Source organism: Seriola lalandi, unplaced genomic scaffold (genome assembly GCF_002814215.2).
Source record: "Seriola lalandi dorsalis isolate HSWRI2012SDOR001 ecotype SW California unplaced genomic scaffold, Sedor1 jcf7180002054569, whole genome shotgun sequence".
Lineage (NCBI taxonomy): Eukaryota > Metazoa > Chordata > Actinopteri > Carangiformes > Carangidae > Seriola > Seriola lalandi.
Genome location: NW_019525122.1, coordinates 1,096,371 through 1,223,742, shown reverse-complemented (window position 1 = coordinate 1,223,742; position 127,372 = coordinate 1,096,371). Strand labels below are relative to the sequence as shown.

The 127,372-nt window shown below is 39.6% G+C and overlaps 2 protein-coding genes across 2 annotated transcripts; both read right to left on the bottom strand.

Annotated features, from left to right (window-relative positions):
- Nucleotides 1-56,186: 56,186 nt before the first annotated feature.
- On the bottom strand, nucleotides 56,187-82,876 carry klhl4 (kelch-like family member 4). The gene is made up of 12 exons (XM_087176772.1): nucleotides 82,646-82,876; nucleotides 77,651-78,111; nucleotides 69,924-70,091; nucleotides 67,861-67,997; nucleotides 67,302-67,498; nucleotides 64,589-64,801; nucleotides 63,155-63,341; nucleotides 62,848-63,072; nucleotides 61,025-61,187; nucleotides 59,479-59,691; nucleotides 57,952-58,123; nucleotides 56,187-57,574 (listed from the first exon to the last, which is right to left on the bottom strand). Exons 1-12 carry the CDS (start codon nucleotides 82,688-82,690, stop codon nucleotides 57,515-57,517), a joined length of 2,241 nt encoding a protein of 746 aa, XP_087032898.1. The 5' UTR covers nucleotides 82,691-82,876; the 3' UTR covers nucleotides 56,187-57,514.
- Nucleotides 82,877-86,600: 3,724 nt separating this feature from the next.
- On the bottom strand, nucleotides 86,601-117,333 carry ahnak (AHNAK nucleoprotein). Its single transcript, XM_023416766.2, is given in 9 exon segments — nucleotides 86,601-98,761; nucleotides 98,763-98,886; nucleotides 98,889-101,930; nucleotides 101,933-103,775; nucleotides 103,889-104,106; nucleotides 104,243-104,399; nucleotides 104,535-104,593; nucleotides 109,223-109,285; nucleotides 117,054-117,333. Coding segments are annotated over 6 exon segments (16,521 nt in total). The 5' UTR covers nucleotides 104,535-104,593; nucleotides 109,223-109,285; nucleotides 117,054-117,333; the 3' UTR covers nucleotides 86,601-87,624.
- Between the last annotated feature and the right edge of the window lie 10,039 nt (nucleotides 117,334-127,372).

Sequence of the window (127,372 nt, the reverse complement as noted above, 5' to 3'; positions counted from 1 at the left end):
ACTTTCTTATTCCCCTCTGGTATTGTCATTCCATAGTCTAAATGAAGGTCAGCATTGGTTTCCTTGTCACTGCCACAGAGATTCACAGTAGAAATATAGCAATCTGTGTTTTTGAAAGAAAAGGTCTTGCAAGACAGAGAGAGGTTGCTTTTGTCTTAAGGGATTAATTGGCTCAATAAAACTTTTCTCTCTAAAGCAACACAGTTCAGTTCAATGTGTTGGATGAGCACACACATTGTATGAGAACATGAGCAACACATGTACACACATACACTGAGAAAAATAATTTGTTGTATAGAAAAGAAAAACACAAGTCGATAACACAATTTTGGTTTGATTTTTGACACTTAATGGAGTATTGTCATGTTTCTTTAGACGAAAAGAAAAGGGATCTAAACTAATGTTTGAAAACAAAGATATACAGAGCATTGACCTATGCCTATAGCAATGAAAGTGGCATTGATTTTGGCAACTTTTTGTTTTAAAACCAGGTAAGTTCAGTATGATCAAACGGTCAACTCATGCTCTACTACTTCACAGATTAGGAGCTTTTCTGTCCTCTCTCTAGCTCTGTGAGAAACTGAAATGTTGTAAGATAAGAGCTGAAACTCTGACTTTCCCCTTAGGATAAGCCTCTACATTTACATTAGATTGTAAGTTTGTTTGTTTGTTACCTGTATAAGTCTTTTTCCCCAGTGTGCCTCTAATCTCATGAGCTTTCTTGCCACTCTAGAGGAGAATTGGGGAGATTTCGGATCCGATTCACTGCTCCCAACAATCGCAGGGGCATTCCCAGTTCTGAACCCATTATCTGGACAAATGATCCTGTTGTGTGAGGGGTTTACAGACATAATCTTGATTTTGCAGACTGGATCGGACTCTCCCCGATTTCATATCATAAACATCAATTATGATTTATATTTGCGACTTGAAATTCTGTAGTGTGAAAGCAACAGTGATGGAATATTGAACAGAAACATGCAATGGGAGTGAACCGACCGGGAAACGTCAGAGCATATGTTTTTCTACACAGCAATTGACAGAAACCTTCGTTCAAGCTCAGACCACAGTAATATTAACTCAATACAGCTCACTCTTTCCTATTCACCTGTGCACAAATGACAATAACGTTAGTTTGTAGCAGGAGCTTGCACTACGCCCGTTTGAGACAAAAAATAAAACTATTTCCAACTCACCTCCAGTTCGCACCTCAAAATGTAAAAGCTATGCTGATTCTGTCTCCTAATCCATGACTTCGTCTAGTTTTTATGCCTCTGCGCCGGCGACAGCCAGGGCTGGAGGCATAATGTTTTCGTTCGCACGTATGTACAACGTACCTACTTACGTATGTATGTCCCCTTCTTGTGAACGTGATATCTCAGTAACGCCTTGAGGAAACTTCTTCAAATTTGGCACAAACATTCCTTTAGACTCAAGGATGAACTGATTGATTTTTGTGGTCAAAGGTCAAAGGTCATGTTGATGGTGACCTCACTAAACACGGCTTTAGCCTTTAGCGAAATCTCAGAAACACATTGAGGGAATTTCTTCAAATTTGGCACAAATGTCCATATGGACTCAAGGATGAACTGGTTAGATTTTGGGGATCAAAGGTCAATTTCATTGTGACTTCATAGTGTCAGCTGAAGGGGAAATGTTATTGCATCGGGGACAAACATTCATTTGGACTCGAGGATGAACTGATTAGAATTTGGTGGTCAAAGATCAAAGGTCAAGGTCACTGTGACCTCATACAACATGTTTTTGGCCATAACTCAGGAATTCATCCACTAATTATGACACAATTTAACTCAAATGTTTGTTTTGCTCTGAAGTCACGTTTGATCAGGCATGTTTCTGTGACGTCCCAAGTTCCTTGTTCCTGCATCTTGGCTGAATCACCTGGTGTGTACGTCCTTATAAATAAATATTAAAATTCTTTTACATCTGTCATTAAGTCTGTGATCTCCCACGTTTTTTAAAATCAGTAAAGATCTGAAAATCTCTGGTGTGCAACAAGCGAAAGTTCATATCCACAATGCAATCAAATCAACAACATCATGTTACAGTGGACCCAAGAGTCATCTGATAGGTGGTGGCACAGATTCCTGTCGTGATTTTAGGTCCATCAGCTGGATCAAATGCTTTCTTAAGTCTGCAGTTACATCATTGTGTTGACTTGGCGTGCCTCATCTCAATTCATCACATCCCCAAGGTGAGCACGCTATCTTGCCAAATCCAACTCAGTGTACAGTGCAGAAGCCTTTTTTGCATATTCTTCACACTTGTTTATGGTTTACTGAGCAGGTCACTTCCCCTGCTTGCTTGAACAGCTGCTTCAGTGATGACCCCCCTCTCCCTAACAGGGGTTGGAAGACTACTTGTGTGCTGCTCCCTGTCAAGCTCTCCTTTGCTTGTGAGGCCTGCTGGTGACCTCATGCACAGCCTTTACCGGGCCCATATGAATAATTTATCCTTTGAATTTAGCCCAACCCTGACATTTCGATGTTTGATGCCCACAGGCTTTGGCTTTAACAATATAGATAGTGCTCCTTTCCTCTGTGCATCATCAGATAAAGTCTGAAAGCACAGCTAGTGCACTCGATATCAAAACCATGGATATCAGGGATGCTGTATGTTCCACAGATCGGATTCCTCTATTCTATTAACTCTTACTGCAGAATCTCTACCCATACAATTGTATTTTATATAGGTTGTAGATATTTGATTTGAAAATATTGTGTTCTGTCAATAGAGAGATAAGATAAGATGGGAATTTAATAATCACCAAGGGGACACTGTTACAGGGGAAAATAGCAACAGGATACATCAGAGAAGAATATTAACAAAAATGAAAACGGGGAAAAAGAAAGTCACATAAACATACACAAAATAGAGAGTTTCACCTCTAGAGCAGGTTGAGCTCCACTGTGGTATCTGTAAATTACATGAATGTGAAGTATAATATATAAAATACAGTGATAAGAGCAAAATAGCAGCAGTAGTTGCAACAGAGCTTAGTGAGGGAAGGAGGTGCTGTAGAAGTCTTTCATATATCCTGTCTTTAAACCTTCGCCCCTAATATATAGACATGGAGCACAGTGCCCTGGGCTCAGCTGTTGGATTAAACATGAAAAGTAGTCTGGTTCATAGACCTGAGCCTCCTCAAGAATAGTAGCGTCTCTCATACAGTGTCTCTCTTTTGTCAGTTCGTCTTGCCAGTTTGTTGATGTACACGCACAGGTACTTGTAGGTCTGCACCATCTCCACCTCTTCACCCTGAATGATGACAGGTGTCAGTAGCTGCTCGCTCTGTCGGAAATCCACCAACGGCCCCTTGATCTTACTGACATTTAGCTGCAGATGGTTCTCCTTTACTCCACCAGACACCCACTATAACGAAATCATCAAAGAACTGCTGGAGGGTGCATGATCCAGAACTGAACTTGTAGTCAAAAGTGCAGTGAGGGAATCATGAAGGAAAGTGACCCTTGTTTATTTAAGTGGGTAGTATTTGTTTCTTTGATGGTCCGTACAGCTAAATGCATTTACTGACAGCCAAATTACAAACATTTTATATTATTAGCATACTGTAAGTCATTATATTGCACTGCAAGCACAGAATCACCACTAATCAAAGAGCATCACCTGTTTATCTTTTTGCACTATTTACCTTTTAATTTCTTTTTCACACAATTTGTTCCACATTCAACTTTGCATTTGTTAGGAAAAAAATACATTACTTAGACACCACTGAATGCTGTACTTTCAAACAAAATCAGGATGAAAGAAAATAAAAAAATGTCCACAGTTCTATTAAATATACAGTGCACCTTGATAAAACCTTGGATGAGTTTTACCAATCAACACTTCACAGTATATACGCATCTATTCAGCCTGTCTCGACAAAGATATGATACAAAGATAAATTTGATTGACTGAATACTCTCTCTTGGCTGATACAATGAAGAAGTTCTGTTTGCTCTCAAAGCATCTTGCTTGCATCAATATCAGGTAGCCCATGAAAGGCTCACGTGGATTCTTTTCTTTGCTATTCTTTATATCTATTAGACCTCACCCTTAGTTTACTTTCTGAGAGGACTTTGAGGGACGTTTTCTAAAATGTTGTACTCTGGCATTTTCTCAGATCTGACTTTTTCTTCCCCCCAAGGACATCTCCTCCCGCTGCCAAGACCTGTCAGGCAGGAGCATCTCAGAGTAAAGGGGTGAGAGGACACCAATTAGAAAGCCATCCTCGGCCAAGAGAGCCAGCGGCACAGCTTGCCACAGGAAGTGGGATGTCTGACTTCCTGCATGGGGTCACAGCTGTTTGCGGGGAGGTTACCGCTACGAGCCAATACGCGGTACCGTTTAGCGTCTGACGAGGCAGGCCTCATTTGAATAGCAAAGAACCATCTCAATGTCACCAATAAATTTACATGATTTCTTTCCTGCTACAGCTGGGATCAGAGCAGAGACTTTGCTGGAATTAGGAGAGTTTGACAATGTTAAAAGAGCAAGACCAGCCCATTTCAAGTTGGCCAGTTTTCAGATAAAGATTATTACTTCATTTAGGTACAGTTACGTAGAATTTTTCCACATCAAAAAAAATCCTCTAATCATCAATGTGTTAACATAAGAATGCCATATGTCTGTTTGTACATATCTCTCTACTGAAAAATGCATTTACAGAGCTTTTTTGAAGGTATTTATTTTACAGTACTACAATATGGAAGGATAGAAAATACATTGGGAGGAAAAGAGGAGATGATGTGCAACAAACCCGGAAGATTGCTGTTACATTGCATCCATTTTATACCACTCGATCACCCGTACTCAAACTTTTTGATACATTTCAAATAATATCCTACACTACCTTCTATCTATCTATCTATTTATCTATCTTATAAAGTCTCTGTATTGAATATTAGGCGGCTGTGCTATGTGTAGATGTACTTGAAATTGTAATTCATTTTCAAAAAATGTCAATCAATGTTAAAATAAAAGCTATTCTCTAAAATTGTACTATTATTGCAAGTAGTTCTTCAGAGAGCTAATAAACCCAGCAGTGATTTTTCTTTTATTTGCAGAGTTGTTAAGTATCTGAAATGATGCATGTTTGATTTGGAAAGAATCTCTTCAAACAAAAGACAAGCAATCAAGAACAAAATCTCAAAGCAACTACTCTAGTACACAAGAGATTCAAATGTCTTTACCTGAGGTGGTGAACAACTGGAAGCATGGCAGGGATGTGAGCGTGTGATTGGCTCCTGCTATGAGCAGCTGTCTAGAATGCCTAACCCAATTACATCCTCTGATCCCCAGTCACTGGGCTGATGCAGTCAGAACCATTAATCTCCCTGGCTGAGTACTATGCCATGTGTTAACAGCCAAGACCCCCGCCTTAACCGCCAAACCCCACCATTGAGGTTGAAAGTCGTGCCAATCATATTGACTCCTTTGACTCTGATGTCCCCTTGGGTTCACTGCAATTGTGGACAAACCTCTGATGACTGTGGAGAATACATAATGTACAGTGTACAGGAAACACTCTTTTCAACACTGTCAGCCTGGTATTTCAAGACCGAGGTTCAAACAGGAGTTACAGTGTGTGTTTTTACCGTGGTGCAGGTGTGCTGTGCTGGGGAAGGGATTGGAGGAGGAGGAGGAGGAGGAGGAGGTCAAAAACATTTTCCGATCTTGGATGTTAACGACAAAATATCCTGGAGCTGTGTCAGGGACCAATTCCAACAAATCATTTTCAAAAGGGACAGTAGTAAACAGTAGAAGGTTTTTTTTTTTTTTTTTTTGCTACTGCCTATTTCAGAGAAATGAAAGGCACCTTCAGCTCATCGTCTACAAATGGCTCACTGGACAAAAAGGAAAAGAAAGAACAAAAGAAACAAACCCATTTTTCTCTTTACTTTGGCTTCTCCAAATTTTCTTCCTATTTCAAAGATGAAGAAAACCTTTGATTTAAACCTTTGGTTTTCCGTCTCCACAATAACCAATAAAAAAGTAACCCATCAGATTGTTTTGACCTCTGACTGGCTTGTGTAACTGTGAATAATGCTCATAACTGGGGGAATGGAGAGCCAGGCTAATGTAAAATTAGGAGAAGTGCCTTAATCAGGGTCTGAATTACATGGACCCTCAGTTCCAGTTTAGTGAGCCCTTTTTGTTCACAAAGATTAAGGGAGGAGTCAGGCAGCCCTCCATTGTTCCTCTGAGAAAAGAAACTCATTTGCTTTGAACGATAAATGTCTTTCGAGCATAAATCATGTCTCCTAATCCCTTTACCAATGCCACGTAATGCAAATTGTCTCTCATTTACAGATCACACAAAAGAGACAATGAGGGAAGTTTGCACACAGAGCTTGCAGTACTGTCCTTCCTGCTGAGGAGAGATGGACTTTCACCCAAGATCGCAGGATTAAAGTTGTCTGTAGGCTTACATCATGTGCGCTCATGTTGCATCTGTCTTTGTACTGAATCAACACCTCTCACTTGATCCCAGTTTAATAGTCTACACTGCAGCGAAGACACCAAGGATACTGGATGAATTATGAAAATAACACTTGGACAAAATGTAGGTGTGATTCTTCTTTAATAGGCCAGTTATACCACACCTTTCTCCTCCAGTCCCCAAACGCTGTATGAGTCATTTACCCAGGGGAAGCAGGTTGACATTTAGCTCTATTCCCATGACAATGGTGATTTTACAAAACATGCATGCATCTGAATTTCTAAAGTAAAAAGGGATATGAAAAAGGAATAAAAAAGGGTACCCCATGAGCTGCCTCTTCATCAATCAAAAGTAAATATGTTTTAGAGGATGCCTGGTGGTAAATTTCTAGCTCTATCTGGTGTTCTTACTTTGAAAAGCAACAGCACAGACAAAAGTGGAGAGCAGCACCAGCTATTAAACATTACCTCTCCGGGAATATGAGTTGAGAATTTATCCTCGAAGATTACATATGACATCAGTGTTCAGGATGTATTTTCTCTATAGGAAGTTGCTGTCTGTAACATGGTGTGACCTTACCTTTCATACGAAAATAAACACTACAGGGCACGCTTAGCAGGTTTTATCGACAGCTCTTCGCTGCGTGATGTCCTCTCTGCCATAGCGGCTCTGAGGATAAAACACAAACAAATAAAGCTTGGGTGATGTGCATTTTGTGTGCCAGCAAAATCCCTTTGTGCATCTGTCTGCGGCTGCATTTGTGAATCTGTGTACTGTAAACGTATATAAAAGGAGTATATTCCTCTGTGTGTGTCAGTATAGCCTACAAGCAGGGGGCATGTCCATGTAATATATTAAGATCAGTGTGTGTTTTGTTTGTGTCTGCCTATGTGTGTGCTTTAGTTGGTCCTGGAGGATCGCATTGTTTTCAGAGGGCCCTGTGTGTGGCGGCAACATCTGCTTTGAGCGGGTGATCCGTCTCCTCTTAGCTGCCATATAACAAGTCATGAGGGATTTTGTTCAATGAATGCCCAGCACAGAGGGCTCCATCATAAAATTTACCATCTCACAAGGGCATTGTGGAGGTTGTTCTTTTTATTTCCTACGGCAGAGTATTAATTGAATTGGTTAATTTCCAGTAATTATTGTAAATAACAAAGTATATTTTCTGTCTGTTTCTGTCAGAAACATGTCACTTCTCTTGTTGTAAGGTTTTACAACAGTGAACAGTAGCTACATTTTCTTTTGCTAATAAGAGAGTTTCAGCAGTATTTGGTAACAACGAAATATTCCCCGCTGCTTATTATCATTAGTGTCATCTACAGTTGATGTACATGTCAGCATGTTTGCACAGAACACAGTTTCAGTGTCAGCAGTGCACTTTCAACACTGGCAGCATAGCAGGAGTTAAAAGTAAGCTTTCATCCCTTCTTTGGATAGAAGACTGTTTTTAAATGCCCCTGGCTTTCTTCCAAGCTCCTAGCCTCAAGCCTATGGGTCTAACAAGCATGATGCTTTGAGGATTGACTTGTGATTCAACCCAAATTTACAAGCTGATTACTATGCAGACACTGAGTCAAGTCGAGTACAAAAATGTGCGCCTTATTTTTACCAACAATCTTTTGGATGTCCAGAGAAATAAATGGTGTGCATGTGTATTTTGTATGTTTGTGTGTCTGTGTGAGCGTGTATTTAATGGGCACCAGCTGAAACTTTGATGTAATTGATAAAAGAAGCTATTCCCCCTAATCCTAATGGCACAATTCCTTATGATCCTTTATGCACAGACTTGCAGAGGATCAAAGAAACAGAGTTTTGCCCCCGGCAATAAAAAATGTATTAAAAATGAGTTTGAAGGATATATTAACAGGATAAAAATCACGCAATTTATTCAATTGATAAGTTCGGCATTGCCTGTAGTTCACAGGCAATTTTCATCATTCACAAATAAAACTGCTCCCATAACTACTGAACCAACTGTTCTTCGTTATGGCTAGGAACACACACTTTTCTCTGTCTCTAATGAGCTGTTTTTCAAAGTAAGAGTCACTGTGGGCGTGGGCTCATTTCATCATCCGTCACATGTTCTCAACTTGATGATATGTGCAGGATACATATATAAACTATATCAGCATAATTTGGCTACAGTCTCTGCATGTGGTGATTTTTTAATCTGAGGGCTTTCATCACCTACGCAGACAAAGAGTGATGTGAGACATAAACCAGCTGAGCTCAATGGTGAATTTCTCACTTTTGTAACAAGTCTTCTCTCCAATTAGCACACGCTCATACCAACACAGAAGCATCGACAAATCCAAATTTGCCTTCCCAAGAAAGTGCACATGTAAGGATAGAGCAGAACTTTACAAGTGAACACAAAGGAAAACATTGCAATTGTTTCTTAAAAAAAAATAGTATAACTGCATGCCCAGAAAATAAATAGAAGGGGGAAAGATTTTACAAACTCATGATGACAATACATGTAGTGCACCCTTAAAAAAAAGTGGCTTTTATTAGAACTAAAGTGGACGTGAGAGTGAAAAGAAATCACACAAAAGTCACACAAAAAGCCTGAGTTGTCGTTTTGTCTTGGGTAGAGTGATTTCAGTAGCTGAGGAATAGAGTGAGACAAGTCCTGGTGAAATAGGGTGCTGCTCCCTCACAGGTGATCTATAGTTTGTCAGCGCCAATCAGCCCTGGAATGGGAGAACAGTCCATTCATCTGCTCATGGCTTATTGAAGAGGGTGGGTTGCTTTTGAATGCCTCAAGCCCACAGCTCCTTCCAGAGGCACTATTGGATTGAGCCTATTTATCTTCCTCTTTATCAGTTGAGAATGCACTTTTTGATTTATACGTCCATACGATTCTTCTCACTGTGAAGAATTCCCCTACATGCAGCGCAGGGGCCAGAGCTCCTGAGCATGAGAAATAGTTGCAATGAATATGTCTTACTGACATCGAGTAAATATCAACAGGAGGTTTCTGCAAAACACATGTAAATAGCATCACCTCAGCAGTTCTTCCAGACTTTACCACAAGTGATTAAGATATGGATGATTGTATTCTGTGAAAAAATAAGGTGTTTTATATGCTCTGAAATTGAAACATATACATATAACTTAGATTTGCATTTAGACAAGGTATTTCAAGGTCAGGAGAGGTTTGCAGTATAGCACCATAATAGTACACAGTACTAGTAGTAAATGAGTTTCAGAACCACATACTAGTTGTAGGTGTAATGTGGATGCACTCCAAGATGTTTAAGATTATAAGTCCTAGTTTTACTCCGCAAAATTGTGTGAATATCCTGTTTGCCTGAATGCACCACAGCATCTTTACTCATTTCACTGCACACTCAGTTAAATAAAGCAATACCTCTCACCACTGATATAATAAAAGAGATATTAATGCATCCCAAATTCTGCTGACTCACAATTCGTGGTTAATACACTGTTATATAATGTGTAGCTTCAGCCAAGCAATTTGGTCAAAGATGTGCTCCAACTGAGCCGATAATTCCCATAAAGCACAACTAGCCATGTTTTATTGGGTGCCATGACAATTCTTGTGGAAACCAGGGAGCTTGTTAGTAATTTTTTTTTTTTTGTTGTGTGCCCCCTTTTTATATTATGTACAATGGGGTCCAAAAGTCTGTGGCCACATTGAAAATCTCTCATATTTTCACATGAACCTGGAAGTCTTCAGAAAATTTGAAGATTCTGAATCATTTAAAAACGCAAGAAGTTATTTCATGTAAAATGAAGAAGAAATGTTTAAGATTCTGCACTATTTCTTGGTCAGCAATTAAATTTAAACAAATGTAGGGCACTGACAAACTTAACTCCTTTGTACAAAAGGTCAGATTCAGATTTCCCTAGTGTTGACCTAGTATAAATAAGGCGATACCTCAAGTTTCCAGCAGATCATTGATTACTAAGTAACAATGGGAAAATGGCACCAAAAGCAAGAGAAAGTGTCAGAAGTCAAAGAATTGTTATTCTAAGCAAAGAGGGGCTTTCTCATCGTCAAATCATGGCTAAACTAAAGGTGTCCAAGGGGACAGTGCATGAAACTCGAAAACGCTTTGCAGAAACTGGATCTGTAGCATCCAAAGCACGATCAGGCAGGCCAAAAGTGACCACACCATCAGAAGATCAATACATCAAACTGAGTTCCCAGAGAGATAGAAAAGCAGCTTAATCACAGTTACATCATTTGCAAAATAAAGAACGCAAGACTCTAATCAGAAAAAGTACTGTCAAAAGAAAGCTATATTGTAGTGGTCTCAGAGGGCGAAAAGCAGTTTCTAAGCCACTTCTGAGGAAGTCCTGTCTACTGCTTAATCCTAGTTTAAGATATATGGCAGTAACAAAAGGATGTATGTAAAGATACAGACCACAATGTATCAGACCAAAAGTGAAACATATTGATGGGAATATTCAAGTCTGGCGGTGCTTTGCCTACTCTGGAGATGGACACCTGCAGCAAATTTGACTACATTGACACCGCAACCAAAAGTACCACTCCATTCTTCAGAGACATGCTGTACCCTCTGGTTTGCATTTTTGTGGAGATTCATTCATGCTGCAACAGGATGACGACCCCAAACACACCTCAAACCTTTGCAAGAACTACTTGGAGACCGAAAAAAGGAGCAAGCAGTCCTGAGTGTTGTGGACGTTCCTCCACAGTAACCTGACCTCAACCCCATTGAACATTTATGGGGGCACTTGAAGACGGAGAAAGGCGAGCATTCTATGACATTACAAGAAGCTCTTTGGAACATAGTCAAATCATACTGGGTTGAACATGGGTCATCAGGTTTTGCACAAACTTGTAGAGTCCATGCCAGCTCGAGCACACGCTGTCATTAAAGCAAAAGGGACACACACCAAATACTAAGTTATTCTGAAATTCACGTACATCTTTCAAAGATGTGTATTGAAAAAAATAATATTACATTCAAAACCAATGCAAAATAGAAGTATCTTGTGGTCTCAGACTTTTGGACCCCACTGCTTATATGTTACATTAAAGAACACCTTCCACTCAGAACGTGTGTTTGGTACCACTGCATCAAAGCTATACAATTATTGATTGAAGAATAGTCACTTCCTATATATTTAAAGTCAATATGCTTGCATTTCCAGGGAAGGACAATCCTTTCTGGACTTGTATCACTCTGGTGTTGCCTATGGCTGTATGTAGAGGTGGGTTTTTATAGCTGCTTTCATTTTGGAAACTGGTGAAAATGCCACAGTCTTTCAAATTGGACGGCAGATTCAATAAAATGCATATGAATTCTAACCCGAGCTGTGTCAGTGTAGTTCAGTGCACATAAGACTCTGTAATGCAATAATGATCACACATTTAATAAGAAACTTCCTATAGTTCATGACTTCTTAAATATACGGTGAGTCTTTAATTTTGCTAGCTGTCAGTTATTCATGAGAGGCAGCCTTGATCTTGCCATTGCAAGCAATAACATTGATGGTTACAGTAGAGCTGCAGGCAAGAAAAAGCCACAGTTAGTAGTTCAGAAAGAAAGAAAGAAAGAAAGAAAGAAAGAAAGAACGTGTGCATATGTGCAAACAGAAATAAACCCAATAAAACAATAAAACAGTAATGATTATAAGACAGCAGGCTATAGTGTAAATTGACATGGGAGTTGTGGGAACCAGTGCGAAGTTGGGAAATTAATTAGCTCATGACTAATCAGCTATCTTGTTAAATTTGATATCTGGACCTCACAGGCAATTGTTAGTTTGTAGGTCCAGACATAATAACATACATTTTTGGATGCACAGTGCCTGGCTGACACTTACAGGGACAATTAGATCCAAGAGCATACCAAAATACAACAAAATAAAGAATTAGAGGCACGCTACAAATTAAACAACAGTAATTTTTTTTTTTGTTTGATTTTCAAATGAGCACATTTGCTTCCTAGAATGTCTGTTTCTGTTGTACAACATCTCCAGAATAATAATGGTCCAAAACAGCCAGGGTTTTCAGTGCAATAGTATTACTATAAAACCAGTTTTTGGGAACACTTTCCCAATGACATCTGATCAGAGCCAATGCTTTCATTCAAATAATCTAATTTATAAAATATATATTTCTCTGCTGTTAATAAAATCAGTCTGCTAAACTCTTCTGTATGGACCCTTGCAGAGGCGACAGAGGTGGTAATATTTCTGTTCTGATCTTACGTGTCTAATGAATAATATAAAACTCATAATTATGTGTACTTTGATGATGCCGTAGGCATGGGATGCAGCCAATAGAAACCCATAATCAGTGTCAAGAATGCCCCCTTAATAACTGCTGTCCTTTATTAGTATCATTGGATTTTGAATTTGTCCATTAATGAGAAGATGAAATGTCATCAGCCCTCATCAGTCAATTAAATATAAGGCACATTATAGTATATACAGTATATATACATATTTTATATGTATGTGCTATTGGATGTTTCAAGCCAGAGCAAGACAACCAAGTGCTAAAGTTTTATCAGTGTCATTATTAAACTGCCGTGGTGAAAACACCTGAATCTTGTTGTGAAGCTCAACTGGTTTGCTGTGCAGCAGATATCAGTTAGATAAATCCCACTCCTCCAGAGTTGGCTGTTACATTGTGTGAACCTGTCATTAAACCACACCTCAACACATCTTCCAAATTTAGCCTGTGCCCCCTGTGCTGCTCAGCACCAACTTTTCAAAGTAATTCGAGATTTCATCTTAAAAGAGTGGAATTTACTGCATTGCCATAAAAGCAAGCACTAGCAGAGAAGCACAATGCATGTTCAGTAAAACAATATGAGATCATAAAGGGTGAGCAATAATGCATCTCAGAGGCAGATTAAATGAAAATCAGGGAACCAATAAGGCTTGTAATAATATACTCTGACAGGCTGGCTATAAAACAGGGCAGACACTCTTACATCTCAGCATGGCATAGCAAAGGGTTTTCCAAGAAAGAAACATCAATTCAGCAGTTGACATGACTTCAGATGACATGAGTTAGACAAAACATGCATTTTAAATCAATAATTGTCAGGTAATAATTGTCATTTTTGTCAAAGAAAGAAGATATCAATAGGTATTTAGTGTGAGGTATAGGAAAGTAAAGAAATGTTGCCAGACACTCAAGTCATCCAATATATAAGAATTTGAATTATTTGTGATTATTTGCCGTACTACAAAGGTTCATTGGTTACACTAACAGATAAAGCCAGTGGCAAAGGCCTTGGTGTGGCATTGTGTTATTACAGTAAATACACAACTCTTTGTGAAATGTGATTATACCTCAATGCCACTCCATTCTCCAACATAAACATAGACATAACTGAGCAGATGAAAAAAAAAAGGAATGTTTAAGTTCCGATAGGTTTGAAGGTTTCATCATGGACGACAAGTATTCTAATGGATGGCCTCTTCACACACTGCAGGACTGAGACGCAAATCCGTGCAGTCTTTCTCTATCTTCATCATTCCATGCCCAGAGGTATCAAAGCGTTTCTCTTTGTTGCCATGGAAACATTTTACCCTTTACATTTCCTATTTTCACTTGTGTTTTTTTTTTTTTTTTCTGGTGCTTGTCTATCTCAATAAGGCAGAGTTTTGATGATATCCAAGATGAGACACTTACAACATGGTTTTAAGAGCTGATGAACTGTAAGGCATGTGTCAAATAGACCATTCTTGGACCTTGGCATTGGGAACTAAATCTCAATTCAAAGGGAAATAATGTGATAAAGAAATATACAGTACATTTAGATGGAAATCAGAGCATGTTGGTTAAATGTTGTCATGAATAATGTGTCAAAAATTGATAAAGGATACAATACTGTTAAGAAATACATGTATCTCTCCATCTATTTATCTATTTTTCTGGCTGTTAAATGACAGCCTTTGTGAATATAACATCATGGTGACATAACTTTCAATCAAAAAGGCTCCTAGAAGGGAAGGGTATCATTTGGCCCCATTCGGCAGAGCTTTTCTTGTTGATTTCTTGTTGTTACTGAGTGACTCATCATTTTGTTGAAAATTGGCCATCAGAGTGTGTATCACATCTGTGTATGTGTCTATATGTATTTGTCTATCTTTCTAAGTAAAAAAAAAACCTGGAGCTGATATATTTTCAGTTTAACAATATGTTACTGCAAACTTTCACAGCTGAAAAAATGATTGAATTAAGCTAAAATATAAATATCCCGTAGATCACATTTGGAAAAATAATCACAACAACATGACCCACAGTTAAATATAACAATGATGAAATATTTTTTTTGCCTTTAGTCAGAAGCTAATATCCAAATTTATGACATGTCCTGAGGCAAGTCTCATGCTGATTGGATGGTGCTACTTTACTAGTTTGGTAAATCACAGATTAAATAAAAACCAAATACAACTGTGTAAACCACAGACATCATCAACTTTGTTGACTTTGATTGAGAAATGACACAATGACAGACAGAGTGGTCCTGATATACCCTGTTGGCAGAGTCAGGCATTTGGAAGTCTGCTACATCCAGCTAAAATCTACACACTTGCTGGTCATGAATTTATTTTGCCAAAGGTTCCAGTGATCACATCTATCATTCCATTTTGATTTTAAGCTGCATTAAGACAACATGTCACTGAACACTGAATCAAATTACTGGCAGTAATGTGAAAGAGTTGTAACTACTGCTTATTCCATTGAGAATCAACACTACATTTGGACGTGGCACCTTTCAACTCATTGTTTGGCATCTAATATAAAACAATCAGCAGTGACACAAGCCTAAACGCTCACACAGGTACTGCTGTATGCTATAGAAGAGCTATATATATATATTTATATACATATATATATATATATATATATATTTAAAAATAAAAAATGGCAAGTCAAAGATTCTTCTCCTCAATTGTCAGACCAGTGACTGTGATACCGGACTTACACTGACAGATAGCCAGAAAGATAACCTGAGAAGCTAAAGACCCATGCATGCAGCCTGTGTATTTGCTTCTATTGCTGGTCAATGCAGCTATATAGCTCATCAATGTTCCATACAGACTTTGTCGGACCCGTCACCTAATCTCGGTGTGCCCCCGTCATTTCGGTGTGCCCTTATATGTGGATGTCAAATGTGGATGTTTGCTGAAATATATTCAGTGGAACTGTAAGATGTCCACAGTCTTGAAGCCCCCACAATCACTGTTCTTCCAATTAGAGGTACAATCCCTTGTTTAAATCAGTATCTGGATTTAGGTGAGAGAAATGGAAAATAAGACGGCTTTAATGAAGATATGGCAGGAAGAGAATTTGGTTCAAGTTAAAGCCAAGAATTAAATAATGAAGGATCTAAGTCTCTGGATGAGAAACCAAGACTCTCCAGACTCACTTAAAAGTTAAAATGCTTACCCTCACCTGGACATCGACCATATTTTACAAAGTACTCCTTTGTCCAGTCACAGTAGCTCTATATAAATTTCCCCCACAACTGAACTCTTTTTAAAGCTTTTCTTTCAAAAACTCTTTCAAAGGCTTTGATAAATGTTTTATGAAACTAATAAAAGTAATTAAGTTGAATAAATGAATGTGTAAATAATTGCTTCGGTGCATTTTTTGGCAAAATCTTAAGCAGCACACAATCTCTAATAGTTGTGTATGTGCTGTCTCCAGGACATAACAGTTGTTTTTGTAGTTATTATTCTTTTCTTTCCTTTTTCCTTTTTTTTAGGATTTTTTTTCTGTTTAGCTATTCTGCTGTTCACAAATTTAATTCGAGGAAATTATCTATTGCTGTGTAACAACAAAACCATAGTCAAAATGTCACTTTTTTCTTTAAAGACCAAAAAAATCAGATGGACTTCAAATTGAAATCTGTGGACTTTTATTAGGAGGATACAGAGCCTGTAAACATTACCAGCAAATCATTTATGAAGTATTTTTATTTCGTAAATGCCAACAATGCTTACATGGGTTTCTACACAAAAACACCTGGTACTGCACTGCTGGCAGCAAAAGAGGTATCATCATTGTAGCTTCCTCAGAACAGCAGTGCAAGACAAACCATATGAGGGACTCTTTGGTCTCTCTCAACTATGCTGATTTATACATGGTCCCTGCAAAAGAGACACCTGCTGTTAACAGGTGGTTGCAATGGACTGATGAAACGGCCGAAAGTATTCTAAAATTGACAGCTTTCATTTGCTGCTAGTGCAAATGACTGTTTAAGTCAAATCGTGTCTGACCATATAAATGGACAGCAGAGAAGAGAGTCATACTTCAGGAGTGGTTTTAAAGCTGACTACAGCTACAGGACCAAGCTACAAACATTTCAGAACCACCTTGTTTGAGTAGCAGTAATTCAATACTCAATATAATAATTAGCAATAATTTAAAGGCTCTGTAAACCAGATTTTAAACATTAAAATAGCAGCAAACAACTATTTTCTATGTACAAATATAGTGGAATAATGGCATCCTGAGCAGAGAAGGAAGTCATATGCTTAATGTACATGTTGTAATCTGAGCTTCTCTGTTCTTAGTAGCTAGTCTGGCAGCGCATGCATGTTAGTGCATGTGAGTCCCTCCTCTTAAACCATTGGCCCTCCCCATGTTTATTAAAACACAGTGACCAGCTTTCAGATGAAAGGGACCTTCCTGAATTTCCTCCACTGAAGAAACTATGTTTGTCTAAAAAGGCCTCTGAAAAAGATGAGACCAGAGCAGAGGCGGACTGGCAAGGAAAACTGCTGGATCAAATCCTGGTTTTCCAATGGACCGTCAAAACATCCATAAAGTTGATATAAAGTTTTTACCAGCTTCATCAGTGTCATTCGTTCTGCCAGTCCCAGCAGAAAAGTCCAAGGCGGAATTTCCTCCCCAGTCTTACCATGGAGCCATTACTGGTTTGGCTTTATCAAGATGGATAATGTTACGTGTCTGTTTTCATTACTGACAGGTTACAGAAGGCATGATAACATTACCTAACTCGCTGTTACCTGGCTAGCCGTCAGCATTGCTGTGGAGCATATCACGGCAATGCTAGCATGGGCTAATCTTTGTGGCTTGATTGTTTTTTTGTTTTTTTTTACTCTTGTGTACACAGGGTAACTTTATTCACTTGTGCTTCTTGTTGTGTGTTTAGTGGCCCATTCACTGGGTTTCTTAACACCTTGTTGAGTGAGAACAATGACCACACCTCCGGCCTCCATTCGGCCACAACCAGGGGGGTTGTGTGGTCGGTGGAGCGTTTGTTTAGGTCTGAGATGCAGTTGGTCTAGAGCGACATCTAGTGGCAGTGACGATCTTTTAGAGAACCTTTAAAAGTACAGACTGGATTACATGCATCGTTTCTTGGAAATCCGTATGCATACTTATTTAAAGCCAGAACAAATATATAAATATTTAAATAAGAAAATAAGTGAGCGATAACAAATAAGATTTAATTCTATTTTGTTCACGATGGTTAACAGAAAGCTTCAGTTGAATACTTAACTATAACTATACTCATGTAATACTTTTTTATCACCATGCTTCCTTGTTTAGTACTTTTATTCCAGGCATCTCTTGAAATAAAATTGAATACTTAATTTTTTATGTAATTTAAAAACATTTTGAGATTTGTCTGACCTTGCCTAGTTATATCTCTAGACAGATGATTCATTTTGAACAAAGCAGCAAGTTTAAAGCAAAGTTTGTGCCTGTGTAACCATGGGTCTGTGACCATTGGCAGACACTTTGTATTCAGTTATTGCAACTTCAGACTTTTCACTCTGCAGATTCAAAACAAATCTCCTTCAACACAAGTTCTTTATTATGCAGTGTTGAAGGCCAAAATGATCTTCAATCAAAAAGATTTTTCAATTTAATAGAGTTAACACCAAAAACTATATAATACCATGTGAAAGATTTTGCGGATCATGTAATATTGAGTCACAAAAGTAACAGTAACAGTGTTAAATAACATACATGAACCAAATCATTGTTTGCATATGCATTGCCAATGTAGACATACTGTATGCTTCATAAAATTACATAATATGATTTTTTTTCATAACTTAATGGCCATAACTGTTTTAATAACAATAAAGTGCGTCTGTTGTCTCTACCGAAATCTTCTGTAAAGTATCTGTTTCTTCATCTAGGAGATGGAATGAGTTGAGGATGAATATAGAAACAAGGTGCTACAGCTAAAACTTTGGAGAACCCAGCTGGAGGCTAGATGCAGACCTGGAGATATTTGGAGGCAGGGGGTCTATTAACGCTTAGGGGAGCCAAGCTTGACAGCTCCTTACTCATCTTGGCCCCACAGGGAAGCTTGTTCTCACTCCGGCACTGTTGTGATGGTCAATACCGGTGCTTCCAGGGACACCTGGATGTGAGCTGGGATATTCGGTCATTGTAACGATACTACTCCATCAGGGATTTGATCCAGCGTAATCCGTGAGCAGGGTATTCATTTCTTCCTCTCCTTATTTTTCTTCTTTTTTTTTTTTTCCTTTTTGCTGAGCTAAGACAGTAAAGGCAATAGGCCTTTGAATATTAATGTAAGTACAGTGCATGTAAACCTACACTTAGGCTTACAGTGCAATTGAGGCCTTCTGTGTGCACAGCACAATGCAGCAATCATGAGACCATCAAGCACACATTGTTCTCATTATGCAGAAACTGCTGGGGGCTACGGAGGTATCAAGGCAATAATGTCAGTGCATGCTAGCTCAGTTTGGCCACTTTGCTCTGTATGTTACAGATGTGAATCAAGAACAATGAGGCGAGTGCTTGTTAATTGTACAAAGCATTATGTTTCTAATGGAAAAGCCTTGCTTTGTGCTTGAGGTACACTTGCATGAGAGTTTGTTTGCTTATTTATTTTACCATTACTATTTCTGTGCAGTATATTGGTTTTGTTTTGTTATCGTTGTTGTTTTCATATATATTGGTATATTGGTATTGTTCCCCGTGACAGTTTTAGTTTATGTCATAATTTATGTCTAAACAGCGGTGATGTCAGTATTGCACAAACAAAATTTGTCAAGCTAATGAAGTCAAACATTTTATTTAGCTCACGAAGGTATTACTTAGCTACTTTTTGTATCAGATTGTGGCTAATCGTCACAACTAGTTGTGTTCTGTTAATTCAGAATTACATTGGTGTTGAGATTCTGAAAGGTGTTCACCAAGGAAACAAAACAGTTTATCAACTTACCTGAGAAAAAATATTGGTATGTCCCTCTGTTGTGGTGCTCAAGTGCACAGACAACCTACCTGGCTAGCTAGCTGTTGCTGGTATACAATTGGTTGAAGGGTGATGAAGCTGGGACTGGTTACAGCAACGTTACCATGAAATAAAATAAAGGTTAAAAATAAACTGCTTGACATAAAAGTTCTAGCAAAAAGAAACTCCCTTGTGAAAAATAATTTTTGAAAAAGAGCTTTCTGAAATTATTCATATAATTAATTATTTTGTAATCGGGTTGGACTTATATAGGTGTACAGTATCAGCAAGATGTGCTTTTCTTTAAATATTGCAAAAGTTAGTTAGTCAGCCACAGAAAAATATCCAGAGAATCAGTGATTCCATACTGTATGTCCAGCCTCTACAGCTTCCCCACAATGGCACATTTGAAAGATGTGAAAGCTCTCAGACAATACCACCTCTGTCGAAGAAAAGCTGTCACATGACTGAGAAATATATAAATAAGTTTCTATGTGTGTGGTGTGTGCCTACATGTGTGTGTGCTGTTCAATATGTGTGTACACGTTTGGATGATATTTTACCATGAGCCAATGTGGCAGCTCCTGTCTCACAATGCATTCAAAAGGGAGTTCATCTTTGTGTCATTCCAATCCATCTCACCGAACGGCTCCCAGAAAGCTGATATGCCTCTGAATATTTTCTCCCATCCTTATGTAGATGTGTCTTAATGGACTCTGACAGCTGTGTGGCTATTATCGATGTCTCTGCAAAGCATAATGAAAGTGAAATCACTCCTCAACAATAGGTGGCAGCTAAATGGTGAAAATATTCGCCCACTCTGACAGGTTAACATGTATCAAAAAATTACCCCGTCATACCTAGACCGCAGTCATTAGTGAACTAGAAACATCAAACTCATTTTATCTGAGACACCTTATGGAGATATCTATCTTGTACATGTAATGAGTTACTGCTGTATAATCCTCTGATGGTCTTGGCCATGCAGAAGGATTTTTAATGGCACATTCCTGGACAGACATTCCAAATTAAACCCTGCACTGAATAAAACAATAATGGCGATTTTGTTACAGAAGTTGCTCATTTGTAAATTTCCTCCATATTTCATTGGAATGCAGGTGGCAGGCATTGAAATTCTGGGCACCTCCCAGCTATGGTCATCGTTAATTAAGGCGGCTGTGTTCTGACTTATTGACCCCCGTAGCTCAAGGGATTTTGATGGGTTATGGAAGAGCTCAAGGAATCTGGCCCGTGGCCCAAGTTCTATCCGTTTTGGTCATCTGCAGTGTTTGATGCATGGCAATTTAAATCCTCTCGTCTAATTAAATGTGATCTGCACTTGTGCTAAATGACTTTTTTCTGCTCGCTGAGAGATATCAGCTGCCTCTCACACAAGGTGACATTCCACTTTTCCATTATGCAGGATTATAGCAGGTAGGTAGGACTTGGAGGATACAGTGTATGTATATAGACGGCTGCTACCACACTGGAAGTCCCTTTTTTATTTCTGGTGAATAAGTAATGGTGATGAGCAGACTGCCAGCCAGGGGGAATCGAAGGGATTTGGGGCTTAATTCACAGCTTAGCTACCCCATCTCTGGTGTCAGCACAATGCAAAGTTCAGTGCTAAATCATTAATAAAATAATGCCATCAGTCAGCCAACAGTCAACGTAAAATGTTCTAATACCTTTTGTGGTCAGTGCTTGAACTCTGGGACACAGCAGGGTGGAGAGAGAGGGACGTGTCAATTCAGTTTACAAAAGCATGTATTCTGATACACAGTTAAAAACAAGACTTACATTACTTGAATTAAATATACGTAATTATTTATACGTATAATATACTGTACTTTAATAACCACAAAGAAAGACCGCCCACCTTTAGTAAAGGTGTAATTAAAACAGCTCATTAGAGCAGATTAATTAAAGAATGTATATGTCAACAAACATTGCCATTAGATGTTTGGATGAGTCAGTATCTGACAGGGGTAGACAGCATATGATGCTTTTTATCTTTAGGGTTAACCCTAACCCTCTTAACATGAAACTACAGCGTATTGACTAATGCATGCATTATCAGAAAATGAGCCTTTCACAGGGCTACAATTCTGCTGCATAGAATATGTTTTCAACCACACATCAACTGCATAAAGAACATCAGCACAGCCTCAAAACTGCACACACGAACATGCCCAAAATTTCATGCTGAAAATTTGAGAAGTTGAAAGTTTTTTTTATGTAACCTTTAGAATTTAGAATTCATGCTTTTCTTCACCTTTTTCCTCTGTCAGTATTACATGCATATGTTTAGCTTTGTTGTTAAACGTGTTATTGGAAGGTGTGTCATCACCATTTATAAAAAATGTTTGGGACCACCAATTAATGTAAAGTATGCTCCTGACTTCACCTTCTGACAAGGCTTTGATAGACATATCCTCTCATCTCTACATGCTTAAATATCAGTGCTGAGCCAGTTGGGAGGAACCTGTAGGGGCTGCTCCAGTAGTGACATGGCTCTTTATCCACTTCTCTTACTCTCTGCATATTCCACACCTCGGTGTTCGCAGCCAAACTTCATCAGATGAGCACAAGTTCAGCTATGGCATTACACTGAATGCCAGATCGTGTTGATGGTGAGACGATCATATCACTGGAAACACTCAGACACTTTCAGGGCTGCAGCTACAATAACACTGAGAATTTAGCACATGTTACCTGTTTCTTGTGTCCAATTATGTGCAGTGGGTTAACTGCCCTTCTGAGCTTTCGCTCCATTGGCATACAGTGCAGTGACCTTTCACAATAAATCTATTCTCTTTGCTCTTATGGTTAAGCTGCTGAACGGGAAAGAGCAGGCTACTAGGCTTGGCCCTTGGCCCGGCTAGCTGCGCTGCATCTCAAGAAAATTCAGACCCAGCTGTACTGAACCATGGCTTGCAATGCATTTTTTGCACCCTGGAGTGTTAGCAGCACTTCTTATTACAAAAGATAATTTTATTGTTTGCAATGAAGAAATCCAAATTGTCAAATGACTTACTGTCAGTTGCTACTTATTGATATTATGGGCAAAGGCACTCAAGACGTTCACCTGTTGTTAATTTGGTGTTGTGATTGAACTGAAATAAACCTGTTTGTTTTATGTATAATGTAAATGTAGAACATTAGCGTGAAGCTAATCACCCACTTCTGTAAATACCATTACAGAGTATTATTGTGCTAAAGTGAAAGAAGAGTACAGTAGTGGGTGTCATTATTTATTATTTAACTTTTGTTCATCTTTCATCATGTTTCATATTTTATACTTCAGACATATCCAACAGACATATCCAGATGCAGTCCACAGAGAAAATACAACTTTTATCTAATGATGGCTGCAATATCTGTCAACCACAGCTGTTTGTAGGCTGTATGAAGCCCCTTCTTTTCAGCTGACTGACTGCCTACAATCTTCTGAGGGCAATGGCAGTTATGTGCATTTAATCTGCTTTCTCTGATTCACAGTAAGTTCCACAAATTGTTCATTGGCTCATTGATACAGTATCAAAACAGGCATATAGATTAGTCGAGATAGGAACCTTTACCTTGGTCACAGAGTGCCCGTGCAGAGGGGGTTAGGATCTTGACAAGGATGGCAGAGGCAGAGACCTCTGTCTACACTGACCTTATCAATAAGGCCAACTGTTCTTCTTTGTGCATAAGCAAGGGAATTTTTTAAGCGTGCAACAGGGAAGAACTGCCACAGTTCTTATGGTCATGTCCAGAACCATGTCAATGTAAGATGCCACTGGGTTGTACTGGGAGTGCAGAGGTGTCTGGATTCACTGCTTGGTACCACTATAAAAAACAGAACAGAGCCAGAGAGATAAAAAAAAAAACACAATGGGGTTCACAGATTGATTGTAACATTTACAAGTGTTTAACTGAGAAGAACAAGAGATGAAAATGCCTCTAGAAACCTGGCTGGTGTGGATTAACATTTTGGTTGTATAGATGGTTTTTACTGTGCTGACAAAGACTGGTTGGTGTCTTTGGATAGATAGAGAGGTATAAATTTATGTTACTTAGTGTCTAGCAGCAGCCAATAAGAGTATGTGCTTAGAGGTAAACTCACTGAATGCATGACAGAGACAAGAAACAAGATTTGTTTGTTTGTGAGGGTGAAAAAGTTATGGTACGATACAGGTATGATGCCTGTCAGCTGAGGGCAAGCAGTGACTGGAAAATGAGAGTAGATTTAAGAAAACAGTCCATAGTCATTCTGGAGATAGCTACTACTAATCTAAGACCAGATCTCGTGCTGTGGTCAGGACCACAGCGGGTTATGTACTTTGTGGTGTTGACAGTACCATGGGAGGATGCAGCAGAAATCGCCTATCAGAGGAAAACACTTAGATATAAAGAGTTGGCAGAGGCAGGGGAGTGTGGTTGGAAACCTAAGGTCCACCCAGTGGTGGTTGGCTGTAGGCATTTTGTTGGCAGATCAGTCTTGTCCCTGTTAAGTGAACTGGGTGTGAGAGGGCAGAGTCTAAAGCAGGCAGTGAAAAACATGGCAGACACTGCAGCCAGTTCCAGTGAATGGCTGTGGGTTAGAGGAAAGGTGAGTGACTGGGGCAAATAGAGGTAAGTGCAGGACTTGTGAGAATTTATGATGCCTTAACTAAAGTGTATATTGTGTTGGTAGCTGAAGAGGCTATAGGGTGCTTTGTTTGGTGGATTACCAAGATTTGGTGAATATTGTTTGGTTTAAATGGTGGCTTAGGCAGCACGCTGGTTAGCTTAGCACACGGTTAGCATGCTAATAAGTTGCTCGGTGGGTTGAGCAGCAGGCTGCCAATGGAAGAAGCATGCTGTCTAGCTTGACATGAAATTAGCTGGTTGTAGATGATTATCATGCTGGTGACTGGTGATGCTGCGGAGTCAATTTAGCATATTACTCAGTGAAACACTGAAACGCAGATTAGTTCCGACACCATGTCACTTTATTTGGTACGACAGGTCAATGGCCATAAATGATTCAGAGAGGTTGCTAAGTAGTGACTGTTGGTGGGATTAATGGAATTATACAGTGATGGTTGTTGATGTGGTTGAGCGGGCCTGGCTGGACTTCCTTAGGAATACTCACCCAATGTTTGGCACATTAAACTGTGTATTGCATGCTTTTTAGTAGGTAGCATTTTTTTTTATTTGACTACATAAAGTCCACAAAATGGCTAAACTACTGCAAGTAGTCCAGTACTCTGTGTTGCTGTACTGTCTCTATGCGGCCCCTGCTGGGAGATGGACTGATACATTCTAACCAGATTATTGCATTCCTGTTCAAGTGAAAATGTATGCTTCAGTGATCCTCTGTTGGCATGAGGAGCTGGGAGAAAGGGCAGTCTGTCTTGAAGCATTTGATACTGGGTGTTGAGGAATTGTCCACTGATCAGTTTCTCTGTCCCTCAGTGGGAATTGCCTTTGGTTCTTGAGGTCCTTTCAAAAGAGCCTTTCAAGCACATTTGGCACATTTCTCAAGTCACTGGCAATTAAGATGGTGTAACTACTTGCTTTGACCCCAACAAAGAGAGTGAGTGATTTGTGTACCTTTCAGTAAACCTGAGCTGCATATTTAAAAGAATGGGTCTCAGTAGTGCCTCAAACATAATCCATCCCTCTCGCCTAAGAGCATTTAGCTCAAACACATCAGCACATTGCACTCAATCCTCCCGCCCATAAGGATGACAGGGACAGTGACAGAGAGGTTGCATAATTTCTCCTGAGAAGATGGCATATCAAAATGGGATCCTGCTACAGCTGTTTGTGCGCATTCCTCGAAAAATGTTCGGTTATCAAGCCCTGTTCAGTACAGCTTGCGTGGAGATTTGTGGTTGATTCCCCTGTCCATTCATCAGCAGCTTTACCTGCTGGATGTGTCTGGGTTTTTCTTCAGGGCTGTGCTTAGCATTAAAGACTGTGAGTGAGAAACTTGTAGTGTGAGAGTCTTACAGTGCTAATGCACTCAAAGTGCCAGCCAGTACAATGGGGCTTGTACGTTCAGCACAACTTGTTCTAGGCCATCTGCTAAGAATGGGAGAGGTGTGGCAGATCATTACTGTCTGACCTGTTGTACTGTGTCAAACAGGATTTTGTGTTGGGCAAACCCCATAGGAATAGCAGGAATTGATAGATAAATCTCAGACTTTGTACAGTATAAAGGCAGTATGGTATGGAGCCAATGGTCTTTGAACAAGGTCTCTTAAACAAGTATGGTTCCATTAGAGGCTGAAGCCTGTGCAAAACTGAAAAAAAATAGGCTATTATAAACTATAACTGCAGTTCTGAAGATGTGTTCAGACAGAGCTCAAAGTGAATTTTAGAGCACATTTTGATATAAAGTTGATGCAAAAGAACACAAATGGGTGCACTGGGTAAAGTTTTAACATTGGTGAAAAATAACACTTGTTTCAAGGTTTTATGACTCTAGTTCATAAATGTATGTAGATAGGAAGCTAATAAAATTTTCTTGGAGAACAATAACAAAGATCTGCAGTTTCTGCTAAGGTTTGATATCAGTCTACGGTTGAGCTGTTGCAAAAAGACACACACACAGGACCAGCTACAATTTAATGTAAACATACCCTGAAATTGTCAGCAGTCCTTTTTGCAGGGGGAGGACCCCACCAGTGATCATGGAACCACAAATGTGTTGTGCTTCTGTGGTTAAATAAAAGTGGGGAAGCTGATAAAGCATAAGTTAGGTTTTGCAATTTGAGGGTCACTCTTCAGTACCACATATTGTAATGCCCTATATATTGTCAATCACTGTGCATTAAATTCAAACACCCCTGCATCAGAGCCTGTTGGAACCATAAAAAGGATGTCTTTGCTTTACAGCACATGTCAGCTGACTTTAATCCATTTGAAAGAATGGTACATCACAAGACAGTATTTTCAAAAAGACATTAAGAAAGCTTTAGTTGCCAATACAAAGTCTACTTATAATAGCTTTGTAACTTTAGAGTGTGTGGCAGACCTTTCCAGTTCTTCCCTTTAGTTCTCACTCATTGTCCAGCAAAACCTCTGTTATCTTGATCATACTCTCTATTTCTTGACTTTACAGGAACAAAGCAGTTCTTTATTCTCTTAAGGGGATTAAGATGTGCTGTCAGACACACCAATATTATAAACATACATCATAATAGTTACCTGACACACAAACTATCTATTGTTATAAAACCATTCCCACAAAGCAGGGAAAATGATACTTACTAAATGAAATGGCAATATTTGACTAACTCAAAAGAGACACATCAATTGAGTCAGAACGTGTTACTTTTTAGCAGCTGTACATCCGACCAGAAGCACTCATAGCTTGAAGTGTGCTTGGTGTTGCTGCCAATTTTGAAATGAATACCCTCGCTTAGCGTCCGAAACCAGCATTAGCAGGCAATTGGCTGGAGTAAATGGGAATGTGGATAAACATTATCTATCACGTTATGCAAACATAAACACTCAGTTCACATTACTGCTACAATATTTAACAAGATTACGACTCACCTCATAATAATACCTTGAATATTCAAAAGAGGCAACACTAGACAAAACAGCATTTCATAATTGAAATCTAAGTATTAATTTCACCTATTGCTGTGGCTATGAATGGCATTTGTTTCTGAATGGTCAATGATGGGTGTAATGGCTGCTCTTGTATTCCAACAAACCCAAAAAATGATTCAAAAAGTTCAAAAAATAAAAGAGCAGTCTGTGAGGAGGAGGGCTACGACTCACTAAAACAAAATAAGCACGCACGGAGATGGCTTCAACTAAAAACTTGGTTTTTATTTCCATAAACAAAAAACGATCTCCGGTTAACTTTCAGTATATAAACAAATAAATAAATAAACAGATAAAGAAACTAAGGTTGACTTAGAGTTTAGAGTCTTTACTGTTATTGTTAGCATATTTAGCGGTCGAAAAACTGTATCAGTTCCTCCCATGCCTCACTCAATCCATCAAGCAAAAAAAAACACAAAGAAACCAGCTATGGTCCCTCTGTAATCACGGGCGGCCAGGAGGAGGAGGATCCTAATCAACAATCCATTACAATAATAATAATAAATATTAATTATTTCTTAATTCCTTTTCTTATTTTATCCATAGAAATTAATTTTCAACTTAATTTACAAATAATCCAAAAACAATTATTATGTTAAACCAATATTTAAGTTAAGTCAATAGGCTCCAACAACGGGTAAACGAAGGGAAATGAATGTGATGAATGGTCAGGTTGATTTTAGCAGCACATGATTTCCTTTAAAAACAAAACCTTCAGTCGCTCTCCAGGGTTTGATTAAACTTGGCTGCACTGTATGCATGCTAATGTGATGAATTGCCCCAAAGTGTCCGTGCTTGATTGCAATATGTACTTTGATTGCCATTACTTTCAAAAGATAATCTTTTACAATTGAAGGGTGAAGTTACGTTTGACACATATTTATGTGGAGTTTGGTCGTAATGTTGCACTTAAAACGGTACTGAGACCATTTTGGAAGCAAAGGATTTGAATCAGCACAGTGCCCAGGGAAACAAAACAAATGGTCCTAAATCTAACAAATTGTTGCAACGCCAGTGGGCTTCTTCCCAGTGGTTCTTTTATAAATTGGGACATAATGCGGCGGTAAGTCATAGCATCCCTCATTTTTTTATGGGACAAACTCGATGATCTGTGTGCCAAGTGTGGGCTAGAAAACACAAACACACACAAGTACACTCAGACTCTCGCGGGCACATACAGACTCTACACCTGCAGACTTGTAGGCATAGCTTGCTGCAGATAGTGGGAGGGGATATAAATGGCCCATGGCGGAACCATTCCCAGCGGGCAGATAGCGATAGTCAAGCAAGTTCAAGGTATAATCTCTGTTGGCCCATGAGGGGGACTAATGAGTGACTGGAAGAAGGGGGAGGAAGATGATTATACTTTACATACTAACCTTGGCAACTGGGCCTGTCCTTTAATGACGGCATAATTCAGCGTTCACCTTGGGAGACTGCCACGAGTTTTGGTTTATGAGGTCACCCGGGTAACCTCAATCATTCAAGTGCACGCTCTGTCTTTGCTTCAGTGACTTCCTTCAACACACACTCGCAGGCACCCGCAGCCACACACACTACTCGTGTGTTACAGATAGGCTGCTTGCCGCCACCACCAGCGGCAGAACGGGTCAGATCACAATCTTCCTTTACTGTCCTTCACTGTTTGAGATGCTTGTGATGGGCCAACCTGTAGTTATGAGTAAGTTGATAGATGTGCATATAAATCAGGATTAATCTCCCAGTTTGATTAACAAGGCAGAGTATTGACTTCAGTGTATGGATTGTATTTATAGCCCATACAATAACACTGTGCATTTAGTATCATCCAAATTCTACATCATCCTGTGTTTAACACTGTGTTGTTTTCTTAGAAATAAAAAAAAAATATATATATATATTTATATATTATATTATTATTATTATTATTATATTATATATATTCTTGCTGTTTTTGCTGTTAAAAGAAAGTTTGGTCTGTAGATTTAGTATTTGGATTTAGTATAAAAAAGAATAATCATTGTGGATACAAAACCCCTGTGATTGTGATTAAACTCAGTTATTTTAATTACTGGATTTACAGCTATGCTAGCAATCACTTTGTTATTTCTGTGTCACCTTTTCAGTAGTTATGTTTTTTGCAGATGGAAGTCTTCATGTTCTGTAGATGTGAACAGAAAACCAAGCAGACATAATTCCTTTGATCAATACAGTGGTTATAGCTGAGCCGCAGCATAATGATGCAGTAAAGCTACAGATTTCAATATTCTACTTTCAAAATGGTCCTTCTAAATCTTTATAGTGTGATTTGTTTATTCCTGGGGCTGCAGTTATTTTACTGCTATTTTACTTACTTTTAGAGTTGCCATTTGCTGCTGCTAAATCTCTACCCCAAACCATCACTAATTGATACTAGATCTTATTACATATTGATCAAAAACGGGCTGCGCCACGTCCGAGAATGACATCTAATTAGATGATGTATATTTCATATGGCTCTTTTGCAATACAATACAACACGCTGATGTATTAAAACATCCATTATTCATACAGAATGCCAATACGTTTGACATATTTATTTTTCAGTCTGCTTTGGCGGCCAAGCTGTTTCAGAAGATGCATGCAGTTGACACTAATTTTTGGATCCATTGTGCGGGTGGGGCAAAGTGGCTCTCTTGTCTACATTATTAAAGGCCTCAGATGTGTTTTTCTTGTTTTCAGCTGATGGAAATATATTATCATGAAGCTGTGGAGAGTTGTAGCAGCACAGAAATGTATTAACACTTCCTGACTTGCTCTGGTGCAAAGTACAGGATGAGTATGCTTGACTCTACAAATATTGCCTGTGCTCCACGTGTGTACAGGAGAAGAGGCAGAGCTTATGTGTCAGTGTGGTGATAAGAGCAGAGTTTATATTTCAAGTGTATGAAATCGTCATTCTCACTTGTTATGTTAGCTCTGTTAAGAGTACGGCGCTTCATATGACCAGAGGGTTAAAATGTAAGGGAAAGGAAATCTTCATCTAACTGGAGTAGTAAAATGAGAATTCAATAAATACATTTCATCAGCTAACAAAGCAGAAAAAAATGTCCTGCAGTAATAGTCGATATTTTTTAAGCTGCATAAGGTATTTTTATGTAAAAAGACACCCATTTTATCAGACTCATCGCAAAGTAATGCTGCAATCCTACCCTCACTCCCTGAAAAAAACATCATCTGACTATTTTCTAAATTAAGTTATAATTTTAACATTTATGTCTCGCTGCAAGTAGGAGCCACCTTGAAACACAGTGTAGCTTCTACTCTTAAAATGGAAATATGTGACTATAAATCAAGACCAATGGGATGCATCACAGCAATCCATAAAAAAATTATACTGGCAGTATTCCTGACAATGAACATACTGTACAATGACAGTCAATTTTAGGAGAAATTACAGCTATTCTATCACTCAATCTCCTGCCATCTCAATTACACTCAGTACTTAGTCTTGTCAGATTTAGCCATGCAGAGTCTCTTTAATGACGACTTTCAGCTCCTCTTTAGAATTTACTGAGAGCTTTGATGTGAGTTGCCAACTCAGATTGCATTCAAGCACCTGTCACTTTTCCTCATTCGAAAGAGGGGAGATGGGGAGACATACAGAGAGAGAGACCAGCAGGTGTGTGCTAAGCCTAGCAGTGGAGACAATATACTGTAGCCAGACACAAGCCAGAACACGGATACAGGCAGCCATCGACGGAGACGTTGCTGTCATTATTGGCGAGTGCTACTTCTCAACTAGAAGTCCCACTTTTATTTGGCCAAGGTTTGGGCAAAACAGAGGAATTGATCTGAAATTGATCAAAACGCTCGTACGGCTCTCTCATCTAAAGGGGATTTCATTGATCTGCCAAAGTCCTTCTCTATAATTGCTTCAGTGAAGTGTAGGAACAGCAGTTTCAGGTGGGTAGGTATCAGAGGAAAGAACACAGCTTGGACAATTTACAGATCCTTAAAGTAAAAAGACCACCTCATCCCCCCACCACCCACCACAGCCCAGACTCCATCGGTTTCAATTGCATTGACAAACACAGTGATCTACTGATAGAGGGGAAAAAAGAGTAATTACCATAGTCTGTAGCACCTGAATGTATATACACTTCTTTTTTTAAGTTTATTTTTCAAACCCAACATCAAATTATGTATTCTGATACAGCTGTAAAACACCCAAATCTTCTTAATCCATATTATCGGCTCATCTCTCAACATCTTGATGTATGCATGCGGGCTTATATCAGCCGACAGGTTTTATGTTACTAGACTGCCACCTAGTGAATGCTTATAAAAGATCCCCATCTGGTTTCCACATGAGAAACGACTGATAGATAGATACAGCTGCTTTGAGCAAGGTGTCTGAGCTCGTCTCGCTCAGACATTTTTGATGGCAACATATTCATGCTCTTGCCAGCAGTAACACAGAGAATGAATTGTAAGTTTGTAAAATTCACTAAGGAATCCAAAAAGGTTTCATTTGGCTGCTCTGTTAAGCATTTCAGATTTTTATGAGGCAAAAAAAAAAAAAAAACGGGAAATTTAATACTGGAAACTGATAAAGTGGATCGGTCTAACTCATCAAAACATAAACTAAAGATGCAGAAATGTGTATTAAATAAACAGGATGCTGTATCAACAGCAGTTACAACTGCAGTCTACCCATCTGTCATCCTCAACCCTCTCTTCCTTTTTTACTCTTTCTTCATCCTTTCAAGGAAAAGGCAAAAGCACACTTTCCATTAGTCCAATCCACAGCCAGTGGAAGAGCTGTCTAATGTAAAAAGCAGAGGCAGTGGCTGTTGTTAAGCCTTCAGAGAAATTGAAATTACTCAGCATAGCTTTTATTAGGTACATAAACCACAGTGAGTTGGCTTCCTGGTGTGTCTGACAGAGACTCATAATAATTGTCATAACACAAAAAGGAGGGATTCACTGGGTATAGAAAAGAAGCAAACGAACAGTAGCAGGACAGAGGAATAATAACAGAAAGGTCAAGGACCCTTTGTCTACCAGTAAATCAACTGTTACCTCTCCACTGAAGCGCAGCCTTTTGATCATGTCTCAGAGCAGAAAATACATATACAGTTTGTACAAACTTGGATAGTTAGTCTCAACTTTTTTGTATCTGCAAAAGCCAGAAAATCAAAAAGCAAAGGAAATATGAGCGAGACATTGTGAGGATTTTTGTTTCCAGCTTGTCACTGCCACTTGGCAGTCCAAGCATAGATTTTGTGGCCAACATTTGAGCTTAACTTGACGAGGACTGAAAGAAAGAAATAATATGTAGGTGGCTTTAACAAGAAACGAAAACCCATTTGCAGTTAGTTTTGAGGAGTTTGGATGATTTCGTGTCTCTTATTCATCATCAGGAGCCATCAGATTTGGATAAATTTTTATCAAACTGTACATTATGTCCCCCAAATATGCAGATGGAGGTCCCTGTCTTGTAGAACTGAGTAATGACTAGCCTGGGTAAGTATTGTTAAGGGACTGTTACAGCAAACCCAATAAATTGCACAGCAGGGGCTAATTGAGAGAGAGAGAAAGAGGCACGATTGTTGAATTCTCTAGAGATGCTTTTGTCTGAGGCCAGGCGAAGGGGAATGTCGCCTTATCTCTGCTGTGATTACCATGTGCGTCAAAAGCAGATTACACTCATAAGTATTACTAGGTTATAGATATTATTCATTAAAAAGCAACATTGCCTGGCAACTGAATTACTCTCTTAAGATTAATCAGACTCCTTATTCATTCAGAATTCATTTCAGATTATAAAATGGATCTTAATAATAGATGAGCTGTAGAACAACAGAAAGAAAGGGAGAAAATAACCGTTAACTGTCATTCCGGTTCTGGTTTTTAATGCAGTGATGGGCTATTTTTGCAAGCTTAAATCAATTACAGCGCTTTAAGGGATGAATTAGCCAGCATTTTACTGTAAGCATATATTCTGGCAATCTATTGAACAATGGCATTTGTATAGACATAATTTAATGAACATCTGGTTTTCAGAGGATGCCTAATGATTTCACATTCATCTTCCTCTAAATGGCTAAAGTGCACGCAATTACGTTTTTAATTAGCTGTGAATATGTTTCTGTCAATTGGAGTGATTCATCTCTTAAACATGAAATGTATCACGTGATTTGAGAAAAGGCTGTGTTAGTTCTCTTTTTGGAACAAGTGTGTGTCTTCTGGGTTAAAAGTTCTGTCATTAAAATATAGGTCTCTCTGAAAAAAAATCTTTAATAATTCTTGATATTGCTTTGTATTCCCCGCTGCAAGAGGCGACAACTGGATTATCTTAAAGCAATATTCATTCTCTCCCAATTCACAATAAAAAAAAATAAAAAAAAGTTAATGACAGGAACAGAGATATATTTAATCATCGGGCTTCCCAGCCCAGCGGTTAAACCCTCCTGTCTGCCACTCAAAGCAAATCAAGGAAATCTCCGGTCCCTAATGAATACTGTTTGGCACTTCCCAGCCTCTGAGACCTTTTGGACACCTCAATGTGGTGCTGACAGTCATTTCTTCTGGCCCGATCACTAATTCCTCATTAGAAATGATGAGCTTCTTCATCACCTCTCTTTGGAAAAGGTTAGGCCTGGGCCCAGAGGAGTGGTAGGGAGTCCTTCACTCCGGACCTGACGGAAAGCTTCACAGGCCTGCAGCTATTGATTGGGGGCTTCAGGTTGCCTCTCCACCAATGTAGGGGTCTGCACTGCAGCATACTAAGCTGATGTGTAATCAATGACTCATACCACAGCCGGCCTCTGTGCACAGACCCGTCAAATTATACAGTAGCCATCCAATATCTGACATAGTGTGTTTTTAAAACTGCCTTCCGGAAGAATGACACACACAGTGCACACACACAAACACAAACACACACACACACACACACACACACACACACACACACTCACACACACACACACCAACGCACACAGGTAAATACACTTTGGACAGCACGCAAGCTGAACAGTATACAAGGATGGGCATGCATGTGCAAAACCTCGCACACTCTCACAAACAACTCTCTCTCTTTCACACACACACTCACTCAGACACGCACCAACAACCACTGGGTCCTGCAGGGCTACTTTGATTTTTCTCCCTCTGTCCAGATGAAATGTTTATCATCTCAAATACTCTGTGAAAAAAAAAATATACAAGTTATAAAACCCAATCCTTCTTAGAAACGGTTGCCTTTGGAGCCTAGCAAGCACCAGCTGTGAGACGTGGCCTATCCGTGCACTTGGCCGGGCAGCAGCTCCAACGTGCCCTCCTCCTCCTCCTCTTCATGGAGCATAATGATATGCACAAGCACACTCCAGGGCCAGCTTCCCAGAGCATTTAATCCACAGAGATATGATACTATGCTGGATGTTGTGTCATCCATCACAATCTCTCTCCTCTCTTTCTTTCTTTCTCTCTCGCTCTCTCTCTCTCTCTCACTCTCTACCATCATGCCGTGCTCACATTGTTTGATTAGGTGCTCTGTTATCTATCTGTCTATCTGTCGAACTGTCTGTCACATCTTTCTGCTTTAACTGATGGAGGAATACCGCATCTTTTTACATTTTAAATTGAAGATGCTGCCAAATAGTGTTTTTGGTGTCTTACTCTGCCTCTGTCGACGGTGCTAAGTGCTTATTGCAGTAGTGTTGCTGAACTAAGATCCCTGGAGATATCTTCTCAATCAAACTGTGTGTTCAGTTCTGTTGCATCTTTTGTACTTTGATTTCTCATTCATAAAGTTTGAGTGTCTGTATGTGGCATTCTTTTCTTTGTTTGCTCAAGCTTAGTGGTCATCGCCGCTCATTACAGCAACTTATTTCTTCTAGTGTTCTAGTTTTTCTTGTCGCTTCCAAACAAATGTTGTCGCTGTTGATAAAAGCTTTCGTGTTATCTACTATTATGTACTGATAGCAAGTATCAAAACAGACGTTTGTTTTTATGGAAATGTCACAGATTATTACTTTAGATTTATGCAAAAGCTTTGAGGTATTCATCCTATAAATCGCAGAAACTGCATTAGTCTTTCACTGCAAAATGTTTTTGCATTTATCAATATAAATTCTCCAGATCAATGTTGTTAAGTCAACACATGCCCATCAATGCAATCCTTTATCCATTACATGGTCCATTACATTGTCCCTACGGCTTCCCGACAAGCCATTAGGTAACAAAATCTCGCGAAGGAAACACAATCTTTCACATCGCAGGGCGGTCAGTTTGGAGCCTTCATCACCATGTGGCCCCACCTTCCTCTGGGTTTTACTGCGCAGTATGGAAGACAAATGGAGAGCCATTAGTAGTGTATTAATTACATGTAGAGAATTACTTTGTTCATCAATCATGCAATTTTCTGTCTACTTGTCAAGTGTAATTTGGTGACACAATGAACAAAACCTGTTCTGTTCTGATCTCTGCTGTTAACAGCCTGTGTAGTGGAACACTGAATGCATCTGCCTCTTGCTTGTTTCTTCCACAGATGCACACCACCGTGCCACCCTGCTGAGCAAAGGTTCACAAAAACACCTCAAATAGAACAGACGCAAATTATCATGTCAAGATAGATTAATTGCAAAGATCGCTGAAAGACTAATGATTACCACTGTCACAATGCATAGATGCACAGACACAGCAGAACAACCGCTTTTCAGTGGGTATCATATACAATTATCTGTTCTTCTCTGGAAGAATGGATGTCAAAGTAGCAATACATCAAAATCCAAATAACACAAATGATTAGACGGTGTAGAATTTGAGGCGCCATTACAGAGTAATGGGACACTAGAGAGGAAGCAGAGCCCTTTTTATATTCGATTCAGTCACTCATAAAATTATTTATTTACTACTCTGCCTTCTTTTTGGAGCATACTGTGCATGTGTAATAGCTGATGTGATTCATCATCATTAGTAGAGAGTATCTGCAAAGGTACTAGTAACATGTAATACAGTGTAATATAAGTAGAAGAAAACCACATAATTACATGCTAAATAGTTTTATGTTGCATATTATACAAATATGTCTGTACATTGTTTTATATCCTGGCCATTATTTTGAAAGCAGGATGTGGATTTGGCAAAAGTGCCTTTAACTCAACTCAAGAAGTTAGATACCTTTCATTTTTTACACGTGGTGTATAACCTCATATTAAATATTCATGTATAATTGACTAATATCACATTGTGACCTTTATATTATAATTTGGAGCATTAATAACTCCACTGTTTCTGTTCAGTACACTCGCAGTTGCGTCATTTCTATAAATAAGGTTACATTTAGTCTTGTTGCATGAACAGTTTTGCCAGATAGTAAGCAGAGTATTGGATTGTCTTTGCTTGGGTATGAGTAAGTCTGGTGTAGGCCCCGAGGCACGGGTATGACAACGGAGGTAAGAACAAACATTTTTACCTCCTCTGAGCCTCTGCACTGCATCCTTGCCCAGTTTAGTGCATACAGGGCCCCCCTGCGAATACACCGTGTGATACCATTGACACAGATTATGGATTTTACCTGCTTAAAAATATGCTATGTGGGAGTGTGGAAATGTCAGGGAAGGCACCCAGGCTCTGAGATTTACTGGGAATTTATAGATCACCAAATGCTGCTCTCTGAGGAGAAAGGGAGGGAAAGTCCATGCAATAGGCTCGTCAGAATGCAACCACTGTTTCCCCATTTCACCCTGAGCAAGAACTGATACCTAGCAAATTTGCATATACATGTATTTGCGCAGATCCAATCAAACGTCAAGGTGCCGACACAATTCCAGGATTCAAAGCAGAATACCAACCAGTGTTTCAGCTGTAACTAATACCCACAGCCCAAGGAAGTGGAGGGGAGGGCGCTTTATCTTTGGAGCAGATAACATTTAAACCACAGAGGAGTTTTAAGCAGACGGCATATAGCAGCACAGGTCAGGTCACTTGTTCTTGTTACAGCTGAAGAGTGTCAAGCAAATAGAATGGATTAAGGGTGGACAAGCTATGCTGTCATGTACCATTCAGTTCAATAGAGCATCCGTCTATGCGTAGTGTTGAATAATTAATTATCTGAAGAAAAGTATCAGACGCCTGTACACTATATGCCTGATAAACAGGATCTTTTGATGGTAAATGTGTGACCAACCTCAGATCAAATAAAAGTTACCTGCTGAAGCCTATGGTCTTATTGAGATAAGAAGTTATGCTTACATCAATTGTATCTGTGAATCTGTGCATGGAACATATCAAACCCTGTGCTGCTCATTTTATGGTCCTGTGCTGTTTCAAAGACTTCCTCTTCTAGGATTTTTTTGGGAGTACATCAACAGCCAGTGACCACATACTATACAATCAAAATGTGTTGCTTGTTAAAATCATATAAAATCAAAGTACAATGATTGTTCAAAATCTTTTTTCTTCCTTTTTCCTCCCAAAAAAACTACATACAGTTAATAAAAGTGGAGAAACACAGTGGAAGAATGGAAATGGAACAGAGGTGAGTGAAAGAATATATTAAACCCTGAATGGAGAGAGAGAGGAAAAATATTTTTCATTCGTAGCCTTCAGAATGTGTTATTAGGGAATGATTTCAACAGGCTCTTAGTAGCTCTCATTAGATGGTGTATCAAACCAGAACAAAACTCACTTCTCCTAACTATGTGGAGGAAGTGGATTGGAAAATTAAATGGGGAGAGGAGAGTGAGAGAGCAGTCTCTGCCACGCTCTTGTCACCGTGCCCCTGCTCCCACTAACAAGTCCGCTCAGTCGACTCGCGCTGAAAGTCATTCACATGGTCTTTAATTTCACTTCATTGATTGGAATTTAAAGCCCCGGAATATAGCAAGGAAGACATTAAGATTATCTATTCCCTAAACCGTGCGCTGAACATTTGTTTTTAAATTGTGGTACAGTATGGCTGAAACCTTGTCTTTTTAGTTTGCAGCCTTAAAACTTCAGAAACTTTACAAACTGAGCTTGCACTCGCTGTTGGGTACTATATGAGTGCCTGCAGTTTCTAAAGAAGTATATATTTATATACTGCATGCTGTAGATCAATAAAAGTAACATTTCATTAATCTTGACATGCTGTTCCTGCTTGATGCCAGATGCTGGGGACACAAGCTGTCGAAACAATAGACATGCTCCTCAGTGCTTACTTTCCCCTTCCCCATTTTCCTTTGTTTGCACTTCCAAAGACAGCATTACATCTGTCAGCAAGATATGATTTACATAAACATCAAACTATTCTTCTGAGTATCTGTCAGAGAAACTCTTGAGACTTGCAAAATATTAGCATTTCAAGGTTGCATTTACACTATGTTCATATCTGTTTTGCATATACTATTTTTGTGTTTTTAATTTACACGTATGTGGTGGCTCATGTCTCTGACCAAAGCCAAAGTGTTGAGATTTTAGACATGGAATTACGTAGTCATTAAATAGCAATGACGTCATTTTTGAGCGCGTGAAACAAGCAAACAGTTAGAAACAGTCCATAACTTGGCGTCTTGTGTGGTGAGATGCAAGAAAAACATTCCAAATCATGCAGCTAGAGATAAGAAAATCAATCGAGAAAAGAAATGTAAACAGTATTTCAATTCACTTCACTCAGCAACTGCATGCAATCACATCTTGAAATGGAAATTACACCTTGGACAAGTGCATGGCTATTTTATGGATTACTTCTGCCACTGATTGTATATCACTCATGTAGTCTGGCAGCTTCTGCATGATGGAATGGCTGTTAATGATAACTGTATGGAAATTTTGTGATGTTTGTCTACAGTATGTATTTTTGAGTGTACGTTTGTGTTGCTTCTGTGTGCACACTTGTGTAAATGCCAGTGTTGTGTGGGCACAGAGTGTCACCTATTGAAAGAGACAAAAGTGGCACTCTAGATGCCATTTGCATGATTAGTTATTATTGCTAAACGGGGCTGAGCACTGGCCTGGAATTACAGTTGTACAGAGAGAAGCAAATGACCAGCTTGATTGATTTTTTTTTTTTTTTTAACACCAAAATAGAAAAATCTGACTAACACGACTTGTATTGCTATATACTGCTAATCTGTGCCTATTTAGAAAAGCAATTTTTTTTGTTCTTTGTTTGTTTGTATTCTTTTTTATCGAGATCCACTTCAATAATTCTCAATCTTCATTCAATTTGCTGTTGTGCAAGCAAAACAAACTCAAATATATGCATGTTCACACAGCCCTAATACCTCAACTTTCCTTTTCCTTTACCTTTTTTTTTCTGTGTCGACTAAAAAAAGTCGTACTACACAAAGTTTTAGAGTGCACATCACGAGCAACAGAGACCTGAGCAGACCTCCTCTTTGACTTACAATATGTGGGCTCCTGAACTTATATCTTAAACATTATACTTCAGGAACTATATACATCAATATTGCCTTTATACGTGGTATTTTACTTTGCTCGAGTGTAAGGATCGATACTCTATGAATTTTTAAGCACATCTTAGCTTCGGGGATAGCCTGTAACCTGTGGCACTGACAATCTCATTTGTGCCTTCAGTCCTCTTCAAAGCTCTGAACTAAGTTTGAAGTGCCAAAATGATCTTGACGTGACACAGGCAGGTGATCTCAGCTGTGGCTAGTAATTTCAGAATTATAATGTGAAACATCATACGCATTTGTGTTTTAAAGGGACCATCTTCCTCCCGACTTCATTGTCGGTTTAAAACAAATTGCATTCTGTAGACATTCTGCATATACTGTATACAGAACCATTGTATTTGTTCTTTAAATTCCCTCAGCTCCGTGCTGTGTTCAGCTTAGCACTTCAGTTCTGATGATGGAACTGTGAGAAAGGGCCTAGCTCTTCTGACAGTAATAGAAAAATGTTGGAGCAGAGGGTTTGATTCAGCTTTACATTGTTCCATTTTAGTTAAATGAAAAGTGAACAGTGAACAGTAATAAATCAGGTCGAAGCTCTGCAGAGAATAAGGTGGGATTTCAATCACGAACTTGAGGTTAACTCTTCTTCTCTTCTATTGCTGACCACTGCACATGTGCCTTAAAATAAAGTTTAGGTGGTGTAACAGTTCAGTGTAACAGTTCACAGACAGCTACTTGCGTGCTGTCTGTGAATGCTCTGATGTATTTTTGACTAACACCAACTAACACAGACTACATAATTGGCTGTTTTGCATTTTCTGGATGTGTTCGACTTTTTTTCTATTTCGAGCTGACATCCTCAACTGGCTTTTTTGTGGTGTTTTTTTTTTTTTTTTTTAATGCCGAGCATGTGCATGAGCATTGCTCTGAACTCTAAACACTGAATTGGCTGCAGTGGAAGTGTTCAACTATGTAGTATGACCTTTGATAACCGGGATTCACTCCTCTGAACTGACATGTGCCATAATTCACTGCTGCTGTGAGTTTGGCAAACAAGAAATGAGACTTAAGACTTCTTTAATCCTGTTGAAAATCATTCTGTGTGTGTATAATCCGATTTCTTTTTCAAATATAGACTTTATTCTTAACCAATTTCAAAAGGATGTGAAAAGATTATTCAATTACAAATGTATTAAATGTGTTGTCTACATATGGCTTCATCTCCAGACATTCTACAACATATACATGTAAAGCAAGTTATGGTTAATTTAATTAGTTAATTTAAAAATGTAATTCAGTTGTTTCAACTTTTCTTGGAAAAGACCGCAAGGTATCTCCAGGCGCTGGCTGGTGAGTTTGTCCATTTTCTTGAAATTAAGGCCAAGAGCTTTTTGCCCCTGATTTCAAAAGCTATGGGCAGGAGCTTGAGATGAGTGATTTAAATGTTTCTGTTGCTGTTCCCAAGTTGAGAGTTAAGTTCCAGACCAGCATGGTCCTGCATATGAATAATTTTGCATTGATATGGATTTTGGTGGCATTTACATGAAACATCAACACACAAAGTCCGTTCTGTGGTGTTGAGACCACTGAGAGCCAGGGAAGAACGCGCAGAGAAGCTGAAAAGCTGAACTTGAACCGTGGACCTTATTTTGGGGAGCTGCTTTTCCAAACTTTTTACACCAAAAACTAACAAAATGCTCAGCACTGGGCAAATTATGTCTGACATTGAGGAAGGAAATCAATCTGAAATTTTATGCTATGCTTCATAAAAGTATCATCAGTTAGTGGGGACAAATGAACCTCAGAGATTCAGGAAACAATATGCATAAATTATAATTATTTACAATAAAAGCATTAACACCACAGCACGTCCCTTAAAAAAGATTATGAGATTTTTTTTTTTTTAGAAATATGTGTTCTTGTCTGTTATTTTATTACAGATCTGATTGGATCACCCTTATAAGACAATAGGCACTGTTGATTGATTTGTAGGTGATAATGTGATGTAAATGAAAGTCATTAACCCCTGTCTCAGTTTGATTTCAGAAAATCCAAGTTGTTAAAATTAAAATAAAATTGGATTTTCACCACACAAAAATCAGTTTTGGCTGTGAATGAACTCGATGCACAGACAAAGCAATCTTCCATCTTCATCATTCAGTACTGCGATTTGGGGGACACTGGATTGCACTGGTGTAGTCAAGAATAGGAACCACCTCTCAGAATTTGATGCAGTCTGAATTTCCTGTGACACATGATTTCCAGCCCTTATCATCAGCTCAACCTTTCTTAAGTTTCCTTGGCGGAGAGCGGTAATACATGTTGGAATGGGTTGGACTATAATCCCTGTGGATACAGTGGATCTACATTGGCAAAAGGACAATAGTAATGATATTCACCTAATCTCCCTTGACAGATTCAGGACATGCTTTTCATTAACACAAAAGTGGATAAGAGAGCAATAAGCACTGTTTCAGAGTTTACCTAAATCCTTTAAAGCTAACCGAGATTCACATTCTGGTGTCGTCTGTCTCTGTCTGCTTGGGCTTAAGCCAATGCAGGTACCATATTTACAGAGCTCTTTGACATACTTTTTTAGCTGTATTTTTCAAAGTGTGACTACAAACAATCGCAGGCACCAAGTTAATTTCACAGCTTTCCGTGTAAACTTGAACTACACGCAGAGTTGTTAAAACAAGGAAGATGCATGTAACAAGATGCGGCGCCTCTGTTTTGTACTTTAATGAGTGCTTTGGATTTTCAACATGAATGTAAAAAGGTCATTGTAAAATCCTTACTGCTGAGAGGCTGCAGAGGGCTTCCTTGTTTCAAAAGAATTTTATGTTTCCTAATGTGCTGGATTTCGTCATTAAAGTGTATGTATATCATCTGACTGCTCATGCAGCCGAAGGGTTAAATCCCTGAGTATTAGACATGACACACATATAAACATATTAGGATAAAAACAATCATGAGCTGATGATCTCATCAGATTATGATGTTATTCAGTATAATTAAAATACGCTGACTTTGTCAACAGCATTGTTTATCGTCTGAAAAACAAGCATCAGATTGTGCTGTCAATCATTTCAGTTAAGAACAGGTGTTTTTCAGATGCTGGACATCTTGTTTTATGAAGAAACTTTTCATTTCTTAACGGTTGGTGGAAAGTTAGTCTGTGGAATCTCAAAAAACGTCTGTTTCTCTCTTTTCACGTGAAGTGAAAGAATGTCCGTGGAGTTTCCATTCAGATTGCAAAGGAGGTAAGAAGAGGGAGGATAGCACTTATTTTTCTTTTTAATTAGCTTCATCTGAGGAATTATCCAGCACTAATATAATGGCTCGATTCATCTCCCACACCATCTGGTGTGAGAGTGGTGCACCTCTGGAGCTGATTGCTTTCCCCCGTTGCTGTGTCGGGGTAATAGGCTGTTCAAAGGCTGCTCTGGGCTCGGACAGCTGAGCAGAGGTGGGGCAGGAGCAGCTGGCCTTGGCGCCGTCACCTGCTGCCTGTCAGAAGGTTTTCGAGTATGGTCCATCCATGCCCTAAATGTATGTATCTATGTGTGCGAATGTGTGTGCTTGTGTTCATGTGCAACATACTTGAGAGTCAACTTCAGGCAGAGCACAAATTCCATCCTCTTCCCTAAAAACTGGAGAGACAAGGAGTGTGAGAGAGAGCAAGAGTGCACATCATTAGGACTCTCCTGAACATCTGGGAGAGGTGCGACAGGTGACAAATAAGCAGTAGTGTCTGGAGATGATACCAGCACTTCAGTTAGTTTGCACTTCTGCACCACATGTCAAATGACACAGCCAAGAAGACATATAATTTGCTGTATATAAATTGCTTTCTGGTAAAGTGTTCACCAGCCTGGCTCTCAGTAGTATTTCAAACACTTGGTCTGTATCTCAACATCCGCCCCCCTTTTTTTTTTTTTTTTAATCATGTCATTGTCACTCAAGTTTTGGTTCAAATACTATATTTTTCACAGTGACGGGGCTTCAGTTTGACAACATCTGGTTTGCCCTGGATCCTCCAAGCCTGTCCCACAGTGCAGTGCACCCTTAGCATCTCTGCATCGCTGACACCTGTTAACTGTGACCTTCTTTTGGTCAACAAAGTTGTAATGTAAGACGAGTTTACTAGAGCTTAGAGAAAGACGATACTTCTCATGTTCACTGACTAAAAGCTGGCAATAGTGCTGTTGTTAAAGGAGCTATTTGTAAGTTTTGCTATTGCTACAGAGCCAACGTAAACATTAAGCTGTTCACTCACCAGTCTTGCCAAGAGCTTCAGCCACTGTTGCATTTATAAAACAAGAGGTTATAATATGACCTCTGAGCAGAGCTTCTTCTTCAGGGCAGACTGGACGCTACAGTGACTCCACTAGAAAGCGACGAGACAGTCTGACCGACACTCTCATCAACTCCCTTTCCAGCAGCACATTTTCAGTGACAAACAGCGAAAAACTCACAGTACTACCTGCCCAGCAACGAACGGCACAAAGACAAAATTGGGGAATTGCCATGGAACATAGTGGAGAACTTAGGAGCTAAAATGTCAAATCTATCCCACAGGAGTTGGTGGAGACCAAAACAGAGACAAAAATAGAGTAAATTTTGGGCTTTGATTTTTCAAGCCATCTGAAAAGATACTTGAAATTAATGCAAATGTTGTCTTGTGTCTGCCGGATGTATAAATAAGCATTTGTTTGCTAACACTTTTGCCATGTAAACATTTTAAGTGGCAATGAATGTTAAAGTGAGAATGCTCTGCAATGAACTGCAATCCTGTTGAAACAAGAATAGATGATTACGAATAAGGGCTCTGCTCTGTGTTGGACTTAATCAAGTTCAACAAATACTTGTAATAAACATATATAGAAAACATGGGATATAAATGAAGACACATTGACTGAACAATGTTAACTGCAGGAATTATTGGTGTGTGTGTGTGTGTGTCTGTGTGTGTGTGTGTGTGTGTGTGTGTGTGTGTGTGTGTGTGTGTGTGTAAAGGGGGAGGGGTGGGGGTTATTGAGGGTATCTTATCTAACAGTTGAGTAGCTTTATGGCTTCTAATAGGCACCCTGTCGGATTGAATTGTAAATATGGAGCACCGTTGTGCATTCAGAGGTGTGTACATCCTCTGCTTCATTTACCCGATGCTAAGTCATGACCAACCCGTTTATTACACCGTGCAATCCACAATTAAAATGAAGAGAGGCTCACAAGGAAAAAGCCATTTACCTTAGCCCAAACTGCACTTACACACCACACACAAATTTCACTGTTACTTGAAAACTTTCCATGCATGGAGCACATTATCATTTGATTTCCATCCAGAGTTCTCAATTAAAATTATACAGAGGTTGCATTTCATTACCTGAGCTCGGGGCAATTTGCAGGCCATTAAGCTCCTACCTGTTTCAGTGGAGATGTTTTCGAGGTGAACATCTGGGGTTGAGGAGGCAGAGCATGAAATGAAATGCCCCTGGCTCTCTGCCCTGCCTTTTGTCCAAAAAGGGCCAAGGGTATTAGAAGGCCATGCATAGTAAAGAGCGTGTTTCTGCGGGCTGCAATAAATTGGTCTGGGATCTGAATAGAAATAGAAAATCGACCATGAATGTTGGATACCAAGTTTGTCATATAGCCATCAAAATGACAACAAAAAGTATTTCAACATGTGCTGTAAAATAGAGTTTTAGTGATTGGATGCATGAATTATACTGGAGTTGGCTTTCTATTATTATTATTATTATTATTATTATTATTATTATTATTATTATTATTATTATTATGAGGAGGATGAGGCTTGTGCCAGCATGGATTTGGCTTTGAAACACCATGGACATGTCACCAGTGAATGCTTTGCATTGCCGTCTAAATCCTGTAGACCTGTAAAAATGCAAGTGTTCCTTGCTGAATTCCCCATAAGGGATCAAGATTCTCTATAAAACTGTAATTGATTTCTGTGCCATGCAATAATAAAGACTTACCATGAAGAAACTACTCTTATGAGACCTTTTAAGAATCCAGCCTCATTACACCTTGGATCTAATGTTTTTCTCTGACTCATGATTTAAAATACAAACTGCAATTATGTTGCCTAATGACATAATGTAATTTGGTTGGTAATGTAATAAAAACTGCGGCGATTATTCTCTGGAATTCTCTGATCGAGATCTCATATGTATTCCTTGTGCATATTTTTCTCAGTGTGAGATGAGACTGAAATATGCCCACAGACTATGCTTGGAGATAAAAAAAAAAAAATAAAAAAAATCATATCAGATCTTCATTTCAAGCAATTTAAAACTGGGTTGCATTTACTTCTTAGAACAAAATTTTACTCTTATCATATCTCACAAATGTTTATAGAAATTCATTAACCTGATGTGGATGTTCGGCTCAATTTTAACAAAGTATTTTAACTTTTGAAGAAGTGAGCAATGTCACTTTTTTATCAGTTATTTCTTATGTTATAACAGCTAAAGTTTACTTTGAAGCAATGTTGTATTCATGTAGTATCACCTCTAAAGATCTGACTAGTTAGTACTGCATGCTGAGATTTAGCAATCACACTTATAGAGATCCTACGAATGGATTAGAACAACTGAGCAATGATCTTTGTATTTCACTGCATCTGATTGAGAATTTCTCATTACATTTGACAGCATGCTGTCAAATGTAAGAATTGGATTGACTGGTTTCCTTTATGTAAGAACCAATATCTATGCAAAGAGCTGTTTTATCAAGTGTTACTGTGCTTGCTATAACGCACCACCCTTTAATCTTCTGTACTTGAAAGAAGTGAAAAGAATAAAAAGCCAGTCTAATATTTTTCATGAAAAAATTGAGAAAAAAATTATCAAAACCCATAGCAAAACCCACACTTAGTGCAGGGCAGCTTTGGTGTGTCTCTTTTCACACTGTTGTGAATAATAACATTTCTTTGTTAGGGATTATAGGTCCTTGCTACAGGGTGTTCCAAATAATTTTGCTTGTGACAGTCTGAAATGGCTTTCAGTTTGTCAAATAACTGCAGAGTTGCTGTCTAAGTCATGCAGTGAACATTCAAAGATCACTTTCCTCAACAGTGCAAGGCGGCTGTGTTAAGAGAGCCCCAGCACAAACTAGCTTTTCATTTCTGTTATCATACTCCAACAGTATGGGGATCTCACTGGAGATTTGTGTGGTACAAGTTGTATTCTAGATGATATGCAGTAATCAGGCCCTTTGAGTCTCCTTCTGTCTCTCTCCCTCTCTCCCTCTCTCCCTCCCTCCCTCTCTCTCTCTCTCTCTCTGTCTCTCTTTCTCCAGTCTGTTTCTCCCTCTTTCCCCTGCCCTCGCTAAAGCTGGTGAGCGCTCAAGTTTTGCAGTGTTTTAGCATTACATCATTCCACATGGCACACTATTAAGCTTTTGGGAACTGGGAAGACAGCCCAGGCCTTCAGATTTGTCATAGCATTGAGCTCCATTGTTGCACTGAACAGATGAATCACATGTTGACCAATCCGGCACTAAGCTAGAGGAAATAATTAATGCACAGTCCTCATTTATTTTTTTCTCTAATACAGCACATGGACAACTGGCGACACTGCGACTCGTTGTCGGATTCTGTCACGTTTGTGTCAACACTGGGGACACATATTTATTCTGCAAGGAGCATGGCCTCCATCCATCTATCCCTCCATCTGCCCATATGATATTCCATCCAGGTACGATGTCAAGGCGACGCTTAGTTATGCAGTGGAATTTATTGTCTGCACTGCGGCAGATTACCATTGCTTAACATGCCACACAGGAGACTTAAAGAGGCAGCACCTTTCGCAGTGTTGCATCCTGCTGGCAACTATGTTGGAAAGCCTGAGGCATGCTGGGAAGCCTGGTCTTTATGCATGGTTTCCTGTGCTGTGAAGGACATAAGGTATACAGTAGAGTGCAAGAGAGAAGAAAGGGGACACAGAACATATTGAACTAGTGGCATTCACTATTTACTTTATTATATTCTAATTCTGTTATTTGTCCGTTATTTAAATTTTTAATTTAATTTTTAATTTTATTGTTTTCATATACTGTATGTGGTGCTTTATTGCATGCTTTGACTTATTAAAGTGAGTGTGCTTTGGCATATCCATTGACAATTGAGAATACCCATTAAAAGCCAGCTCACATGCACTACTCTCTGGAGAAATTTTTCTTTCGTTAACTTGCTAAAATGCGATGTGCTTAGGAGCAGTCAGGGGAAACATTATGTAATGATCAGGTGTACAAATCCACTATTTACAAGGTCAATATCTTGTGTTTAATTCACCCAAAGCAGCCTTCATAGCTAGTAACTTGATACGTTTTAGTATTCCTTCCAACTCCATTCTATAACAAAATACAGATTCAACCTAAATAATTTAACACCTCTGCACGTCAAACAGGGGTATCAGGCATGAGCCTCAGGATGAATTTGAAGGGAAAGTTCTTTACCAAGCTAAAGGCTATGTAACAAAAGACTTAGGCTACTTGGAGTACAAGAGATTTTTTCTGCAAAAAAATGTGTAGTAAGATGAGAATTAATCTTTTGAAGTTGTTATCTGCATGCATACACTATCAGATTCAGACACCGGGCTATAGGAGGATAAGAAAGGTTCAGCTTTTGTCCACCGTGGGCAATCCTCCTGGCAATATGGCTGCCATGTGGGTTTTGCCTGTGTACTGCTGATTGCCTGGGGTTAAGCAAGAAACAAAATGTTCTAAAAATTGATTAAATCAGCCCTGGTGCGTCTCTGGTTAGATCACATCTGTAGGTAGTTATAGACTATTGCCTACAGCTCAAACACTGTAGCAGAAGTGTTCAGTTTTATAATATCACTTCACCATACTTGCATATTATCATTACTTTAGAAATTTCATTTTTTCTTCCTGCGTTCATATAACTGTCATTTCATCCCTGTGCATGTGTAGTGATACGTCTCTATTTTCTTCACTGATTTAAAGAAGGTTTGACCTAACCTGTCTTTCCCTATGGTATTTTGAATTAAGAACATATTAATGTAATATTTAAAGTGATTTACAGATTAAAGTCATCTGTGATGTTTTTACATAAATGAATTTCCTTTTTGTTGCTCTAATCACTCTCGCCTGGCAGGACTTTCCTGGGAAATCCCTTGGTGCACAGGAAGCAATATATTTTCCGTTACTGTAAACAGAAGAAGAGGATAGGGCAGTGCAGTGCAAAAGCAGTTTTGGCCAATTTGGCTGTAAGAGAACACAACAGCACCAGCTTTTACACTCTCTACAAACTCATCATCAAAAGCAGACTCTCTGGGCAGCGCTGTACAACAGCACAATAAGATGGTACCAAGGATGATGCCTGGGGGAAAAAAAGGCACTAAACTGTAGTAAATTTTACGACTTAAGCAGTATTTTCCTGTTAACTTTTACTGTCTTAAAAATGACTTGGCACAAGACGGGTTCATTAGAAGTCAAACAATCAACAGGTCAGTCAGTGTAGTAGTGAACTAAACAGATGTCTCAACACACATTGTACATGAAGTTCACCAACCTGATGTTATACTTATGACATAACTATTTAGTCACGATCACACTGAGGCAAAGCAGCAAAGCAGAAAAGATTAGGTTTACAAAATATTGCTGTCTCGCATTGAGCTGTTTACAAAAATTTATAGTGTATTTTGTCACGATAACAGTCCCATTGTAGTGCTTCTACCTGTGCAAAACATATTTATGTCAATAGGAAGCAATTGTATGCATTTAGTAGTTTCTAAACCAGTCTTGACACTGTACTGCACATATTGAATGCACTGCAAAAGTAGTGTATTAAGCCTTCAAGGGCCACAGTTACAAACAAAGGAAGTTAAACAATTAAAACTGATGAGCAGCTATAGTCATTAACATAGGACTAAAGCAAAACATATAGGGAATACCTCTAGCGAAATCAGAACCTCCTAAATAGAATCTAAAATAAACATTGTGAACGAGCTAATTTTTGTACACCATCGACAAGTTAGCAGCCAGCTTTAAATAAATCCCATTGTGATGTGTTGGGCTTGTAGCACTTCTGCATGGTTGTGCTTTCTGTTTTTGCAGTAGGCCGCGTTTCTCTAACCCAGTTTCACCACGGTTCCATAATATTCTCAGCGTGCATCCGTCAGACGTCTGACATGGCTGCATAAACCTGACCCAGAGCGGTGGACATTTGTTGGCTCGTCATCCATTCGAAAGGCTGTCCATTATGGCTCTGGATGACAGATGTAGATACGGCAGTGCACTCCCTCAGGCTGTAAAGCATGAGGCCTAACCTTCCTTACAGCTGAAGTAATGGTCCACACCTTTAATTGTCGTGGGCTGTTCATCTTCACTAACAATAGCAGTAAGCAATGGGTCTGGGAAAGAAAGGCAGTCGTGTCTGACAAAGGAAGTGATTTAGTTCTGGAGGTAATTCGTAAGTGGGTGTTGCAGGGGCAGCAGTAATGTGCCGAGAGAAAGATCGTATGGGGTAAGAGGCGTAGCAGACACAATAGTAGCACACAAGCAACACTAGATTTTTTTTTTTCCGCCATTGCAATGATTTATCTGAAAAATAAAGAAGCAGTAAAAATGTATATTGTGTGTGTCCTTCAAGGAGCTAGGCCTTGTGTTATTGAAGTGGACATGATGTTCTCTGAATTATGGATGCTGCAAAGGCTTAAAAAGTGAGTTAGAGAAGTGGAACTTTGTCATCACGGTTGTATCAGTCAGAAAACAAACAACACATCTCATTTAAAGAAATGGGCTGTTTGTGTATGTGATCTTTTCCAGGTTTTGATGATTCCTTTTTATTCCATTTGATGTCAAGACATCATTTGATGCTCAACTTTCAAAAGTCTGCTTTTAGTTCTGTATTTCTTTATTCGGCCCAGCTTTCCAAAGAGGCAAAACTGCCATGAAAAAAAAAAAGTGCCATTGATGGGTCACTGGTTTACTGTCTGAATTAGACACATAAAATAAGGAATAGACGAAGTGTAGTTACTAAATTAAAGCATGTTCCCTGGGAAAGTTGAGGCCCATTAAAATGATAAATTGCATGGTGTATGCAAAAGGACGCTTTACACCCACAAAACAGTCTAATTGCATTCATTCCTGTGAGAAGACCGCAAATGTTGAATCTAGATTCTCAGGCGTACTGGCAGCAAGCTGCTAGACAGCAGATGACTTGCTTCAAACGAGTAGCGAGGGGGAGGGATGTAAAATCTTGACAAACAGTGAGAGCCAGTGTCCACATCATCTCTCGCCCCTGACAGGCTTCCCCATGCATGAATTCAAAGCTGGTAAAACCATGGCTGGATTCATTTTGATCTGACATCCATCATGTAGATCAGTGTTGTGGCTTCACTGTACTGTGTCCACGATAAGATGTTTTGGCAATCGGCCCATGACATCTGTTAGAGCCAGTCAAGAGAAACTGGGACCAATTTGGCATTTCTGTCACATATTATTATTGTTGGCTTTCGGCTTTGAGCACTATTCATTCATATTAGAATAGTCACACAAGCAACAAAATTATACCTTCATGCAACTGGACTGTGTTTTTTTTTTTTTATTGAAAATTGAAAAACTAAATTAAAAAGTGTATATTTTCTGTATATGAACCGTATCATGTTGATTTTTCAGGTTGAAGTTTGGGACGTGATTGCATCAGATTGTGTGGTTGTGTAATATGTTCTTTTTTTTTCTTTCTTTACCCTGGGGGGGCTTTGCAAATTGGGAAATTGGGAGGGATTGCACAAGTGAAATTTAGTTCTCTTTTCATTTGTCAAAAGGAACCGCATTTAAAGCCTTGCAGCAAGTTGCCTGGGGGTAAATGAGTTTTGTGTTCTACTTTAAAACCATTGAGAAATAAACTACATGATATGCTGCAATATTAATGGTGATATGAGATGCAGACTAGACATAAGAGTCCAGGCCTCTTTGGTGGTAGGCGCTGTGATAACTAGTCCTAGCTTACACTCCTGTATTATATTAATCCTGCCCATGATATTTAACCATACAGTGATCTAGGTGATAGCGGTGTCTGAACCTTCTTAGAAAACCATTCTTATAGCTGAGTTATACAATTGCAGAGCAACTATTTGCAGTGTTTCTGTGGCAGCCTGTATGGCTGAAGCATGGCGGCATGTGTGTGGAAGGCGTTAGGCAGATGGGATGTGTCTGATATCTCTCACTCAACATAATGAGACGAGAATGCGCTTCACCAATCTTAGGGCTCGTCTGATGGCAAGAGACACAGTGCCCACTCATACGGGAGGGATCTTTCCCCTCTTCAAAGATAATGAGATGACAATGTATTCAACTATCATTAGATAGAGACAGGGTTTGGGGGGAGGATGGAGGGAGAAACATTCTACAGCACTTGTCTGCTGCCTTTGATCAGACGAGAAAAGCAACTGTCATTCTTTGTATCAGTGCTAGACTCATGAAAGCTCAGCTAACTACTTCATCACCAACGGTGTCACTAAAAGGTTTGCGGCGTAGTTCCTCAAGCAGGTGATTTCTCAAGTTTCACCTGGATTGTTGAGCTGAAACAGGAACACACACACCTCTGTGGTTACATACAGGCCTGTTGCCTGTGTGATATGTTAAATCTGTGTCTCTTCCTGAATTCAGACACACACACACACACACACGAAAAAATTGTTGCTGTGTGAAATCAATTTGCCATCACCTGGGGAAGAGAAGACACAGCGTTTTGCCTGATATGGCGCTGCATTCCGAGATGTCAAAAGTGCAATGTTAACAGGCTTATTTAAGCAGGCTTGACGACACAATCTTATTCTAAGTTGACAGTTTGTTGTGGCACTTGGAGAGGGATCCATCTTGTCTTTTGTCCCCGTGGTGAAGATGATCCCTCGCATGCTGTTTTTTTTTTATTCTCAGTCTTTCTTAGAACACTGTGTTTTGACAAATAAACCATCCAAATCCTTTTTTCTTTTTTTTTTTTTTTCAGGCGTTTTTCAGTGAGCATTAGGCCAACTGATCTATGCTGAAGTTCTGAGGCTGTATTTTGACAGCAAACAATTATGCAGCGCTATCATTTATCTGGCAGACGAGAAATGTGTTCAGAGAAATCCAAAATTCTTTGCCTGTAACATGTTATCTTTGTAAAGCAGTAATTTGTAATTTATGAAATCTGTCATTCCCCCTAAATCCAAAAATATATATTATATAAGAAAGCAAACCTGGTACGCATATGTTATGCATTCACGACCAACAATCAATATAGTACAATGCTTGCAACTCCTGCTGTGCTCTTGCCTCTCTCCTCATCACTTTCCATCTCTCACTGTCACAAAAAAAGAATAAAATACGAAGGAGAGCTGCTCCCTCACTTCCAAAAAAAAAAAGAAGAAAGAAGAATATCAAAAAGGGGCTAGGAGCAGAGCTCAAAAATAGAACAATCTGTCTGCATTTGTCACACAATTATAAGAGATTGTTCAGACTTTTGTGATGCCAAAATCCCTTTAAAACCTGATAAATCATCTCTCAAGTCAGAACTCATCTTGTTCGGAGGCTCTGTGCTCCCCTTAAAACTCAGCAAGATGCTCATTTAAAAGTAAGAGAAGGTGACGCCTTAACATCCAATTTCCCAACATTTCATCATCATGTCTCAATAATTATGCAGGGTTATTAGCTCAAGTATTTGTCCTTGGAATTCTTAATGTCGGTTGACATTTATTATGAACAGTAATGGTATTGGAGATCTTTGATTTGCCGTTTGCAGTGGTAAGCGCGGTTTGGTGAGTCCTCTGCAGTGCAACAGCACCCTCTCTTGATAATTTATGATATGATTACATCACCACGAAGGAGCATACAGTATACACTGAGCAGCCACAACATGAAAACCAGTCACCGGCCGATCTTTGTCCTGTGTGGTATCGTGGCTTGAACCTACATCTACTACATTTGACGCTACTGATGGATCTGAGGAGTGCTGCAGTGTCCTACACACAATGACTATAAAGATATACTGTATTTGACAGAGATGTTATGTTTGGTATAGATGTGGCCTTGGGTAAAAAAAAAAACAGATTGTTAAAATTATTTGAGTAACCACAGAGAAAGTGAAACTGTACTCAGTAGATATTAGTATGACAGTGGCCATAGAAAGAAAATGGCCTTCCACATTGAACTTCCAATATGTCTGCACTGACCAGCTGTTGGCATTTTCTAATTTAAATAGGATCACAGTCTTTCTCTGACCACAGGTTGTATTAGTTGCCATGACATAATGAGCCCTTAGCCATAGTTTAGTTGCTATGTGCAAGTATTGTTGGAAAAAGTCAATGCATACAGACAGTATGAATGTTAAGGCAGGTATATATTTGAAATAAATTTACCCCCTAAGCGTATTCTTCTTTTGGTAAGATATTGGTATGATCACAATTGAACTTTTTTTGGGAAATGTGCTTCATTCGCTTTCTTTGTGAGATTTAGAGAAAAAAAAATTAAGCCAGTGAAAAAACCCTGAGTGTTTTCCTCTACGTAGGAAGCCACATGTCAGCACAAGACAGTCACAAGATAGTCACAGGACAACAAACAGGCAGGTACGGACATCTTTAACATCCAGAGTGTATATGTGTGAATGTGGCAGCCAGCTTGCTCTGTTACTAAACTCCAGCTTATTCAGCATGATGTGTTTGTACACTATCCTGCTTACATGATAGTGTGTGTGCGTTAGTGTGTGTGTGTGTGTGTGTGTGTGTGTGTGTGTGTGTGTGTGTGTGTGTGTGTGTGTGTGTGTGTGTGAAACAGGTGAAATAAAACTCAAATTGCTAAGATGAACTAAACTAAAAAAACCTGCTTTTTGTATTATTTTATATAGTATTTATTTATCAAATATAATATTATATATATTATTATTTATTAACTCACTTTCTAACTTGTATGTTTCTCATTGTCTTCACTTCCTCCATTACAATGGTTGTTGATTTAAAAATGGAAGTCACTACGGGATAGAGGATTTTATTCAAATTCATTCAGTCTTTGAAATATGAAACAAATTCATTCTGTGTTGGAGTCATTAAATGCATGTTTTACATTTCATGCATTTGGCTGAGTCACCCCAAATATCGCTTATTAATTAATTCTTATTATTTTGGGAGTAGACCTGCATGTTTTATGGTGGGAATTTACAAATTTAGAGACGAATCAGCTGTTTTGTGATGCATTGCGTTGAGATATCTTGATTTTAATTACTTCATTGACAATCTCAGTCTATCATTAATGGTTCGTCAAAATATAAAAAGAAAAATAAAGGGAAGTGTAATTTTACCAACATGTTGAGAAGAACTAAGGTTCCTCTTTTCCAGTAAGATGTTTTATATCAAGGGATTGAGGTCTTGTTAAATACCTGCTGTAAAAGGGTTAAATAAGGATAGCAGGATCAGAGTTGTCCAACATCAGCTAAAACCTGTAAAAAAGTGTCAGTGTTGTGATGCCATATTTCTAAATGATCACTGAAAGCGTACTACTGTAATGTTATACTGTAAGATAAAGCACATTTTCCTCGGGCCCTTTCAGCTACAATCAGTCTTGGAAAACCTAGCTGATGATTTTGAGGCGGTGTGTTGCATCATGCTCTCATCACGTGTTGCTGACTCTCTCGCTGTTTATCACTGTGTGTTTTTAACTGCGGTTGCTGATCTGTGGGTGGCACCTAGACTGTGTTGGCAAAGCAGTTTAGTCTAACAGATGTGGAATTTAACATTGGGAAACACTGAGCTGGAAAGGATGGGAAAGAATCTTGTGTTTTTGCAACAACCATATCAAATACAGGGACAAATTGAATCAAGCTATTTTCATCATTATGCTCTCATGTTTCTACAGCCGTTACACTGTGCGTCTCGAATTAATTGAACAGAGATATGTTGAGATAAATATTCTACATGTTGGGGCTTTCAGTAATATTATACTCTGAGGAGCTGGACTGAGGTCAAAGCTATTATCCTTTATTGATTTCCTTTATAAGATCTGACAGGAGGAGATACAGATAAACAGAAATAGAAAGTTAGAGAAGGAGATTAATCTTTGTGTCAACTCAGATATGGACTGTGCAAATTGGGTTTTGCTGTAATGTGTGTCTAATATTTTGTGTTTTCTAAAAAACTGTACATGTGGACACACAAGCCAGTTTTTCATATGCAAAAACTATTGGAATCCAACCAAACACATGAGAAGGGAATGGAGGGACTTTGAAACTATTTGGAAGGTAAACAATAAAAAAAAAAAAAGCACAAAGGCAAGCAATAACAGTTGGTCCTCAGTCTGTTGATGAGAAAATGAAAACCCAGAGCGATATCAACAAACATGCTTGCTTGATTTTAAAAGTGGGTGCTGCAGTTACAACAAAACTGAGGTTAATTCTGACATCAAAGTAGCTTCCAAGTCTGTTTAGTGAAAGAATGAGTTTAGTTTACTTAAAGCACAACAAGAGAAATCAAAATCTGCCCGCTGAGGGGCCACATTCAGCTCTAAACATGGATTTGATCATGCAGAGAAGACTGAAGTCTTTTTATTTAGAGGTTTGCATGCTGTACAAAATTATGATAAAAACATAAAAAGTAAGATTTGACCCCCAAAACATGTTAGGATTACAATTACAAATAGTTCTCATTGTGAAGACGTTAGTAATGTTAACTTTTATGGGCAGCCGAACAGCTGACTACAAATCTAAAAATTCTAATCAGAGTCACATTAGAGAAATGCTGTGGAAATTTAAAAATGCAAAATAGAACTTCTCTCAGTTACCGTTGGTGGTTTGGGTGCAGCTTGCGCCACTTAGTTTGCTGTTTCTTTCCAGGAAGGCATTAAAGCCTTTAAAATACAGTAGAGACAATGATCTTGATATACAATATTGTATAAATCAAATAAATTTTAGCTCAGCTAGCATGCCTTTGAAATAAAGCCAAAAGAATAATAACAACTGCAGTCACCAGTGCATTGGTTTAGGCATGATTCTAACAACACAAATGTAGTTTCAGAAAGTTCACAAAAATCTGTACAGCCATGTGAAATATCAATATGATATATTTTCTGTAATTCACAATTTTGTAAACCTTTATTTAATGCGTAACAAGACAAGCAAATGACTTTGGTGTTCTGTAGCTACAGGCTCAATAAAAAAAGTACTCAAGAAAAAGTCCAAATATATTACTCAGCAAAAAATTTGATTTCACTCCCGGACTCCGAACCAGCCTGGACAAACTCATTAGCCTCAGTGTCATAGCAGTCTTCTTCATTCAAGAGTAAGAATCTGTTCTGACACTGGTATATAGTTACATTTATTTATTATAACAATTTTCATTTGAGTGGCTATAAAGGGAAATATAAACCCAAAAAATATACTGTATGTGATGGCACTGATAGGAAATGTTTGTGTATAAATGTAAGCTAACCTGGAGTTAGGCTTGTTTACTCAAAATGTAACTTTTACATTTAATTTTACAGACATAGACAGAAGTTTTCATAAAACTAGTATAACAAATCAGTACAACAAAGGCTTGGCACTGATTTGCTACAGCTTAGCCAAGTGTATGAAAATTCTTGATCGGTTGAGAATGTGGAGAATGTGCAGTGCATTCCAGTTTCTGAACAAGTCGTCCCCAGTGGGCAGACATGTCCACTAATGATAGAAACAATGCTTTATGGGCAAGGCTCTGTCTGTGTTTCCCTCTGAAAAATCTGTAGAGCAGAGTTAAAGGAAAAAAAACAAAAAAAACATGACTCTCGAAGGATGTGTCCTCGATCTGTTGTTTTGTTTGTCCACTTTTCTTCGCAGCTCTCTCATTTGTTTCCCGTGCTGTCATGAGACAAAACGCTCAAGGCAATTTCACCACAACCACACAGGCGCCTGCCCTGCCAATGTTGAGAGGGACCTCCTACAGGAAGACAGAGAGGTTAACATGCAGCCTCTCATCTGAGGCTGTCTTCCAAAGAAATCCAATTTTATTTCATGCAGATAAGAGGGTTACAAAGGCAAGATTGGAAAAACATATTGCAAAAGAAGAAACAAAGGCTATAAAATATTGATAGGATTCTGTGACTTCAGCAGATTTATCTTCCCAAAGGGTATTAACTGGAACCCTGATGTTATATGTAACCAGTTCTGGCAAACACAAGCTACACTTACATTAAAATTTTAACCATTTAAAATGTCAAAAGTTCCCAAAAAGAAAATGTTCATGGTTAATATAGAATATAATATTCAAGGCATGTTGTGTAACTGTGATGAATTAATTTTGGTCGATGTAATTACCTCAGTCCACTCATTGTTCTGTGCATCATAGGATTCAACAGTGCTCAGATACGACTGCCCATCATATCCACCCACAGCATACAGCCTGTCGCCCAGCAGGCATACGCCCACTGCATCCCGGGGAACGCTGAGAGAGGACACGGTGGTCCACATGTCTGTCTTTGGATCGTACCTGCAATTGCAATATTTGGTCAAATGACTGCTTTTGCATTATGGCTGGTATGGTCAAAGAAGATTTTTTTCTATTTTGTAAAATTTCATTTATTCCATCCGTCTGGATCTCAAGAGGAAAACAGCATCCCTTCCCTACTAATTGAGACGCCCTTATGTTCACTCTCTTAAATCACAGATGTATGAATTGTCACCAGGGGAAACTCCTTTCAGCACAGACAGAGAACTAAATTGAAACTTAAAAGCAAAACTGTCTCTTGAACGGCAGCTGGTGGATGCTGAGTCCAGAGAGAGCTGGACTCATCAGTGAGGGCAGAAGCAGCTGCACAAAAATTCTTTGTTGACCGCGTAGATGAGGAAAACACACACGTTATATGATTTACTTTGTATGATTTCCCTGTAATGAAGTCATTCAAATGCATTTTTTGTCGGGTTTCAGCAAAATAATGAAATGAATGCGTGAGAATGTATCCGGACAGTAAATTGTGAAGTATGCATTTAAATAGCATCCCAGTACTGTATAATAAATGGAAAAGCCAGAGGTACTGATATAATCAGAATGTTTTGATTTGACAAATTGATTGATTGTTTAAAATGTTAAAAGTGCTGCGACAATCCTGAGGCATCAAATATTTTTTGGGACAAATTTTAACATTGCTTTGGAGACAACTAAAGAGTTTGAGAAATTATAGGAAAAATAAAGTGACAAACACGCTGACAAGACCCAAAAGAGACTGTATGTAACAATCAGAAAGTGTTAAACTGAAGTCTGTTCAGTCAGTCAGTATACATGCATCCTACCAGTTAACAAAAGTTTCATGGATGATTAAATGAAACAGCATATGGTGGAAAATATATGTGCCAAATTAATCTGTAGTAGCTGAGAAATCTTGCTTAATTTTATTATTACCAATTGCAAAACCAATGAATGCATCAATTAACTTTTGAAGATTATTGTTGCAACAATATCTCTTTAAGTATAAACATAATAGGAAGCAATTATAAATTAGACACAATTCCATATTTTGAAAAAGAAGAGAAGGTATCCTGAGCAGCTAATGACACTTGAAGGCGCTCTACTGGTGTGTTGCAGGAGGATATTATAGCCAGCAGATGGTGCCAGACACTATAAAATAAAAGCATGTGTGGAAACTATGATCTCTTCTGTTGAGTATCACTGACAAGTCTCAAAATGCAGGAACAGGGTGGGGATCAAAAAGAGCTTAACTACCTTTTGTTCTTATTAGAAAGTCAACAGCCCTCGTCCCCACCTATGACTGAGTTCTACCAAATGCAATCCAAAACTGCTTACACAACGTTTCTGTGTTTGTGTATTTTCTCCAAGCGTTCACTGACCTCTCAACACAATCGGAGAGTCTAGAACAGTGGTTGGAAGCGGGGGCGTCGTGTCCGCCTACAGCATACAGGAAGTTGTTATACGTTGCCACGCCCACTCCTCCTCGCCTCTTGGCCATGGGAGCACACATGCTCCACTTGTTGGTGTGCGGATCGAAGCACTCCATCGACCTCAGGCATGAGCTGCCGTCCCGACCACCTACTGCAAACAGTCTGGGAAATTAAACAAAATGGGGTCAAACTCTCAAATATTTGACATGTACATCCAGCACTACTGAATCCGTCAAGAGAAGCAAACATCAGTTGTCAGGTGTTAGTAAAAATACTGACAGAACAGTGACGATGTGACAGATTTTATAAAATACAGCAGTGAGCAGTGGATTGCAGTTTTCAAAGGCCCTTTCCTTGAGAGTGTTCTCTCCCAGAAAGATCACATCAGTGTTTTAAGTGCTTGTGGCTCACAGGCCCGACAGCAAGAAAGTAGAGGCTAGGGAAACAGTTTCCTTGTTGTCTATTTTTGACCTAGATGCAGAAATAACTCAGCACCGACTTCAACACTGAATAGTGGATGTAGAGCAGCAGCCTCTTTTCTCCGTCGGCTCACAAACATATTTAAATTAGGCTGAGAGCTGGTCTGTTCTTTGCTTAATTTACTTTCAAATAGTGTTGTAATGCATTTAATACATACAAACACATAAAGTGTTTTGCTTTTATAGAGTCTCAATTACACTGTATAAATTACCACTCTAATCAGAGTGGCCTCTGCTCTGAGCTGCTGAGTACTGCACAGCCGCACTGTAGTCTATCACACTCTGACCAATGAGGTCGGATTCAGAGGTATAGTGTTGTCAAACTATTACAACACTAATACTGCACTTCCAGCTTTTCCTGGACCAATGCACTGTGAGTTACACAACCATGTCTGTGTTATTAGATGCTCTATTCCAAGTTACGCCTCACATTACTGCTGACTGTGACTCAAAACAAGGCATGCTATAGTTTTATAGATGTCTGGATTTTTCATTGTCATTCATTTAGTTCAGTATGCAAATGAACTTGCAGATGATTCAATTTTCTAAATAAACACAGAGTATTGTTGCAAGGGAAAAAAACTTATACTTCGCAAAAACAAAAGCAGACATGAGGATTACTGTTAAAGTTCAAGCAAGTCTAAGAAAAAGATGACTTTGTAAGAAAATTGGCTTAAAACACGCGAGAAGGTGCAAGAACGGTGGTATTGTTTGGTCATTATAACACTGGAATATGGAATTTTTCCGCATTTAAATGACAAAGTGAAAATCTTGGCAGACAGGGCCCTTTCAAAAACACTGGCATTTCTTTTTTTAGTGTAAATTGCCTGTACTTGTCTGCCTCCTCAGTGTCTGTTGTGGGTTTGCAGATGCCAGTGACCTCAACCTTAGGCTGGATGATATTTCAAAGTAGCAAAAACACAACATACTTTGCTCGAAAGTTTAAGGTTGCACATTTTTATCAGAAGGCTGTGTGAGATATTGAGTAGGTTTCATAAAAAAAGAGTGCAACTTACTTTCCATTGAGTGCTGTGACTCCCATGGTGCTCCGTGGTGTCGACATACTGGCCACATAGTTCCATTGCCTGGCCTGCGGGTCCCAGCGTTCCACTGTGTTGAGATAGCTCCAGCCATCATGGCCGCCGACAGCATACATGGGGCCTTCCAGCACAGCAATACCTACACAAATGGACGCATCACATTTTATGTATTTCACTAGTGTGTGTGTATTTTTTTGTATTGGCAGTTTGTAGTATATGCACTCAGTAGATGATGTAACATCTATGACATTCAAGTACTGTTTTGTAATGCAATAGATGATTTTATTTAAATATAAGAGCTAAAGCCACGGTAAATTCAATTCCTCCTAGAGGCTAATGAAACAAAGATTACTTTCTTGCCACAAAGCATAATGTCAGCAAAAGGTAATGTAACATGTTAGTGAATAATATATGTGAAGAAATAAAATGACATTTCTAAATCAAACTCTCTTCTTTCGACAGTTCTTGGAGAGAACCGAAGCAGAGGCACGTTTCTCATTTTAGAACTGAACAGAGTGAGTCATAGCGCTGAACAAATCTATTCAAAAAAACAGGAAGACTATAAAACTGCATTGTTATTCCTCAGTCCCAAGTCACAGAGGAAAGCGGTTTTCATCAGTAACAATGCGAAAAGGATGTTTTAACACAATGGATTTTTATATTAGCACCATTATTTCCTTTGGTGAGAGTTCAGTTTTTTCGAGGAAACACAAGGGCAAGAGCACATTCAGAGCACCTCCAATGACATAAACACTGTCAGACAGAAACAATTCTTGTCCTCAAGCTCCCTTATATTAAAGACTGGTGGTTTTGGCATAAATATAATATTTCTTTTTCTTGTCTTTACCTATAATGCACACAGCCGGAACTGGCCGTGCGGGGATGTTGGTAGACACTAAGCTCAAATACGTTCAGAATCAAAATATGCACGCCACAAGCAAAGCAGCCAGAGATATTTGCTACGGGAAAGATCAAAGACAAACCAGGTAATCTGTACAGTGTGATCTCCTGGGCTCGCTGATACCTCCGACCACACCGGGTGAGTGAGCTGAATGCTTTGACAAGATCTCCCTGTTCTGTTACCCAGACCTGTTTCAACTGTGAATCCAAATGCCTCTGATATGAGATTTATTGGGTTGGGAAGGGTAAGGAAGAGCAGGGCCAGCACAGCTTGCCAAGCTTTGATAGGGGAATGGGAAAATATCAAAGGTCTATCTCAAAAAGAAATGTGGGATTTTTTTTTAATTTTTTTTTTACATCATGCCAGCCGTGACCCCTCTGAGCATGTGTTGTGCAATTTATGTTTTTCATAACACAACACTGAGCTAAAACCTCAAACACTGAATTAGTTGAATGAATTGTATCTTGTTGTCGACACCCTCTGAAAACAGTAGTTTATATAATAATCATAATAGTGGTAAGAGGTAAGGTAAGGTTAGAAAAACATTGCCTAAACTTTGTTCATGAAACTACTAATTGGTTTTAACTGGCACAATAACTCAGAATAGTTCAGTCAGAGTGATAAGCAAATATCTTGAATAGACCATTAAATCGTGAGGGTGTGTATACATAGCAGATGACTGTGGAGAGTGAGGAACATCAGATGGGTCGACTGCCTGAACTAGTTCCAAATTACCTTTAAAGTTAATAAGCTAAGTTAATAAGTGACAATACATTTTTGAATGGCTGAACAATGCAAATATTGTTAGGAGAAAATAGCATTGTTTCATTAATGTATTACTTCCTCTTTTTTTTTCATGAAGTAAGTGAAGTACAGTTGCCTCAAAAGATACACTCACCAAGTCCGTGTCTATGCGTTGACATGGGTGGCATGGTGGACCATACTTTATTGATCGGATTGTAGCACTCCACCATGTTGGACGTCTTGAGTCCATCTCTCCCTCCCACCACATACAGCTTGTTGTCTATCACCGCCACACCAAACTGCAGCCGGCGTCCGTTCATGACACCAACCTGGACCCAAGTGTTTGTCCGCAGGTCATACTTTTCTATGGTGGTAGATCCTAAAACCACAGAGACGTGAAGTGTTACAATTCACCTAAACTGAGTTGATGTGTATTGCTGGCTAGTGCAAATGGGCCATACCTTTGGTGGCATCCATCCCGCCGACAGCGTAAAGTGCACCCACAGTGGACTTTCTAGGTTTGGTTCTAGGGCTCTGAAACATGGGACGTCGCTCAGGCAGAAGATGGTACTTCATGGCCTCCATCAGCAGCTTTTGGCATTCCAGATCATCAGAGAACATCTTGTTGTTTTCCAGATCTGCAAGGAGCTACAATACAAGAAATGAATCAGTAGGTTTTACTGTTTTATTGTTTATACTTAAAATCTTTTGAGCGGATGCAATGAACTGCTCCATAATCTAAGACTATGCTAATCCTCAACAGTTTATATGTGAAATAATAATTACTGTAATAGAACGCAGACATAACATGTGAACAGAGTATTAACATGTATACAGTTTTCACTCTCATTCTGAAACAATAGACAAACTCTCTGTGATTTTAGTATCTCTCTGACTTCAAGGATTAATCTATGATCTCAGTTAAGTGAGGGTATTTTTGTAAGACCCTTGTAGAGAGACAAATTCTCTTTACTTATTTTCAAATGGTGTAAAAAGTGAATATTTCACCACACAGTACATTTTCATGACAGAAAGTTATGTTTATTGATCTTGCTATGCCTGCAAGAAATGTCAGCCGCACCGCTCTGTTCATCCTTTCAGTTTCTACTAAATAAGAATTTAGAAAAAAAACAATGATTCATTTCTGGTGTTTATTTACCTCACAGCAAACAGCATCTCCCAAGCCAATGGATGAGATAACTAATGCATTAGATCATACTTTCCACATATTTTTTTCATTCATAAAAACACTTACTTCATTGTTTTTTTGCAAACAACAATGCTCTGAGCTATTTTTCCTGCATATATTCACAGTAAATTGAAATATAAAGTTTGCATGAGCATAACTAGTTTTGGAAAGTAATGGAAGTAATGAAAATAAAGCAGCCGTATCTTTAAAACAGCAATATTTTTATATTTCAGATGTGCCAAAAGAATGCTTATCTGTGTCTGATGTTATGTAAATTAGGATGACACAACTGTAAAACAGTGCGTCTTCTCAGAAATAAAGCATTCATAAAACATGAGTTGCAGTGTTTAAAACAATAACAATTCAAACATAAGCAAGCTATTTATAGTCCGACAGTACATAATAAAAACTCATATGCAGCTTTCATTTGGATTTATCTTCACTTCAATGACAAACAGTGATTATTGACAGTGCAGTAGTTGTAGGTATAGTGGGCAGTGCCTTTAATTGGCAACTATTTTGATATTCAGTTAATCATTTCAGTTATTTGTCAAGCAGACATAAATATTGGTTTGTTTTGTATGATAGGAATGTGAATATCTTTGACAGCTTAGTTCTCAGCTACAAACTTCAGCAAAAATCACCACATCATCCTGATCATGCATTTTCTTCATCCCCACCTCTGCCCCTTCATCCGCAATCTCACCTGTGGAGGAAGAAGAGGCAGACGGATGTAGGCGAGAAGCACCCCGAGGTCCTGTTGCCGATGCTGGACATCATACCGTACCCACATCATCAAAGCCTGGAAGATGGTTTCCTCGTCGGGAACGTTGATGTCATCGCTCGAGAGCAGCTTCACAATCTCAGCTGTGGGGAGGAGCAGGAACTCCTGGTTCTGAATGACCTCCAGGAAGTGTTCCTGGAACACAGAGGAGATGCGAAGGAGGCAGATAATCATCAGTCATTAGCCGAGGAGTACGCGCGGTGCAGCAAGTGTGTGCATGTGTGTGTGTGTTTCCATACCTATGAGGGCCAAATGTCACAAGGACACAGAGGTGAAGAAAAATGAAAGGAAGGAGATAGAGAATGGCAATTTTGAGGTCTCTATCTCCAATTTCTAACACAACTGATAACCACAGTGAAATCCTCTCCATTACTCAAACTTTTGAAGGAACATATGACGGCTTCATCTGTTCTACTTAGCTCATTAAATCAAATGATCCACACAGCAGCAGGCTACAAATCAATCTGGCATCAAGCATCTTCAAAAAAAGCCTCTTCATGAGCTTATAAACCATTTTTCTGCTGCTGATCATACATGGAACCACTCAGCATTTATAAGCCATTTAATGAGAAGCAGAATGGCACTGCACACCAGCATTACCATCACACCAAGGTGGAGTCCAGCTTTAAGTTTTGTGGAAGCTGTTCTCTATTGCCTTCCTAAAGATTGATCTTCCATTTACTGGCCAGAAGCCCAGGCGATATTACAGCACTGCATGGCTACCTCTTCAAGGACATTGTCTCTGGGCAGTTCCATTAGAGATGATGCTACATAAAACACCCTCCCTCCTCTGCGCCTCTATGTTATGTCCAACATTAAAACACATGAAAGAAATGCAGAGCATTCCTTGGGCGTAATCATGCTCCGTTCCATTCTGTACAAAGCAGCTGAGCATTAATTATTAAGATGCCAGAATAACTTTGACGAATCAAGTGCTCGCTGCGGAGTAGATGCTCGACAATTACGAAAAACAAGCACGCTATTGATCATCAACTTGCAACAAATTACAGTGCCTTGGTCCGATCTATTATGAGGACAGATTTTGAGAGCTTAGCACAGACAGCTTTAATGAAATGAGGGACATCTATTGATCTGTTGTGGTAATGCTGAGGGAGAAATTCCATCCAACTCTTTGACATTGTGTTTGACCAATTATTTGTAATTACTCGTCCAGAACAGCTGATGACAAAATTGAAAGCTCAACAGAGTTTATTTCATGAGCATTTAAAAGGACGTGTTTTCAGACGCTGGCAAACTCATTGGTGAGTAAACTGCCTGGAAAACAAGATCAGTGGAAGAGGATACTAATTGATTTAACTACTGCAAAAGAGTAATTGTGTAATAACAGTGTTTGGAAGACGAGGGACGCTGATGTTTAATCGGCAGGAGGCTGGGAAAACTACCTTTCAAGAACTTTTCGATTACCATGTAATTTGCAGTGGCTGGCATAGCCAGACTGCTGTATCTCATTATTTTCTTAAAGTTGGATTCCTTTACTCAATCTAAATCCATTAGTATTTATCAAAATATGTAAATGAAATGGAGTTTTATTGCTGAAAAGAAGTGCTGTTATCTCAAACAATGAAATATTACATTTTTATCTACTGCAACATAAAAAAGGAGCAACTCTTTCATATAGGAAGAGGATGTCAGAGGCAGATATCGGCTGCCACTCTCCACCAGGAAAAACAAGCTTATCAAAACACAACTCGCTCCACTTAGAACCCAGAGGATGGACATCCAGGAAGCCCACAGCTCACTCTGCTCATTACTGAAGTGATTGAACGGGAAGTTGGCCCTCTTGTGCAGTTTGATGATTAGATTAACCTCCTGGTCCTGGATGGGGCCTCTGTAAACAGGCTGAGCAGATGTCCTTTAGGAGATAACGCCTGCCTAGCGCTGTCACTTCTACGTGGCCAGCAAGACGTTATCTGACAAATATGTGCATAAATCTTAATCCAATGCAAATAATCCTCACAGAGATATATAGAAATCACATTTTCACGATTCTGGCAGCGCAATAATCAATGTGCGGCAATATGGTATCTCTTACTGACAGCCACATAACCAAATTAGACAAAGTGCAAGCATGAAACTATTCAATTTCTATTCAAATGTGCATGTCACCCAATTCTCTACTGAAATTATATGATATAAATAACCTTGACACCAACAGTTCCTTCCTTTACAGGTTTTGACAGGTTATTTAAGTTAACAAGCCGCAACACAGAGGATAGTCACAAATATTTCAGTGTGTTATGTATAGTATATCCAACCAGGACGTATTGTATTCACTGACTGAACTGACAAAACAATGGATATCATGCAGGGTATAATCAGAGTCGATGTGAGGAAAATAAAATTCAGATGAGTGTTGTAATCGGACTCCTGTCAGTACCTTAGATTATAAGGAGCTGAAGTCATTCGATTGAAATTGTGATTGTGAAAGCACATATAAGGGTAATTAAAGTAAATTTTTAAATACTCTTGCTACTATTATAGCGTTCATTACTACAGCTGCCTTTGTATATTCATGCAATAATGAGTCACTTTGAGAGTTCAATTCCTTATTACAAAATGAATAATTTAGCCCACCCAGCATGTAAATGTAGTCTGGCTCTGTTCGCCCTCCTACCATAGTGTAGTTATGAGCCACATTGAGCAGGTCCACGCAGCCCTGGGCATCTGCAAAGGAGCGTATTCCCAGGCAGTTGGAGGGATGAAGCTGTTTCATCAGGAAGTTACAGCAAACCTGGATGACTTGTGAAAGCTGGAGGAGACAAGCTGCTGCCAATAAACTCTCAATGGTCTCCTCTTTCAGCTCAAGGACACCTGCAATGTCAGGACAGGGCAAAAACACATTTTTATGTCGAGACTGAATATAACTGCCAATCGCTAAAACTTTAATCAAGGAAATGGCAACAAATATTAGCAGTGAAACTGTATAAAGAATTAATAGTTAAAAAAATACTTATTGAGGAATAGTTCATCCTCAGAATATTAAAAACATACCACTGAACCGGATATTGTGATTGAACACATGGTGGGGGATTTATCAAAGGGAAATTTACCTGGTAAAATAAAGCAGTGCTGCCCAGTGATGAATTGCCTTATTGATCCATTTTAATCACGCTGGATTTCAGAAGTCTCATAACTACTTACAAGAGCCAGTGAATGTCTTTATGAGCACTCACCAGTGTAGGCAAAATGAACGAGGGATCTCAGGGCCTCTGGATCCACTCCCTCCATCTTGATCTCCTCCTGCTTTGCCTCTCTCACATCGCTGGTGAACATAGCAGCAAAGTAGTCTGACACAGCACTCAGGACCAATCTGCCATGAAGAAAACATCATGAGTTAATACTCTTGTACTGTACATAAGCGTAAATGTCTGAGGGAGATCTATATGCTGATTATTTAAAGTGATTAGTGAATCAATCCTGAATCCCTCAAATGCTTAGCTTCATAAGAAAGGGCATATCTTTGCAGTTTATTGTATCACATTATGCTGTTGGCGTAATAATTCCATGTAGCACTGGTCCTAACAGTGATTTATGCCACTTGTGTGCTTTTACACCATGCTAGGTCACCGGGGAGAAATTGTGTAACTTACTGTTCCTCCCATATTCTGTATCATTCCACTTTGTCAGTGTGTGATGAATGAAATTACCCCACATACTTCATGTTGCTAATAGCTACACTGGTCAGGCTTGTAATTATGAACTCATTTGTCTAGCTCGCATAACACACTGGAAGATTCATGAAGGAAAAGAGAGATCATAAGGCATTATGAGGAATTGAGATCCGGTGACACAGTCCAACAGTCTACACCCATCTTCCCATAATGTTGTGGTTTCTAATATTTAGAAAATATTCAGGTCCCTTCACTTTTTGCACACTTTACTGTCGTTGTAGATTTCATTGTAAATGGATAAAATTTTTGCTCTTCGCTGTACACTCAGTAACCCAGAATGACAAAAACATAAAGAAGAAGACATAAGAAAACATATTTTTAGAAATTTCTTGCAAATTCATTCAAAATAAAAAACTGAAATCTCTTATTTACAAAAGTATTCTGACCCTTAATTCAACACTTTGTAGAAGCCTCTTTGGCAGAAATTACAGCCTCAAGTCCTCTCAAGCTTTGCACACCTGGATTGGAGCAGTTTATCCCATTCTTCCCGGCAGATCCTCTCAAGCTCCGTCAGATTTGATGGGAAGTGTCTGTGAACTGCCATCTTCAGGTCTCTCCTCAGATGCTCTGTGGGGTTTAAGTCTGGGCTTTGAGACTTCTCCTGTGTAGTCTGTTTGCTTTGTGTCACTCTCATGCCGAAAGGTGAATCATCACCCCAGTCTCAGGTTGCATACACTCTGCCTTTCTAAACTATCCTCAGTTGATTCACTCATTTATCAAGGATAATTAAAGCAAAGAGGATGCACTTGACCAAAGTCTAGAGTGCCATAGCAAAGAGTTAGAATATTATTGTAAATAAGAGATTTCAGTTTTGGATTTTTTACAAATCTGCTTAAATTTCTAAAAACATGTTTTCACTTTCACTTTGAGGATTGGTAAAATAGCCATTTATCCATTTAAGCCTCAACACAATAAAGTGAAGCCATTATATATTTATTATCTCATGTGTCATTTAGTATATCTATATTCCATATCTGCTGAGCAAATATAAAGCCACACTGAAACAGACAAGTCAGAGAGCTGTTCATTTCACCCAACTAGGTCAGTCACTGATACTTTTTTCTCTCTGTGGAGCATTCTGGTTTCTGTTTCATGAGTCTGTCTGGATGAACTAACAAAATGTGCCGGTGGATAGATGTACAAGCGCATGCACTCAGTGAACATCAGGGATGTTACAGCCATTCAACCGAGGGTTGGATGCCCAAATATTGACACCTCTATGTAGTGGATCACAGTGTTCTTCCATGTATCAAATGTACTGTGGAAATGAGGAAGGGCTGAGGTGTAATTAGATCCCAGCAGTGTACATTATTTAGACCAGTGAACATGGAGTTGCATGTCGTTCCTGTCAACTGTCACCTAAAAATCAAAAGGATTTGGCTTTGCATTTCAAAACTTCATCAATTATTGCTCAGATGGATCGGACCGATAAAACATGTTTCATGTTTCACCCCTGGTCCAGACCAAAGCATGGATGTGCACATTGACACTGGCCTAAGTGAATCCAGATTAATCGTAACTAAAGCAGATGTAAGTGTAATTAATAAAATCAAAGCAACACCAACCTGTGAGCTGGTATCTTGTGATCCCCTGCTATCAAGAGGACATCACACAGCTGCTTGTGCTGGAGGTAGGTCTCCATCTTACGGAAAGTCTGCTCTGCATGATTTGTGGCCTGGAAAAACTCATCTGAGGAGTTGGTGTTCATTCTGGAGAAGGTGCTCAGAGCCAACCTGTAAGGAAGGAGGAAGAGAAAAGAGATGTATTTTGCTCTGTTTTTAATGTACATTTCTTGATGGAAACGCTTCTCCACTTTTTTTGGCATTGCACCATAACCCATTTGCTCCTGTTACAACATGGCATGCCGTCTCTTCTAAATCAAAAAAAGGACAAAAACAAAAGAAACCTGAGACACAGGTGAAATTAATAAAGAGACTTTAATTCAGGAAGACAAATTAACTAAACAAATTAATTAATTATGCTCACTGTTTATCCTCCTTTTCCAAGTATGTGCTGTACACAGCAAGATAAGCAACGAATTATTGAGGACACAAAAGGGTTTATATGGACACATGGCACTCCTGAATCCTCTATTCCCTGTGTGCATCTGCGTCTTTCTTGCCACTCTGAGCTGAAATTAAAATTGTTATGGACTAAACTCTGCGCATAAATGGATAACTAAGCGCTTCAGTCCAATGGGACAAGCAAGCACCGCAATCTATGCAACAGCTACCCAGACACACAATTTCCTTATGTCTGTATGCGTGCATGCCTTTGTGTCTGTTCCTGCGTGTGTCTGCATATCTGTGTGTTTTCCAAAGACAGGGACTTAACAAGTGAACAAGCCTGTTTCTCACAGCATTGTGGAGAGGCTGGGTCTGTGTCCCCACAGGCTGCTAGATTACATGCTGTTTTACAGTCATCCAAGTAATCCCTCAGACTTGTGGCAAATAATGCCGCCCAGTCACTTTGGTGTCCTTCACAGGGCAAGTCCACTCATTGACATTTAGGGTTGTTTGTTACGCCAAATAAACAGACCCAAGCCGCCTCTCCGAGGGAATTTACTGTCATCTCATGGTGCCACTGCTGTGTAAAGACTGATAGTGCACCAGAAAAAAAAATGTCACTGCTATTTAAAGAGACACTTAATGTCCCCACTCATTACCACTCATACGCTGATATGAGAGCTGCATAAACCAGCAAAGTTACAGATATGTCAATACAAATGAACTGAAAACCCTGTGATGCTTGGCAGCACAACATATTGGCACATGCTAAGACTAATAATGCAGGGAGGATGGAGGGGGTGGTGGCTTTTATTGATGTCCTGATTAACACACTATTATAAAGTTTCTAGCCGAGTGTGTGACTTTCTCCTCCCTTGATTACCTAAAGCATGGTTTTCCTTCCAGGAATTGTTTATATTGCTCTCTGGTCACCGCAGTATCCTATAGTCTAATCTTTATTGTGAGACTTTATGCTAAATGCAAGAGTAATTTATTGCCCTGTCACAATAATTCCCCACTGACTCTGGAGTCTTGGAGAGGAACACCAAACAAGACTGAATAAGCAATGGGGCCGTAAAACTAAGATGCATTGCCTTTGTATTGGCTCCGAGGCATGCAGTAAGGATTTTTCATGCCTACCAATCTCTCCGACACTAATTGCATTGGTATCACATTCTAGGGAGCAGTAAATTTCTCTGAGGTGTATAGTTCGCTTTCAGTAGTGAGTTGGATCATCAGAGGTATAGCCCAATTTTATCGAAGCACTAAAGCCCCAGAACACCTACTCCAGAGAAACTGCTGCAGGGACAATGCTGTACATTACACAGTTCGCAAGCAATTCAAAAAGACTCACAGAGACCCACAGGGCCTATGGATTTCTTTTGTGGTCTACAAACAATTTCAATGTGACTGTGAGACATATAAGAAGGTAAATTAACCTAAAATAGAATGAAATAAGCCAGAACAGAATCGACCCATCCCGATTTAACCTGCACATAAGATTTTAGTTCGTGAGCACATCTCACCTGAAGTCTTGTGATTTGCCACCTTTCCAAAGCTATCACATCTCAATGTGACTAATTGGATCTGAGAAAAGACACTGCACACTTAAAAAACTCTGCTATGCAGGTGAAGGAGATGCTATGCAGCTTTTTTTCCCATGTTGTCAAGACCAGGAGTCTGTTTTAAGGCTGTGCCATTGAAAAATCCATATGCTGTTTTTTAAGCATAAGATAAAGACAAATGCAGTAATATAAAGTAAAGATGCATTAATAATAATACAGAGGAGTTATTTAAAAATCAGGTTTAATGTCCCTCCCTGTGTTCCATCTGATGTGATCGAGTTCTGAATGTGCTGACACTGCCCTCCGAGATGAATGGTTCGACGATTCAAGATGTGCTTTCATCAGCCCAGATTAGCCGCTAGCTGTAAAGGTTATAAGTCAGACATGTTGCTGAGAATCTCAGTCTTATTCCAACTAGTGTCAACTCCATCCCTCTACAAGAGGGAAAGTCGTGCCTGCCTGGGCCAAACGGGAAATGTCTCTTTCAAAATGGATTATAACAGCCATTTGCCCCTGAAGGCTGCTGAGTAGCTTGGGTTGGGTTGACAATCCAACAACCCCTACAAAGCCTCATGCAGCATGTGCCAAGTGTATATATTCCATGAGATCTTTATGCCTCTGCGCTTTGACAGTCGGTGTACTGCCATTCGGCTTTGTGTGCATGGAGAGAAATACAGTATATACACTGACTGTAATAACTTGATCCCAGCAGTGAGACTGAAATGATAACTTTGCCCTGAAATAGATTTTCCTCTCTGCACTTTTCCTATCTCACCCAGGCTTACAACAGACATTCTTCTTCTGATGCCATTGTTATGCCAGACATACAGTACGTGCTCAATATTGATAATGACGGAGGAAATGCAGCTGCATACAGGAACCATGTCTTTTGAAATCTGCTCCAAATGTGGCCGGCGGCCCCTTTGTGTTAGAGAGTGCAGTGGAAAATTGCCACAGCTATTAGCAGAAATGAAATATTGCCTTCTGCACATGATGTATACAAGAGCTGTGGAGAAGTTCATGACAGCACAGTATCTACGAACAGATAATGAACACATCAGGTGAGTTACTGATTTTTGTTTTGAATATTAAGAAACTACTTGAAGAGGAGATAAATAATGCAGTGAAAATTACAAATTATCAGTCAAAATAGCTGTTGGTTTAATAATGATATTCTGCATAATTGATTTATACAGTAAGTGAGATATCTGTTTGACACCATTGAGGAGTACTGTGCCAGGTTATGAATATATTTCAAAATAGAGACTTCACTCTTTATGTTATGTTCAGTACAACATATTAATACTGGACGTGCCTTGAAAAGGTGCGCGTATGGTCAATTTTAATCCCATGTTGTGATTTTCAGTCATTGTTCATAGGTTAACTGTGATTGAAATGCTGAGCTGTGAATTTATAGATGAGGAATTTGGTGTAAATTGTGTGTGTGTGTGTGTGTGTGTGTGTGTGTGTGTGTGTGTGTGTGTGTGTCTGTGTGTGTTGGTGGGCTGGGGGCATCCTGTAAGGGAAAAATGTGCAGATCCTAGCAGAAAGCTCCCCACTGCTTTGCTGATGGCAGGTTAACTTATATAGTGCATGAGACTGTCATCTTTGTTGGGTTGTCCGTAATTTATTTACATCTGATGTTAGTGGGTAAACAAATTAATCCACAACATTACAGTGGTGGGTCCTGGATTACATGTGGTCTACTGTATAGATTAGATATTTATAGATCCAGATATTTTAGATCCTTTACTGTATGTATTTGCAGTCTATCTAGCTTGGTGGTCTTAAGGCCTTAATATTCTAATGGTAACATGGGGGGATTCTAAAACGTGGTGAATTATTTCACAAATTAATTGAATAATTTTTCATTTTCCTGAATTCTTAACACTGATCTTAAGTTTTATTGTATATTCTAATGTGCATATTATAGTAAACCCACTGGATATTTTCTAAATTGCCTCTTTGTTTCATTTTTTGCCCACACTATCACATTTTCAGCTTGATCACAGTCGTCCATTCCTCTGTGATTCTTTTTCAGTGCAAATTACTGGATGTAAGCCTCAGGACACTGGTGAATAACGTCACAGCCCTTACTAATAGTAACCATGTAAAATTCATAGAAAGCTGTGTCAGGGATTGTTTCCTCTGAATTAGGTCCATTTGGTGGAAAAATGACCCATCCACATTTGTACAGAAATGAGAGAATAAATCCAGCATACAATCTTGCTGTATCTCTTCTCACTGCTGTTCAAAGCCTTCTGCCACAAAAAGGGCTCCTGAACACTGAACGTTTCGCTTCCATCTCAGGAAACCTTGTTGCATACAGAATGCTGATTTGACAAATTTAAAGACCATTCAGAATTATATGTGATCACAAAATCTTCTAATCCGCCTGGCTGTCATTTTGAGATTACAACAGATGTACTGTATTTTGCAATTTACAGCATCTTGAGGACGCCTCCGCTGGATGTGTCACATGTAGCCCGAGACCCTATAAGCCTTGTGGTGTTATGAGGCATCCAACAAATATCTGAATTACTGCTGTTGACAGGGGGAGAGGTGGTGGTATTTCTTTTCCGAGGCGGTAGAGAGAGAATTGAGATATCATTCAAACTAACAGCCCGCTGACTCAAGCCTCTGTTAGTGTTTATGTGGGAGAGGTCAGGGTTTCCATTCCATTCAGGTTAACTTCTGTCATATATTCTCTGCCAACAATAGGGAGAGGTTATTTGGATGAGAGTCGTGAGGACACAACAAATATACAGTTATGTAGGGGCATTAGGAGCAAGGGTGGGAAAAAACATGGTATTATATCTCTTAACAGCTCTGTGGATATGTACCAGTCAGCTAGATGAGATAGGTTAACTAAACTCAGGAGAATGCTAATAGAATGAGAGTAACTACACAAGCATATACCACAACTTAAATGAGTCACTGACTTTTTGAGTTAGCTTCAGTACTCGTGGCACCCACGCAGGTTTTTAGAGTTTGCTACAAAACATAATTAACCACATTAAATTTAAAGACGAAAATATGTTTCATTAGCTCAATGTTTCCAAGAGCCTTCCTGCCACATAAATACCAGGGAACTATTATGCATATTAATATAAAACAGCAAATCTTCAACTCGTGGAGAATTTTAAATTGGATACTTTTTCCACATAATTTACTCCAATAATGTTCACCCACGAGTTAGCATGAGCTGTTTTCACCGCCAGTTAGATCCGTTTGACAACAACCGTAAATATTAGTAACAGAAGTGAGAAACCAAATCAAGGGAAAAAAACAGAAGAAACTGATAGGATGGATTTCTTGTAGACATTGTGAGAAAGAAACTAATCACTGAGGGGCATGTACCACAAAATGACTGACACATATTTTCCAGCCACAGAGGAACGGCTAAAACTTTTGTATTTTTCACAGCCGGCAGAACTCATTTCTAGAGCCAGCCTGAGGGATTGTGACAAATTATGTGTCACGGATTTATGATGTGAGACGTAATAGGGCCACCCAGCTGGTGGAGTAAATGAATGTGCATATCTCAGTGACATCCACACATCTGCTTAGCCGCCGATGAACATGCGAGCCATGATGTGTCACACAGTCACTGGCCTGATTCGCTGTGCAACTTTGTACATCTACAGATGCACTGCGTGTCCAAATGTCATTTCCTGAGTCTGGTCCTTCACAGTTATTGAGTGACTGCATTTCCATTAAACATAACCTTGATTGAAATGTGGCATCATGCAACACGCGGCTATGCGTTTCCCTGCTAACTGCTCATGTCAAACTAATTTTTGCTGCCGTTCTTTGCTATTGAAGCCAATGAATGTTCAGAAAACACTGATTCCTTGCCTTAATAATTATGTAAAACAGGGGAAAAGTGATGGAACTGTCTGTCAAAATGCTGCCATTAGAAGATTCATCTTCTGTTGACACTGTAAAGTGATAGGTGGGGAAAAATAATGAAACTGATTAAAAGGACTTTTAAGGCAGATTCCATTGCTGATTATCAAATTCATAAATGGGAATCGCTATTGCCCAGAGCAACTGAGCCAAGTTTTATGATCCAATAGAGCAGAACCATTTTAATATTTCAGTATCATTGTCAAAATATGATGGCTGTGCTGTATTTTACATGGCCAGCATGAACTCAAGGTCCCCCTGAGAGCCAGAGAGTTACACATTTTTACTGTGAGGCACATCTTTTATGCATGCACTTTTCACAAATAGGGACCCCAAAACATGAACATCTGCCAATTATGCCAACACATAGAGCAGAACATTGAGCTGCTTCCAAACTGCATTTTATTTTAACTCAGAATAATTCATGTTCTGTTCAGACTGTCCACTGCCTCTAGCATTTATTTAATGCATATTGACACGTTTTTGGCTGTAGGTAGAGAGCGGTTATTTATCTGTTTAATCAAAGTGAGCTTTTTCTAAAACAAAGGAACTACTTCAGTTTCATTGTTCATTTCATCGCCAGGTGCACGGAAAACAAAAGCGTGCAGAAATCAGAGAAGCTTAAGGAACAATCACCTTAGAATGTCATAGACAAGATAAAAGGAGAGTTGGTCTTTTCATTTCACCTTGATGTGAGGTGCTTTTAGTGTTCTGCCAGACACCACACACACACGCGCACAAACGCACACACACACACACACACACACACACACACACACACACATCTCTAACCTGTTTACTTCCTGGAAGAAGATGTAGGATCACATGGAAGACAGGGGGAAAAAACACAAGCTAGAAAGGCAGGGGGTGGGATTTATAGGTGAAAAAAACATCTATGACCCTGAGAGTTTGTCATCAGTATTGGTAAAAAGATTTTGGTAGAAAATACATCCAATAGCCTGTGCCAGCCACTAGGTATGATAGATTGTGCCATTTAAAGTGTTTCTAGTGGCAGTCTAGATAATTCATGTGATTGCACTACCTCTTTTTATAGGTCCGGTACGTGAGGTAATTGCTCTTTCCCTGCAATCCACTTCTAACTCTATGAAAAAATGCATTAGTGTGCTGTGTAAAAACTAAATACTCAGAGGAACCAGGCAAAGGCATACTGTGCATATAATCTGGACCACAACACAGACAAGGGAGCAGAAAAAAACCTGGGCTTTCGGTCCACTGAATAATTAAAAGGATGCTTTATTGGTTTATCCTGCCTAACATGCTGTGGACAATGAGAGTGAGATTCCCCAGGTGAGCCATGGTGGCAGGTGCCTAGCCTGAGTAAATTGGAAAATGATAGCCTTGCAGATAATTTACTCTGATCTTAATTAAAGGATCTACATGCTGCATGGCACAGCGGATGTTGAATGAAGTTAAAATTTTGTGGATACACTCGTCATACACAGTATAAATGTATTTAATCTCAGAGATGTGGAAATTAGATATTAACTATGATTGTTATGTGCTAAGTAAGCAGCGTTTATTGTTTAAAGTAGGGCTGTGCTCATCCTTCCCGATCACAAGAAGACATCCTCACTTTCTAATCCTCACGTTCTGCCTCAGACATCAGGCTTTCCCCATTGGATGCAGATTTTATTTAGCAGCTATACTTTCACTATGAAATGTGAGGGAACCATGTGTTCCCAAAATAGCACTCTGCTAACTGAGCATAACATATGCTCAGAAAGTGACTGATGTGGCGCCACATAATCAATCTGTGTCTCCTACACATCTAATACCTAATGACAGTCATACCTCTCTCTGGCCTCCACCTCTGCAGGTTCCTCTGTGCTGCTCTTCACATCTTCCTGGCCAGTGTTGGCGTCCTCTTTCCTTGTGGCACTGGGTGAGGAACTGCTCTTTGAAGTCTCCTCATTGAGACCCTGGATGGTGTTCTGTTGATGGTGCCATGATTGATGCCCCGCTCTGACATAGACAGGCGTGGGCCCTGGCGTTGGTGCCAAGATGCTGTGGACCGGGCTGTTAGTCTTCCGTAGCCCTCCAACACCTCTTTCCCGTGAGTGACTCTTCAACCGACCCTGGGTAGGCGTCCCTCTGTGGTCCAGGCCATCCTGTTGGATGTAGCCTCCCACCCCGCCAACGCCACCACCTCCGCCACCAGCAGAACCTTGGGATGAATGGCTGAACCAGCGCCAGCGGAGCCTGAGGATCTGCTTTACATCAAATTCCTTCTTCCCCGACACAGACATCCTCCTCTGGGTTTGGAGACGAAGGCAATGGTACGTTGAGTCCCCAAAAACATGGAGAGCAGAGAAGAGAAGAGCCTTGGTTTCAGTCCTCACTGACTACAATGTGCCTCTTCTCTTCCGTTATTGTCTCACTACTATCATGACCACCCCTCCTCCTTCTATTACTCCTCCGTTGTTCTTTTAGTGGAGATGGAAAACAGTCCTCTGCAGCTTTTGTTCCTGTGCCTGAGACTACTACCCTCCCTCCAACTCTCCCTCTCTGTCTTTCTCTCTCTCTTTCCTCCTGTGCTGCTGCTGTTTCTGTTTGCTGCTTCTGCTGCTGCTGCTGCTGCTGCTGCTGCGCCGCTGGAGCTGAGTTAATGCACATGCATGATCCACACTCCCTCCCTTTCGCCTCCCCTGTTTCGCTTTCTCTCTCTCTCCCCCTCTGCTTGTCTCTCCTGTGCACACACACACACACACACATACACACACAGTGAGAGATAGACACATATACCCTGCAAATAAAATGAGAAAATCTCCCCAGCCCTGCCCAGTCCCCTCTGCTGCTGTTCTGTGTGTCCCTGTGTGACTATGTATGCTTGTGTGATATCAGGGCTGCCTGCTCATGCAGGGGGGAGGTGGAGGATCATGGAGCCAGGATGATGAGGTCACACCTTAACAAAGTAAATCGCTGCTTGCTGAAGGAGGGAGACTACTAACTACACTGCATGATCAGAACTATTAGTAGGAGCTTGTAATACATTAATGTATGTGGATACACCCGCATGCTCATCCATAAACAGAAAAGCAGGGATACATTAATAACTCATAAATAACCAACACATATCAACTCACACTGTTAAAGGCAAGTGAAATTTATCTCATACTAACACACATCTGTGCAGGCTGCTATTCTCGCATCAAACAGAATCCCATGGGGGACTGTGTCAGTGTAGGTAGTCATGCAGAAAAAATATTCTCCTTCAGTCACTGTGTTGAAAGCTCCCTGCGATTACAAGTGAAAAACTACATACTGATGAACCTTCAAGGTCAGTAAGCTGCCTCATCCCTAGTCAGGGCTTCAGTCTTTTACATTTCAAAAATAGATCCTGCTACTGCATAATCTTAATACTCCACCACTGTAGGTAATTGAGACGCCACAACTAAACTCATACTTCAAAGGCAGGCGGTGAAACAGCCTACAAGGTAATTTGGGGACATTTGATCAATTTTGACAGCATCACCAGAATATGAAAAGAGTGGCATGCAGGTATTATGTAGGGTATTTTGTCAACACTATTGGATCTGGGTGTTGTAGGTACTTTTTTTTTTTTTTAGAATCCAGTTGTCAAAGGAAACTGTATATGCCCACAGGACAGGTGGTAATTGGATTTAGAAATGAATTGTGAACCATGAAAGATTGTGAAACACAACAAGCTATTCTAAGCTTATCCTACCTGCTTGATACTGCATAGCATCTGGTCAGGATTTATGGATTTTTACACTGGATTTACTCGGTCAGTGTTAATGTTCTGCATCTGAGCTCCCTATTAACACTTTGTTTTCACGGCTTTTATCACTGCAAGCTTATATAGTGACATTCACATTCCTGTAAAACTCATGAAAATGCAGCACTGTCTCTCTGTGCCAAATTTTGCCTTCCATGACAAAGGTGAGAGAAGAACCTTGCACTCAAACTGCTGGATTTCAATATTGTGCAATCTCTCATCCGCCTCCACCACCTCCCACTGCAGGTTTGTAACTGTGCTACTGTGTCTACTAGTATCTACCTAAAGGAAAACTGTCCATATTATTTGATGGGATAGTTACACAGGCATTGATCTGAGCTATAAAAGATGTTTAAATATCTTAAACTCCCAGACTGCATATTGCCTCCATTCTCTGACTATAAATAACATATTCATAGCTAAAGATGATATGAACACTATTTCTTGCCACTCACAAATTATTATGTCTTGGCCAATGAAGCATCTGTGAATGCTTTACAGCTCACTAGTCCTTCCTTCTTATATTAGATGAGAAAATCTCTTTTACTCGAAGTTTTCATACATACCAAACAACACAATAGAACCAAAGATTACAACACAGATGAGGATGAGGATGTTCAGGTCAATGCATTATTTAAATCAAGTCTATGGTAAAAACTATATAAAGTTGAATGACTGCATGAAGCGCGTGGATCATTCTTTGTTTATAGCCAAGTGTTTATGCTAATGATACAATAAGAATGAATGAGCTCCGAAGATTATTTTCACAGTTAAGAGGCAAAACACTGAATTATTAATAAGAGCTTTCTCTGGATATAAAAATATTTTAAATTGTATTATGTTATTGTGGAGCCCAAAAGGACCAGCATACAGTAGCTGCTCCCTACTGGGGATTCTGTTAATTGAAAGGGTTTATACACATGCTTTGAGTTGGTGTATCCACCACAGCACCAGTTCAGTTGCTCTGGGGTTTCATTTGTCTGTAAAAGAAGCCATCTTGTTTTCCTGTGCCTCAGACCTTCACCTTTTGACAGTAACCATTTCACAACAGAAATAGCAATCATCTGTAATGTAACAAGTCATCATGACTGATGACTGTCAATAATTTAATAATTTAAAGCAGCAAGTCATTTGGATGTACAGTATTTATTGAGTAATATATGTTTACATGTACAGAAAATGATTGTGTTACTAATCTCACTTTGCTGTTCCACAACCAGAATAGGACACTGGACTACAGGCATTAAATGGAAATAAAAATGACCCTGAACTTACAAAATGATAATAAGGAATATTATTGCCCATACTATTGCCTGTAATAATTTCTAATGATGTAGTTTCTTGGTTTTGTTGTTATTCCCTGCTAATAAATTAAGTCATTAATCACTAAATGACATTATCATCCTAGGTAGCTTTAGCTGTATGCATAAACTCATGAAAACAGAATTCAGAGAGACTTTAATATCACCTTTATTTATCTTATTGGACAGAAATTTTACTCATGAGTTCCCATACATTTATTTTAGTCCAGGAGGCACTTGACTCCTTTGCACTTGATACCTTTTTAAACCAAACATATTATGAAAGCAGCTTTTACAAAATTATCTTCAAATACAGCTGTATATGTGCGGTGTTGTACCCGAAGCACATTCAGAAACTGGAATAAGAATAACAATTCCCCTAAAATCTCTCAATCCCACTAAAGACGGATTCGTGCAGAAGCTAAACTAATTTTTAATGCTTTAATGCATCAACTATATGACAATGGATTTTTAATGAAAGTACTATTATTATTGTTGCATAAAACAAATAGGGTATTTTATGGACACTATCTACTTGTCTAGAAGTCGAGGTGTATCATAATAATAAAGGCCTATTAGAGTGAGATACGATCTAATGTATAGTAACACATCACACTGGGTAACCTCTTTTATTCTTGCAGGAGTCAAGGACACCATCTGGATGCACTCCGCATGACACATGAGATGTCAGATGTCAGACTGGTGTGGTAAACCACATTATCATCCAACATCTGCCTCCCCAGTGAACATACCTGTGTGCCTATATGGCCATTTTTGCACTAGCAATCAAGCTGAATGAGTTAAATGCCTTAAATGTATTCTTATAAATTATTTGTATTACCGGAAGGGAAGTTGTCTAATTTATTAAGGATTGTAAATCAATAAAAAGCAGAGTATCATGTTAGAAGTAGAGTAACTACAACTCTCATGCCTTGCTATAGAAGTGAGACATTCATTATGTGATCTGCTATCTGACTGTCAAGAAGCATTATATATGTGCTATTTTGCATTATACTCCCACCTCCACTGTGGAGTATTCTGGATAAGTGTGGATACCCCCTCCACTCCCAGCTACAACTGCAAGATCCTAGCATGAATATCAACTAAATGCTTATTGGAAAGATGAAAGCAAGGCCTCACATGTCAAATTCCATGCTGTGTTGGGCAGTGATACTTCAAATATAATTGACCATTGTCCATATTCATGGGGACTAGAGTTTATACGTAGCTCAGCAAATAAAAATGCAATGAAAAACACAGCCACACACACACACAAAAACGTGTTCACATACTCACCAGTACTTGCACAGCATTCACACTCAAGCATACTGCTCACATATAAATGGTGATTTGAAATTTCGAAGCAAGATAATATACTACCCTCAAATATGAGAATGTCTAATTCTTTGCTGAAATATCCATGACCTTGTATGTACGTGACCAGGGTGAAGAAACGAGTTTGAGCCTTTCACTCACCACGGAGGTCAGGAGGGACAAGTCGAGAATTTATGAGAAAATGACATTTAATGTTCCATTTATGGCTGAGCCGGCAGACGAGGTTACTGTACCTCCTGAATCAACAGCAGAAACAGTGTAACCAAATAACCAAAATGCATAACAAAAAATTTGGCTACTGGTTAAATTTAAATCTCTTCCTGGCAACACCTCCCGCTGTTGTAATAATATATGTAGAATACATTTTTCATTTACAGCAAATGTCTATGGAAATGTAGTAACCTCTCTTCTTACCTGACAAACTGATTCTTCTTCTTCTGGTGGAATTATCTTCTTCATTTAAATGACCAACATCACCGAGCTACATGTAATCCAGTAGCTTACACACAACTCACAACTGTGCAGGACTGTTCCAATTTTTTTTTTCTTCCCCTGTGTCCCTCTTTCAGCCCAAAAATGTTTGCCTCTCCAGAAAGGAAAGGGGCACTTTCCTCTTTTAAAGGAAATTCCTGATAAGTTCCTTCCTCTGCACTACCACAACAATTGGATTCATGCAACCAGGAGCAGTGGGATCACATCCTGTGTTTGAGGAACAACAGCGCTTTCACAAAGCTTTACCCTGCAAACTGTGTTTCTGTAGCACTTATTTTAATGGGATTTAATGTGTTTAATGAGTGAAGATCTCTAACTTCTGCCTGGAAAAAAAAACTGAATTACTGAAGCCATGTCTGTGCATTGCAAATGCAGTTCAAGTACATATCATATCAAATAAATAGTAATCAGTAATAATAATCAAAAGTTTTAAAACTGCGTATGATTATGCAGCTTTGTATGAATCCATGAGTTGGATAAATTAAATGTCGACAATTAATCAATCACAAAAGCGTAGTCAATATGTATCAAATCCTTTAACAGTAGTGGTGTATTACTATTTAACCACTGGGTGGCACATTTTTCATTTCTGTTACGAAGACCTATCAATTCATAGTATTATTGTTTCAAGCATGTGATCCTACTCTCTGTCTACATTTCCACATTGAAACCAAATTTGAGTCATCTTGTATAGAATGTAAACAGTGTGATAACATTTTGTGAGAGTAAAGATGTGTGAATGAAACCACTTATATAAAACTGTACAATAATCAGAAACTGTGGTTCACGTATACTCTACAACCTACATTCAGTGTTGGCTACTTGTAATCGTGAGGGTGATCTTTCCCTAATTTTATCCAAGTCCATAACCCTTCCTTTAAGTGGCTATAATTGATATTTTCATAATAACAATGTATTTAATGACAATGTGAAAACAATGTGACAATGAAGTGATGAACCTTACAAATACTTGTCACCTGAATCTGCTGCTCTGCTTTATGGAGTTTTGTTTAGCTGCCACTGTTTTGGTTCGCTCTCAACGCCTAACAGCATCTTTTTCAGCCACAGCAGGGCCATTTTCTTCTGGGAAAAAGCTCTAAAACCACACTGCACACACTACCTGCTCAGCACCAAACAGCAGACAGACACAGTCAATGACTAGCCAGTGAAGATAGTGGAACATTTGGCAGCTAAAAATACCAGATTTTTCCTGTCAGGAGATGGCAGAAACCAAGAACAACATTTAGAGAAGAGTGAATATTGGACTCATATTTGCAAAGTGGCCAGAAACATGACTGTGAATGAATAATAAATATTATCATTCATTCAACATCCAGTAACTGCTGCATGAGTAAATACATCATATTAAGTCAATCTTCTATATGTAACCTGTTTTCTCCTGCTCCCAAGTGGCCACAAAAAATCAGTTTTGGAATTTTAACCATATCCAAATCGTTCTGCTGTCTAAAATTAACTAAAGCCCAACCATATCTTTGTCAGCAAATCACATGAGATGGATTTTTCTTGTGAGTGAAGAATATGATGTATCGATATGATCGTTATTTGGCATCAAGGCTTTGACCTCTGTCATCAAAGTTTAGATAGGATTTTGACAGATTTAGATAGATTTATGCAGATTTAATCCATCTGATATACCGCAGGTTATGTAGTTATGCAGCAGATAACAATTTATGTAATATGAAGAACAAATAATAATGCAAAGTTGGGCTAAACATTAATCAATTAGGTTCTGAATATTCTATAAAACTTAACTGAATATGTGGAGAAAATGTGAATGTTACTAAAATCACCTATGCCAGTACTTCACATAACAGAAGAAGCAAGCAATTCCCAAAAACAATGACATTGTTTACAAGCTTGGCAATGAAACGACAGGCAGTATCATAAAGCTAAGCCATACACTGTATATACAAAAATTTCAGTACCTAATGCAAATTCCCTTTTGATGTGCCTGCTAGCAGGAGCATGCAAGAACAAACACTTAGCCAGTTAGGTGAAGTGAAGCATTTCCCATCACAGTGAAGGGCAGCTGGTCATCGAGGCAGGCTGGACTGGTGAGAGGAGAGCTTTGCCCTTCACCTTGAAGCAATGGCGTGGGAGGTGACTTTTACAGATAGGCAAGCAGAATCAAGCAGGCAACCAAATGTTCAGTATAGAGGAGAAATATCTTCTAAAATCTTCTAAAATCTTCAAAATATTTACCAGTAACTGACAATGACACACCAGTGACAATACAGATCTTGCACAGAGATGATAAATTGGAGTCATTTTCTTGTTTACCTGCTACTGCTGCAAGTTTCCACACAAGTATGCGCGTGCCCATTATGTGTGCAATATCATTACTGATCTCAGAAAGATGGAAGCTGAGTCAAGGACATCTTGACAAGCACACTTTGGCTAACGCTAATCACCAGTCAAAGATCCCAGGATTATCCTCAATGCTCATGCGCAAACCTCCGAATTAAGCTGCTTTCCTCCCTGCTTGACAAACCTCAGCTTTTGTCATCGGTCACACCCACGTAAATGACTGAAATGATAGATACAATGGCTGGAAGTTAAGCTTGCTTGCCGGGACAACACTGCTGACACCCTGGTTATTTATTATCTGCAATGCCCTGGCCTTAAAGAAGGTTTATAAATTTGGTAAAGTTCATGGGATAATTAAAAACATGTTTTTCAACTAAATATTTGCTAATCTTGTTGTCATTTCATTACCATAGAATATGTGGATTCAAATCTAAGTAGAACATTGACCACTTGGTTTCCTGGCAGTGATATGACATACTAAATGGTAAGTTCAACTGTACATATTAGGCACAGGCCTATATGGTTTCCCCTGCTATACCCAAATATGAAACTTCATTGCACAAAGATGACAACTCCTTTCAGAAATCACCAGGTGATGTTACAGATATTTTGCATTTTGTATTTTCTTGTTGTTCTATTTTTAACCATTCCAACCTATAATTTTACCAACATGTCGTAGATATGGTTGTCTTAATTGCCCAAATGCCCTTTATATGAGCTTTTCTTTGACTGATAGTCCATATATTCAATTAAGACAATCACCATCAGAAAAAAAAAAACTGCTAGCTGAACGTGATAACTTCAGTTTCATGCTTGTGACTAAAACAGGTTATCTAAGAACATATCCTTAAAAAAAATCTTGCAATAGATCTGGTCCCACTCATCATAGTTATTTTCAATGTCTCTTTATGACAGATGCAACCCCTCTGGGTGCCTTGCTCTATGAATGTACTGCATATATATATAAACTGTGACAAAATGTATCTTCATTTTTTTTTACAAGTTGAGTTATTCAGTCCATTGGTGTTTCTTGTCATTAACTTTTCACTATGTATCCCTGTATCCAGTGTTAGCTTTTATGCTTGTGTCTCAGTGGTGAACATCTTAATACCAGTGACAAGCCTCAAAAAAACAAATGATAACTCTTGTCAGATGAATTGATGGATGACTCCTAATGAGTACATCATAATCAAAAACAAGTAGTAATCCAAATGCCTGCTTCACCACTGCAAAAAATTTTCATTGAAATAAATGTGAAAACATAATGGCCTTAGAGACATGGGAAACCTCTCAAGGCAATGCAGTTTAGCAATGTGTAGGACATTGATGAATTATAAATATTTGGATAGAATTACTGGAACATGGAAAACAACATGGAAATAGATATGGAAAAAGTGTTGTCCATATCATATCATATAATTTTAAATATCATATCATATCATGTCATGTCATGTCATGTCATGTCATGTCATGTCATGTCATGTCATGTCATATCATATCATATCATATCATGTAATTAAGGAACTGGCAAATACTGATTTAAGAAACATTATAAATTCTATAAATCTTTTTATTTATTTTATTCGGCAGAATGCACACAAAAGAATAGACCCAAAGAATCATGTTCTATCTCCATCATATCTGATCAAAACTATGCAACTCTCTATCAACGCAGGTTTTGTTTGCAAACAAAATAACATCAAAAAGTGACTGTTTATTTGTGACATTGTTTACATATTCATAAGGAGTGTGTACAAAGACAGAGTGACAAAGGAAATAAAATACAGAGGATCATAAAACAGGTAAGAATGAAAATGACAGGATTAGGAAGCAAAACATGTTTAAAACAAATGAAGCAAATGCTTATTTTTGGTAAATGGCATAGATTTTAAGGGTGAATACATTTTCTTAAAATAAACAGGAAGTACTGACAGCATTTTAGAGAGTTGATAATTTCCAAACAGTGATTGTCTTTGCAATTATGGTATCTACAACACCGTCACTCTTTAGAATGTGTTACGCAGGGTCAGCTCTATGTTGCATATATATGCTCCTGCACTGATTACATAATATTAAAGCTTGAAAATAAAATAATTTCATACATAAAAAAGTGGTGACTGTCTATATTTGTGTCTGGTGTATAAACAACATTTTCCTTCAAAATAACTATTGTAACTATCTTTTCTGTGCAATAGACCCTTGGATAAAAATATACCACACCTGTTCATTAACAACATTCATTTAAAAGAATGAAATAGGACAAGATGGCAAACCCTGTAATACACTATTGGTGAATATTTGGTAAGATGGCATATTTTCAATAAATCTGGACTATGTACAAAAAAACAATATTTATTATTACAATACAAATTAATCTTATTTACAGTTTTAAGGGATTTTAAACAATCTCATGCCCTCCTGTCTAATTACTGAAAAAATGAATTACTTGTAGTTAACGACATTGAGATGACTGTGTATGTCCCCTCAGGTTTGAAAGAGACAAGTTTTAAGATTTTTTATTAGGAGGACACATTTAAGTGTACATGAGAGAGTTTAATTTGCCTTATAGTTAATCATTTTTTGGGTGAAACAGATAGTTCAACTCTTGGGAACCTAAAACCACCTCTTGAACCACTGTCACTGCTGGAAGATGAAGACAATCTCGACTTTTTAGAGGGTAGAGAAACACTTGCACTTCCCTCCGCTCCTGCTTCTCTGTCCTCTCCAAGTGTCACTTCATATGAGCCCTTTGACTTTGAACCAAAACCTCCAAAAGTGCCAAACTTCAGCTTGCCTTTCTTTCCTTTGCTTGTTCCTAGATCTAATGAAATGTCACCACCCTCAGCTTCTAAGTGAGTTGAAGGAGAACTGACTGCAAGCCCACCTTCATCACTCAGAGAAGAAGACCGATGCCTTGATTTCTTGAATAGATCGAGTGAGGCTGACTTGCCTTTAGATGACACACTGAGTCCAGGATCACCCTCTAATTCCAATTTCCCAACTTTCAGTTCCCCTGTGTGTACACTTAGGTCTTTGGAGACCTTACTGCCTTTTCCACTAGTACTCAATTCTAACTCTGGTCCCCGAAGGTCACCTGAACTACTGCCCTTTGCTTTTGATTTGCCAAACAATTTTGGCATCTTTACCTTTACCTTTCCTTCACTGTGCCTCAGCTCTGGACTGGGAACCTCAATATTTTGTGAACTGGCTTGACAGCTAATAGATGGAGACTGTATGTTTATTCCTCCACTGGCTGAAAGTTCTGATTCAACATTTCCTCTACCTTCTTGGCCTTCAAGCTGAGGCAGAGCAATACCGAATTTTGGTACCTTCATTTTTGGAAATGTTACTGTACCCTCTGGGTATTGAAGGCCACCAATGGCACTGCCCCCTGAAACACTTGCATCAATCTCTGCACCACCTTTCACATTTGGCATTTTAATATGAGGAGTCTTTAATTTTACATCTGACCCTTTCAAACTAACATCTGGACTGTCAATACTAGCGTTCAGACTAGCAGATGACAAATCTATGTCAGGTGATTTCAGTCCCTCTGATAAAGACCCCTCGCCTTTCACTTTTGGTGATTTGATATCTAATTCCACATCAGGAAAATGAAGCTTGCCAAAAAGAGGCTTCTTTACCTTTGTTCTTTTAACATGAATATTGGGTGTGTCTACATCCAGGTCTACTGCTGGCATGTCTATGTCAAGATCAGGTTTCTTTGCCTTTCCTTTCACTTTAAGAAGTTTAAATTTCCCCTTTTTCCCCTTTACATTGATGTCAACATCAGGGGCATCCAGACTTGCTTCAGTATCTGGGAGATTTACTTGTGTTTTAGGACCTTTTGCTCCCACACTGAACATGGGTGCCGTTCCCTCCACTTCTGGGTATTTCATTCCAAACTTAGGACCTTTGAATTTAGGAAATGTAACACCTGTCTTTCCACCTTCCATGGAGATGGATGGTACTTTAATGTTAGCATTTGGACCTTTCATATCACCTTCCATTTTGGGAAAAGAAGCATCAATCTCCCCTTTAATTTTAGGCCCTTTGAGGTTTACATCAAGATCAGGAGCTTCAGTGTTGATGTTAGATTTGGGAAGGTTGATGTCAAAGCCTGGACCCTGCACATTTGGACCTTTGATGTTCAGTGATGGCATTTTGATTCCACCCTTAGGTCCTTCCACATCAACCTCTGGACCTTTGATGTTAATGGTAGGTGTTTTTATGTCTCCTTCAATCTTTGGAACTGACACATCAACATCACCTTTGAGTTTCGGGCCTTTTAGATTGATATCAAAATCTGGCATCTTTGGTCCTTTTATGGTTGGCATCTTCATTTTGGGTCCTTTAATTTTTGCCCCAGGGCCTTCGATGTCAATTTCTGGAGCTTTAATGTCAAAGTCAGGTGCTTTCACATCGATGTTAGTTTTTGGAAGGTTTATGTCAATATCTGGACGCTCGACCTTTGGACCTTTAATGTTCAGTGATGGCATTTTGATTTTAGGCATTTCAAATCCACCCTTTGGTCCTTCAATATCAACTGCTGGACCTTTGATGTCAACATCAGGTACTTTTATGTCTCCTTCAATCTTTGGAACTGACACGTCAACATCACCTTTGAGTTTTGGACCTTTCAGATTGAAATCCACATCTGGCATTGACATTTTTGGTCCGGAAATGGTTGGCATATTAAATTTGGGTCCTTTGATCTTTCCACTAGGACTTTCAAAATCAACTTCTGGTCCTTTGATATCAAATTCAGGGGCTTTAACATCAATATCACCTTTCGGGAGGCTGACATCAACTTCTGCCCCTTCAACATTTGGACCTTTCACCCCAAAAGATGGCAATTTAAATTTAGGCATTTTAAATCCTCCTTTGGGACCCTCAATGTCAACATCTGGTCCTTCAAAGTCAAGCTTGGGAGCCTTTATGTCACCCTCGATTTTTGGAGCTGACATGTCAACATCTCCCTTGATTTTTGGCCCTTTCAGATTGATATCCCAGTCTGGCAGCTTTGGTCCGGATATTGATGGCAATTTGATTTTGGGTCCTTTGATTTTGGCATCAGGTCCTTCAACATCAACCTCTGGCCCCTTAATGTCAACATCTGGTCCCTTAACATCAATGTTTCCTTTAGGGAGGTTTATGTCAACATCTGGACCCTCAAATTTGGGACCTTTGATCCCAAATGATGGCATTTTGATTTTAGGCATCTCAAATCCACCTTTTGGACCTTCAATATCCACCTGGGGTCCTTTAATGTCAATCTCAGGTGCTTTCATGTCTCCCTCTATCTTTGGCACTGAAACATCGTAATCACCTTTGAGTTTGGGACCTTTAAGGTTAAAATCCACATCTGGCATTGAGATTTTTGGTCCAGAAATGGATGGCATGTTAAATTTGGGTCCTTTGATTTTGCCACTAGGACTGTCAAACTCAACTTCTGGTCCTTTGATATCCAATTCGGGGGCTTTGAGATCAATATCAGCTTTTGGGAGGCTGACATCAACTTCTGGCCCTTCAAGATTTGGGCCTTTAACTCCAAAGGATGGCATTTTGAATTTAGGCATTTTGAATCCTCCTTTGTGACCGTCTAGGTCAACATCTGGTCCTTCAATGTCAACTTTAGGAGCTTTTATGTCACCTTCGATCTTTGGAACTGACACATCCATATCTCCTTTTATTTTAGGCCCTTTCAGATTAATATCCCAATCTGGCATTGTGGGTCCTGATATGGATGGAAGCTTGAATTTAGGACCCTTGACTTTTGCATCAGGGCATTCAACATCAATATCTGGCCCTTTCATGTCAATCTCAGGTGCTTTAACATCAATATTTGCTTTGGGGAGATTGATGTCAACATCTGGACCCTCCACTTTTGGTCCTTTGAATCCAAATGATGGCATTTTGATTTTTGGCATCTCAAATCCACCTTTTGGACCTTCAATATCAACCTGTGGACCTTTAATGTCAATCTCAGGTGTTTTTATATCTCCCTCTATCTTTGGAACTGACACATCCACATCACCTTTGAGTTTTGGACCTTTCAGATTGAAATCCACATCTGGCATTGAGATTTTCGGTCCAGAAAGTGTTGGCATGTTGAATTTGGGTCCTTTGATTTTACCACTAGGACTGTCAAACTCAACTTCTGGTCCTTTGATATCCAGTTCAGGGGCTTTGAGGTCAATATCAGCTTTGGGGAGGCTGACATCAATTTCTGGCCCTTCAAGTTTTGGACCTTTACCCCCAAAGGATGGCATTTTGAATTTAGGCATTTTAAATCCTCCTTTGTGGCCCTCAATCTCAAAATCTGGTCCTTCAATGTCCACCTTGGGAGTTTTGATGTCACCCTCGATCTTTGGAACTGATACATCAGCATCTCCTTTTATTTTGGGCCCTTTCAGATTAATATCCCAATCTGGCATCGTGGGTCCGGAAATGGAGGGGAGCTTAAATTTGGGTCCTTTGAGTTTTGCATCAGGGCATTCAACTTCAACATCTGGCCCTTTCATGTCAATCTCAGGTGCTTTGACATCAATATTTGCTTTGGGGAGATTAATATCAATGTCTGAACCCTCCACTTTAGGACCTTTGAATCCAAATGACGGCATCTTGATTTTAGGCATCTCAAATCCACCTCTTGTACCTTCAATATCAACCTGTGGACCTTTAATGTCAATATCAGGTGTTTTTATATCTCCCTCTATCTTTGGAACTGACACATCCACATCACCTTTGAGTTTTGGACCTTTCAGATTGAAATCCACATCTGGCATTGAGATTTTCGGTCCTGAAATGGTTGGCATGTTGAATTTGGGTCCTTTGATCTTGCCACTAGGACTCTCAATGTCAATTTCTGGTCCTCTGATATCCAGTTCAGGGGCTTTGAGGTCAATATCAGCTTTTGGGAGGCTGACATCAACTTCTGGCCCTTCAAGTTTTGGACCTTTACCCCCAAAGGATGGCATTTTGAATTTAGGCATTTTGAATCCTCCTTTGTGGCCCTCAATGTCAAAATCTGGTCCTTCAATGTCCACCTTGGGAGCTTTGATGTCACCCTCGATCTTTGGAACTGATACATCAGCATCTCCTTTTATTTTAGGCCCTTTCAGACTAATATCCCAATCTGGCATTGTTGGTCCTGATATGGATGGAAGCTTGAATTTGGGTCCTTTCAGTTTTGCATCAGGACATTCAACTTCAACTTCAGGCCCCTTAATGTCAACTTCAGGTGCTTTGATATCAATATTTGCTTTGGGGAGATTAACATCAAAATCTGGACCCTCCACTTTTGGTCCTTTGAATCCAAATGATGGCATTTTGATTTTTGGCATCTCAAATCCACCTTTCGGACCTTCGATATCAACCTGTGGACCTTTGATGTCAATTTCAGGTGTTTTTATGTCTCCCTCTATCTTTGGAACTGACACATCCACATCACCTTTGAGTTTTGGACCTTTCAGATTGAAATCCACATCTGGCATTGAGATTTTCGGTCCTGAAATGGTTGGCATGTTGAATTTGGGTCCTTTGATCTTGCCACTAGGACTCTCAATGTCAATTTCTGGTCCTTTGATATCCAATTCAGGGGCTTTGAGGTCAATATCAGCTTTTGGGAGACTGACATCAACTTCTGGCCCTTCAAGTTTTGGACCTTTACCCCCAAAGGATGGCATTTTGAACTTAGGCATTTTAAATCCTCCCTTGTGGCCCTCAATCTCAAAATCTGGTCCTTCAATGTCAACTTTGGGAGCCTTTATGTCACCCTCGATCTTTGGAAGTGACATATCAACATCTCCCTTCATTTTGGGACCTTTCAGATTAATATCCCAATCTGGCATCTTGGGTCCTGATATGGAGGGAAGCTTGAATTTGGGTCCTTTGAGTTTTGCATCAGGGCATTCAACATCAACATCTGGCCCTTTCATGTCGATCTCAGGTGCTTTGACATCAATATTTGCTTTGGGGAGATTGATATCAATGTCTGGACCCTCCACTTTTGGTCCTTTGAATCCAAATGACGGCATTTTGAGTTTAGGCATCTCAAATCCACCTTTTGGACCTTCAATATCAACCTCTGGACCTTTAATATCAATCTCAGGTGTTTTTATATCTCCCTCTATCTTTGGAACTGACACATCCACATCACCTTTCAGTTTGGAACCTTTCAGATTGAAATCCACATCTGGCATTGAGATTTTCGGTCCTGAAATGGTTGGCATGTTGAATTTGGGTCCTTTGATTTTACCACTAGGACTGTCAAACTCAACTTCTGGTCCTTTGATATCCAATTCAGGGGCTTTGAGGTCGATATCAGCTTTTGGGAGGCTGACGTCAATTTCTGGCCCTTCAAGTTTTGGACCTTTACCCCCAAAGGATGGCATTTTGAACTTAGGCATTTTAAATCCTCCCTTGTGGCCCTCAATGTCAAAATCTGGTCCTTCAATGTCAACTTTGGGAGCCTTTATGTCACCCTCGATCTTTGGAAGTGACATATCAACATCTCCCTTCATTTTGGGACCTTTCAGATTAATATCCCAATCTGGCATCGTGGGTCCTGATATGGATGGAAGCTTAAATTTGGGTCCTTTGAGTTTTGCGTCAGGGCATTCAATTTCAACATTTGGCCCTTTCAAGTCAATTTCAGGTGCCTTAACATCAATGTTTGCTTTGGGGAGATTAATATCAATGTCTGGACCCTCCACTTTAGGACCTTTGAATCCAAATGACGGCATTTTGATTTTTGGCATCTCAAATCCACCTTTTGGACCTTCAATATCAACCTCTGGACCTTTAATATCAATCTTAGGTGTTTTCATGTCTCCCTCTATCTTTGGAACAGACACATCCACATCACCTTTGACTTTGGGACCTTTCAGATTAAAATCAACATCTGGCATTGAGAGTTTTGGTCCAGAAATGGATGGCATGTTGAATTTGGGTCCTTTGAATCTACCACTTGGGCTGTCAATGTCTACATCAGGTCCTTTGATATCCAATTCAAGGGCTTTAATATCAACATCAGCTTTTGGAAGGTTAACATCAATTTCTGGCCCTTCAACATTCGGACCTTTACCTCCAAAGGATGGCATTTTGAATTTAGGCATTTTAAATCCTCCTTTGGGCCCCTCAATGTCAAAGTCTGGTCCTTCAATGTCAACTTTGGGAGCCTTTATGTCACCCTCGATCTTTGGAACTGACATCTCAACATCTCCCTTCATTTTGGGCCCTTTCAGATTGATATCCCAATCTGGCAATTTTGGTCCTGATATTGATGGCAGTTTGATTTTGGGTCCTTTCAATTTTGAATCAGGACCTTCAACATTGAATTCTGGTCCTTTGATATCAACTTCTGGTCCCTTCAGGTCAATGTCTGCTTTTGGGAGGTTAATGTCAATGTCAGGACCCTCCACTTTTGGTCCTTTGAATCCGAATGAGGGCATTTTGATTTTAGGCATCTCAAATCCACCTTTTGGACCTTCAATATCAACCTGTGGACCTTTAATGTCGATCTCAGGTGTTTTTATATCTCCCTCCATCTTAGGAATTGACATGTCCATGTCACCTTTGAGTTTGGGACCTTTCAGATTGAAATCCACATCTGGCATTGAGATTTTCGGTCCTGATATGGTTGGCATGTTGAATTTGGGTCCTTTGATCTTGCCACTAGGACTCTCAATATCAATTTCTGGTCCTTTGATATCCAATTCAGGAGCTTTAATATCAATATCAGCTCTTGGGAGGCTGCAATCAATGTCTGGCCCTTCAACATTTGGGCCTTTAACTCCAAAGGATGGCATCTTAAATTTAGGCATTTTGAATCCTCCTTTGTGCGCCTCGAGGTCAATATCTGGTCCTTCAATGTCAACTTTGGGTGCTTTGATGTCACCCTCGATCTTTGGAACTGACACATCCACATCCCCCTTTATCTTCGGCCCTTTCAGGTTTATATCCCAATCTGGCATTGATGGTCCGGAAATGGAGGGAAGCTTAAATTTGGGTCCTTTGATTTTTGCATCAGGGCCTTCAATGTCAAATTCAGGTGCTTTCACATCAATATTGGCTTTGGGAAGGTTTATGTCTACATCTGGACCTTCCACTTTGGGTCCTTTGAATCCAAATGATGGCATTTTGATTTTAGGCATCTCAAATCCACCTTTTGGACCTTCAATATCAACCTGTGGACCTTTAAGGTCAATTTCAGGTGTTTTTATGTCTCCCTCTACCTTTGGCATTGACACATCCATGTCACCTTTGAGTTTTGGACCTTTCAGATTGAAATCCACATCTGGCATTGAGATTTTCGGTCCGGAAATGGTTGGCATGTTGAATTTGGGTCCTTTGATCTTGCCACTAGGACTGTCAAACTCAACTTCTGGTCCTTTGATATCCAATTCAGGGGCTTCAATATCAATATCAGCTTTTGGGAGGCTGACATCAACTTCTGGCCCTTCAACATTTGGACCCTTAACTCCAAAGGATGGCATTTTGAACTTAGGCATTTTAAATCCTCCTTTGTGGCCCTCAGTATCAAAATCTGGTCCTTCAATGTCTACTTTGGGTGCTTTGATGTCACCCTCGATCCTTGGAACTGACACATCCACATCCCCCTTTATTTTGGGCCCTTTCAGACTAACATCCCAGTCTGGCATCGTGGGTCCGGAAATGGAGGGGAGCTTAAATTTGGGTCCTTTGAGTTTTGCGTTAGGGCATTCAACATCAAATTCTGGCCCTGTCATGTCAATTTCAGGTGCCTTGACATCAATATTTGCTTTGGGGAGATTCATATCAACGTCTGGACCCTCCACTTTAGGACCTTTGAATCCGAATGACGGCATCTTGATTTTAGGCATCTCAAATCCACCTTTTGGACCTTCAATGTCAAACTCTGGACCTTTAATGTCAATCTCAGGTCCTTTAATGTCTCCCTCTATCTTTGGAACCGACACATCCACATCACCTTTGAGCTTGGGACCTTTTAGATTGAAATCCACATCTGGCATAGAGATCTTAGGTCCTGAGATAGTTGGCATTTTGAATTTTGGTCCCTTGATTTTACCACTTGGACCCTCCAAGTCAACCTCTGGAATTTCAATGTCTGCTTTAGGAGCTTCTATGTCTCCCTCAATCTTGGGACCCTTCACATTCACATCTCCCTTCAGTTTTGGTCCTTTCAGATTGATTTCCCAGTCTGGCATCTTGGGAGCCGATAAGGATGGCAACTTTAATTTGGGTCCTTTCAATTTTGCATCAGGGCCTTCAACATCAATACTCTGTCCTTTAATGTCAATATCAGGTGACTCTACCTTAACATCAGCTTTTGGAAGATCAATATCAACTTCAGGACTCTCCATTTTGGGACCCTTAATGCCAAAGGATGGCATTTTTATTTTTGGCATTTCAAATCCCCCTTGTAGTCCTTCGATTTCAGCCTCTGGCACTTTGATGTCAACTTCAGGTGCTTTTATGTCCCCTTTAATCTTTGGAACTGTCACATCCACATCACCTTTAATTTTGGGACCTTTCAAATTGAAATCCACATCTGGCATGGAAATCTTTGGTCCAGAAATACTTGGCATTTTGAGTTTTGCTCCTTTGACTTTGCCATCAGGACTCTCAATTTTAACATCTGGTCCCTCAATGTCAACCTCAGGTGTTTTTATGTTAATGCCAGCTTTGGGAAGATTGAGATCAACTTCTTGCATCTCAGCCTTTGGTCCTTTGAATCCAAACTTTGGCATCTTGAATTTGGATCCTTTGGTTTTTGGACCAGTCAGTCCTAGGTCAACATCAAGACCTTCAGAGCTACCAGTTTTTCCCTTGATGCTCATATCCCCTTTGGGACCTTTAAATCCAAACTTTGGCATTTTAAATTTAGTTTTCTTTGTCCCAATTTCAGGAACATCAACTGTAACATCTGGGCCCTCAAGTTCAGCTTTTGGCAGTTGAACATCCCCTTTCAAATCTCCTTTCAATTTTGGCCCCTTCAGGTTGATATCAACATTTGGCATTGACATTTTCGGTCCAGACATTGTTGGTAACTTGATCCTGGGCCCAGAAAATTCCCCTGGTGATTCCAAGTCAACGTTGGGACCTTTGAGCTTAAATTCAGGTGTTTTTATGTCTCCCTCAATCTTTGGAACTGCCACATCCACATCTCCTTTAAGTTTAGGACCTTTCAAATTGAAATCAACATCTGGCATGGATATTTTTGGTCCTGAAATCGTAGGCATGTTGAATTTGGGTCCTTTGAGTTTTAAATTCGACCCTTCAATGTCAACCTCTGGTGCACTGATGTCAACGTCAGGTGCTTTCATGTCAATGTTGCCTTTGGGAAGATTTATATCAACATCTGGGCCTTCTACCTTTGGACCTTTCATGCCAAATGATGGCATTTTGATCTTAGGCATCTCAAATCCACCTTTAGGACCCTCAATATCAACCTCTGGACCTTTGATGTCAATCTTGGGTGTTTTTATATCTCCCTCTATCTTTGGAACTGACACATCAACATCACCTTTGAGTTTGGGGCCTTTCAGATTGAAATCCACATCTGGCATTGAGATTTTCGGGCCGGAAATGGTTGGCATGTTGAATTTGGGTCCTTTGATTTTACCACTAGGACTCTCAAAGTCAACTTCTGGTCCTTTGATGTCAAATTCAGGGGCTTTGACATCAATTTCAGATTTTTGGAGGCTTACGTCAATGTCTGGGCCTTCAACATTTGGACCTTTCATGCCAAATGATGGCATTTTAAATTTTGGCATTTTGAATCCACCCTTGTGGCCTTCAATGTCAACATCTGGTCCTTCGATGTCCACTTCAGGAGCCTGTATGTCTCCTTCAATCTTTGGAAGTGAAACATCCACATCTCCCTCGACTTTAGGGCCTTTTAGTTTGATGTCAAAATCTGGCATCTTTGGTCCTTTGATGGTTGGCATCTTCATTTTGGGTCCTTTAATTTTAGCATCAGGGCCTTCAATGTCAATCTCTGGAGCTTTAATGTTAACATCAGGTGCTTTCACATCAATGTTTGCTTTGGGAAGGTTTATATCAACATCTGGGCCCTCCACTTTTGGTCCTTTAAATCCAAATGATGGCATTTTGATCTTGGGCATTTCAAATCCACCCTTTGTCCCCTCAATATCAACCTCTGGACCTTTGATGTCAACTTCAGGTGTTTTTATGTCTCCTTCTAACTTAGGAGCTGACAAATCCATGTCACCTTTGAGTTTTGGACCCTTGAGATTGAAATCCACATCTGGCATTGAAAGTTTCGGTCCTGAAATTGATGGCATGTTGAATTTAGGTCCCTTGAGCTTTGCATTCGGCCCTTCAATGTCAATGTCTGGTGCTGAGATGTCAACGTCAGGTGCTTTCATGTCAATGTTGGCTTTGGGAAGGCTTACATCAACATCTGGGCCTTCTACTTTTGGACCTTTCATGCCAAATGATGGAATTTTAAATTTAGGCATTTTGAATCCACCTTTGTGCCCGTCAATGTCAACATCTGGTCCTTCAATGTCCACCTCAGGAGCTTTTATGTCTCCTTCAATCTTTGGAAGTGAAACATCCACATCTCCCTCAACTTTAGGACCTTTTAGTTTGATGTCAAAATCTGGCATCTTTGGTCCTTTGATGGTTGGCATCTTCATTTTGGGTCCTTTGATTTTTGCATCAGGGCCTTCAATGTCAACAGTCAGGTGCTTTCACATCAATGTTTGCTTTGGGGAGGTTTATATCAACATCTGGACCCTCCACCTTTTGACCTTTTATGTTAAATGATGGCATTTTGATCTTGGGCATTTCAAATCCACCCTTTGTCCTTCAATATCAACCTCTGGACCTTTGATGTCAACTTCAGGTGTTTTTATGTCTCCTTCTAGCTTAGGAGCTGACACATCCATGTCACCTTTGAGTTTTGGACCTTTGAGATTGAAGTCCACATCTGGCATTGAGAGTTTCGGTCCTGAAATTGTCGGCATGTTGAATTTAGGTCCCTTGAGTTTTGCATTCGGCCCTTCAATGTCAATGTCTGGTGCTGTGATGTCAACGTCAGGTGTTTTCATGTCAATGTTGGCTTTGGGAAGGCTTACGTCAATATCTGGGCCTTCTACTTTTGGACCCTTCATGCCAAAGGATGGAATTTTAAATTTTGGCATTTTGAATCCACCTTTGTGCCCGTCAATGTCAACATCAGGTCCTTCAATGTCCACCTCAGGAGCCTTTATGTCTCCTTCAATCTTTGGAAGTGAAACATCCACATCTCCATCGACTTTAGGGCCTTTCAGTTTGATGTCAAAATCTGGCATCTTTGGTCCTTTGATGGTTGGCATCTTCATTTTGGGTCCTTTGATTTTTGCATCAGGGCCTTCAATGTCAACCTCAGGTGCTTTCACATCAATGTTGGCCTTGGGGAGGTTTATATCAACATCTGGACCCTCCATTTTTGGACCTTTCATGCCAAATGATGGCATTTTGATCTTAGGCATTTCAAATCCACCCTTTGTCGTTTCAATATCAACCTCTGGACCTTTGAGGTCAATTTCAGGTGTTTTTATGTTTCCTTCTAGCTTAGGAGCTGACACATCCATGTCACCTTTGAGTTTTGGACCCTTGAGATTGAAATCCACATCTGGCATTGAGAGTTTCGGTCCTGAAATTGATGGCATGTTGAATTTGGGTCCCTTGAGTTTTGCATTCGGTCCTTCAATGTCAACTTCTGGTGCACTGATGTCAACGTCAGGTGCTTTCATATCAATGTTGGCTTTGGGAAGGCTTACATCAACATCTGGGCCTTCCACTTTTGGACCTTTCATGCCAAATGATGGCATTTTAAATTTTGGCATTTTGAATCCACCCTTGTGGCCTTCAATGTCAACATCTGGTCCTTCAATGTCCACTTCAGGAGCCTTTATGTCTCCTTCAATCTTTGGAAGTGAAACATCCACATCTCCCTCAACTTTGGGACCTTTTAGTTTAATGTCAAAATCTGGCATCTTCGGTCCTTTTATGGTTGGCATCTTCATTTTAGGTCCTTTAATTTTTGCATCAGGGCCTTCAATGTCAATTTCTGGGGCTTTAATATCAACTTCAGGTGCTTTCACATCAATATTTGCTTTGGGGAGGGTTATATCAACATCTGGACCCTCCACCTTTGGACCTTTTATGTTAAATGATGGCATTTTGATCTTAGGCATTTCAAATCCACCCTTTGGTCCTTCAATATCAACCTCTGGGCCTTTGATGTCAACTTCAGGTGTTTTTAAGTCTCCTTCTAGCTTAGGAGCTGACACATTCACATCACCTTTGAGTTTTGGACCCTTGAGATTGAAATCCACATCTGGCATTGAAAGTTTCGGTCCTGAAATTGTCGGCATGTTGAATTTGGCTCCCTTGAGTTTTGCATTCGGTCCTTCAATGTCAACTTCCGGTGCATTGATGTCAACGTCAGGTGCTTTCATGTCAATGTTGGCTTTGGGAAGGCTTACATCAACATCTGGGCCTCCTACTTTTGGACCTTTCATGCCAAATGATGGAATTTTAAATTTTGGCATTTTGAATCCACCTTTGTGCCCGTCAATGTCAACATCTGGTCCTTCAATGTCCACCTCAGGAGCTTTTATGTCTCCTTCAATCTTTGGAAGTGAAACATCCACATCTCCCTCAACTTTGGGACCTTTTAGTTTGATGTCAAAATCTGGCATCTTTGGTCCTTTGATGGTTGGCATCTTCATTTTGGGTCCTTTAATTTTAGCATCAGGGCCTTCAATGTCAATCTCTGGAGCTTTAATGTCAACATCAGGTGCTTTCAGTTCAATGTTTGCTTTGGGAAGGTTTATATCAACATCTTGACCCTCCAGTTTTGGACCTTTTATGTTAAATGATGGCATTTTGATTTTAGGCATTTCAAATCCACCTCTTGTGCCATCAATATCAACCTGTGGACCTTTAATGTCAATATCAGGTGTCTTTATGTCTCCTTCTAGCTTAGGAGCTGACACATTCACATCACCTTTGAGTTTTGGACCTTTTAGATTGAAATCCACATCAGGCTTATTGATTTTTGGTCCTGAAATTGTTGGCATGTTGAATTTGGGTCCTTTGAGTTTTGCATTAGGTCCTTCAATGTCAACCTCTGGTGCATTGATGTCAACATCAGGTGCTTTAACGTCAATGCTGGCTTTTGGAATACTGACATCAATTTCTGGGCCTTCTACTTTTGGACCTTTCATGCCAAATGATGGCATTTTAAATTTAGGCATTTTGAATCCACCTTTGTGCCCGTCAATGTCAATTTCTGGTCCTTCAATGTCCACCTCAGGAGCTTTTATGTCTCCTTTAATCTTTGGAAGTGAAACATCCACATCTCCCTCGACTTTAGGACCTTTTAGTTTGATGTCAAAATCTGGTATCTTTGGTCCTTTTATGGTTGGTACCTTGACTTTGGGTCCTTTGATGTTTGCATCAGGGCCTTCAATGTCAACCTCTGGGCCTTTGATGTCAACTCCAGGTGTTTTTATTTTTCCCATCTTTGGAGCTGGCACGTCCACATCACCTTTGAGTTTTGGAGTTTTGACACTTATATCCACATCAGGTGTTGAGATTTTCGGTCCTGACACTGTGATTTTTGATCCTTTAATATTACCACCAACACTTTCCATGTCAACTTTTTGCCCTTTCATTTCCACTTCAGGAGCTTTCACGTTAATGTCAGCTTTTGGTAGATCAACATCAACTTCTGGCCCTTCCATTTTTGGACTCTTTATTCCAAATGATGGAATTTTAAATTTAGGCACTTTAAATCCTCCTTTGTGAACCTCAGTGTCAACATCTGGACCTTCAACATCCACTACAGGTGTTTTATGTCTCCTTCTATCTTTGGCATTGATATAGCCACATCTCCTTCAACTCTTGGACCTTCAAGTTTGATATCGACATCTGGCATCTTTGTTCCTTTTATGGATGGCATTTTCAGTTTTGGTCCTTTGAGTTTTGCATCAGGTCCTTCAATATGAGTTCCTGGAATTTTTACCTCAAATCCACCTTTAGGTCTTTCAGTATCAATTTCTTGTCCCTTGATCTGAACCTCAGGTTTTGTTGTTCTTCCCTCAATCTTTGGAACTGCTACATCTCCCTTTAGCTTGGATCCTTTCAGATTGATATCCAAATCTGGCGTTGTAGTTCCTTTTTTAGACGACATCTTGAATTTCAGTCCTTCTGTTTTTATATCAGCAGCCCTACCATCAAGGTCTGGTGCTTTAATGTCAACTTGAGCTGTTTTAATGTCAATGTCAGGTTTGGTTCCTTTTATTTTTACATCAGTGCTTTCAACAACACCTTGTTTAATGTTTAGTTTGGGTGCCTTTATTTCTCCCTCAGTCTTTGGCACTGTTATATCAAAACTTCCCTCTGCCTTAGAACCCTTCAGATTTACTGCCTCTGGGAGGCTCACATTCATAACTGGTCCTTGAATATTCGCATTTGGACTTTTGATTTGCATGTATGTCCCTTTGATGTCTTGTTCTGGTGTTTCCACCTCTTTGTGTGTCACGGGTACTGATATATCTGCATCACCACTGAGTTTAAACTCAACACTAGCTCCCTCTCTCTTGATTCCTTTCATTCCAAAACCAGGCATCTTGATTTTTGACATTTCACCTTCCGTGTCTATTCCAGATGCTTTTATTCCTCCCTTTGTGCTTGGTAGGTTAACATCAACCTCACCTTTGGACTTTGAATTTGTGAGGTTAACATCCACACCTGTCACTGAAATCTTGCCTGGCCCTGAGGAATATCCTGAAGCAATATTGCCTAATGACACTGCTGATCCTCCGATCCTGCCACCTCTCAATTCAGTATCAATATCTGTGGAACCTCCCCCATGTCTGACATTCGGAATATCAATACTGCCTGATCCTTTTGCCTGCGAGTTACTGATGGTAATTTCAGATACTGTCATCTTTGTTCTCTCACCTAAACTGGTGTCAGTGTTTCCCTCCTGTGTTTTATCTATTGATGTAGTCAAAATCTGCATGCCTTTTCCTGGTAAAGTCAGACTAATTGACCCTCCGTTCTCATCAGCTGAAGTTACCTCTGCACCTCCCAACCCTCCTACTGTAACATGCCTACTCCCAGTGTTTGTGTTGTCTCTTAGTGTCATGCTTGTTTCTGGCACCTGAATGCTTCCATCTCCTTGCTCCACACTCCCTCTTGAGATCTCAATGCCTCCCTGGCTGCCACCTATTCCAAAGTTTGGCCCTTTAAATCTAAGACCTGTACCTCTGTCTTTTTCTGCCTCTCTTGTGATTGTTGTGGTCTTAACTCCCCCACTGCCCCAGCGTGTCTCTGTGGAGCTAATGTGTGGCCCAGTGTAAGAGACATTACTTGACTCAAAAACTCCCTCCTCTGCTCCCCCTTTACCTGAAGGGCTGCCATGTGAGATCCTGATACGAGGAGAGCCATCTCCAGATTCGTGTCTTAGCCCCTTAAACTCTGGGCTTGAAAGTTCAAGTTGCTCACTTATGCCACTCGGCATATCCACAGTGTAGGTAGTGATGCGGCGGGTGATGGTAGTAATTGTGCTGCCATCGCTGCTTGTGCTGCTGTGCCGCTCTGTGCGAACATCTACTCCCTCTGCAAGGTCGTCAGACTTCAGCCTTGGTTTGATCTTTTTTGTGTATATTCTCTTATAGTCCTCATCATCCCCACTCTTTTGATAGAAAAAACAAGAAGGCACACAACATGGAAATATTATTATACCATGTATTTTGTTCTGTTTCCTACGAACAAGTCAAATATCTTACAACTTAATAAAAAACTTACAAGGATGATGTCTGGACTGGAACCTCCAAACCGGGTCTTCCCCTCCCATGTCAATGTGCCCATTGGTGAACGACATGGTGTGCTCACGGGCGAGCAGCAAGGGGATTTGTTTTGTAGTTTCAGTCCAACCTTGTGGCGGTTCAGTGTCTTCAGTAGGTCAGCTGTTTCTTCTGAGCTCATGTTATCAAAGTAGATAGTGGCGCCCACAATCTGGTCACCTGTGAATTAAGTGGAGACAGTAGCAAAAAAAAGTCTGTTAAGAATACTGGATATTAGTCGACACATAGGTGGGACAATTCTTACTTTGACTTGATGAAAGACACTTATTTAGAAGGAAAAAAAGGAATTTACTACCTTCATATACTTTTCCAGACCGTGCAGCAGGTGACTCTCCTTTCACCTCCTTGACGAAGATCTCTCCTCCACTTGTCTGTTCAATGGTTAAGCCAGTTTTGTCTGGCCCCTCCCAGTCTGGAAAGAGCACCTCCCTGGTTTCTTCCTCTTCAGCCATCTGTAAACATAACCAAATACTGGGTTCAAGAAAAAAAAAAAACTACAAAGACTGTATGCATTTGCATCCAACTATACAGGAAGAAATATAGAAAATACAAGGGATTTATTGTGACTTTAAATACTCATAAAATACCTTGTTTTTGCTTTCCTCTTTTTAACCCCTGGTGTGATGGAAACTCTACCTTTGTTTTCCTACATGAAGAAAACACAGTGATGATCACTAAGACAAAATCATGACAAACAACAAAATAACATCACTTTATATTCACCAAGGAAAGACACCCTTAAGACAAATTCTATATTTGACTGAATTAAACATTTACCAAACCAGGTTTAAAAGTAGGTCCATCTTGTAGGACCCAATGGTGGACACTAGATGGTGTTGAAACCTTGTCAGACAACACAGCCTCTACCTCTGCAAAAACCAAATCATTCTCTCTCTCGCTCCTTTTTGCTCTGTTTTGGAAATTTGGTTGGAGTCACACCACACCCTGCCCTGAGGAAAGCAGCCTGATCCTTCGCCTACACCCCAGCTCCAATGTCAGTAGAGAGAACAATGATGGTTAAAGCTGCCTTGCTTTAGGAAAACACACACACGCAGACATACACAGTAACACATACTGTACATCAGCATGTTACCTCATGCCCACTCACATGCACATCCACAAACAGCACTGTAATTCTAAAACAATTACAGGTTTGCATATGTTCATACAAACAAGGCACACCAAACTATTATTGTGTTCACTAATGACAGATACATATCAGTTTCAGTCCAGGTTGACCATAAATTTGTTCTAATTTTGTTCATTATATATCACTGCACACAGTTTAAACTTTTAAACACTAAGGTGCGCATAGTAATACAAAAACAAATATCATGTTACTTACTGGGTGTGGTCATTAGTCTTTACTACATATTGCTGGCCATGATACAGAATCTCTTTCAATAGGCAAACAATGATGTAACAGTTCACTATATTCCTATTACTTCACATCAAGCCACTTTACAAGCATGCTTGACTTAAACTGTGTATGTGTACTGTCGTAAACACATATGCGACCATTACAATAATAATAATAATAATGTTTATTTACATCATCTGCTCAGCCACCTTCCATGTACATGGCGACACAGGGAAGCAAACCACCAACCTTAATATTAAAAGACTACCCTTTCTACTGACTGAACTACAGCCACTCACCAATTTAATGGTTCAATGCATGAACCGACAAGTCATCGTCCATAGGACCCACTGACTAGATAATAAGTAGTGGAACTGTGTTAGAAAACAAAAAAGATTGTTGTTTTTTTTTTTTTTTTAAAAAGCAAGGTTATTCAATGGGCTGTTTTCATTGCTTGAGCATCTGACTTGATCATACCAACAGCAACCAGTCAATGTTTCACAATACTGAAACTTTTTTGCTGAATGGTATCGCACTGTGAGACACAAATAAAAGCTGTATCGCAAAAGTAATTTCAGAGAATCATTCATCATCACTACCCCATCAAACTCTGCAGCAGTTGAATTGCATTTCAGCAAATTTTCTGTTTGCCTGTAACCAGCCAATGCAAATATTAAAAGCCTATCCATGGGATGACACAAAAGAAACAGGATGTGAGTCATGGTGGTGAATGGTTGCTTGTGTTTTTCATGGGATGTACTTGACAACCAGAGACTAACTAGGAAAGGGAAAGCCTGTAACTTTAAATAACATAATTGGACCAATAAGCCACAACCCCCCACCCACCCCCATTCATTGAAGCTGCCACACTGCTCTGCAAGATAACAAGCTGCTGGGAACAAGAGGAACCTGAGGCAAAGATAACAAAACAGCTGTTTCCAAAGGGTCGGTATTATGCATCACTCACTTAACTGCCATCTGCCACTCTCTCCACACTTCCAGCGTACAGTATTTTAAACAAAATGAGAAGTTTGGAAAAAGACAACACCAATGGTTTGGATTGTTTGCTGGGATTTCAAAAAATACTAGTGGGACCTGTTTCTCTCCTAATGTAATTAAGGTAGTGTGTTAAAATATTACCATGCATACAGCAACTATGTCTGGATTTGCTCCAGTGCCTTTACATGGAGATAAATAATAATTTTGGCAGATATGTAGGCTATACATTAAAATGTTTTAACAAAATTTTTCTGTTCTCTGCTTGAACATTTATGTATCAACTGTCAAACTCTAAATTGTAAAAACAAAACAAAAAAAAAATACATGGAAAACAGGACTGTCTAGACTTGTGTGTCAATAAAGATTATGAAACTAAAATTAACAGAGCAGATTTCTGAAAAAACATAGGGTGTGTGAGAAAGCAACACAGACACTTGGAATGCCAAGTGATTTGCAAACTGTCTCCCTAGTTTGCTGGACCCTATCCAAGAACACATAACATGCAATACACCAATTAACACACGTCAATAAATAGACTGGCCCTGCATGACTGGGAACACTGGAAAATGCAAGCAATGCTTTGAGGTAATATTAAGGCCTCTCTCTAAAATAGCCTTTCGCAAACTCTCGGGACTGAATAACAAGGGCCAGGGCCACCAACATCGATAGGGATGGTGTTTATGCCAAAGATGATACCAGCCACTTGTAGGCATCCACAACCTGATCTTTTTCCCCCTCTCTCTCTTTCTCCTCTCCCTTTCAATCTCATTGTGTCTGTCAGTGAGACTTGAACATAAATCATGAAACCTCAAGCCTTAAATCTGCTCCATTATGTCGATCAAATACAGTGCAGAAGGGACAAATAAGGCAGTTTGCAGTGCCAAATATCCAGCTTTATCCAATTAATTTCATATATAACAAATTCCATTCATGTCAGCTGACACTGCCAGTTATAGTATCTTAACAAGGCCCCTCTGATCCCACCCTGAGAGTATCTGGACTGAACCAAAAGAATTTGTGTTTTCCCCATGGGTCACAATGTGGCTCAGTTTACACATCCACCTCCTCTCTTCACTCAGTCAATGAAAACAGACAAAAATAGCTGAAAATCTTTTCACATGATCTTGGTTTCCTCACTTTTTTCGTTCTTCCACATGCCTCTCAGGGCTTATTGATATTGCAAAGAACTGTTTAGCGTTTGAGATGGGGCCAGTGAAGATGAAACACTTAAACTCTCACACAAGGCACATATTATTATAGGCTGGATTACATTTTTGAAATAAACAATTCGCAGAGACAAAGGGAAGGCAACATCTATGTGTTCACAAAAATTCCCCAAGAGCAAGGGAGAGAAAACAGTTTTCTTATTCATTTTTCAATCTCTCACTCAAAGGCACAACTTCAGTTTTCCCTCCTTATCCATCTGTCTATTTTTATCCATAATCACCCTTTCATTTTTAAACCTCTTTTCCTCCTCCCGCATTTTACCCAGGCTCCGAGGTTCTCCATGAGAGAGAGTGCACTATTTTGGCCGTCCTTGCTCTCCCAGCTTTGACATATTTCTGGCAGAAAGCTGCGGGGAGGAGCTGAGCCTCACAGCAATATAGGAGGGAAGGAAGGAACTCAGTGAGAAGGAGGGAGATGGAAAGAAGAGGAAATGGTTAAAAAAAAATGAAAGCGAATGGTTGTGAGACTGCTCTGTGGAATGCTAGCAGTGACGACGGGGTAAGACAGCCGAGTAGAAATGAAAATTTGGGGCTATTTCTGACGTGTCTTCTCAGAGACGTACAATGCCATACAGTGCATAGGGCATCGAGAATATTTGCAGGAAAATCTCTTTGCATTTTCATTCTTTACTAAACTCAGTCTCAGAATCCCCCTCTGTACACAAGCTTAGAATATGCCTTAACAATTATAAACTATGATGGAAATAGGGGCAAACATGGATACAAGTAATGATCCAAAAAGATCATATGATTAGATATGGATTGTGTTGTAAACAGATGCTAAATAAGTAAGCCCCTGTTCTTGGGATCATAAGACAGGCAGACAGTCTGTGACTCAAAGCGATCAGGCAATATGACAATCAACCAGTCCTCTATCCTTCCCTTTTATTTCTCTTGTTTTCATGTCTGAGGGTGACATTCCTGGTGTCACATGTCCTTAAATTTCATTAGTGATGTCATCTAAAGCGTATTTGAAGGACACACAAAATGAGATCTTAGCAAAAAGCATTGAAGAAACCGTGAAAGCGGGAGGAAAATTAGGGGAAAGGGAGATAGATGAGCTTGTCTATATATCATATTTTATTATGGCCTAGCATGTGTGTTGAGCAAGGGGTGTCATGGGCACAGCCAGCCAGACAAAAGCTTGTTTACTAGAATGCAACCACATCATTTCTGGATACACCTCTCTTCTGGCTTGTCATTGGCCTTCAGAGGCTGTGTGTGGTTTTGGATTAGTATGCCTTATCATCTAGCTTTTCCCTCCACTCAAAAGGAATAAACCTCCCAAAGATGCAGACTACAAACAGTTAAAACAGTGTGAGCTTGGCGGGCTTTTGGCAAGGTTATTTCATAAGAAGGGGAAAGGGGTTCGAGCGGAACAGGTGGTCGCTGGGGGAGGAAGGAGGGGTGCAAGAGGAGGCTCGGGAAGCAGAAGCAGCCAAGTGTCAGGTTTCCACAAGGCAGGCTTTTCACAGCTGAATGACGGTGGTATGACCTTCCAGGTTCAAAGGAAGCTTTACAACAAACATTCCAACAGTGGTTTGGTGTCTGGCCGCATAAGAGAGCGCTGTTCTAAGGTGACACTGACTAGATGGCCTTGGAGCGGAGTGATGGGTACAGAGAAATTAAGTTTTCTCTGCAACACAGATGTGATGTGTGGATCTTTTGCATCATGTCGAGGGACACTTACCTTAGATTGCTCAAGCAATGCCAAGGGCTTCAGTCTTATGCTGTGATGCTTCTTTCTTGACTTCTGTTGACAAAAACAATGAGAAGATTGGAGTTTACTTAATATGAATTTTAAAATATATATACAGTTAATTACACTATCATGGGCAATACAAAAGAACCATATCACAAATTCATCATGCTCCTCTCCTATACAATAACACAACATGTTTCAACTGCATGTTTGACAGATAAGTAAACATATTCCTCACATGAAAAGTCACATTGTTGCATTATTACTTGTGCCCTCACATGACAGCCACGTATAGCGGTGTTACAGACAAGATTTACCCATGGTATTTTACTGCACATGCTCAATGGACCCTCCATCACCAATCATAGCCTTCAGAGTTTTCAATAATTAACCAAGCAATGGTAGCAGTATTGACCCTGACAAGTAATTATGCAAAACACTCCCTTTAAGTTAATCAGTCCACCTGCTTCTTCAGTGTGGCTCTGACTTCTGCAGAAGAGGACACGGATGGACACACTAACACACTGTCTATCCAGGATCCTGCTCAGTTTGATGGAATTTGAAACTGAGAGTTAAAAAGAAACAAATCAAGTTTTAGAGGAAATCTAAAAGGAAATGTTCTCTGAAATGTGTTTGTAAATTCCTCTACTCTCACTGACTGTGAAACAAGACTTCCCTGCCAAGGTGTGACATACAAACTCACTGCAGTATAACGGCAGAAATAGGTAGCCATATACGCCAATATAGCAGGAAAATGTTGTTGCTGTAACTGTATTAATCATTTGGATTCCGAGTTTCATACTGCATGCCAAGTCAATCTTACTTTTACCCGCTGTAACTAGCCCAAAATCTTACAAGATTTATGAGAATTATTGTTTCAACCCACCGGCATATTGTGAAACAAAGCCTTCTCTTTGTCAGTCTCAGTACAAACAGAACCAGACTTGATGTGTGTACAGACAGGCATCTACCGGTGGGAACATGTCCCTCAGAAAAATTCTTCCGAGACAGGCTCTCCAACCCCATCATTAACCTCCCCCTCCCCAGTCCCCCGTGTTCAATAAACTAAAGTGCTCATTACCGTGGTGAAAATTACACCAAATAACTGTGTTTGTGAGACTCTGAAACCATTTCTAAACAGTCGGGGTTTAAATACTTTTGCTAAACACTAAATGCAATAGAGAGAAAGTGAGCAAACGTGTCCTTTTAAAAGCAGCAATAGCGGTGAAAAGCTTGTAAAAAGTTTTTGCCCAAGAATGCATTGTTGTTGACTGCTTTGAACCGGTCCTATGCTGAAATAGATGGGACATAGCTGAGATAAATGGCAGCCAGTACGTGGTTGTCATTGTGTTTGTGTAGGAAGCCTTGTGCCACAGCAGCTGTGTACACTATCTGGCCGATACTCTAGTTACAGAGACGCATTCATCAGACTGCCATGTTGGGGAGTCATTCAGGTACAGGGATGACTGAATGACACTTTTCAAAGGTACAAATTGAATGGTTAAACTTGAAGCCCAAAACAAAATCAGATAATGGGTATGGGAGATCTCTGTGAAAGAGACTTATTTCTTATTTTTATAAGATTTTCTGATGAACATCCAGATACATGAAGCAAAAAAAATACATAGTCTCATGCAAGTAGATTTTTTTTTACAATGGCCATATCTGAATAAATACAGTCAACTGATAAGAAAACAGGTTGTCACACCTTCAGCACTCAGTTCCTTGGTGAGACCAAACACACTCACACACACACACACACACACACACACACACACACACACACACAACACAGTAAGGTGAAACGTGGTCACCAACAGTGGCGAAAGCAAATAAAAACACATGCTGTGCTCAAGAGTAGAAATACCACGCCACAGTCCACGAGGTGGATCACGTCGCTTTGCCTCTGCTCTGCTTACAGAGGGAGCAGCTCAGAGTACAGCCCCACCCAGGCCTCCAGTCACACACATTCCTTGATAGAGCCGTCAGGCCAGCTGGAAGTGAGCCCAGCCTCTCCCCACAATGACTAACTATAAAGAAATGTCCTCTCTCTCTCTCTCTCTCTCTCTGACTCTGACTCCAGCTTCGTTCTATGCCGCCCACCCTGGACCCTGCCTGAGTGGCCACCCTCCTGCAGTCAGTCCACCACACCCCCCACCTCCAGGTTCTGCTCAAATAAACAAAAACACCACATCCAGTCACATAGTCACATTTAACGGCACCGTGAAACACACTCTCTCAAATGAACGCTGAAAAGTAACACAGGATTGGCTGAATGGATCCCATTTCAATCATCCATACACACAGCTCCTATAATTATCATAGCTGGCTCCACCTGTGCAATCAGTTACAACAAACAGTACTCTACATGTCACTACTGTCCATTTCCACCCCAGGCTTTAGCTCTTATTCTACGCCTTCAGAACACATACTGTACCTGGTCATAGTTTGTACTTAGATCACAGCACACTGGTAACTGATCAAAGTGGCTTTAGTCAGTTTATCTGGTTGATTGCCAAATCCAATCAGTTTGGTGAACAGAAAACAGGAGCAGTGTGACAATGATTAAAGCTCAGTCATAAGTGAATCAGGCACAGCGGTGCTGTTGAGTGATAAGATTTGATTATGAGCAAATAAAAAGGCCTCAGTGCAGGGAGGGAAAGAGGGAGAGAGGAGCAGTGACCAAATCAGTCTTGTTGTCAAAACAGACTCTGTGTTACCCTCTCTGTACTGCAGTTTGACACAGCAAGTACAACAAACACAAAAGGAGACACAGCAGGCCCCAGCGTAGGTTCACTCTTCCCCCAAAAACACAGATAGGACATGCATGTGTGACGCATATAAAAGGAATGCACGTCAAAATAAATGGTTCTTCTCTGCACTCCATAGTCCACATAGCCCTAAACCAAACCACAAGTCCTGCAGAAGACCAAAGCCTGCCCACTGACGCCAAGTTGGCCTGCTGCTGATTAAACCATTGTGACTTTGGCAGGAGTCGTGCACTAAATGGAAAAACTGATGAAGACTCTTAAAACCCTCTTCTCTTGCTTTTACGAGATCACAAACAAGACCAGGGGTTGCGCTTTGAGAGTACATTTCAACTTTGCCTTGATTTTCATGTAAATTATATTTTAAGCCTCGTGTTCACAAAAGGAAAGTGGCTTAAGGGTTCTATACTGTATGAGGCAGTACGTGCCAGATAACTCAGGGTTCCTATCATTACTCATTGTTCTCTGTTACACCCCTAGATGTTCCTAGGAGGGAGGATCTCAATTTGAATTTCGTCTCCCAGGGTTTCTTCAATTTTTTCCTAATGCGCTAAGGTTTAAAGGGGAGTTTTTCCTTGCTTTCTTAGGAACTTAGGCAGCATCATAAACTGTACTGTTGTTTTGCTTCGAAAATCCCTCCGAGAGATTATATGTGATGTTGGGCCATACAAAAAAGGTTGACATAAAAGTCGAAAGAACACAACCGTAACATTTTAGCAAAAATGAAAGAGGTCATTTGACTATAGCTGAAATTCTGAAATGAGAAGTGACCCAGGGCTGGTTCCTACAGGCAGTTTCAGAGCCAAGAACATTGAGCAACTAACAAAGTAAAACAATATGATGAATAAAAGCACAGCCATGTTTCTGAGATGAGGATGGCACAACTGGCATAACTAGTTACACCAGAGAGAGTAAGATAAAGAGAAAGGGGAGAGTGAAGTTAACACAGTTCTGACACATAATTAAGATATCATTTCAGGTTTGCAGACATCCACACCAGCCCTTCCGGAGGCTATGTCATGTAACTGTCCTACTTCAACTCAATTTATTTTCGCAACTTAGTCAGGATTTGTTTCAGTCTTCCACAGCTGCTGTTTGAACAAGAACAAATGCAAGTCCATTCATGGAGCAGGAGGTGAGAAGGTTAAGAGCAGGGCTAGATGAAACCATAGCAGCAGAATGTATATATAGACATAAGACTTCCTTGGCTGTAGAACCTGAAGCATTAGCACTGCATTAGGATATGTATTCGTACTTAATATTTAGACCACATAGCTCAGAGTTGTTTAGAACAAGAGATGTTGGATTGTGAGGAGTGCCATCCTTGAGTATCTTGTGCCAGATAAAGAAAGCCTAAACAAAGCTGAATGTATTTCTAAATTTACATTCCAAGCCCTGCCGCCCTGACATTTTGGGCGCCTCATTCCAAATAGAGTTTTTGTAACAGATGCCGCATGTCACTCCTTGTGCAGGGCAACATAACAGCTAGTGGGGGTTGGGGTGCAAGACAAGACAGTTAGTGTGTGTGTGTGTGTGTGGGGGGGGGGGGGGGGGGGGCAGGTGCAGTGAGGCAACTGTTACGTAAGATTTATTGTTTTTGGATGGTGTCGTACCACAGATGTTTAGCTGAGCAATGTTGAACGTTGCAGGCTTATCAAACAAAATGCGATGCTTGCAAAAGTCCTTCCAAGCTTGTGTGCACGTGCATGGGTGTGACTTACAGGGGTATTATGCGTAACTTGTGATGACTGTCTCATCATACCTCTCAAAACACTATTTCTCAACCAGAAGGCAGCCAATGATAATGATAGCCACTCCGTAGAGCATACTGAGGGCATGCTGAAACATTCCAGCCCAGCATGGATGGATGAAAAGGGAGTGGCTGCTGAGTGGACTGCCTAGAAAGACTCTCTAAAATCACACACCACAGTTAGATGTTTATTTGCAGCAGGAGGAAAACTAAACATCCCTCACTGGAGCAGTTGTGTATCTACAAATTCGCTATTGTGTTATTTACCCAAGCTCTAGGGTGGGACTTCAGCGAGTTTGCTGGAACTTCAGGATGTCCGAGAGCCCAGTTTTGCTTCTAAATGAATGCCAAGTGTGAAAAAAAAAAGCTATAGTTTGATTGCAATCAGCCCTCCCTTCTTTCAGTTTATTCACTAAATCCACCTCCTTCTTTTTGCCTCTCCACGCTGTCCCTCCTTTTAACCACCCACTCAACAAACCCATGAGGAAATGACAGAGGAAGTGTGCTAGAGACCAGCTTCTTTCCGTTTCACACTGGCACGGCTGAGTAACACAGCTCCTCCCGTCTGCCAGTCAACAGGACAAGAATATATAGTGGCTCTGGTGGACTGCTGTGATAAATATTTTGACATGGTCAAGCTAAGACTCCAAACAGTTCTTCAGGCTAGTAAAGATGCTGTTTGCCACATGGGTGGCAAGTGCAACAAAATCACCATGAGTGGCACTCACAGAGGGATATCGGCTATGATGACCGAGCAAGATTCTATCAGTTAAGCTTCTTCAAAATTTCACAGTGTGGTTTTTGGCATTCCAGATGTCTTACATTAATCTAGGTGACAACATAATGTAGCCTCTGTACTGCTGCAGTGATAGACGTTGCAAGTATTTAAATAAACAGTATCCGCCCCAGGTCACAACTGACTGGCTATAGCTGCAGGAAGAGAGGAACCAGTTCGTAAACTTTCCACGCCTGAAACATAAGTTTATAATGTAAGCTATTTACTTTTTTTTTATGTTCCTATTTTATATACCCATACCATTGCAGCAAAACTCTCCACATGAAGTAACATGTCATACAATGCGTCTCGCCATATTATCACAGAGTAAAAGTGGAATTTTTGAAATACAAAGAACACTAAACACTTATAACTTTAACACACACCTAATGCCCAAAGATCTTTTAGCCCTGTGTGACCATTTGGCTCTTCAGGCAGTCTGAGTCACAATCAATCACCTTGACAAGAGTGACTTGAGAAATGCCAGACATTTACAGCTGTGGAGCCCTAAACATGAGTTAAGTGCGCATTGTAGAAAAAACTGTGCAGAGCGGAGCACTCCACTGAAATGACTCTTGGGTGTGGCAGCAGGGAGCCGTGGAGGACAGGCAACTGCACACACAGAAATTTGACTTTCAAGTGAGATACGACGAAGGATTATGTATGGGGTTGTTTTTGTTTTTTTTATCTGCTTTTGCCACTATTTGAACAAACACATCACATCAAAACGCAGAGCAGACGATATGTGGTGATTCAAGTTTGAACCACACCTGGAAAGATGCCACTTCTGCTTTACATGTACATTTGGAGGAAAAATAAACATCTCACAACTTTTGGGTTTATAAAATGCGTTCCTGTCTTTCTACAAATGTGCGAAGTCTTCGCTCCCCCTCTATGCCTCAAACCTGGTTTCAATTAGCTTGTCTTTCCAAACCACTACATTCCATTACTCCCCTCCTCGCCCCCGCCCCACCCATCCCCCCTCACTAACTCACTCCCTAGCTCTCTTTCCCCGTCTTCCTCCCTCCTTCTCCTCTTCTCCCCTCACTCCTCCCCTGCACACCCTGGCTGGGAGCCCAGGTTAAAAGACCCAAGGTAACAGAAAGAAAGACAAATCTCTCTCTGCCAAAGAAAAATTAAGCTATATATATAAAACAAAAAAAACAAAACATACATGCCTCAGCACAAAGCAGCAGTGATAGTTTTGAACTTTCTCTTACGTAACACTAGCTGGAAAGGAGGAACGCTTTGTTCAAAAACTTATCACATCTAGAAGCTTGAGACAAGATCGCTACATTCCACGAAAGCATACTGCATTAAAATATGCCCATATATGACATTACATGAGATTAGGCAAAGAAAAGGTTGTGATTGATACGTTTAATTTTGCTGAAACCCCCTGGATACCCCATAAAGGACCTTTGGATGTGCTTGGAGGGACCCACTGCAACAGCATGTATGGGGTTTTTTTCTCTTTTTTTTTTTTGGCTGTAAAGGGTGTGCCTCTGTGAGGAGACAGCGAAGCAAGAAGGGAGGGAGAAAAAAAGGAGGGGGGCGGAGGGAGGTGAAGGAGAGGAATCCACACCCAAGCTTGTTGCTGCAGGCTTCCATAGGGAAGTACCTTCACATTATAAACTTCCAAATCTCAGCGAAGGGCGTTGGACAGATAACAGAAACACCTCGTCTATAATATCAACTCACACAGCCTAACTCTTTTATCTTTCCAGCGCTTATTCCTTTCCACCTTCAGTGTGTGGGATATTCCAGTGCCATAAAAAAAGTTTGTTATCTCACAGACTAGGGATTACGAATATGGAGAGAGAAATCCACATTGCATAATAGTCAAATTACTACACAAATACAAAGTGAGGAGGTGTTACCTCTCATATCCAAAGGGGCAAAAATCATATGAAGCTCCTCTTTATTCTCTCGACAACAGTGGGTTCAGCACTTATATGCAACTTAGATAACAACCTTTGTGTGTAGTCAAAGGAAAAGTGAAGTGCGCAACTCCAGTCCTCTGCATTCATATGGCGGCTGTGGATACACACCCACTTCTCATGTGCTGCACCATTTTAAATCAGCATTTAAAACTTATGATAATATTCGCAAACATTACCACCACATTAACAGGAAAATTCACATGTGTTTTCTATTCATACAACTGAACAAAACAGCAAAACTTCCCTATAAGAAAAACCATAAAATACCACAGGAGATAAACACATAGGACAAATAGGAAAAAAGTCACTGTCATCTTACTTATGATACACAGTCTCACTACAAGTGCCCATTGGAATATTACAGGAACGTTTGACTTCACTTTGACACTTTTGCAACTTAGTTGATAAAACTTTGGTCAAGTTATTGTAAGTGAATATTATAGTATATTATATATATAGTATTTTGTAGCACTGTTAAGTTTTAAGCAAAGTACAACTCGCAACAAAGTACAGAAACACAGTTTTTAAAACAAAGCAAAAAACTTTCATTTCAATCTGAGGAAAGAAAAAAGTGCATCTTTACCTGTGCGCAGTCTTTGCGCCCAAGAAGCCTCACACCAGCTTGAGCATCCTTGAAAACGTGTCCTCTCCCCTTCTCCCCAGCCCAAGAAAAGCACCTCTTCCAGTCACAACTTTGCAGTCTGTTAGGATTCTGTCACTCCTTTCCTATGTCTCGATCAACCAAGTTTCCAGGGCGTTTTCTCCCCCCTTCTCTCCCTCCCTCTTCTGCTGTGAGTTGATTTTAACTTCTTTCTTTTTTTCTATGTGGCTGCTCCTCTGGGCTGAGCAGAGTGGTTGGACAGGGAGTTGGGTAGGGCTCCTGGTTTGCAGAAGGAGGGGAATGCAGGGGAGGGGACCGGTGCGAGGGAGTGGTCCATAGCAGCCATGGGACCACCCACTGCTTCACATTGAGGGCTCCGATGACATGCAACAGTAAAAGTAACTTCTGCTTTAAAAAATGAACAGAAATTAATTGCAAAACACCTATATCAAATTTCAATAAGTACATTTGACAGAAATATTTTAACAGCAGCCGGTCAGCTTTTGAAAGTGCGTATCAGTCAAAATGAGCATTGTCTGAGAAAATATTTTCTTGAGTCACATGTTATTGAAGCAAGATATTTTTGGCATGGCTTTGGACATTTTTTCTTCATCTTTGCTGCCAGTACTAATACCAAAACTGGATAACATTTTGACTGTTTGAGCTAATTTAAGGCACATGACACACCTCACTATATCCATCTACCCATACGCAAGCTTTGCATAAGTACTTTCACATTATACATGTATCCTTGAGTCGGTGACGGTGGAAACTCGGTTGTGATTGGCCAGTGAGCTCAGTCCCGGAACACTCATGCAGAATGCTCTCAAACACATGGATTTGCAGCAGCCCACCTGGATTTGAGGATAAGAATGAAATACACAGACATAACGCACCACAAAATGGGTCATATCATATCATCATATGATAGACAATGACATAAACATGTTATTATGGCGCTTAAATTACTGCACACAAACTGATCCAAAGTTGTCATTAAGAAAATGACTCAAGAATGAGTCCTTTGCTTACATAGGCCAAAGCGTCTATTTACAAGACAAGATTTTCTGTCTTTATCTCCAAGGTCACTTGTTTTAACAATGCCCACCCTGAACAGGATCTTATTGAATTGCAATAGCTGCATGTTTAATATTGAATAACTTTATTTCTGTTTTGGATTTATTTATTTTGATGGAAGATATCAAAAGCATGCTTTACATTGTTATTTTCCATCACAGCTTCAGCTGAAAACAGCAATTGTAAAGTCTCAGTAATTGCTGGAAGGAATACCAAACTGTCTTCTCTGCATAATTTCGTAAGAGCTCTGTGTCACATGAAAGATTTTTTTTTGGAATGAAACTCTTCTCATTTTCATAGGTATTGTTCCTCTTACAGCCCACTGTTATTTCAAGTATTTTAAGTATAGTACATTACAGCCATGATGCACTAAATGATGTTTCATTTTTCCACTGACACAATATTGTTGTGGAGCACATTTTAATCTCCACACAGAGATACATGTTCCTACAAGCTCTAAGGACCAGCAAAAGCAAACAGTTCACATCCGAACTCACTCTGAATTTTTTTTTTTTCCCTCACTTAGTAAATTTTGTTTTATAAAACTCAAAAACACTGCAAATGATCACTAAGAGTTAAGGCAAATTTGAATTTGTGCATCTGTTTCACTGTGCTGGAGAAATAAAGGATATATGTGAGTCATATTGGGTGGTGCCTCGGGCTAATTCAGCCTGGGATAACGGGTAATATTGGCTCAGCAAATGAGTCCTTACAGGCTTATAGATGAGAATGTCTGATAAAACATGAGTTCAGTAACAAAAACAATATTTTAGGTGCAATCCCACAGAGCCCTGTCACATATACTCTGCATCAACACCATCCATCATGTTCCAAATTAGTTCATTTGAACTGATTTTAAACCATGTGTTATTTAACAGTTACTATATACTATTTTACAGTTATTAACACTTTACATTTCAACCATCTATCCATTATTTTTATCTTTTCAAACATCTATCATCTATATATCTTTTATTCAGCTTTGTATTTCAACTATCTATCATGTTCAGTTAATTAGCTTTTAACTATTGTTCCCTTTTTTTATATACAGTCTATTATTGTTCCATTACGTTTAGCCTTTAAAACCATTTTCTCTATTATTTTTTTTTATCTTCTATCCATTAGCTACTACTTCATTTATTCCAATTTCAACTATTCCTCCATAATTTTAAGCTAACCATTTCAACTATTTAACTATTTCAATGATTTATCCATTTTAGCAAGCTATTTCAACAATTTTCCTTTTAACCTTCTTCAAGATAGCTATTTCAACTGTTTATCCATTACTTTTAGCCACCTATTTCAACCATTTTCGTCTAACTTTTAAGTTTAATTTCATTGAATTAATTGCTTTTAGCTTGCTATTTCAACTGTTTATCCATTACTTTTACCTAACTAGTTGAATTCTTTATGTATTGATTTAATAATATTTAATACATTAATATTACTACAGCTGTTCTATTACTTAGAGATCATGTGTTACAGCTGACCCAATATGGGGATATATTTTTATACCAAACCATAATTTCTATTTTTATTTTACTTTATTTTTTTGGCAAGCTACTCTAAAATATTAACATGTATCCCCTTGCAACTGCAGGATATGTGTCTGCATACAGTTTTGCAAATGGCATGTCATGTGGGATGTTGAAGTATGTACATGTATGTGTTAATGTATGTGTATGCTTGTTCACCTCTTACTTCAATGTGCAGCGTCCTTGAAACACCCCTCACCAACCTGTCGCACCCATGCTCCACAGGGTGACAAAGCAAACACCATGCAAGGAGTAGAGCAAACACAGAGGAAGTTACTGCGTGGCTTTGTGGGGAAAGAACAGGGAGTGGCGCACACACGCACACACACACACACTCTTGTACATGTGTGCACACATGTATTTTAATGTAACCGCCCCACCATCCAAGAGAGCTCTGATTTTGTTTTCTCTGAAAAAAAGAGTGCAGTTCTCCCACAAAAAGAAGAAGACCCACTGTTTGTGTGTGTGCACGTGTGCATGCATTTGTTTGTAAGTGTGCACGCTGAGATAAAAGCGATGGAGTAATCCCAACCATGTGTAAGATAAGTAGGAATCATAAAGAACTATGTGTAATATTGCTTTACTCTTTGGACTGTAACTGTGTTTTAAACAAACTGTTTTAAAGGACAGTTATAAGGTGCTAACAAAAAATAAATTATCCACTGTATGGATGCAAATTTTCTGAAAACATATTATGTGAATGAGTAAGTTTACAACATGTATTACATCATTTTATTGACTACAGAGATCATTCATACTGTCAACGTGCTTGTTTCAAAGTAACCCTCTGGTGCTTTTCTACATGATTGAAAGTATTAGCTACAGAACTGCGTTGCTGCATTGGCAAAAAGGATCATCCTCCTCGTACAGTGTCGTGCTACTGCACCTGTTTGCACAGCTCCGTGCATAAGGTGTGGCCGTTGTTGCCTTTGAAGAACAGTTTCAGCTTAGAGCAACTGCTGCTTCCAGACAGACAACTCCTATGAAGTGTTCTCATGTAAACAGCAGGGCTCCTGTCTGAAGTGTGTGCTACCCAACAACTTTTCTGCTGGTTTGGAATGTTTATGGTCAGATAACAACCCCACAGTAAACACGTGCCTTTTTTTGTTTTTTTTACTGCTCACTATTTGTTTCTGCACTTTCACTCTTACTCATTCTTAAATGATGAGGTAAATAGTGTTTTAAAAACCTTTATCACCTGTTGATTACGCCTTATTAACTCTAAATCAATCAACAGCAGGTGTTGGAGATCAAGATAAAGATAAGTAGAGGAGAATGAGCTTTGAGACAACTAAAATGTGGATTGTACCATAGGGATAAAACTAAACATTTAGGAGATCTCCTGATTATTTTTCTCATCCAGTGCATGTTTTTACAAACTCAATCCCCTCTGCCTGTCACAGCTTTATGGTAGGTCACTCTAGTTGAATACAAGGATATGTGGGAATGGGTGTGTTTCCTGGTCCTAGGTGTGTCAGCCAGTGTGAACCAACGCAAATAGTTTGGCTCAGATGAGCACGATGAGTCACAGCCCATGACTACAATGAAAACAGGGCAGCTCAGACTGTAGAGAGGAGGTAAATCAGAGGATTAGATAGGGATGGACGGTTGAATGTGTGTGTGTGTGTGTGTGTGTGTGTGTGTGTGTGTGTGTGTGTGTGTGTGTGTGTGTTTGTGTGTGTGTTTGTGCTTGTTTGTGTACATGTGAGCGTGTGTGTATGATTAATGTCTCCGCAGGATAAGGGAAGTCACATGGCACTGGCCTGAAGAAAGCTTTAACTTGTGATACGATTGAAGAAAAGTGACACCACACCTGGATCTAATGATTTCAATTCTATTAAACCTCCTTGAGCAACTGTTTGGCTCTGTCCATAGACAAGAGCCAAATGGGTGGGAGCTACACATTTGATTGTGTAACACAAGTTTAATGAGACAAAAAGGATTATCTGAACACAGTTGAGATCAACGAAAAATTTGCAATAGTTTTGAAAAAAGTTGGTAAAGGTTAGCATGTGGTCAAAACAGAAAAAATTCTTGTATTATATTTGCAAAATGTCACAGTTATTAACTGAAATTCCTTCCCAAATTCAGACAATGCAAGCAGTGTACTTGGCAAATGGCCTGTTTGTATGAGTCATCAAGATCATTTGTGAGAACACGGGATACAATAGAAGGATTTTATTCCAAAACATACTTGAGAATGTAACTTGGTGTTTGCTGCACTTTTTTTAAGATTCTTATCTTTTCTTCTCTTTTTTTGCATGTTTGCTACAGGTGACAGCTACAGAATTATAGCAAAATTAAAACGGTAAATTGGAAAGTATTTGGTAAGTAAGGTGTAGTCCATGTATTTAAATAATTCTGTGTGTAATGTAATTCTGTAATTCTGTACATGTGTCACATTTTTAAAGTGTTGTGTGATTTCATTATCCTCTGTTGTGAAATGAAAGCCTTGGCACTAATGCCAACCAAAATTTAAACAAACGGCAAACCTATTCAAAGTGTGTGCTTTCACTGAAAGTGACCTTGTTTGTTGCATTTGTGGTCATGGTGGAGAATGTCAATGAACTTAAAAGTCAGTCCAGTCCAGTTAACAGTCCAATCTGCATCTGGAAAGATCATTGTTGAAAGCAAGCACTTTACTACACAAACCAAATTGTGTGCAGATAGAAGACTTCTTTGTATACCAACTTCATTAGATTTTTTTACACAATGCGACATTGTCAATATTGTGATAAGTGTTTCACCAGCAAATGCTGAAGACACAATCAGATAAACACTGCCAGAGAAGCATTGTCAGTGTCAAAGAACGTCAAAGAAAATGTAGCACAGATTCAGCTTGTGTTCTTCGTAAATGAATGAATGCACTGTTGTTGAGGATGAATCAGAAAAGCTGCAATATTAAGCAGCACAAATAGCAACCTATCATATGTTCCCACAGCTTATTCCAGTTTAATACAAAATCTCTTCTCTTTTACTTTTTCTTTGATATTTTCTCTTGTCACTGTTTATTTGGATAGAACAGGACTTCAGTACATACAAGAGGAGAACATAAAAAAGAAGGACAAGCCATAAAAATAGGGTATCTGCAGGGTTGTAATGAATGCAAGTTGTTTGTGATCACCTGCAGCCTCTACTCTCAGTCTTTAACTCGGTATGTACGGTTATTAGAAGCACACAAGTTCCACATCTTCAGATGATTTTCTGTAGCTATCGTGTCTTATCTGCATTGTTGAGATAACAATGTTAAATCAAACAATTGACCCACAGATTGTTGTTACGTCCCCCTCATTTATGTTGTATCATGAGGAGAATTTTAATGTAATCAAATGCAATCCAGTGTAATATAATCTCATGCAATGTAATAAGATAAATAAAATAATAATAATAATTCTTAATAAAATAAGAATGAAAAACGAGAAGAAAAGAATACATTCATAAGCAAATACATACAGCTATTAACCATTTCTAAAGAATGAAAGAAATTCTTTTTTTTTATAATCAGTGGTGGAATTGATCCAGTAGATCTCAGAGGAAAATATTGCACTTTTTTTTCTCACTGTGTTTATTTTACAGCTACAGTTAGCAGTCGCTTCGCTTTCCACAATTCATATCATTTTTCTAAAATATGACGCCACAGATTGTTATAGATTACACTACCTAACAGTATAATTAGTTCTTAGATTTTGCTCCACCTCCACCTGCTACAAAAATAAAATGATTATGCTTCATGGCCTGATTAATATCCAATAAACACTCTTCTTTTAATTCTGTTTTCGGTCTCTACCAACTCAAAATTGAAATACCTGACTTGTTAACTGAGTCTGTTTGCTGTTTGGTGTTGAGCAGGAGCTTCTTCTCTGAACAAAGCTGCCTGCTGCAACTGAAAATGATGCTATGAGGGTGGGGAGAGTGAGCCAGAATAGTTAAGTTGTGGCTAAACAGTGAGCAAAAACTTGTTTTAAAGCTGTGTAAAGCCAAGAGGAACTGCTCATTCAGGTGACAAATCTCTTCACCATGAGCAACTCCTTTCATTGTGAAAGGAGTCTCCCTATTCACATTGTCGTTTGAAACCTTGTTATTAAGTATCAATTATAGTGTAGCTGTTTAAGAAATTGAATGCAGAACATTTACTTGCAATGGGACAGTCCGTTTTTACAGTGTGGTATCCCCGTGAAAAAGAACTGATTATTTCCTCCAACACTGCTCATAATGCAATAAAATCTAAAATGTTAACATGTCATCTCCTTTGGTAAAATAGTGTCTTAATCATCGAGTGAAAATCATTGACTTTTCCTACGTCCTTCCCTTATTTTCTCAGACTGAAACCAGTGAAGCTTTAAATATAATTGGAAAATTCCTGACTTGTAAAATTGCTGTGAAGTCCTTTTTTTTCTAATTTAATTTGATTTAAGTTAATTTAATTAGCGCTGATAATTGGATTTCCTTCATCATCTTGGCAAATTAATTAGACCGTAGAACTAAAACAAAGCCAGAGAGATAATGTTCCTGTTGAGCACATCAGTAAAAAGAAATTCCCTTTAACTCAATTACCACATGCACTGTTTGTTACTCTGGATGCAGCGTTTTTGTGCTGTGCTGTCAGTGGCGCCGGGTGAGTAGACAAGCTGGGACTTCTCAAAACAAAGTGGACCTAAAGAAACCACGAGAGCAGAGTGTATCCATGGAGAGATTACAGCTACAAAGAAATCACAGTCAGATAATGAATGCGCAGTACTCAAGATACACTATCTCGCAACACACAGGTCGCCCCGCCTGATATTTGCCATCACCATAGTAACTCATCATTGGTAATCTGTTTGGAATTCCCCGCAGCGCGTGCTCCCTCACTCACACACACTCACACACAAACACACACTGATGATTCAGAAAAGCAAGTTGCTCCTTTGGTGCACAAAGGAATGTAAGGGAAAAAGGGGAATAAGAGACAGACTGAATTGTGGTTTCCACTGCAAGTTGTGAGTCACGAACACGAGGGAGGGACGGAGAAAAAAAAAAAAAGAGACTATTCTGGGATGGCTGCTATAGCAACATAATAAGCAAGGGGGCAGGTACTTGCAGGGATGTTTCCATAGCAATGCCCTGTGTGTGTATGGATAAATATCACATGCCACAATGCTGTTTGTAGCGTTCTTTTTTGTTACACAAAGTTGGTAATAGTCTTTTTTTCTCTTTTTCAGAGAGAATGCCCCCCAACCCACACACCCCCACCCACCCTCACACCATTTCTGTTTTTTTCCAAAGCAGTTTGAATGGTCTTTACTACACTCATCTAAACACACTGGTGCTGGGAACACTTTTTACAGGTTTGTTCTTGCCGCTGCCATCACAATGTGCAGTCAGAGTGATAAGATCACTGAAAACTTACCTCAGGTATAATACTGTTGCCCAATTGTTTTAACACATCAGCCCACTTACAGTGACGCAACTCCGCAGATTTGACGCTTTCAAGCAAAATACCACTCCGTGGGATTAGATTACTGTGAGATCAATTTCTTCATAGTGGCCAACAATCACTCACTGTTTATTTGTTTTGAATCACTGATCAGTCGGAGAGATAAAGCGTTTTGCAAGGGTTTCTCCTCCCTGTGGCTTACGCTCATCTCTTGTGTTTCAACACAAGCAGATACCTTCATGAGCTGCACATTCCAGTCATAGCTGTAAATGTTCCAACACTCCAGCTCTTTCAATGGTTGGGATGTAAACCACCAGCAAGTCAGTACATGAAACGGCAATTAATTCTTTCCAGAGCAGGGTTAGGGTACCTGTTTGTTCAGAAAGCCCGTCCAGGTCTCAACTGCCACTTACTTTACCAAGCATTAAAAGGGGAAGACTATTAAAGGTCTTGAAAAGAAGTGAAACAATGTAAGTTACTGTAAATTGTGCTGAGTTTAGTTTCATGCACCTGCAATTTGCCTATTTACAACACAAGGGACAACTGTACTTGTGTTTCATGAGAAGATAATGGATAGCCGGGGGCCAATTTAAAGATTGAGGGTTCAGTACACAACACACCCAAACCACAAAGTAGCTGACACTAACTTTAGAATGTAATATTCACTAAAATACAATGCTGTGTTGTGCACCAAGTGGAAGGATGATGAAAGGGAGTCAATTATAGTTATCATGATATTTTTATTTTATTACTATTATTTATTTCCAGGGCAGTGATCAATATTTCTGCTCTTGGTAGTCATGGGAGTGTGTATTACAGTTTTGCTTTAGTTTGACAACATCGCTCCTCCTGCCCCACCTCCAGATTCTGGTAATATGAGCCAGAGGCAACTCTGGGGTTTCATGTCCAAAAACGCAGGGGCTGTCTGTTTTCCCTCCGCCGTACCTCTCCTCTCTTCCCTCCCTCGTGTCACGCACTTTCCTCTCCACTCTCACACTGGCAACCTCTGTTGCAGGGCAACACAAACTAGCGATGAAAATATATAACTGATATTCACTTCTCCAAACAATGACTTGTTTAAGGATGTTACTTGCAGGCATTGTTATGTAGCCATGACCGCTTGGTTACTATATCATATCATCTTTTCTTTCCCTGCCTTCTTCAGCTATTTCCCCTCAGCAGACTCACCTTTGACCTCCCTCATTCCATTCCAGTACTGAATTACTACGCTATGTTTTACTGCCAGAGAGAAATGTGCAGCTCCCACCCCTTTAAGTGCAGAAATAGGAAGAAACGCCCCTCACTCCTGATCCAAGGGTCCCTTTTCTTGCCTAATAGAAGACACTAATACGTATGTAGATATGCATTTCTACCCCTCTTGTATTTTTGCATTTTTTCTGTTTTACATGTATTTATCAGAGTACTCACTTGCCTTTGTTGGAATTCCAGTTTAGCTTTCACATGTCCCTGGCTGTACCTCAAATGCAAAGAGAGGACACTCGAGGTGAAGCAGCCCTCAAGTGCTGACTAAGGATCCATTTTCCTGCCCCCATTCCTTTTGCCCAAGTTTATGTGTGTGTTTGTGTATGTGTGTGTGTGTGTGTGTGTGTTAGGTGGACTCGAAGCCCAACCCCAAACTAGAGTCTAGGGAAAACTCTATAAAACTTTGAGGGTGGGACTGTGTGGTGGCTGAGTGCTGTCTCTGTCGGCCTAGAAACATCCCTACAACTGACAACACTGACACTCTGATACTGGCTATTAGGCCCAAAAAGCCTGTAAACATGTCTAAAGGGGAAGAAAATATCTATTTAAAGACTTTGCAGACAGTTACAGCCCCCCCCCCCCAAAAAAAAATGCACATTATCTAATTATAACTGTCTCATTTTAGAGTCACAAAAAAATGCTAAACACATAGTGGAGGAACTTTTTGTAGCAATAGCATCTGCAATGCATTGAGGTTCTTTAGAGAATGCTGTGTTGTAGTTCAACCTCGGACTCCCCGGTGTTAGCTCTTCACCTCTTTGTTCCAAGCCCACCACCGACTGCCTCACTCTTTTCCAGATGTGTGCCCTGCACCACCAGATGCTCAGCACATGCATACCATGCCTAAAGCTCCTACTGGGGGCTGACAGCCACACAGGGACCTTGTGTGGTGAAACAATACGGCCTCTCTCTCTCTCTCTCTCTGTTCCTCACTCGCCAGCACTCCTCACTGTTGCAACTGCTTTTAAGACAAACCCCTGCTCACCCCACCCCCTCCACTACCCACCACC

Coding starts and splice junctions, on each gene's coding strand:
- klhl4 (XM_087176772.1), bottom strand. CDS start 82,690: ATGAAGAAGATAATTCCACCAGAAGAAGAAGAATCAGTTTGTCAG. Junction 64,802..67,301: donor TGGCTCATAACTACACTATG/GTAGGAGGGCGA, acceptor TCTGTGTTCCAG/GAACACTTCCTGGAGGTCAT. Junction 63,342..64,588: donor TGCCTCTTCTTCCTCCACAG/GTGAGATTGCGG, acceptor CTTGTATTGTAG/CTCCTTGCAGATCTGGAAAA.